This window comes from Cololabis saira, chromosome 22 (genome assembly GCF_033807715.1).
Source record: "Cololabis saira isolate AMF1-May2022 chromosome 22, fColSai1.1, whole genome shotgun sequence".
Classification (NCBI taxonomy): Eukaryota; Metazoa; Chordata; class Actinopteri; order Beloniformes; family Belonidae; genus Cololabis; species Cololabis saira.
In genome coordinates, this window is record NC_084608.1 from 36,571,413 (window position 1) to 36,715,591 (window position 144,179).

The 144,179-nt window shown below is 43.0% G+C and overlaps 3 protein-coding genes across 5 annotated transcripts; 2 read left to right on the top strand and 1 right to left on the bottom strand.

Annotated features, from left to right (window-relative positions):
- Nucleotides 1-1,068: 1,068 nt before the first annotated feature.
- On the top strand, nt 1,069-62,232 carry LOC133423421 (aspartyl/asparaginyl beta-hydroxylase-like; the record flags this gene model as incomplete). The annotated part of the gene is made up of 21 exons (XM_061713595.1): nt 1,069-1,156; nt 19,198-19,242; nt 20,069-20,164; nt 20,583-20,618; nt 21,049-21,093; nt 21,992-22,021; nt 22,178-22,210; nt 22,695-22,808; nt 24,409-24,540; nt 25,789-25,827; nt 28,421-28,503; nt 44,944-45,030; nt 46,014-46,164; nt 49,684-49,820; nt 51,421-51,519; nt 52,214-52,303; nt 55,919-56,056; nt 56,916-57,051; nt 58,805-58,896; nt 59,908-60,041; nt 62,073-62,232. Coding segments are annotated over 21 exons (1,956 nt in total), but the record flags the coding sequence as incomplete, so codon positions are not given.
- Nucleotides 62,233-68,407: 6,175 nt separating this feature from the next.
- clvs2 (clavesin 2) lies at nt 68,408-105,598 on the bottom strand. 3 transcript variants are annotated; one of them, XM_061713734.1, is made up of 8 exons: nt 105,217-105,598; nt 82,709-83,344; nt 79,471-79,641; nt 79,272-79,390; nt 76,511-76,685; nt 76,101-76,211; nt 72,741-72,922; nt 68,408-71,344 (listed from the first exon to the last, which is right to left on the bottom strand). In XM_061713734.1, exons 2-8 carry the CDS (start codon nt 82,808-82,810, stop codon nt 71,266-71,268), a joined length of 939 nt encoding a protein of 312 aa, XP_061569718.1. In that variant the 5' UTR covers nt 82,811-83,344; nt 105,217-105,598; the 3' UTR covers nt 68,408-71,265. The 3 variants fall into 3 exon arrangements, with proteins under 3 accessions (XP_061569718.1, XP_061569717.1, XP_061569719.1); XM_061713733.1 differs by having other exon boundaries at nt 72,741-72,961; XM_061713735.1 differs by lacking the exon at nt 76,101-76,211.
- An 8,325-nt stretch (nt 105,599-113,923) lies between these two features.
- riok3 (RIO kinase 3 (yeast)) lies at nt 113,924-141,501 on the top strand. Its single transcript, XM_061713655.1, has 13 exons — nt 113,924-114,200; nt 117,299-117,414; nt 120,575-120,720; nt 121,993-122,100; nt 123,227-123,336; nt 123,475-123,618; nt 128,388-128,515; nt 129,735-129,917; nt 130,267-130,426; nt 131,371-131,451; nt 134,645-134,734; nt 136,606-136,719; nt 141,029-141,501. The coding sequence occupies exons 1-13, from the start codon at nt 114,165-114,167 to the stop codon at nt 141,140-141,142; spliced, it is 1,530 nt and encodes a 509-aa protein (XP_061569639.1). The 5' UTR covers nt 113,924-114,164; the 3' UTR covers nt 141,143-141,501.
- Nucleotides 141,502-144,179: the final 2,678 nt, after the last annotated feature.

The following is a 144,179-nucleotide window of genomic DNA, read 5'->3' on the forward strand; positions in this document are numbered from 1 at the left end:
TGTTCTGCTCTTTTACTTATTTGTTCTGCTCTTTTACTTATTTTTCTATACTAATGTTTATGTAGTATTCCATCAACCTGCCAGGGACTACAGGTGGAAAACAAACTGCTACAACCTGGAACGATGCACGTTCTTATTGTGCACTGTCCCTGTGGAATAAATGACAATTTCATACAATTTATATATAAACTCTTCATATCTCTCTCTCATATATATATATATATATATATATATATATATATATATATATATATATATATATATATATATATATATATATATATATATATAATCTCTAGCAGCATCTGGTGGCGGAGCAGGGAACTGCAGCCGGTCTGGACTCATGATGTCTGGGGGGGTGATGGATGGATGGATGGAGGGATGATTGATAGGTGAATAAAGAAGGGATAAAGGGTGGATGTAGATGATGGATGAATAAAGGAGGGATGATGGAGGGATAGGAATGGGTGATATTTTACAGTTCACGATAAACCGTCAAAAAAATTCCCCACAGTAAGAATTTGTATCTCACGGTAAAAATGATAAATTCCTGTTGATGACGTTTTTGTGTAGGGAGGGAGGGAGGGAGGGAGGAAGGAAGGAAGGAAGGAAGGAAGGAAGGAAGGAAGGAAGGAAGGAAGGAAGGAAGGAAGGAAGGAAGGAAGGAAGGAAGGAAGGAAGGAAGGAAGGAAGGAAGGAAGGAAGGAAGGAAGGAAGGAAGGAAGGAAGGAAGGAAGGAAGGAAGGAAGGAAGGAAGGAAGGAAGGAAGGAAGGAAGGAAGGAAGGAAGGAAGGAAGGAAGGAAGGAAGGAAGGAAGGAAGGAAGGAAGGAAGGAAGGAAGGAAGGAAGGAAGGAAGGAAGGAAGGAAGGAAGGAAGGAAGGAAGGAAGGAAGGAAGGAAGGAAGGAAGGAAGGAAGGAAGGAAGGAAGGAAGGAAGGAAGGAAGGAAGGAAGGAAGGAAGGAAGGAAGGAACCGCCCATCCCTATGGAGGGATGATGGATGGATGAATAAAGGAGGGATGACAGATGATGGAGGGATAAAGGAGGGATGATGGAGGGATGAACTAACTGTTCTTCTCCTCCTCCAGGGAAACTAACGGCCTACGACTCTGACGGAGACGGAGATTTCGACGTGGAAGACGCCAAAGTTCTGCTCGGCAAGTTCTCTCTCTTTAACTCCGGGGGGCGGGGGGGGGTCAAAGGTCAGCTGGGGGGGTCAAAGGTCAGCTGGGGGGTCGGCACTGCCGTGTGTTCCAGTCTGGTTCTGCTGGTTTCCCTCTGAAGTTCTGGGAACTGGTAGCAACACGCTGCTCAGAAACCTCTAGAGCCCCGCTGAGATCTTAGACTGGACCTGGTGGATCCTCCAGGAACCAGCCTGGTTCTGGTTCTGGTCCTGGTTCTGGTTCCAGGGACCGGTCTAGGTCCTGGTCTCTGAGACTCCGTGACCCGGGTGCAGCAGGAAACTGCTACGATTGATCACGTAGCCCAGCGATCGGAACCCGACATGTTTTAGAGCCATATTGGACCAAAGACACAAAAACTAATATGTCTGGAGCCGCAAAAACTGAAAAGTCTTGTATCAGAATTAGAATGAAGGAACACATGCTGCATGTTTCTATATTAGTTAGAACTGGGTCCTCGACTGCTAATGTAGCTGCTAATGTAGCTGCTAATGTAGCTGCTAATGTCTTTATGACTCTTTTTGTTACGCAAATCTACGTAAGCGTATCAGGGCCAGGCAGGAGAAAAATAAAATAATATTTTAGAGGAGGGAGATTTTTTTTTTCATTATGCACTTCCAGAAAAAAGTTGAAATGTCGAGAAAAAAGTTGAAATGTCGAGAACAAAGTTGAAATGTCGTGAAAAAAGTCAAAATGTTGAGGAAAAAAGTCAAAGTTTTGTGAATAAGGTTGAAAAGTTGAGGAAAAAGGTTGAAATGTTGAGATAAAAGTCGAAATGTTAAAGAAAAAAGACAAAATTTTGTGAATAAAGTCGAAATATCGAGATTAAAAATGAAAGGTAAAAAGAAGAAAAAAAGAGGAAAAAATAAGAAAAAAAGGAAAAAAGAAAAAAAAGTTCAGAAAAGTTCAGAAAAAAATCGAAATGTCAACAAAAAAGTTGAAATGTCGAGAAAAAAGTTGAAATGTCGAGATTAAAAAGGAAAGGAAAAAGGAAGAAAAAAAGAGGAAAGAAAGAGAAAAAAAATAAGAAGAAAAAGGAGAAAAAAAGTCGAAATGTTGAGATTAATGTTGAAGTACAATTTCGAGAAAAAAGTCGAAATGTGAAAAAAGTTGAAATGTCGAGATTAAAAAGGAAAGGTGAAAAAGGGAGAAAAAAAGAGAAAAAGAAGAAAAAAAGGAAAAAAAGTGAAAAAAAGGAGGAAAAAAAGGAAAAAAAGAGGAAAAAAGGAAAAAAAAAGGTGAAACATTTTGTAAAAAGCTCCAGGAGCCACTAGGGCGGCGCTAAAGAGCCCTGATGTAGGAGGTGGTGTCGTCGGCGTAGAGGCGTTGAAACTGTTGAAACGGTTAAAGAAGAGAGGAAATGTTCTGCTGATGTTCTTTAACTCTCTCTCTTCCTCTCTCATCATCCTCCTTTTTTATCCTTTAACCTCCCTCCATCACAACGCCTTCCTTTCCTTTTTCTCCTCCATCCCTCCGTTCCCTCCAGTTTTCTCCTCCCTCCTTTTCTCTCTTCCTCTTTTGGGAATAAAGTTGAAATGTTCAGAAAAAAGTTGAAATGTCGACAAAAAAGTCGAAATGTCGACAAAAAAGTCGAAATGTCGAGATTAAAAAGGAAAGGAAAAAGGAAGAAAAAAAGAGGAAAGAAAGAGGAAAAAAATAAGAAAAAAAGGAGAAAAAAAGTCCAAATGTTGAGATTAATGTTGAAATACAATTTCGAGAAAAAAGTCAAAATTTCGTGAAAACAGTTGAAATGTCGAGATTAAAAAGGAAAGGGAAAAAAAGAGAAAAAAAGAAAAAAGGTGAAAAAAGCAAAAAAAAGAGGGATAAAAAGGAGAAAAAAGAGGAAAAAATTGAAAAAAAAAAGGTGAAACATTTTCTAAAAAGCTCCAGGAGCCACTAGGGCGGCGCTAAAGAGCCCTGATGTAGGAGGTGGTGTCGTCGGCGTAGAGGCGTTGAAACTGTTGAAACAGTTAAAGAAGAGAGGAAATGTTCTGCTGATGTTCTTTAACTCTCTCTCTTCCTCTCTCACCATCCTCCTTTTTTATCCTTTAACCTCCCTCCATCACGACTTCCTTTCTTTTTGAGTTGCTCTCCATCCCTCCCTTCCCTACAGTTTTCTCCTCCCTCCTTCTCTCTCTTCCTCTTTTGGGAATAAAGTTGAAATGTTCAGAAAAAAATCGAAATGTCGACAAAAAAGTCGAAATGTCGAGATTAAAAAGGAAAGGAAAAAGGAAGAAAAAAAGAGGAAAGAAAGAGAAAAAAATAAGAAAAAAAGGAGAAAAAAAGTCCAAATGTTGAGATTAATGTTGAAATACAATTTCGAGAAAAAAGTCAAAATTTCGTGAAAAAAGTTGAAATGTCGAGATTAAAAAGGAAAGAAAAAAAGAGAAAAAAAGAAAAAAGGTGAAAAAAGCAAAAAAAGAGGGAAAAAAAGAGGAAAAAATTGAAAAAAAAAAAAAGGTGAAACATTTTCTGAAAAGCTCCAGGAGCCACTAGGGCGGCGCTAAAGAGCCCTGATGTAGGAGGTGGTGTCGTCGGCGTAGAGGCGTTGAAACTGTTGAAACGGTTAAATAAGAGAGGAAATGTTCTGCTGATGTTCTTTAACTCTCTCTCTTCCTCTCTCACCATCCTCCTTTTTTATCCTTTAACCTCCCTCCATCACGACGCCTTCCTTTCCTTTTGGGTTTCTCCTCCATCCCTCCGTTCCATCCAGTTTTCTCCTCCCTCCTTCTCTCTCTTCCTCTCTCGTCAGGCCTGACCAAAGACGGCGGCGGTAACGCCGACTCGCTCCAGGAGGTTCTCAATATTTTAGCTGACGAGGGCTCTGATTGGATCTATGGCTTCTTCACCTTCCTTTATGACGTAGCGTCGTCGCCGGCAGAGCCGGGCGGCGCCGAGGAGGCGGGGCATGATGAGGAGGAGGCGGGGCATGAGGAGGAAGAGGCGGGGCATGAGGAGGAGGAAGAGGGCGGGGCCACCAGGCCGGTTGAAGGGGTCATTCTGGACCTCCAGAACCAGTAGGGGGCGCCGTGGTCCTGAAGTCGAAATTTCGTGAATAAATTCGAAATTTCGTAAATAAAGTCGAAATTTCGAGAATAAAGTTGAAATACAATTCCGTGAATATTGTTGAAATTTCGAGAATAAATTCGAAATTTCGTGAATAAAGTTAAAATTTTGTGAATAAAGTCAAAATTTCTTGAATAAAGTCGAAATTTTGTGAATAAAGTCGAAATTTCGATAATAATGTTGAAATACAAATTCAAGAAAAAAGTGACATTTTGAGAATAAAGTTGAAATTTTGTGAATAAAGTTGAAATTTCGTGAATAAAGTCGAAATTTTGAGATTAATGTTGAAATACAATTTCAAGAAAAATGTCAAAATTTCGTGAATAAAGTCAAAATGTCGAGATTAATGTTGAAATACAATTTCAAAAATCAATAAATTTCGTGAATAAAGTCGAAATTTCGTGAATAATGTTGAAATACAATTTCAAGAATAAATTCAAAATTTTGTGAATAAAGTCAAAATTTTGTGAATAAAGTCGGAATTTTGTGAATAAAGTCAAAATTTAATGAATAATGTCGGAATTTGGTGAATAAAGTCGAAATTTCGAGAATAAAGTTGAAATACAATTTCGTGAATACATTTGAAATTTCATGAATAAATTAAAAATTTCGTGAATAAAGTTGTAATTTCGAGATTAATGTTGAAATACAATTTCATGAATAAAGTCGAAATTTTGTGAATAAATTCAAAATTTCGTGAATAAAGTCGAAATTTCAAGAATAAATTCAAAATTTCGTGAATAAAGTTGAAATTTCAAGAATAAAGTTGAAATACATTTCGACTTTTTTCTCGAAATTGTACTTGAACATGAATCTTTATACTGGGACGCACTGAACCCGGACCGGTTGGAGCAGGTCTGTTCGCCGGGTTCCACGGTAGCGTCGCTCCGACCCGGCAGTTTCTGACGGCTCGGGGCTCGGAGGGCTACGCTAGGCTAGCTCGGGGATTGGCAACACGCGGCTCTCTAGCGCCGCCCTAGTGGCTCCTGGAGCTTTTTCAAACATGTTTGAAAATGGAAATCGATGGGGGAGGGAAATATATGTTTGGTTTTAATATGGTTTCTGTAGGACAAACATGACACAAACATTCTGAACGTTTTCCAATGCTGTAAAAATGTGTAGAATAAATACAAAATTTCAACATTTCTGTTAACGAAGATTTGTACGGAAGAATATCAGGGAGAAAGGAGAAAAAATATTTGAGAGGGGAAGATTTTTTTTATTGTGCACTTCGAGAAAAAGGTCGAGATTGTTTAAATACAATTTCAAGAATAAAGTCAAAATTTCCCCTTTTTTTTCTCAACATTTCAACTTTATTCACAAAATTTTGACTTTCTTCTCAACATTTCAACTTTTTCTCGACATTTCGACTTTTTTCTCGACATTTCGACTTTTTTCTCGAGATTTCGACTTTATTGAAATTGTATTTCAACATTATTCTCGAAATTTCGACTTTATTCACAAAATTTCGACTTTTTCTCGAAGTGCATAATGAAAAAAAAATCTTCCTCCTCTAAAATATTTTTTTTATTTTTCTCCTGCCTGGCCCTAATACTGGGAAAAAGAGAAAAATAACTGAGGAGAAAAAGAGGATTCAACCTTTCTTGGAGCGAATAATTTGCATTCGTCGCCTGAATGTTTGCTCTGTAGCAAAAAGGTGTCCAATAATAAAAAGAGTCATGTGAAAGACATTAGCAGCTACATTTGCAGCCGATGACCCAGTTCTAACTAATATAGAAACATGCAATATGTGTCTTCATTCTAATACAAAACTTAATTTTTTGCGGCTCCAGACATATTTGTTTTTTGTGTTTTTGGTCCAATATGGCTCTAAAACATTTTGGGTTCCCGATCCCTGGGCTAGCTACTCAATGGGATGCTACGTAGCCGCCACGTAGCCGCTACGTAGCCGCCACGTGGTCTCGGACCCGAACTCACTGGTTGTATGTAGATATTTTAAAGTGTAAATCTTTGAGTTTGTTGTCTTAAAGTGTTTTTTTCTCATTTTATAAAACCTGTTTCCAACAAGTCACACGCAACTCCGATGTTGTGTGAAGTTGTTCCAGATGTTAGCGTTCACTTGTGCTGTGAAATAAAAACGTTTTTCTAATAAGATCTTCTTTTTTTTTGGTTTTTAAAGAAAATTTAATCAACATATTTTCAGCAGTTTTTAACTTGAAATTGTAGTTTTTCTCAGTAGTTTTTAAATAATTTGTGTCCGGGTTTCATGATGTCATGTAAGCTGGAACAGACTCCTCCCACATGGGTTAAATGGACGACATTGACATTAACGCGTAACTTCTGCTAAGCTACGATGCTAGCAGCTATTTTTTTTTTTTTTTTACAGTACAAACAGCGACAAAAGACAACATCAGTTACAATGACAAGGTGTGTGTGTGTGTGTGTGTGTGTGTGTGTGTGTGTGTGTGTGTGTGTGTGTGTGTGTGTGTGTGTGTGTGTGTGTGTGTGTGTGTGTGTGTGTGTGTGTGTGTGTGTGTGTGTGTGTGTGTGTGTGTGTGTAAATAATATGATGAAAGTAGATAAATAAATTAAGAATATTAATTTGAGTATAAATAAGTAAACAAATAAATAATTATCATATAAAGTGGTGTAGCACGATATAATATAAATATAGCATAATAATATAGTAACATCCTAATATAATATAATCATTTTTATATTATTATAACGTATAACAAAATGATATCACCATACTATAATATATAATAATACTATAGTTTAGCCGCTAATTTCTGATGTTACCGCTGTGACGAGGATGGGCGGGGCTTCGCTAGGACCTGCGGTCACCCCAGACTGGACCAAATTAGCAGTTAGCATCCTAGCTTCTGCTAAGCTACAGTGCTAACTCCTAGCATTAGCGTGCTCCGGCGGTTCTGGACCGGTCTGGACCGGTCTGGCAGTTCTCACAGGTGTGTGTCTCTCCTGAACTACAGACAGGAAGGAGGTGAAGAAGACGGGCAGAAGTAAAGGTAGAGTTCCTGCACGAGTCTGACTGACAGGTTGAGTAGAGAACCGTCAGGGTTGTCGGTTCAACTCCCACTAACGATGCACGGTGTGACCTGCATGATCCTGGTAGTTTGAAGGACTCTGAACCGGGATCAGGTTTCTGTGACCCAGGTTTGAGTCGTAGACGTCATGGTAGCCGGGCTGGTGTCGGTTCCTGGTGATGGGAGGTCTTCAGGCCCGTTGTGGATCTAGATCCTGGTCCAGGTGTCTGGTTGTATGGACCAGGACCAGGATCTGGATCCTGGTCCAAGTGTCTGGACCTCGTGGAACCCTATGAATCCAGCTCACCGACACATGAAAGTGGCCACATGTTGGACCTCGTGGAACCCAATGACTGCGTTTCCAGCATCAATAACCCTTTTCTAACCGGAATATTAGCAATAACCCGATTTTGCACGGCCATGTAAACACCAATAACCCCTTTGAATAACTGGAATTTGCTCATATTCGGGTTTTTAAAAACCCCAATATGACCCCTGGGTTACTCCTCAAGGCTGATTTATGGTCCGCGTTACACCAACGCAGAGATTACGGCGTAGGGTACGCTTACCCTACGCCGTAGGCTCTGCATCGATTTAACGCAGAACCATAATTCAGGCTTCATTTCCCCTCTGTCTCTGTTTCTCTCTCTCTTCAATATCATTCAAGCCTGTGTGATACTGAATGATATTAAGGGTGAAATCTACAGTCAGACATGACTGTACACAGTCAGATCAAGTGGGGTTGTGGACTTATCTCAGATTTAAAAATAAAAATAACAGGACGGAGCTCAGGATTCATCCATACAGTAAAGGGCTGCTTTATTACAAACAATTCCACCATATAAACATATAAATCTAGAATGTGTGTGTTTAACAGCTGACCTGTAGGTGTGTGTAGCAAAACACAGAACAGGAATTAGCGTCAGATCCTGATCTGGTCCCGATCCTTTATGGGCGCGTTTGCGCCGGCATATCATTAGAGCAAAAAAAATCTTTTGTGAATAGGACCTTAAAGCGGGGCAAATTGCAGGCGCAAATGTGGCGCAATTCACAGCGCTATTTGCGGGCGCAATCTATTCTTTGTGGATTTGGCCCCAAGTTCTGTTATGATGAACTTGGATGCTCGTCCATCAGCCCTCGTGCTGTTGTTGACCGTCTTTGACCACCTTCCCCTTGTGGCATGCCTTGCTGCGGTGCCTTGCTGCGGTGCCTTGCTGCGGTGCCTTGCTGCTGTGCCTTGCTGCGGTGCCTTGCTGCGGTGCCTTGCTGCGGTGCCTTGCTATGTTGCTCTGCTGTGCCGGACTCTGGTATCAGACTCTATTGTGCGTCTCCTCCTAGAAACGTTAACCGCCGGCGGTCCGGGGATCAGACTCCGACCAGGTAGCTACCGGAGGAACTTGCGGGGTTTTAATTAACTGATTTAACGATGATTAGCCGATTGTTTCTGTCCTCTTGTTTCTGCAGACGGAGGAAACACAACCAGAGGTACGGAACCGGTTATTGATAACTGTACTAACTAGAGTGGGAGAGTTGAATATATATATATATATATAATATCAATTAAATATTAATATTTAGGCAAAACATCACGACAGGCCGTGGTATACGCTCATTATATCACAGCTGAGGGGGCGTTTGTCATATAATGAGCGTATATCACGGCCTAAAGTGATATAATGAGCGTATATCACGGCCTAAAGTGATATAATGAGCGTATACCACGGCCTAAAGGGATATAATGAGCGTATATCACAGCCTAAAGTGATATAATGAGCGTATATCACAGCCTGAAGTGATATAATGAGCGTATATCACGGCCTAAAGTGATATAATGATCGTATACGACCGCCTAAAGTGATATAATGAGCGTATATCACGGCCTAAAGTGATATAATGAGCGTATACCACGGCCTAAATTGCTACCTTCAGGCTGTGATACCTTTCGCTACCTGCTGTAACCGTCCCAAAAATCAGTAACAGTTGGTTGTTGTCATGGAAACATTGTTGCTTCCCTGACGTGGAATGATCTGCTGTGATGAGGCTTTAGAATAGAAGCCGTGGTATAAGCTCATTATACCACAGTTAACAACCAATCAGATCATTATACCACAGTTAACAACCAATCAGATCATTATACCACAGTTAACAGGTTGATGTGAGCATGTGGACCATGTGGCTCTTTTCGGTAACCCAGTAACCAATCGTGGCTCTGACTGGTTGACACCCCTGAACTAGACTGTAACCAGCGTTACCATGGATACGGTATTAATAACTCCCAGACTGGTTTAACTCCACTAACCAGGACCGGAGGAGCTCCTTAACCGGTCCAAGGTGCTTCTTAACCGGTCCAAGCTCCTTCTTAACCGGTCCAAGGTGCTTCTTAACCGGTCCAAGCTCCTTCTTAACCGGTCCAAGCTCCTTCTTAACCGGTCCAAGGTGCTTCTTAACCGGTCCAAGGTGCTTCTTAACCGGTCCAAGCTCCTTCTTAACCGGTCCAAGGTGCTTCTTAACCGGTCCAAGGTGCTTCTTAACCGATCCAAGGTGCTTCTTAACCGGTCCAAGCTCCTTCTTAACCGGTCCAAGGTGCTTCTTAACCGGTCCAAGCTCCTTCTTAACCGGTCCAAGCTCCTTCTTAACGGGTCCAAGCTCCTTCTTAACGGGTCCAAGCTCCTTCTTAACGGGTCCAAGCTCCTTCTTAACCGGTCCAAGGTGCTTCTTAACCGGTCCAAGGTGCTTCTTAACTGGTCCAAGCTCCTTCTTAACCGGTCCAAGGTGCTTCTTAACCGGTCCAAGGTGCTTCTTAACTGGTCCAAGGTGCTTCTTAACTGGTCCAAGGTGCTTCTTAACTGGTCCAAGGTGCTTCTTAACCGGTCCAAGGTGCTTCTTAACCGGTCCAAGCTCCTTCTTAACCGGTCCAAGCTCCTTCTTAACCGGTCCAAGCTCCTTCTTAACCGGTCCAAGGTGCTTCTTAACCGGTCCAAGCTCCTTCTTAACCAGTCCAAGCTCCTTCTTAACCGGTCCAAGCTCCTTCTTAACCGGTCCAAGGTGCTTCTTAACCGGTCCAAGGTGCTTCTTAACAGGTCCAAGGTGCTTCTTAACAGGTCCAAGGTGCTTCTTAACTGGTCCAAGGTGCTTCTTAACCGGTCCAAGCTCCTTCTTAACCGGTCCAAGCTCCTTCTTAACCGGTCCAAGCTCCTTCTTAACCGGTCCAAGGTGCTTCTTAACCGGTCCAAGGTGCTTCTTAACCGGTCCAAGCTCCTTCTTAACCGGTCCGAGCTCCTTCTTAACCGGTCCGAGCTCCTTCTTAACCGGTCCGAGGTGCTTCTTAACCGGTCCAAGGTGCTTCTTAACAGGTCCAAGGTGCTTCTTAACAGGTCCAAGGTGCTTCTTAACTGGTCCAAGGTGCTTCTTAACCGGTCCAAGCTGCTTCTTAACCGGTCCAAGCTCCTTCTTAACCGGTCCAAGCTCCTTCTTAACCGGTCCAAGCCCCTTCTTAACCGGTCCAAGCTCCTTCTTAACCGGTCCAAGCTCCTTCTTAACCGGTCCAAGCTCCTTCTTAACCGGTCCAAGCTCCTTCTTAACCGGTCCAAGGTGCTTCTTAACCGGTCCAAGGTGCTTCTTAACCGGTCCAAGGTGCTCCTCCTGGTCCTGCACCTCTAACTCCTGGTTGCTGCATGTTGCCTGGACTTCCTGACCTTTGACCTCCTGGAGGTTGATGTTTAACCAGCTGAATGTCTCAGACCCGGTGGTTGGAGACCCGACGGTTGGAGACCCGGCGGTTCGATACCCGACGGTTGGAGGGACGATGCTCCGCTCGGCGCTGAAGGAGGAGCTGAGGTTCATCCACCACAAGATGGAGGCCAAGAGGATCGCTGGCATCGCCCTGGCCGAGGTCCGGGCCTTCCTGGAGGAGGAGGAGGAGAAGAGAGGGAAGGAAGAGGAGAAGAAAAGGGAGGAGGATAAGAGCGAGGAGGAGGCCTCGGCCGCCGGGAGGAAGCTGCTGGAGGAGGAGAGGGAGAACCTGAAGAGAGGGAAAGAGAAGCTGGAGAAGGAAGAGGAGACGATGGAAAAGGAGAAGGAGACGATGGAGAAGGAGAGGGAGAATCTGAAAAAAGAGAAGGAACATCTGGAAAAGGAGGAGGAGAAGATGAAAAAGGAGAAGGAACATCTGGAAAAGGAGGAGGAGAAGATGAAAAAGGAGAAAGAACATCTGGAAAAGGAGGAGGAGAAGATGAAAAAGGAGAAGGAGAGTCTGGAAAAGGAAGAGGCGAATCTGAAAAGAGAGAAGGAACATCTGGAAAAGGAGAAGGAGAGTTTGGGAAGAGAAAAGGAGAAGATGGAAAAGGAGAAAGAGAGGATGGAGAAGGAGAAAGAGATGATGGAAAAGGAGAAGGACAATCTGAAAAGAGAGAAAGAGAGGATGGAGAAGGAGAAACGAGAAATGGAGAGAATCGCCAAAGAAAAAGCGGCTGAAAGACAGAGGGAACGACTGGAGCAGGAGAAGGTGGAGAAGGAGAGATTGGTGAAGGAGAGGCAAGAAAAAGAAAGGATGGCCCGAGAGAGGGCAGAGAAAGAAAGACAAGAAAGGGAACGCATCGCCAAGGAAAGAGAGAGGCAAGAAAAAGAAAGGATGGCCCGAGAGAGAGAGAGAATCACCAAAGAGAAGGAGCGACAGGAAAGAGAGAGGGTCGCAAGAGAGAGAGCAGAAAAAGAAAGACAAGAGAGAGAGAAAATCGCCATGGAAAGAGAGCGACAGGAAAAAGAAAGGATGGCCAGAGAGAGAGAGAGGCTAGAGAAGGAGAGACTGGCTAGAGAGAAGGAAAGACTTTTGAAAGAGAGAGAGAGGATGGAGATGGAGAGAATCGCTAGAGAGAAGGAAAGACTTTTGAAAGAGAGAGAGAGGATGGAGATGGAGAGAATCGCTAGAGAGAAGGAAAGACTTTTGAAAGAGAGAGAGAGGATGGAGAGGGAGCGAATCGCCCAGGAGAGAGAGAGACTGACGAAGGAGAAGGCGGAGAAAGAGAGGCGGCAGAAGGAATGGAGTGAGAGAGCGGAGAGGGAGAAGGAGTGGGAGAGGATGGAGAGAGAACGAGTGGCCCGGGCCAAGATGGCCGAGGAGAGAGAGAGAGAAGGGAGGGAGAAGGAGGAGAGGATGGAGAGAGAGAGGGAGAGGATGGAGAGAACCAACGCCACCAAGAACGGAGAGAAACACAACGCTTCTCATCCAAGAGACCAGCCGGTAGAGACGGAGAGAAGCGTGGCGGAGGTGAAGAGACGGAAGAGCGTCGCGGAAGAGGGGAAGTGAAGAGAGGAAGAGGGAAAGTGAAGAGAGGAAGAGAGGAAGTGAAGAGAGGAGAGGAACCACATCTGGAACAGGCACCTCTGGGCCCAACACCCCGTAAATATGGTCCACTAGTGACGCACCGAAGGTTCGGTTACCCAAATATGTGAACACTCAATTATCAAAATATATTGGATACAGACATGTACTTGGTACCAAAATGTCCACAATACCCAACTTTATATTAAACTTTAATATATTTATGGGGCTTAAAACCAAGGCATTTCGAGTTATAAAGGAAAAAGCAAGTTTTTGAGCGGACATCTTGGATTTTAGGGGCCGCCATCTTGGAATTTTGAGTGGCACGCGGTTCGGTAACCCAAATTGTTCGGCCGAAAATAGCAAAAAAACACTTTCGGTGTCCGGTGGAATAAGTGGGAAAAAAACGAACAATTAATAACGCAATCGAACAGCGAACAGCGTGAGTGACGGACGAGCGGTCACCGACTGATACGACCAGATCCTCCAAGAAAATAACCCAGATTTTTACAATTATTACACAAGGATTCAGATTGCGGAGATCAATCGCCGCGACCCGATTAACCCTGGTCTTCCTTCCTTCTTTCCTCCTGCTCTCTCCTTCCTTCTTCTTTCCTTCCTTCTCTCCTTCCTTCCTTCTTTCCTCCTGCTCTCTCCTTCCTTCTTCTTTCCTTCCTTCTCTCCTTCCCTCCTTCTTTCCTCCTGCTCTCTCCTTCCTTCTCCCTTCCTATTTTCTCCCTTCGTACCTTCTTTCCTTGTTTTCTCCTTTCCTTCCTTCATTCTTTTTTCCCTTCCTCTCTTCCTTCCTTCTTTTTCCCTTCCTTCCTTCCTTCCTTCCTTCCTTCCTTCCTTCCTTCCTTCCTTCCTTCCTTCCTTCCTTCCTTCCTTCCTTCTTTTTTCCCTTCTTTCCTTCTTTCCTTCCTTCTTTTTTCCCTTCCTTCCTCCTTTCCTTCCCTCTTTCCTCCCTTCCTTCCTTCTTTCTTCCTTTCCTTCTTTTCTCCCTTCCTTCCTTCCTTCCTTCCTTCCTTCTTTTTTCCCTTCTTTCCTTCTTTCCTTCCTTTTTTCCCTTCCTTCCTCCTTTCCTTCCCTCTTTCCTCCCTTCCTTCCTTCTTTCTTCCTTTCCTTCTTTTCTCCCTTCCTTCCTTCCTTTTTCCCTTCCTTACTTCCTTCCTTCCTTCCTTCCTTTCTTTCTTCCTTCCTTCCTTCCTTCCTTCCTTGACCCGAAGACAGCACAAGGGTTAACTGGATTTGAACAGGAGAAAATGAAAAAGGATTATGAGAAAAAGTACAATAAGAACAGTAAGACCAATTGTGACTGGCGAGTATTTCACATTTGCACATTTATTTCATTTATGCAATGGTGAAAAAATTGGCAAAATAAATTGAAAAACTGCGTAGAACCATGTTCGGTATTATTCGGTATTTGGCCAAGTGTTTATTATTATTTTCGGTTTCGGCCACAAATTCTCATTTCGGTGCATCACTATGGTCCAGTTCTGCTGTTTGCTGACGACACCCGGCTCTACCTGTCCAGGTACCTGACTCCGCCCACAGCCCCCCCCCGTCACCACAGGTGCACCCCAAGGCTCTCTCCCGGGGCCCCTCCCCTTCCTATTACATCTCTTACTCCGCCCACTGAGGACGTCCCTGCTGGTGACTCCTTACCCCAACTGCATACATTTATAATCTCTCCTTTATCTTATCTTTGTCTGTTTTTATCATTTTATTATTTTACTGTAAAGTTTTCTTGACCTCCTTGAACGGTGCTGTTAAATAAAATGTATTATTGTTGTCATTATTATTATTATTATTATTATTATTGTTATTATCATTGTTATTATCATTATTATTATTATTAGGGCCTTTGCACTTTGCCTTATTACAGTATATCTGTAGGAATTGTTTGGTTTTTTTTTTTTCCTTCTTCCGACGAAATGAGGGCCTTTTTTCCCCCTAAACGTGCCCCAAAAGTCTCCAAATTTTGCACCAAGCCAGGCCTGGCAAAAAATTTGATATTTAATGGTTTACATTAATGGGCGTGGCCTAACGGCTCAACAGTGCCCCCTAGAAAACTTTGTGCCTCAAGCCCCACGATACGGTTTGACGTACATGCACGAAAATTGGTACACACCTGTATCATGTCACAACTTAAAGAAAAGTCTCTTGGAGCCATGGCCCAAACCCAACAGGAAGTCGGCCATTTTGAATTAATCGTGTAATTTTGGCACAATTTATGCTTATTGATACCAGCCGTAGCATCACCTACCGCTCAGGTCCTCAGCAACGACCCCAGAGGTGACGGTAAGTTGGTCCAAGTCCAGGACCCTGCTAGCCTGCTAGCCTGCTAGCCTGCTAGCCTTCCGGCTCGTGTGAGAAGGGACGACACCGGCTCAAGTTCCTGTCAATCTTTTCCAAAATCACAAAACCGACGGCAGAATTCCTCATGCAGGTCGTCCAGGGATTTCCTATAATTTTCCACTAGGGCTGGGACTTTATCGCGTTAATTACGATGAATTAATTACAAAAAAATAACGCGACAAAAAAAAAAAATCCCGCATTTAATCGCAATTAACTTTTGCACTCCTAACAGTGCGGAACGTTTCTCCCTGCACGAGTGTAAGTTTCCCGTAATACTGATGCACAGAACTCAACACGAGAAACAACAATGGAAACAGAAACGATGGGAAGTCGTTGCTGGTTTGGTGGGCGGAAATTTTAGTTTAAAAAACTACCGAGTGGAAACCTGGATAAAAACACAGTTGTGTGCAAATTGGGCAAGAAAGAATTGGCCGGAATCACCGGAATAACCGGAAGGTCTTCCAGCCTCCGCTTTACGTTTAACTGTTGGTCTGTTTATTTTATGCCAAGGATATTTTAACTATTTTGCAATGTTCAGTTTCTACTTTTCTGGAATTTACTTGAAAGTGCTGTTTTTTTAATTTTACTAAACAAAAACAAATGTGTTTAAGACATAGAAAGTTTACAAAAAGTCCTGAATGTGGCTAACTTGAATTTAAGTTTGTTCCTTGTGGACAATGCAATCATATTCCTATTATTCATATTGCACTTTATGTTAACACTCAATTATCAAAATATATTGGATACAGACATGTACTTGGTACCAAAATGTCCACAATACCCAACTTTAATATATTTATGGGGCTTAAAACCAAGGCATTTCGAGTTATAAAGGAAAAAGCAAGTTTTTGGGCGGACATGTTGGATTTTAGGGGCCGCCATCTCGGAATTTTGAGCGGCACGCGCCTTTTTCCAAAAGAGTTAGACCTTGGAGAGAATCTGTGCCAAATGTTATTGTAGCACGGCGAGTGCTACGGGGCCCAACCGACAGGATAGAGAGGACACAGAGTTTTGTGCACAACCCTTTATTGCCAAACACCCAGGACACACGTGCATAAGCACAGCTTCACTCGGCAGCTTCAGCTTCAGTCTGACCAACAGTCTCAGCAGCAGCTTCTCCTCTTATAAGGCTGGCAGGGTGGAGAGGCTGACGAGCCACACCTGTGTCCCGTCAACCTGAGTGGCTGCACCTCCTCCACCCTGCCACACACCCCCAACGCCAAACTCGCGCCGGGGTCCGTCCGGCCGAGCCTACTCCCCCCCCCGCCCCCTCGGAGCGGGAGAGGAAGCCCGGAACCGCCGACTGCGCCCCGGGCCTTCCTGGCCCGGACGGCTGCCGGGAGCCGTCGGGAGGCCGCCCTCGGCGTCCGGCCGACCAGCGGGAACGGTCGGGGGGCCGCCCTTGGCGTCGGGCCGACCGCCGAGAAAGCCGCTCTCGGGGCCGGGCCCATGGTGGCCCCGGGCCAGATGGTGCGTCCAGGACCACCCCCTCCTCCGTGCCGCGGCCCCACGCCAGCTGTCGGTCCGCCTCCGGGACCGCCTCCTCCACGGCGCAGCCCTGCTGGTCCGCCTCTGACTCCGCCTCCGCAGCCGCCTCCGACTCCGTCACGGCGCCCTGCTGGTCCGCCTCCACCTCTGCAGCCGACTCCGCCTCCGTCCCAGGAGCCGTCGCCTGGCGGCTTGCAGCCACTGCCTCCCGGCCGGTCGGCTGCAGCGCCGCCAGCGCTGCCGCAGCGAACCTCAGGCGTGGAGCCGGGGTGGGCCGCTCCGTTGGCCCTGCCGTCTCGGGAGCCGTCGTTTGGCGGCCCGCAGCTTCTGCCTCCCGGCCTCTCAGCTGGGGCGCCGCCCGCTCCTCCCGCGCTGCTGCGGTGAACCTCAAGCGTGGCGCAGGGGTGGGTCGCTCCGCGGGCATCAGTGCCGCCAGCATAGCAAGCTGCTGCTCACCCTGGTCCCGGAGCAGGGCGGCCAGGTCCGCCATGGCATGGGCGAGCGCGTCCAGGGCCCACTCCGTGCCTCCCTTCTCCATCCCGTTGGGCGCCAGTGTAGCACGGCGAGTGCTACGGGGCCCGACCGACAGGATAGAGAGGACACTGAGTTTTGTGCACAACCCTTTATTGCCAAACACCCAGGACACACGTGCACAAGCACAGCTTCACTCAGCAGCTTCAGCTTCAGTCTGACCAACAGTCTCAGCAGCAACTTCTCCTCTTATAAGGCTGGCAGGGTGGAGAGGCTGACGAGCCACACCTGTGTCCCGTCAGCCTGAGTGGCTGCACCTCCTCCACCCTGCCACAGTTATGCTTCTTTGCCAAAGTGAAGTATTGTTTCACTAATCTGCTGTACTAGATTGAAGTTTCTGGAATAAAGGTGTTTTGCGTAGCCTGCAAGCTAGCTACCAACCTGTCAGCAGTAGCCGTACGTTCTTGTGTTGAACGGTTGCTAGCGTAATTAGCATGCTTGGTGGAGAAGTGACGGCTGATGTTATATTCTTTTAAAAACCGCAACGGTTTCCTGGCAAATAAGACATACAGCCTTGGACCGGACTTCAGTAAAAAGTACTTAGGCGTCCATTCTTTCTTAAACACCCGACACTCACTGTCAACTTTTCTTTTCTTTGACATTGCTGTAGAAGAATTAAGCAATACATCATGACAGGCCGTGGTATACGCTCATTGTATCCCTCCGCTTCGCGTCGGGCCGAAGAACGGCCCTCAGCTATGACATAATAATAATATATATAAAAGGCGTATACCACGGCCTGAATTGATATAATGAGCGATAATATATAATGTGAAGGAAATAACTTGTAGGGAAAAAAATCCTCTCTCAAAATGGCAGGGAAAAAATGCAAGTCATCACAACAGGCCGTGATATACACTCATTATATCACTTGGTGTCTCCGGCCCGATGCGGAGTGATATAATGAGTGTATACCACGGCCTAAAGTGATGGATTGCTTTTATAAAACGGTTACCAATAATATAAATATGAGAGAGGAAACACAATCTATTATTATGTAGTTTTTAATTAATCAGAAATACATATTATCCAGTAAAAATATCCCCACTGTGGAAAACAATAGTCCCATCTCTCCAGATGTAGCTCCGCATGTCGGAGACAGGAACTCCTCCATCCATCCATCCATCGTTAGCTCCTCCACGGAGATCAAAGTTTACCGTCAACACGCATAATTAATTGTTGACGAAAATGAAAAATAAACTTTAACACCAGCTACTTTTTGCTACCTGCTGTAACCGTTAAAAAAATCTGTAACAGTTGGTTGTTGTCATAATTTTCAAAGTTTATTTAGACGGGACAATGCATATTTATGAACACTACATTAAGCAGTGTAAATACACCGGGTTTAGCAGAAATGCTAGTTTCCACCCGCAGTCCCCACAAACAACCAGACACACTCACACTCACACCTACGGGCAATTTAGAATGATCAATTAACCTAGCATGCATGTTTTTGGACTGTGGGATGAAACCGGTACCCGGAGGAAACCCACGCAAGCACGTGGAGAACATGCAAACTCCACACAGAAAGACCCTGCTGGGCCTGTGAGTCGAACCGGGAACCTTCTTGCTGTGAGGCAACAGTGCTAACCACTAAGCCACCGTGCTGCCTGTCATGGAAACATTGTTGCTTCCCTGACGTGGAATGATCTGCTGTGATGAGGCTTTAGAATAGAAGCCGTGGTATAAGCTCATTATACCACAGTTACCAACCAATCAGATCATTATACCACAGTTAACAACCAATCAGATCATTATACCACAGTTAACAACCAATCAGATCATTATACCACAGTTAACAACCAATCAGATCATTATACCACAGTTAACAACCAATCAGATTGCAGGATTCCACCTTTCGTTTTGTTTGTTGCTTTGTATTTCTGTGAGCAAGGTCGTTTATTGTTCCTCTCCCTGTGGAAGTTTTCCAGTAAGTTTAAGTTTTGACAATAAACTATGCCGTGTTTTTTGGGCTAAGTTTAACCCTGTCTGGTGTCGTGCGCTTGGGGTCGAAGATAAATCCGTAACAAGAGCGATAAAATGGCTCGGGCTCCACCTGGTGTTGAAATGACTGTCATTACATGTCAAAATGAAATAAACGCAATCATTCAGATCAAACCTTGATTCTGTACCAATCTTCGGCGGGCCGGATTAAAAAGACCAACGGGCCGGATGTGGCCCGCGGGCCGTAGGTTGCCCACCCCCGGGTCTACAGGGTCTAACGTTGATGTTCTTGTTCTGATCAGGACTGAAGGAAGTGGAAAAACCAGAGGAGAGGAAGGAAAGGAGAGGTGAGGACACACACTTATAGACACATATACACACACATAACCAAAAACACACATATATACACACATAACCACACACACATAACCACACACACACACACACACACACATAACCACACATATACACACACTTATACACACATATATACACATACATACACACTTATACATACACACACACACACACACACACACACACATAAACACACACACACACATAACCACACACACACAAATAACCACACATATACACACTTATACACACATATATATATATATATATACACATACATACACACTTATACATACACACACACATAACCACACATATACACACACACACGTATACATATACACACATACATACACATAACCACACACTTATACACACATATATACGTATACACACACACATTTATACATATACACACACACACTTATACACACATATACACGCACACACACATACACACACATATACACGCACACACACACATACACACACATATACACGCACACACACATACACACACATATACACGCACACACACATACGCACACACACACATATACGCATACACACACACACACACGCATATATACACACACACACATATACACACACACACACTAACACACACTTATACACACATATACACGCACACACATACACACATATACACGCACACACACATACACACACATATACACACACATACGCACACACACACACATATACGCATACACACACACACACACACACGCATATATACACACACACACACACATATACACACACACACACACTAATGGTTCTCCTCTGTTCCAGTTCCAGGAACCAGCAGGGCCGAGTCGACCAATCAGAGAGCAGCAGAGCAGCGGGGGGAGGAGCCGGGGGACGAGAAGCGGAGCCAGGAGAACTTAGGTCTGTGCTGCGCCGCTAGTCGCTCACGCCGCCGCTAACGTGGGCCCCCCGGGACCAGCCGGAGAATAATTTTAATATTATGATATTGTATATTATATTAATTTTATATGTTATATATTATAAAATTATATTATAATATTTCCATATTATTTTTTTATAATGCTTTACTCACTTTATTTACCAAAGTTTCATCTTTTTAGAAATTTTGAAGTTAATAATAAATTAATAATAAATGATTGGCCAAGCTGCTGCAGGACTGGCTGGTCCTGGTCCCGGTCTGGGTCCCGCTTGTCTTGCTGCTCACGAGTGCCTCACCGCTAACCCGCCGCGCCACTAACCCTCCGCGCCGCTAACCCGCCGCACCGCTTGCCTGGTTGTCGTGACGACAGTAACGTTGTGGCTTCTGTCTCTGATTCAGACTCTGGATCTCAGGACGTGGAGTCTGAAATCCAAGGTCAGTCTGTCTGGCTAGTGCTAGCTTTGTACTAGCTACACGCTGCTGCCCATCACTGCACGTTTACCGGTCTGTCAGTCTAGTACTAGCTACCTACTAGCTATGTTTTAGTGGTAGCTACATACTAGCTATGTACTAGTTCTAGCTATGTACTAGTGCTAGCTACGTACGAGTGCTAGCTACCCACTAGCTATGTAGTGCTAGCTACCTACTAGCTAGCGCTGCAGCAGCTCCTACTATGAACTGCGGTGGATTAAAAATGCTTCTGTACCGTGTTTGGATGGTTTCTCCAGGTGTGTGTGTGTGTGTGTGTGTGTGTGTGTGTGTGTGTGTGTGTGTGTGTGTGTGTGTGTGTGTGTGTGTGTGTGTGTGTGTGTGTGTGTGTGTTTCCATGAGTGTGTGCAGCTGCTGATGTGTGTTGTGTTTCCAGCTGCTGTTCCTCTCCCTCCGTTGGTGGAAGACAACTTTGTTCCAGGTGAGTTTTTCTACTGATGATGATGATGATGAAGATGATGATGACAAAGGAGGTTTCATGCAACACATTTCAGAAAGTTAGCAGGAACCAATCATAGACAATGAATGGTAGCAGCTCTCATAGACAATGAATGGTAGCAGCTCTCATAGACAATGAATGGTAGCAGCTCTCATAGACAATGAATGGTAGCAGCTCTCATAGACATGAATGGTAGCAGCTCTCATAGACAATGAGATTTTCATTATGCACTTCGAGAAAAAAGTCAAAATGTCGAGAAAAAAAGTCAAAATTTTGTGAAAAAAGTCAAAATGTCGAGAAAAAAGTCAAAATTTCATGAAAAAAGTCAAAATGTCGAGAAAAAAGTCAAAATTTCGTGAAAAAAGTTGAAATGTCGAGAAAAAGTTGAAATGTCGAGAAAAAAGTTGAAATGTCGAGATTAATGTTGAAATACAATTTCGAGAAAAAAGTCGAAATGTTGAGAAAAAAGTCAAAATTTCATGAATAAAATCGAAATGTTGAGAAAAAAGGCGAAATTTTAACTTTATTCTTGAAATTGTACTTAGATTGTATTTTTGTATGGACCTTGAGTCTGGAATAAAGCATATCTATCTTAGACATTAATCTCGACATTTCGACTTTTTTCTCGACATTTCAACTTTTTTCTTGAAGTGCATAATGAAAATCTAAAATGAAAGTTAGGTCCAGGTCTTGGTTCTGGACCAGGTCTTGGTTCTGGACCAGGTCTTGGTTCTGGACCAGGTCTTGTTTCTGGACCAGGTCTTGGTTCTGGACCAGGTCTCGGTTCTGGACCAGGTCTTGGTTCTGGACCAGGTCTTGGTTCTAGTTGATGGTCTCTGTTGAACGTGTGACTCAACCAAAGTTCTCTTCTCTGTTGTAGATGATTCCCGGGACGACGCACATCCCTACGGTGAGTTTCTGAGGGTCTGGACCAGTTCTGGACCCGTCTGGACCAGTTCTGGACCCGTCTGGACCCGTCTGGACCAGTTCTAGGGGTTCTGGACCAGGTCTGGACCGATCTGGACCAGTTCTGGGGGTCTTAACCTCTTCTGTCTTGTGTTTTTAGAGGACCAAGTCGAAGCCATCGACACAACAGGAGGTGAGTTCCTGTAGGAACCTGGACCTGGATCTGGATCCCAGTGGTCTGTAGAGGACCTGCAGGTCTGGATCTGGACCCTAGTGGTCTGTAGAGGACCTGCAGGTCTGGATCTGGACCCTAGTGGTCTGTAGAGGACCTGCAGGTCTGGATCTGGACCCTAGTGGTCTGTAGAGGACCTGCAGGTCTGGATCTGGACCCTAGTGGTCTGTAGAGGACCTGCAGGTCTGGATCTGGATCCTAGTGGTCTGTAGAGGACCTGCAGGTCTGGATCTGGATCCTAGTGGTCTGTAGAGGACCTGCAGGTCTGGATCTGGATCCTAGTGGTCTGTAGAGGACCTGCAGGTCTGGATCTGGACCCTAGTGGTCTGTAGAGGACCTGCAGGTCTGGATCTGGACCCTAGTGGTCTGTAGAGGACCTGCAGGTCTGGATCTGGACCTGCAGGTCTGGATCTGGACCTGCTGACGTGGGTGTTTCCTGTTTCAGTTCTGGTGGAGGATCCACCGCCGGAGGAACCAGCAGAGTCCGGCTCAGACCAGACCAGCTCCCGGTTCTCCCAGGAACCAGAACCAGGTCTGACTCCAGAACCAGAACCAGAAAGTGAGGAGACGGAGGCGGCTGCTTCTAAATAATAAACATATTAAGCTACGTACTAGTTACGTACTAGTGCTAGCTACGTACTAGTGCTAGCTACGTACTAGTGCTAGTTACGTACTATTGCTAGTTACGTACTAGTGCTAGCTACGTACTAGTGCTAGTTACGTACTAGTGCTAGCTACGTACTAGTGCTAGTTACGTACTAGTGCTAGTTACGTACTAGTGCTAGCTACGTACTAGTGCTAGTTACGTACTAGTGCTAGCTACGTACTAGTGCTAGTTACGTACTAGTGCTAGTTACGTACTAGTGCTAGCTACGTACTAGTGCTAGCTACGTACTAGTGCTAGTTACGTACTAGTGCTAGCTACGTACTAGTGCTAGCTACGTACTAGTGCTAGTTACGTACTAGTGCTAGCTACGTACTAGTGCTAGCTACGTACTAGCTACGTACTAGTGCTAGCTACGTACTAACTACGTACTAGTGCTAGCTACGTACTAGTGCTAGCTACATACTAGTGCTAGCTACGTACTAGTGCTAGCTACGTACTAGTGCTAGTTACGTACTAGTGCTAGCTACGTACTAGTGCTAGCTACGTACTAGCTACGTACTAGTGCTAGCTACGTACTAACTACGTACTAGTGCTAGCTACGTACTAGTGCTAGCTACATACTAGTGCTAGCTACGTACTAGCTACGTACTAGTGCTAGCTATGTACTAGCTACGTACTAGTGCTAGCTACGTACTAGCTACGTACTAGTGCTAGCTACGTACTAGTGCTAGCTACGTACTAGCTATGTACTAGTGCTAGCTACGTACTAGCTACGTACTAGTGCTAGCTACGTACTAGCTACGTATTAGTGCTAGCTACGTACTAGCTATGTACTAGTGCTAGCTACGTACTAGCTATGTACTAGTGCTAGCTACGTACTAGCTATGTACTAGTGCTAGTTACGTACTAGCTATGTACTAGTGCTAGCTACGTACTAGCTATGTACTAGTGCTAGCTACGTAGCTACGTACTAGTGCTAGTTACGTACTAGCTATGTACTAGTGCTAGTTACGTACTAGCTATGTACTAGTGCTAGTTACGTACTAGCTGCGTACTAATGCTAGCTACGTACTAGTGCTAGTTACGTACTAGCTACGTACTAGTGCTAGTTATGTACTAGCTACGTACTAGTGCTAGTTACGTACTAGCTATGTACTAGTGCTAGTTACGTACTAGCTACGTACTAGTGCTAGTTACGTACTAGCTACGTACTAGTGCTAGTTATGTACTAGCTATGTACTAGTGCTAGTTACGTACTAGCTATGTACTAGTGCTAGTTACGTACTAGCTATGTACTAGTGCTAGTTACGTACTAGCTATGTACTAGTGCTAGTTACGTACTAGCTATGTACTAGTGCTAGTTACGTACTAGCTATGTACTAGTGCTAGTTACGTACTAGCTATGTACTAGTGCTAGTTACGTACTAGCTATGTACTAGTGCTAGCTACGTACTAGCTATGTACTAGTGCTAGCTACTTTCTCCTCTTAGAAATGTTCTGACGGTTCGTCTCTCTCACTGTGGAATCAAGCTGGTCTTTATTCTGCCGCCAGAGTCGGGTCCAGGATCCCAGAACCGTCCGGAACCAGAAACAGAACCAGAGCCTGAACCAGAACCAGAACCTGAACCAGAACCAGAACCAGAACCAGAACCAGAGCGGTCCCAGCAGACGGAGGAAGCTCCCGGTGAGCAAACGCTCTCTTATCTTACTGTTCTAACTCGTTCCCACTCCTGTAAAAGTCGCCCAAAACGCCAAGTTAAACCCAAAGTAAATGGAAAGCTGTTCTGGAACCGTTTCAAGTAGATGGATGGTTTTAGTCTCTTTTTAAAGGTAACACTCTGAAGTTTTTCCCCAACTGTCAGAATCACTGTAACTGCTACTATAATTCAGTAATGTAAGTTTGAACACACTGAAATAGAAGGTTTTAATTAGGGCCCGAGCACTGACAGTGCAAAGGCCCTATTGTATCTGTAGGAATTGTTATTTTTCTTCTGACGAAATGAGGGTCTTTTTCCCCCTAAACGTGCCCCAAAAGGCACCAAATTTAGCACCAAGCCAGGCCTGGTGATAAATGTGATATTTAATGGTTTGCATTAATGGGCGTGGCCTAACGGCTGAACAGCGCCCCCTAGAAAACTTTGTGCCTCAAGCCCCACAATACGGTTTGACGTACATGCACGAAAATCGGTACACACCTGTATCATGTCACAACTTAAAGAAAAGTCTCTTGGAGCCATGGCCCAAACCCAACAGGAAGTCGGCCATTTTGAACATTTTTAATTAATCGTGTAATTTTGGCACAATTTATGCCATTCCTTCGACAGTTAATACGGCCTTAAATGTAACGTGCACCCAGGTGTGTTATACATCAAAATGTGCGTCTCCATCCTGCGACGACACGCATTACTTTTCTCAGTCAAAAGTGTTACCGTGGCGACGATAGACGCCAAAAAGCGCGCCCCCCCTTCACCTGATTGGTCCATATTTGATAGTTCCTACTTTCTGCCATAACCTTTGAATGGTTTGACATAAAAAGTCATGGTGGTGTCATCGGACTTAGTTTTGAGTCCTTGAAAAAAATTTGTGCCCCGCCCCTTCTTCTGATTGGAGGATATCTGATTAATTTGCTTTGGAACCAGATGTCTGCAGATGAGTGAATCTGTGACTTATGAGCTGGAAAACACAAAGAGACACAGCCTGAAGCCTCATCTAGTGCAAGTTCAAATTTGATAACAATACCACAAAAAATTAGTATTTTACACATATTTCTGTAAGATTATGTCTAGACCTGTCCAAAAATGGCCCCGCCCACATGTTTAGCTCCGCCCACGTGTTTAGCTCCGCCCACGTGTTTAGCTCAGCCCACATGTTTAGCTCCGCCCACATGTTTAGCTCCGCCCACTTGTTCTGAGGTTCAAACTTCTCGTTTTAGGAACGACGGAGCGACTGGTGGAGGAGAAGAAAGAGAAAGGTAGAACCAGATCTTTCTCTCCGTTCTCTCCGTTCTTTTTCTCCGTTCTTTCTCTCCGTTCTCTCCGTTCTTTTTCTCCGTTCTTTCTCTCCGTTCTCATCTCTCCGTTCTTTCTCTCCGTTCTCATCTCTCCGTTCTTTCTCTCCGTTCTCATCTCTCCGTTCTTTCTCTCAGTTCTTTCTCTCCGTTCTTTCTCTCTGTTCTTTCTCTCCGTTCTCATCTCTCCGTTCTTTCTCTCCGTTCTCATCTCTCCGTTCTTTCTCTCCGTTCTCATCTCTCCGTTCTTTCTCTCCGTTCTTTCTCTCCGTTCTTTCTCTCCGTTCTTTCTCTCCGTTCTTTCTCTCTGTTCTTTCTCTCCGTTCTTTCTCTCCGTTCTTTCTCTCCGTTCTTTCTCTCCGTTTTTCTCTCCGTTCTTTCTCTCCGTTCTTTCTCTCCGTTCTTTCTCTCTGTTCTTTCTCTCCGTTCTCATCTCTCCGTTCTTTCTCTCCGTTCTCATCTCTCCGTTCTTTCTCTCAGTTCTTTCTCTCCGTTCTTTCTCTCTGTTCTTTCTCTCCGTTCTTTCTCTCCGTTCTTTCTCTCCGTTCTTTCTCTCCGTTCTTTCTCTCTGTTCTTTCTCTCCGTTCTTTCTCTCCGTTCTTTCTCTCCGTTCTTTCTCTCCGTTTTTCTCTCCGTTCTTTCTCTCCGTTCTTTCTCTCCGTTCTTTCTCTCTGTTCTTTCTCTCCGTTCTCATCTCTCCGTTCTTTCTCTCCGTTCTCATCTCTCCGTTCTCATCTCTCCGTTCTTTCTCTCAGTTCTTTCTCTCCGTTCTTTCTCTCTGTTCTTTCTCTCCGTTCTTTCTCTCCGTTCTTTCTCTCCGTTCTTTCTCTCCGTTTTTCTCTCCGTTCTCATCTCTCCGTTCTTTCTCTCCGTTCTCATCTCTCCGTTCTTTCTCTCAGTTCTTTCTCTCCGTTCTTTCTCTCTGTTCTTTCTCTCCGTTCTCATCTCTCCGTTCTCATCTCTCCGTTCTTTCTCTCCGTTCTCATCTCTCCGTTCTTTCTCTCCGTTCTCATCTCTCCGTTCTTTCTCTCCGTTCTTTCTCTCCGTTCTTTCTCTCCGTTCTTTCTCTCCGTTCTCATCTCTCCGTTCTTTCTCTCCGTTCTCATCTCTCCGTTCTTTCTCTCCGTTCTTTTTCTCCGTTCTTTCTCTCCGTTCTCTCCGTTCTCATCTCTCCGTTCTTTCTCTCCGTTCTTTCTCTCCGTTCTCTCAGTTCTTTCTCTCCGTTCTTTCTCTCCGTTCTCATCTCTCCGTTCTTTCTCTCAGTTCTTTCTCTCCGTTCTTTCTCTCCGTTCTCATCTCTCCGTTCTTTCTCTCAGTTCTTTCTCTCCGTTCTTTCTCTCCGTTCTCATCTCTCCATTCTTTCTCTCCGTCCTCATCTCTCCATTCTTTCTCTCCGTTCTCATCTCTCCATTCTTTCTCTCCGTTCTTTCTCTCTGTTCTTTCTCTCCGTTCTCATCTCTCCGTTCTTTCTCTCCGTTCTCATCTCTCCGTTCTTTCTCTCCGTTCTTTCTCTCCGTTCTTTCTCTCCGTTATTTCTCTCCATTCTTTCTCTCCGTTCTTTCTCTCCATTCTTTCTCTCCGTTCTTTCTCTCCGTTCTTTCTCTCCGTTCTTTCTCTCCGTTTTTCTCTCCGTTTTTCTCTCCGTTCTCATCTCTCCGTTTTTCTCTCCGTTCTTTCTCTCCATTCTTTCTCTCCGTTCTTTCTCTCCGTTCTCATCTCTCCGTTCTTTCTCTCCGTTCTTTCTCTCCATTCTTTCTCTCCGTTCTTTCTCTCCGTTCTCATCTCTCCGTTCTTTCTCTCCATTCTTTCTCTCCGTTTTTCTCTCCGTTCTTTCTCTCCATTCTTTCTCTCCATCCTCATCTCTCCGTTCTCATCTCTCCGTTCTCATCTCTCCGTTCTTTCTCTCCGTTCTCATCTCTCCGTTTTTCTCTCCGTTCTCATCTCTCCGTTCTCATCTCTCCGTTCTTTCTCTCCGTCCTGATCTCTCCGTTTTTCTCTCCGTTCTTTCTCTCCATTCTTTCTCTCCATCCTCATCTCTCCGTTCTCATCTCTCCGTTCTCATCTCTCCGTTCTTTCTCTCCGTTTTTCTCTCCGTTCTTTCTCTCCGTTCTTTCTCTCCGTTCTCATCTCTCCGTTCTCATATCTCCGTTCTTTCTCTCCGTCCTGATCTCTCCGTTCTTTCTCTCCGTTCTCATCTCTCCATTCTTTTTTCTCCGTTTTTCTCTCTGTTTTTCTCTCCGTCCTGATCTCTCCGTTTTTCTCTCCGTTCTCATCTCTCCGTTTTTCTCTCTGTTTTTCTCTCCGTCCTGATCTCTCCATCCTCATCTCTCCGTTCTCATATCTCCGTTCTTTCTCTCCGTCCTGATCTCTCCGTTCTTTCTCTCCGTTCTCATCTCTCCATTCTTTTTTCTCCGTTTTTCTCTCTGTTTTTCTCTCCGTCCTGATCTCTCCGTTTTTCTCTCCGTTCTCATCTCTCCGTTTTTCTCTCTGTTTTTCTCTCCGTCCTGATCTCTCCATCCTCATCTCTCCGTTCTCATCTCTCCGTTTTTCTCTCCAGCTAAGAAGAAACCGAAGCTTCTGAATAAATTGGATAAAACCATAAAAGCAGAAATTGATGCGGCGGAAAAACTTCGGAAGAAGGTACGAGCCCCGCCCCCTCATGCATAACCCCGCCCCCTCATGAATAACCCCGCCCCACCATGCATAACCCCCCCCCTCATCCCTAACCACGCCCCTTCCGGTTCTAACCACGCCCCCTCATTCATAACCACGCCCCCTCATTCATAACCACGCCCCCTCATTCATAACCACGCCCCTCTTGCTCTAACCACGCCCCCTCATTCATAACCACGCCCCCTCATTCATAACCACGCCCCCTCATTCATAACCACGCCCCCTCATTCATAACCACGCCCCCTCATTCATAACCACGCCCCTCATGCTCTAACCACGCCCCCTCATTCCTCAGGTCCTAACCCCCCCCTCAGGTCCTAACCCCCCTCAGGTCCTAACCCCCCTCAGGTCCTAACCCCCCCCTCAGGTCCTAACTCCCCTCAGGTCCTAACCCCCCTCAGGTCCTAACCCCCCTCAGGTCCTAACTCCCCTCAGGTCCTAACCCCCCTCAGGTCCTAACCCCCCTCAGGTCCTAACCCCCCTCAGGTCCTAACCCCCCTCAGGTCCTAACTCCCCTCAGGTCCTAACCCCCCTCAGGTCCTAACTCCCCTCAGGTCCTAACTCCCCTCAGGTCCTAACCCCCCTCAGGTCCTAACCCCCCTCAGGTCCTAACCCCCCTCAGGTCCTAACCCCCCTCAGGTCCTAACCCCCCTCAGGTCCAGTTATTTTGGGGATAGAGGGAAAAAAAGAGGAAAAAAAGACGAGAGAAAAAGGAGAAACTGAGGAAAAATAGATAAAAAAGAGGAAAAAAATACGGAAAAAATAGGAAAAAATATGGAAAGAAGAGGAAAAAAAATGGAACAAAGAGAAAAGAATATGGAAAAAGAGGTAAAAAATAGGAAAAAAATAGGAAAAAACATGGAAAAAAGAGGAAAAAAATATGGAAAAAAGAGGAGAAAAAGATGAAAAAAATAGGAGAAAAATATGAAAAAAGAGAAGATGAAAAAAGAGGAAAAAAAGAGGAGAAAAAGATGAAAAAAATAGAAGAAAAAGGAGAAACTGAGGGAAAAAAGAGGAAAAAATATGGAAAAAAGAGGAAAAAAAGATAAATAAAATATGAAAAAAGAGGAGAAAAATATGAAAAAAGAGGAGAAAAATATGAAAAAAAGAGAAGAAAAAGATGAAAGAAATATGAGAAAAAGGAGAAACTGAGGAAAAAAAGAGAAGAGAGGAAAACATATGGAAAAATATGGAAAAAGGAAAAAAATATGGAAAAAGAGGTAAAAAGAGGAGAAAAATATGAAAAAAGAGGAAAAAAATATGGAAAAAAGAAGAAAAAAAATGGAACAAAGAGAAAAGAATATGGAAAAAGAGGTAAAAAATAGGAAAAAAATAGGAAAAAAACATGGAAAAAAGAGGAAAAAATATGGAAAAAAGAGGAGAAAAAGATGAAAAAAATAGGAGAAAAATATGAAAAAAGAGAAGATGAAAAAAGAGGAGAAAAAGATGAAAAAAATAGGAGAAAAAGGAGAAACTGAGGGAAAAAAGAGGAAAAAATATGGAAATAAGAGGAAAAAAAGATAAATAAAATATGAAAAAAGAGGAGAAAAATATGAAAAAAGAGGAGAAAAATATGAAAAAAAGAGAAGAAAAAGATGAAAGAAATATGAGAAAAAGGAGAAACTGAGGAAAAAAAGAGAAGAAAGGAAAACATATGGAAAAATATGGAAAAAGGAAAAAAATATGGAAAAAGAGGTAAAAAGAGGAGAAAAATATGAAAAAAGAGGAAAAAAATATGGAAAAAAGAGGAAAAAATATGGAAAAAAGAGGAGAAAAAGAAGAAAAAAATAGGAGAAAAAGATGAAAAAAGAGAAGATGAAAAAAGAGGAAAAAAAATATGGAAAAAAGAGGAGAAAAAGATGAAAAAAATAGGAGAAAAAGATGAAAAAATTTGGAGAAAAAGGAGAAACTGAGGGAAAAAAGAGGAAAAAATATGGAAAAAAGAGGAAAAAAATATGAAAAAAGAGAAGAGGAAAAAAAGAGGAGAAAGAGATGAAAAAAAGGAGAAAAAGGAGAAACTGAGGGAAAAAAGAGGAAAATATATGGAAAAAAGAGGAAAAAAATATGAAAAAAGAGAAGATGAAAAAAGAGGAAAAAAAGATGAAAAAAAGAGGAGAAAAAGGAGAAACTGAGGGAAAAAAGAGGAAAAAATATGGAAAAAGAGGAAAAAATATGAAAAAAATGTGGAAAAAATAGGAAAAAATATGGAAAAAAGAGGAGAAAAAGATGAAAAAAATAGTAGAAAAAGGAGAAACTGAGGAAAAAAAGAGAAAAAGAGGAAAAAATATGGAAAAAGAGGAAAAAATATGAAAAAAATGTGGAAAAAATAGGAAAAAATATGGAAAAAAGAGGAGAAAAAGATGGAAAAAAATAGGAGAAAAAGGAGAAACTGAGGAAAAAAAGAGAAAAAGAGAGGAAAAAAATATGGAAAAAAGAGGAAAAAAATATGGAAAAAAGAGGAAAAAAGAGGAGAAAAATATGAAAAAAGAGGAAAAAAAGAGGAGAAAAAGATGGAAAAAAGAGGAAAAAATATGGAAAAAAGAGGAAAGAAAATATGGAAAAAGAGGAAAAAAGAGGAGAAAAATAGGAAAAAATAGGAAAAAAAGAGGAGAAAAAGGAGAGACTGAGGAAAAAAAGAGAAAAAGAGAGGAAAAAAGAGGAAAAAAATATGGAAAAAAGAGGAAAAAAAGAGGAAAAAAGAGGAGAAAAAAAGAGAAGATGAAAAAGAGGGAAAAATATGGAAAAAAGAGGAAAGAGGAGGAGAAAAATATGAAAAAAGAAAAGAGGAAAGAAATATGGAAAAAAGAGGAAAAAATATGGAAAAAAGAAAAGATGAAAAAAGAGGGAAAAAATATGGAAAAAAGAGGATAAAAAGATGAAAAAAATAGGAGAAAAAGGAGAAACTGAGGGAAAAAAGAGGAAAAAATATGGAAAAAAGAGGAAAAAAATATGAAAAAAGAGAAGAGGAAAAAAAGAGGAGAAAGAGATGAAAAAAAGGAGAAAAAGGAGAAACTGAGGGAAAAAAGAGGAAAATATATGGAAAAAAGAGGAAAAAAATATGAAAAAAGAGAAGATGAAAAAAGAGGAAAAAAAGATGAAAAAAAGAGGAGAAAAAGGAGAAACTGAGGGAAAAAAGAGGAAAAAATATGGAAAAAGAGGAAAAAATATGGAAAAAAATGTGGAAAAAATAGGAAAAAATATGGAAAAAAGAGGAGAAAAAGATGAAAAAAATAGTAGAAAAAGGAGAAACTGAGGAAAAAAAGAGAAAAAGAGGAAAAAATATGGAAAAAGAGGAAAAAATATGAAAAAAATGTGGAAAAAATAGGAAAAAATATGGAAAAAAGAGGAGAAAAAGATGGAAAAAAATAGGAGAAAAAGGAGAAACTGAGGAAAAAAAGAGAAAAAGAGAGGAAAAAAATATGGAAAAAAGAGGAAAAAAATATGGAAAAAAGAGGAAAAAAGAGGAGAAAAATATGAAAAAAGAGGAAAAAAAGAGGAGAAAAAGATGGAAAAAAGAGGAAAAAATATGGAAAAAAGAGGAAAGAAAATATGGAAAAAGAGGAAAAAAGAGGAGAAAAATAGGAAAAAATAGGAAAAAAAGAGGAGAAAAAGGAGAGACTGAGGAAAAAAAGAGAAAAAGAGAGGAAAAAAGAGGAAAAAAATATGGAAAAAAGAGGAAAAAAATATGAAAAAAGAGGAGAAAAAAAGAGAAGATGAAAAAGAGGGAAAAATATGGAAAAAAGAGGAAAGAGGAGGAGAAAAATATGAAAAAAGAAAAGAGGAAAGAAATATGGAAAAAAGAGGAAAAAATATGGAAAAAAGAAAAGATGAAAAAAGAGGGAAAAAATATGGAAAAAAGAGGATAAAAAGATGAAAAAAATAGGAGAAAAAGGAGAAACTGAGGGAAAAAAGAGGAAAAAATATGGAAAAAAGAGGAAGAAAATATGAAAAAAGAGGAGAAAAATATGAAAAGAAGAGAAGATGAAAAAAGAGGAAAAAAAGATGAAAAAATAAGAGGAAAATATGAAAAAAGAGAATATGAAGAAAGGAAAAAAATATGGAAAAAAGGAGAAAAAGATGAAAAAAATAGGAGAAAAAGGAGAAACTGAGGAAAAAAAGAGGAAAAAATATGGAAAAAAGAGGAGAAAAATATGGAAAAAAGATGAAAAAAATAGGAGAAAAAGGAGAAAATGAGGGAAAAAAGAGGAAAAAATATTGAAAAAAGATGAAAAGAAGAGAAGATGAAAAAAGTGTAGACTCATTAGAAAACACTTGTTTCTGGCGGCCATTTTGAAAAATGTCCTAACCCCCCTCAGGTCCTAACCCCCCTCAGGTCCTAACCCCCCTCAGGTCCTAACCCCCTCAGGTCCTAACCCCCCTCAGGTCCTAACCCCCCTCAGGTCCTAACCCCCTCAGGTCCTAACCCCCCTCAGGTCCTAACCCCCCCCTCAGGTCCTAACCCCCCTCAGGTCCTAACCCCCCCCTCAGGTCCTAACCCCCCTCAGGTCCTAACCCCCCTCAGGTCCTAACCCCCTCAGGTCCAGTTATTTTGGGGATAGAGGGAAAAAAAGAGGAAAAAAAGACGAGAGAAAAAGGAGAAACTGAGGAAAAAAAGAGAAAAAGAGGAAAAAATATGGAAAAAGAGGAAAAAATATGAAAAAAATGTGGAAAAAATAGGAAAAAATATGGAAAAAAAGAGGAGAAAAAGATGAAAAAAATAGTAGAAAAAGGAGAAACTGAGGAAAAAAAGAGGAAAAATATGGAAAAAGAGAAGATGAAAAAAGAGAAAAAGAGGAAAAAAATATGGAAAAAAGAGGAAAAAATATGAGGAAAATAGGAGAAAAAGGAGAAACTGAGGAAAAAAAGAGAAGAGAGGAAAAAAACTATGGAAAAAAGAGGAAAAAATATGGAAAAAAGAGGAAAAAAATATGGAAAAAAGAGGAGAAAAAGAGGTAAAAAGAGGAGGTAAAAGGAGAAACTGAGGGAAAAAGAGGAAAAAATATGGAAAAAAAGAGGAGAAAAATATGAAAACAAATATGGAAAAAAGAGGAGAAAAAGATGAAAAAATTAGGAGAAAAAGGAGAAACTGAGGGAAAAAATATGGAAAAAAGGAGGAAAAAATATGAAAAAAGAGGAGAAAAATATGAAAAAAAGAGAAGATGGAAAAAGAGGGAAAAAATATGGAAAAAAGAGGAGAAAAAGAGGGAAAAAATATGGAAAAAAGAGGAGAAAAAGAGGGAAAAAATATGGAAAAAAGAGGAGAAAAAGATGAAAAAAATAGGAGAAAAAAGAGAAACTGAGGGAAAAAAGAGGAAAAAAATATGGAAAAAAGATGAAAAGAAGAGAAGATGAAAAAAGTGTAGACTCATTAGAAAACACTTGTTTCTGGCGGCCATTTTGAAAAATGTCCTAACCCCCCTCAGGTCCTAACCCCCCTCAGGTCCTAACCCCCCTCAGGTCCTAACCCCCTCAGGTCCAGTTATTTTGGGGATAGAGGGAAAAAAAGAGGAAAAAAAGACGAGAGAAAAAGGAGAAACTGAGGAAAAAAAGAGAAAAAGAGGAAAAAATATGGAAAAAGAGGAAAAAATATGAAAAAAATGTGGAAAAAATAGGAAAAAATATGGAAAAAAGAGGAGAAAAAGATGAAAAAAATAGTAGAAAAAGGAGAAACTGAGGAAAAAAAGAGGAAAAATATGGAAAAAGAGAAGATGAAAAAAGAGAAAAAGAGGAAAAAAATATGGAAAAAAGAGGAAAAAATATGAGGAAAATAGGAGAAAAAGGAGAAACTGAGGAAAAAAAGAGAAGAGAGGAAAAAAACTATGGAAAAAAGAGGAAAAAATATGGAAAAAAGAGGAAAAAAATATGGAAAAAAGAGGAGAAAAAGAGGTAAAAAGAGGAGGTAAAAGGAGAAACTGAGGGAAAAAGAGGAAAAAATATGGAAAAAAAGAGGAGAAAAATATGAAAACAAATATGGAAAAATGAGGAGAAAAAGATGAAAAAATTAGGAGAAAAAGGAGAAACTGAGGGAAAAAATATGGAAAAAAGGAGGAAAAAATATGAAAAAAGAGGAGAAAAATATGAAAAAAAGAGAAGATGGAAAAAGAGGGAAAAAATATGGAAAAAAGAGGAGAAAAAGAGGGAAAAAATATGGAAAAAAGAGGAGAAAAAGAGGGAAAAAATATGGAAAAAAGAGGAGAAAAAGATGAAAAAAATAGGAGAAAAAAGAGAAACTGAGGGAAAAAAGAGGAAAAAAATATGGAAAAAAGATGAAAAGAAGAGAAGATGAAAAAAGTGTAGACTCATTAGAAAACACTTGTTTCTGGCGGCCATTTTGAAAAATGTCCTAACCCCCCTCAGGTCCTAACCCCCCTCAGGTCCTAACCCCCCTCAGGTCCTAACCCCCCTCAGGTCCTAACCCCCCTCAGGTCCTAACCCCCTCAGGTCCAGTTATTTTGGGGATAGAGGGAAAAAAAGAGGAAAAAAAGACGAGAGAAAAAGGAGAAACTGAGGAAAAAAAGAGAAAAAGAGGAAAAAATATGGAAAAAGAGGAAAAAATATGAAAAAAATGTGGAAAAAATAGGAAAAAATATGGAAAAAAGAGGAGAAAAAGATGAAAAAAATAGTAGAAAAAGGAGAAACTGAGGAAAAAAAGAGGAAAAATATGGAAAAAGAGAAGATGAAAAAAGAGAAAAAGAGGAAAAAAATATGGAAAAAAGAGGAAAAAATATGAGGAAAATAGGAGAAAAAGGAGAAACTGAGGAAAAAAAGAGAAGAGAGGAAAAAAACTATGGAAAAAAGAGGAAAAAATATGGAAAAAAGAGGAAAAAAATATGGAAAAAAGAGGAGAAAAAGAGGTAAAAAGAGGAGGTAAAAGGAGAAACTGAGGGAAAAAGAGGAAAAAATATGGAAAAAAAGAGGAGAAAAATATGAAAACAAATATGGAAAAAAGAGGAGAAAAAGATGAAAAAATTAGGAGAAAAAGGAGAAACTGAGGGAAAAAATATGGAAAAAAGGAGGAAAAAATATGAAAAAAGAGGAGAAAAATATGAAAAAAAGAGAAGATGGAAAAAGAGGGAAAAAATATGGAAAAAAGAGGAGAAAAAGAGGGAAAAAATATGGAAAAAAGAGGAGAAAAAGAGGGAAAAAATATGGAAAAAAGAGGAGAAAAAGATGAAAAAAATAGGAGAAAAAAGAGAAACTGAGGGAAAAAAGAGGAAAAAAATATGGAAAAAAGATGAAAAGAAGAGAAGATGAAAAAAGTGTAGACTCATTAGAAAACACTTGTTTCTGGCGGCCATTTTGAAAAATGTCCTAACCCCCCTCAGGTCCTAACCCCCCTCAGGTCCTAACCCCCTCAGGTCCAGTTATTTTGGGGATAGAGGGAAAAAAAGAGGAAAAAAAGACGAGAGAAAAAGGAGAAACTGAGGAAAAAAAGAGAAAAAGAGGAAAAAATATGGAAAAAGAGGAAAAAATATGAAAAAAATGTGGAAAAAATAGGAAAAAATATGGAAAAAAGAGGAGAAAAAGATGAAAAAAATAGTAGAAAAAGGAGAAACTGAGGAAAAAAAGAGGAAAAATATGGAAAAAGAGAAGATGAAAAAAGAGAAAAAGAGGAAAAAAATATGGAAAAAAGAGGAAAAAATATGAGGAAAATAGGAGAAAAAGGAGAAACTGAGGAAAAAAAGAGAAGAGAGGAAAAAAACTATGGAAAAAAGAGGAAAAAATATGGAAAAAAGAGGAAAAAAATATGGAAAAAAGAGGAGAAAAAGAGGTAAAAAGAGGAGGTAAAAGGAGAAACTGAGGGAAAAAGAGGAAAAAATATGGAAAAAAAGAGGAGAAAAATATGAAAACAAATATGGAAAAATGAGGAGAAAAAGATGAAAAAATTAGGAGAAAAAGGAGAAACTGAGGGAAAAAATATGGAAAAAAGGAGGAAAAAATATGAAAAAAGAGGAGAAAAATATGAAAAAAAGAGAAGATGGAAAAAGAGGGAAAAAATATGGAAAAAAGAGGAGAAAAAGAGGGAAAAAATATGGAAAAAAGAGGAGAAAAAGAGGGAAAAAATATGGAAAAAAGAGGAGAAAAAGATGAAAAAAATAGGAGAAAAAAGAGAAACTGAGGGAAAAAAGAGGAAAAAAATATGGAAAAAAGATGAAAAGAAGAGAAGATGAAAAAAGTGTAGACTCATTAGAAAACACTTGTTTCTGGCGGCCATTTTGAAAAATGTCCTAACCCCCCTCAGGTCCTAACCCCCCTCAGGTCCTAACCCCCCTCAGGTCCTAACCCCCTCAGGTCCTAACCCCCCTCAGGTCCTAACCCCCCTCAGGTCCTAACCCCCTCAGGTCCTAACCCCCCTCAGGTCCTAACCCCCCCCTCAGGTCCTAACCCCCCTCAGGTCCTAACCCCCCCCTCAGGTCCTAACCCCCCTCAGGTCCTAACCCCCCTCAGGTCCTAACCCCCTCAGGTCCAGTTATTTTGGGGATAGAGGGAAAAAAAGAGGAAAAAAAGACGAGAGAAAAAGGAGAAACTGAGGAAAAAAAGAGAAAAAGAGGAAAAAATATGGAAAAAGAGGAAAAAATATGAAAAAAATGTGGAAAAAATAGGAAAAAATATGGAAAAAAAGAGGAGAAAAAGATGAAAAAAATAGTAGAAAAAGGAGAAACTGAGGAAAAAAAGAGGAAAAATATGGAAAAAGAGAAGATGAAAAAAGAGAAAAAGAGGAAAAAAATATGGAAAAAAGAGGAAAAAATATGAGGAAAATAGGAGAAAAAGGAGAAACTGAGGAAAAAAAGAGAAGAGAGGAAAAAAAACTATGGAAAAAAGAGGAAAAAATATGGAAAAAAGAGGAAAAAAATATGGAAAAAAGAGGAGAAAAAGAGGTAAAAAGAGGAGGTAAAAGGAGAAACTGAGGGAAAAAGAGGAAAAAATATGGAAAAAAAGAGGAGAAAAATATGAAAACAAATATGGAAAAAAGAGGAGAAAAAGATGAAAAAATTAGGAGAAAAAGGAGAAACTGAGGGAAAAAATATGGAAAAAAGGAGGAAAAAATATGAAAAAAGAGGAGAAAAATATGAAAAAAAGAGAAGATGGAAAAAGAGGGAAAAAATATGGAAAAAAGAGGAGAAAAAGAGGGAAAAAATATGGAAAAAAGAGGAGAAAAAGAGGGAAAAAATATGGAAAAAAGAGGAGAAAAAGATGAAAAAAATAGGAGAAAAAAGAGAAACTGAGGGAAAAAAGAGGAAAAAAATATGGAAAAAAGATGAAAAGAAGAGAAGATGAAAAAAGTGTAGACTCATTAGAAAACACTTGTTTCTGGCGGCCATTTTGAAAAATGTCCTAACCCCCCTCAGGTCCTAACCCCCCTCAGGTCCTAACCCCCCTCAGGTCCTAACCCCCCTCAGGTCCTAACCCCCCTCAGGTCCTAACCCCCCTCAGGTCCTAACCCCCTCAGGTCCAGTTATTTTGGGGATAGAGGGAAAAAAAGAGGAAAAAAAGACGAGAGAAAAAGGAGAAACTGAGGAAAAAAAGAGAAAAAGAGGAAAAAATATGGAAAAAGAGGAAAAAATATGAAAAAAATGTGGAAAAAATAGGAAAAAATATGGAAAAAAGAGGAGAAAAAGATGAAAAAAATAGTAGAAAAAGGAGAAACTGAGGAAAAAAAGAGGAAAAATATGGAAAAAGAGAAGATGAAAAAAGAGAAAAAGAGGAAGAAAATATGGAAAAAAGAGGAAAAAATATGAGGAAAATAGGAGAAAAAGGAGAAACTGAGGAAAAAAAGAGAAGAGAGGAAAAAAACTATGGAAAAAAGAGGAAAAAATATGGAAAAAAGAGGAAAAAAATATGGAAAAAAGAGGAGAAAAAGAGGTAAAAAGAGGAGGTAAAAGGAGAAACTGAGGGAAAAAGAGGAAAAAATATGGAAAAAAATAGGAGAAAAATATGAAAACAAATATGGAAAAAAGAGGAGAAAAAGATGAAAAAATTAGGAGAAAAAGGAGAAACTGAGGGAAAAAATATGGAAAAAAGGAGGAAAAAATATGAAAAAAGAGGAGAAAAATATGAAAAAAAGAGAAGATGGAAAAAGAGGGAAAAAATATGGAAAAAAGAGGAGAAAAAGAGGGAAAAAATATGGAAAAAAGAGGAGAAAAAGAGGGAAAAAATATGGAAAAAAGAGGAGAAAAAGATGAAAAAAATAGGAGAAAAAAGAGAAACTGAGGGAAAAAAGAGGAAAAAAATATGGAAAAAAGATGAAAAGAAGAGAAGATGAAAAAAGTGTAGACTCATTAGAAAACACTTGTTTCTGGCGGCCATTTTGAAAAATGTCCTAACCCCCCTCAGGTCCTAACCCCCCTCAGGTCCTAACCCCCCTCAGGTCCTAACCCCCCTCAGGTCCTAACCCCCCTCAGGTCCTAACCCCCCTCAGGTCTTAACCCCCCTCAGGTCCTAACCCCCCTCAGGTCCTAACCCCCCTCAGGTCCTAACCCCCCTCAGGTCCTAACCCCCCTCAGGTCCTAACCCCCCTCAGGTCCTAACCCCCCTCAGGTCCTAACTCCCCTCAGGTCCTAACCCCCCTCAGGTCCTAACCCCCCTCAGGTCCTAACCCCCCTCAGGTCCTAACCCCCTCAGGTCCTAACCCCCTCAGGTCCTAACCCCCCTCAGGTCCTAACCCCCCCCTCAGGTCCTAACCCCCCTCAGGTCCTAACCCCCCTCAGGTCCTAACCCCCCCCTCAGGTCCTAACTCCCCTCAGGTCTTAACCCCCCTCAGGTCCTAACCCCCCTCAGGTCCTAACCCCCCTCAGGTCCTAACCCCCCTCAGGTCCTAACCCCCCTCAGGTCCTAACCCCCCTCAGGTCCTAACCCCCCCCTCAGGTCCTAACCCCCCCCTCAGGTCCTAACCCCCCTCAGGTCCTAACCACGTCCCCTCAGGTCCAGTTATTTTGGGGATAGAGGGAAAAAAAGAGGAAAAAAAGACGAGAGAAAAAGGAGAAACTGAGGAGAAAAAGAGGAAAAAATATGGAAAAAGAGGAAAAAATATGAAAAAAATGTGGAAAAAATAGGAAAAAATATGGAAAAAAGAGGAGAAAAAGATGAAAAAAATAGTAGAAAAAGGAGAAACTGAGGAAAAAAAGAGGAAAAATATGGAAAAAGAGAAGATGAAAAAAGAGAAAAAGAGGAAAAAAATATGGAAAAAAGAGGAAAAAATATGAGGAAAATAGGAGAAAAAGGAGAAACTGAGGAAAAAAAGAGAAGAGAGGAAAAAAACTATGGAAAAAAGAGGAAAAAATATGGAAAAAAGAGGAAAAAAATATGGAAAAAAGAGGAGAAAAAGAGGTAAAAAGAGGAGGTAAAAGGAGAAACTGAGGGAAAAAGAGGAAAAAATATGGAAAAAAAGAGGAGAAAAATATGAAAACAAATATGGAAAAAAGAGGAGAAAAAGATGAAAAAATTAGGAGAAAAAGGAGAAACTGAGGGAAAAAATATGGAAAAAAGGAGGAAAAAATATGAAAAAAGAGGAGAAAAATATGAAAAAAAGAGAAGATGGAAAAAGAGGGAAAAAATATGGAAAAAAGAGGAGAAAAAGAGGGAAAAAATATGGAAAAAAGAGGAGAAAACGAGGGAAAAAATATGGAAAAAAGAGGAGAAAAAGATGAAAAAAATAGGAGAAAAAAGAGAAACTGAGGGAAAAAAGAGGAAAAAAATATGGAAAAAAGATGAAAAGAAGAGAAGATGAAAAAAGTGTAGACTCATTAGAAAACACTTGTTTCTGGCGGCCATTTTGAAAAATGTCCTAACCCCCCTCAGGTCCTAACCCCCCTCAGGTCCTAACCCCCCTCAGGTCCTAACCCCCCCCCTCAGGTCCTAACCCCCCTCAGGTCCTAACCCCCCTCAGGTCCTAACCCCCCTCAGGTCCTAACCCCCCCCTCAGGTCCTAACCCCCCCCTCAGGTCCTAACCCCCCTCAGGTCCTAACCCCCCTCAGGTCTTAACCCCCCTCAGGTCCTAACCCCCCTCAGGTCCTAACCCCCCTCAGGTCCTAACCCCCTCAGGTCCTAACCCCCCTCAGGTCCTAACCCCCCTCAGGTCCTAACCCCCCTCAGGTCCTAACCCCCCTCAGGTCCTAACCCCCCTCAGGTCCTAACCCCCTCAGGTCCAGTTATTTTGGGGATAGAGGGAAAAAAAGAGGAAAAAAAGACGAGAGAAAAAGGAGAAACTGAGGAAAAAAAGAGAAAAAGAGGAAAAAATATGGAAAAAGAGGAAAAAATATGAAAAAAATGTGGAAAAAATAGGAAAAAATATGGAAAAAAGAGGAGAAAAAGATGAAAAAAATAGTAGAAAAAGGAGAAACTGAGGAAAAAAAGAGGAAAAATATGGAAAAAGAGAAGATGAAAAAAGAGAAAAAGAGGAAAAAAATATGGAAAAAAGAGGAAAAAATATGAGGAAAATAGGAGAAAAAGGAGAAACTGAGGAAAAAAAGAGAAGAGAGGAAAAAAACTATGGAAAAAAGAGGAAAAAATATGGAAAAAAGAGGAAAAAAATATGGAAAAAAGAGGAGAAAAAGAGGTAAAAAGAGGAGGTAAAAGGAGAAACTGAGGGAAAAAGAGGAAAAAATATGGAAAAAAAGAGGAGAAAAATATGAAAACAAATATGGAAAAAAGAGGAGAAAAAGATGAAAAAATTAGGAGAAAAAGGAGAAACTGAGGGAAAAAATATGGAAAAAAGGAGGAAAAAATATGAAAAAAGAGGAGAAAAATATGAAAAAAAGAGAAGATGGAAAAAGAGGGAAAAAATATGGAAAAAAGAGGAGAAAAAGAGGGAAAAAATATGGAAAAAAGAGGAGAAAAAGAGGGAAAAAATATGGAAAAAAGAGGAGAAAAAGATGAAAAAAATAGGAGAAAAAAGAGAAACTGAGGGAAAAAAGAGGAAAAAAATATGGAAAAAAGATGAAAAGAAGAGAAGATGAAAAAAGTGTAGACTCATTAGAAAACACTTGTTTCTGGCGGCCATTTTGAAAAATGTCCTAACCCCCCTCAGGTCCTAACCCCCCTCAGGTCCTAACCCCCCTCAGGTCCTAACCCCCCTCAGGTCCTAACCCCCCTCAGGTCCTAACTCCCCTCAGGTCCTAACTCCCCTCAGGTCCTAACCCCCCCCTCAGGTCCTAACCCCCCTCAGGTCCTAACCCCCCCCTCAGGTCCTAACCCCCCTCAGGTCCTAACCCCCCTCAGGTCCTAACCCCCCTCAGGTCCTAACCCCCCCCTCAGGTCCTAACCCCCCTCAGGTCCTAACCCCCCTCAGGTCCTAACCCCCCCCTCAGGTCCTAACTCCCCTCAGGTCCTAACCCCCCTCAGGTCCTAACTCCCCTCAGGTCCTAACCCCCCTCAGGTCCTAACCCCCCTCAGGTCCTAACCCCCCTCAGGTCCTAACCCCCCTCAGGTCCTAACCCCCCTCAGGTCCTAACCCCCCCCTCAGGTCCTAACCCCCCTCAGGTCCTAACCCCCCTCAGGTCCAGTTATTTTGGGGATAGAGGGAAAAAAAGAGGAAAAAAAGACGAGAGAAAAAGGAGAAACTGAGGAAAAAAAGAGAAAGAGGAAAAATATGGAAAAAGAGAAGATGAAAAAAGAGGAAAAAATACGGAAAAAAGAGGAAAAAATATGAAAAAAGAGGAGAAAAATATGAAAAAAATAGGAGAAAAAGGAGAAACTGAGGGAAAAAAGAGGAAAAAAGAGGAAAAAAAGAGGAAAAAATATGAAAAAAGAGGAGAAAAATATGAAAAAAGAGAAGATGAAAAAAGAGGAAAAAAATATGGAAAAAAGATGAAAAAAATAGGAGAAAAAGGAGAAAATGAGGGAAAAAAGAGGAAAAAATATGGAAAAAAGATGAAAAGAAGAGAATATGAAAAAAGTGTAGACTCATTAGAAAACACTTGTTTCTGGCGGCCATTTTTAAAAATGTCCTAACCCCCCTCAGGTCCTAACCCCCCTCAGGTCCTAACCCCCTCAGGTCCTAACCCCCCTCAGGTCCTAACCCCCTCAGGTCCTAACCCCCTCAGGTCCTAACCCCCCTCAGGTCCTAACCCCCTCAGGTCCTAACCCCCCCTCAGGTCCTAACCCCCTCAGGTCCTAACCCCCCTCAGGTCCTAACCCCCTCAGGTCCTAACCCCCTCAGGTCCTAACCCCCCTCAGGTCCTAACCCCCCCTCAGGTCCTAACCCCCCTCAGGTCCTAACCCCCCTCAGGTCCTAACCCCCCTCAGGTCCAGTTATTTTGGGGATAGAGGGAAAAAAAGAGGAAAAAAGACGAGAGAAAAAGGAGAAACTGAGGAAAAAAAGAGAAAAAGAGGAAAAATATGGAAAAAGAGAAGATGAAAAAAGAGAAAAAGAGGAAAAAAATATGGAAAAAAGGAGGAAAAAAATATGGAAAAAGAGGTAAAAAGAGGAGAAAAAGGAAAAAAATATTGAAAAAAGAGGAAAAAAGATTAAAAGAAGAGAAGATGAAAAAAGTGTAGACTCGGTGTGTAACCCGGGTTCTGCTGTGAGTCACGTTGAAGCGTTTGCGCTCCAGCAGGATCGGGGTACGGGGTAGTGACCGTGGGGAGGCACACTTTATGCACCGACAGGCAGTTGCTTTCCCGATATGTTCAGCGTCTCCAATACTGTACAGAAACTCCCAGATGCAAAAAAGCGGAGAGCGATGCACATTGTTTGCAGGAAAAGAGGGCAGACCCACGTAAACATTAAACACATTATTTAACATTATTAGCTGATTATATGTGTAGTGGGCTGGCATCAGTATTTGATTTTAGAATGAATTTTGAGTGTATTTCCCACAGACTATAAGTTGTGGAATATTACTTTTTTTAAAGATAATATTAAGATAATTTAAGGCAACTGTAAGTGTAATTTTTATTTTATATAAACTTAAAACATTTAAAAATATTTTAATATTTTCGGGTAATCAGTTACAAAATATTTTTTGAGTTCTGTGAACTTATTAGGGTTTACAGTGATGGATGGAGAAGGTTACTCAAATAAATCAGGGATTCTGCTGAAAAACGCTAGCGCTCTCGTAAATACTCATCGGGGAAAGATAAAATGTCATATCGTGGTCTTATCACCCTCTCACGGTGAATTACACGGATAATTTGGGCATCTATGTGTAACAAGTTACGCAACTTAAATACCGGAACATAACTGGGTTATCTGAACAGAACCTGAACAAAACCGGCATAAAACCTCCCCCTAGCAGGTTATGTTCAGAGCCCTAACCCTAACCCTGTTACCATGGTAACTTACTTAACCCTGTTACCATGGTAACCCTAACCCTGTGACCATGGTAACACTGTTACGAAAAAACCCGAAAATAAACCAGAAAAAAACCTGAAAATAAACCAGAAAAAACCCGAAACACACCCGAAAATAAACCCGAAAAAACGCGAAAATAAACCCGAAAATAAACCCGAAAAAACGCGAAAATAAACCCGAAACACACCCGAAAATAAACCCGAAAAAACGCGAAAATAAACCCGAAAATAAACCCGAAAAAACGCGAAAATAAACCCGAAAATAAACCCGAAACACACCCGAAAATAAACCCGAAAAAACGCGAAAATAAACCCGAAAATAAACCCGAAAAAACGCGAAAATAAACCCGAAAATAAACCCGAAACACACCCGAAAATAAACTCGAAAAAACCTGAAAATAAACCCGAAAAAACCCGAAACACACCCGAAAATAAACCGAAAAAACCCGAAAATAAACCCGAAAAAACCTGAAACACACCCGAAAATAAACCCGAAAAAAAAACGAAAATTAACCAGAAAAAACCCAAAACAAATCCGAAAATAAACCCGAAAAAACCCGAAAATATCCCTAAAGTAACCCTGTTACCATGGTGACGTACTTAACCCTGTTACCATGGTGACGTACTTAACCCTGTTACCATGGTGACTTACTTAACCTGACCATTTTGGAACAGAAATCCCAGGTTTACCATTGACCCTGGGTTAACATACCCAGTTTAGCCAGTAAACCTCCTTGTTGGAATAAACCCCAGGAATCCCTGATGTTTGTTTATGTTGTTGTTTACTTTTTTACAGGTTGTTATTGTTGTTGTTTACTTGTTTACAGGTTGTTATTGTTGTTGTTTACTTGTTTACAGGTTGTTATTGTTGTTGTTTACTTGTTTACAGGTTGTTATTGTTGTTGTTTACTTGTTTACAGGTTGTTATTGTTGTTGTTTACTTGTTTACAGGTTGTTATTGTTGTTATTGTTGTTGTTTACTTGTTTACAGGTTGTTATTGTTGTTGTTTACTTGTTTACAGGTTGTTATTGTTGTTGTTTACTTGTTTACAGGTTGTTATTGTTGTTGTTTACTTGTCTACAGGTTGTTATTGTTGTTGTTTACTTGTTTACAGGGGAAGGTCCAGGAATCCCTGAAGGCGTTTGAGTCTCTGGTTCAACAGTTTCCTCAGAGTCCCCGAGCTCGCTACGGGAGAGCCCAGGTAACTAGTCCTGACCCCCCCTAGACCAGGACCCCCTAGTCCTGCTGGACCAGGACATGGGGGGTCCAGGTAACTAGTCCTGGACCAGGACCCCCTGGACCAGGACCCCCTAGACCTGCTGGACCAGGACCCCCTAGACCAGGACCTGGGGGGTCCAGGTAACTAGTCCTGGACCAGGACCCCCTAGTCCTGCTGGACCAGGACCTGGGGGGTCCAGGTAACTAGTCCTGACCCCCCTTAGACCAGGACCCCCTAGATCTGGACCCCTTGGACCAGGACCTGGGGGGTCCAGGTAAACCTGCTGGAACCGGATCCTGCTGGACCTGGTCTGGGGGGTCCAGGTAACTAGTCCTGGACCAGGACCCCTAGACCAGGACCCCTAGACCAGGACCCCCTAGACCAGGACCCCCTAGTCCTGCTGGACCTGGTCTGGGGGGTCCAGGTAACTAGTCCTGACCCCCCCTAGACCAGGACCTGGGGGGTCCAGGTAAACCTGCTGGAACCCGATCCTGCTGGACTTGGTCTGGGGGGTCCAGGTAACTAGTCCTGGACCAGGACCCCTAGACCAGGACCCCCTAGTCCTGGACCCCCTAGTCCTGGACCCCCTAGACCTGGACCTGGGGGGTCCAGGTAACTAGTCCTGGACCAGGACCAGGACCAGGACCCCCTAGACCTGCTGGACCAGGACCTGGGGGGTCCAGGTAAACCTGCTGGAACCGGATCCTGCTGGACCCGGTCTGGGGGGTCCAGGTAACTAGTCCTGGACGCCCCAGACCAGGACCACCTAGTCCTGCTATGTGTGTGTGTGTGTGTGTGTGTGTGTGTGTGTGTGTGTGTGTGTGTGTGTGTGTGTGTGTGTGTGTGTGTGTGTGTGTGTGTGTGTGTGTGTGTGTGTGTGTAATGTGTGTGTGTGTGTGTGTGTGTGTGTGTGTGTGTGTGTGTGTGTGTGTGTGTGTATAATGTGTATATGTGTGTGTTTCCAGGCGGAGGACGACCTGGCCGAGCGTCTCCGTAGCAACGATCTCCTCCAGAAATCCATCAACTCGTACCGGGAGGCGGCGGAGCTTCCTGACGCCACGCCGGACCTGCTGAGGGCGGCGCTGAAGAGACGGGCGGAGCGGCAGCAGTTCCTGGGTCAGTACCTAGACCTGGACCTGGACCAGGTCCTGGTCCTGGACCAGGTCCTGGACCTGGACCAGGTCCTGGTCCAGGCTGGTATTTTCATCCGCAACCCGCAGAGTCGGCCGGCGTGCGGCAGGAGGAGTCGAGCACTCCGGGGGACTACTAGCCTACCGCTAGCTTCTACCGCTAGCCTACTGCTAGCTTCTACCGTTAGCTTCTACCGCTAGCTTCTACCACTAGCTTCTACCGCTAGCCTACTGCTAGCTTCTACCGTTAGCTTCTACCGCTAGCTTCTACCACTAGCTTCTCCAGCGGACTACTAGCGTACAGCTAGTTTCTACCACTAGCTTTTCCTACTAGCCTACCGCTAGCTTCTCCAGCAGACTACTAGCCTACCGCTAGCTTCTACCACTAGCTTCTACCACTAGCTTCTACCGCTAGCCTACTGCTAGCTTCTACCACTAGCTTCTACCGCTAGCCTACTGCTAGCTTCTACCACTAGCTTCTACCACTAGCTTCTCCAGCGGACTATTAGCGTACCGCTAGTTTCTACCACTAGCTTTTCCTACTAGCCTATCGCTAGCTTCTCCAGCAGACTACTAGCCTACCGCTAGCTTCTACCACTAGCTTCTACCGCTAGCCTACCGTTAGCTTCTACCACTAGCTTCTACCGCTAGCTTCTACCACTAGCTTCTACCGCTAGCTTCTACCGCTAGCTTCTCCAGCGGACTACTAGCGTAACGCTAGTTTCTACCACTAGCTTTTCCTACTAGCCTACCGCTAGCTTCTCCAGCAGACTACTAGGCTACCGCTAGCTTCTACCGCTAGCTTCTACCGCTAGCTTCTACCGCTAGCTTCTACCAATAGCTTCTACCGCTAGCCTACTGCTAGCTTCTACCATTAGCTTCTACCGCTAGCTTCTACCGTTAGCTTCTACCGCTAGCTTCTACTGTTAGCTTCTACCACTAGCTTCTACTGCTTGTTTCTACTGCTAGCTTCTACTGTTAGCTTTTACCATTAGCTTATATCGCTAGCTTCTACCATTAGCTTATATCGCTAGCTTCTACCACTAGCTTCTACCGCTAGCTTCTACCGCTAGCCTACTGCTAGCTTCTACCGCTAGCCTACTGCTAGCTTCTACCATTAGCTTCTACCGCTAGCTTCTACCGTTAGCTTCTACCGCTAGCTTCTACCGTTAGCTTCTACCACTAGCTTCTACTGCTTGTTTCTACTGCTAGCTTCTACTGTTAGCTTTTACCATTAGCTTATATCGCTAGCTTCTACCATTAGCTTCTATCGCTAGCTTCTACCGCTAGCTTCTACCGCTAGCCTACTGCTAGCTTCTACCGTTAGCTTCTACCACTAGCTTCTACCGCTAGCTTCTACCACTAGTTTCTCCAGTGGACTACTAGCGTACCGCTAGTTTCTACCACTAGCTTTTCCTACTAGCCTACCGCTAGCTTCTCCAGCAGACTACTAGGCTACCGCTAGCTTTTACCGCTAGCTTCTACCGCTAGCTTCTATCGCTAGCTTCTACCGCTAGCTTCTACCGATAGCCTACTGCTAGCTTCTACCATTAGCTTCTACCGCTAGCCTACTGCTAGCTTCTACCATTAGCTTCTACCGCTAGCTTCTACCGTTAGCTTCTACTGCTTGCTTCTACTGCTAGCTTCTACTGTTAGCTTCTACCATTAGCTTCTATCGCTAGCTTCTACCACTAGCTTCTACCGCTAGCTTCTACCGCTAGCCTACTGCTAGCTTCTACCGTTAGCTTCTACCACTAGCTTCTACCGCTAGCTTCTACCACTAGCTTCTACAGCTAGCTTCTCCAGCAGACTACTAGCGTACCGCTAGTTTCTACCACTAGCTTTTCCTACTAGCCTACCGCTAGCTTCTCCAGCAGACTACTAGGCTACTGCTAGCTTCTACCGCTAGCTTCTACCGCTAGCTTCTACCATTAGCTTCTATCGCTAGCTTCTACCGATAGCTTCTACCGCTAGCCTACTGCTAGCTTCTACCATTAGCTTCTACCACTAGCTTCTACTGCTTGTTTCTACTGCTAGCTTCTACTGTTAGCTTCTACCATTAGCTTATATCGCTAGCTTCTACCATTAGCTTATATCGCTAGCTTCTACCACTAGCTTCTACCGCTAGCTTCTACCGCTAGCCTACTGCTAGCTTCTACCGTTAGCTTCTACCACTAGCTTCTACCGCTAGCTTCTCCAGCGGACTACTAGTGTACCGCTAGTTTCTACCACTAGCTTTTCCTACTAGCCTACCGCTAGCTTCTCCAGCAGACTACTAGGCTACCGCTAGCTTTTACCGCTAGCTTCTACCGCTAGCTTCTACTGATAGCCTACTGCTAGCTTCTACTATTAGCTTCTACCACTAGCCTACTGCTAGCTTCTACCATTAGCTTCTACCGCTAGCTTCTACCATTAGCTTCTACTGCTTGCTTCTACTGCTAGCTTCTACTGTTAGCTTCTACCATTAGCTTATATCGCTAGCTTCTACCATTAGCTTCTATCGCTAGCTTCTACCACTAGCTTCTACCGCTAGCTTCTACCGCTAGCCTACTGCTAGCTTCTACCGTTAGCTTCTACCACTAGCTTCTACCGCTAGCTTCTACCACTAGCTTCTACTGCTAGCTTCTCCAGCAGACTACTAGCGTACCGCTAGTTTCTACCACTAGCTTTTCCTACTAGCCTACCGCTAGCTTCTCCAGCAGACTACTAGGCTACCGCTAGCTTTTACTGCTAGCTTCTACCGCTAGCTTCTACCATTAGCTTCTATCGCTAGCTTCTACCGATAGCTTCTACCTTTAGCCTACTGCTAGCTTCTACCGTTAGCTTCTACTGCTTGCTTCTACTGCTAGCTTCTACTGTTAGCTTCTACCATTAGCTTCTATCGCTAGCTTCTACCACTAGCTTCTACCGCTAGCTTCTACCGCTAGCCTACTGCTAGCTTCTACCGTTAGCTTCTACCGCTAGCTTCTACCGTTAGCCTACTGCTAGCTTCTACCGTTAGCTTCTACCACTAGCTTCTACCGCTAGCTTCTACCGCTAGCCTACTGCTAGCTTCTACCACTAGCTTCTGCTGCTATCTTCTCCTTTCATCATCAGGCCAGAATGAATGAATGAAAGTTTGTGGTGTTGAACATGTTACTGGACATTCTTGTGTAATTGCCACAGAATAATTTGTTCTATTTAGTTAATTTCTACATAAGAATATTCATTTTATTATTATTATTATTTTATATTAAATACATATTTTATATTACAGATAGTTTTGTGGGCCCCCCTGACACCATGGAGAAGCCCAAGCCTGGAGGCGTCTCAAGACCTCACTTGTATTTTTTTGTTCAAAGATATAAAACAAAGTTGATGCTAATCGACCTGTTTGTTCTCATTTTTTCAAATGAGAATCGATAAAGAATCGAATCGTTAAACAGAATCGAAAATGGAATCGGAATCGACCCCCCAGGTTGTATGCGCGGGTCCCTGACCTCTGACCTCTGACCTCTCCCCCCAGGTCGTATGCGTGGCTCCCTGACCACGCTGGAGCGGTTGGTCCAGATCTTCCCCGACGACCTGGACCTGAAAAACGAGCTGGGAGTCGCTCACCTGCTGCTTGGAGACAACGAGGGGGCCAAGAGGGTGTACGAGGAGGTAACAGACACATACACACACATATACACACATATACACACATACACACACATATACACACATATACAGTGCCTTGCGAAGGTATTTGGCCCCCTTGAACTTTGTGACCTTTTGCCACATTTCAGGCTTCAAACATAAAGATATAAAACTGTAATGTTTTGTGAAGAATCAACAAGTTGGACACAATCATGAAGTGGAACGAAATGTATTGGATATTTCAAACTTTTTTAACAAATAAAAAACTGAAAAAGTGGCCGTGCAAAATTATTCAGCCCCTTTACTTTCAGTGCAGCAAACTCTGTCCAGAAGTTCAGTGAGGATCTCTGAATGATCCAGTGTTGACCTAAATGACTAATGATGATAAATGGAATCCACCAGTGTGTAATCACGTCTCCGTCTAAATGCACCTGCACCGTGATCGTCTCAGAGGTCGTTTAAAGCGCAGAGAGCATCATGAAGAACAAGGAACACACCAGACCACTGCAAATCTACCAAGACCTGGCCGTCCCTCTACACTTTCAGCTCATACAACGAGAAGACTGATCAGAGATGCAGCCAAGAGGCCCATGATCACTCTGGATGAACTGCAGAGGTCAGAGGTCAGAGGTCACCTACAGCTGAGGTGGGAGACTCTGTCCTACGACAACAATCAGTCATATACTGCACAATTCTGGCCTTTATGGAAGAGTGGCAAGAAGACAGCCATTTCTTAAAGATATCCATACAAAGTGTCGTTTAAAGTTTGCCACAAGCCACCTGGGAGACACAAACATGTTGAAGAAGGTGCTCTGGTCAGATCAGACCAAAATCGAACTCTTTGGCAACAATGCAAGACGTTCTGTTTGGCGTAAAAGCAACACAGCTCATCACCCTCAACACACCATCCCCACTGTCAAACATGGTGGTGGCAGCATCATGGTTTGGGCCTGCTTTTCTTCAGCAGGGACAGGGAAGATGGATGGAGCCAAATACAGGACCACTCTGGAAGAAAACCTGATGGAGTCTGCAAAAGACCTGAGACTGGGACGGAGATTTGTCTTCCAACAAGACAATGATCCAAAATATAAAGCAAAATCTACAATGGAATGGTTCACAAAAAAACATATCCAGGTGTTAGAATGGCCAAGTCAAAGTCCAGACCTGAATCCAATGGAGAATTTGTGGAAAGAACTGAAAACTGCTGTTCACAAACGCAAACCCCAAGTGACTTACAGCTGTAATCGCAGCAAAAGGTGGCGCTACAAAGTATTAACTTAAGGGGGCTGAATCATTTTGCACGCCCAATTTTTCAGTTTTTTATTTGTTAAAAAAGTTTGAAATATCCAATACATTTCGTTCCACTTCATGATTGTGTCCCACTTGTTGTTGATTCTTCACAAAAAATTACAGTTCTATATCTTTATGTTCGAAGCCTGAAATGTGACAAAAGGTCACAAAGTTCTTCGCACGGCACTGTATATACAGTATATGTATGTATATGTATATGTATATATATATATATATATATATATATATATACATACACACACACACCGCACAGCCGGGCCCCCTCCCGGGTCAAAGGTCACCGTCCCCCTGCTGACCCCCCATCCCCCTCCAGGTCCTCAGAACTTCCCCCCACAACGGCTTCGCTAAGGTCCACTACGGCTTCATCCTCAAGTCTGAGAACCAGATCGCCGAGAGCATCCCCTTCCTGAGGGTACCACTTCCTGTTTGTGTCCTCACTTCCTGTCTGTGTCCTCATTTCCTGTTAGTGTCCTCACTTCCTATTTGTGTCCTTTTCACTTCCTGTTAGTGTCCTCACTTCCTGTTTGTGTCCTCACTTCCTGTCTGTGTCCTCACTTCCTGTCTGTGTCCTCACTTCCTGTTAGTGTCCTCTTCACTTCCTGTTAGTGTCCTCTTCACTTCCTGTTTGTGTCCTCTTCACTTCCTGTTAGTGTCCTCACTTCCTGTTTGTGTCCTCTTCACTTCCTGTTAGTGTCCTCACTTCCTGTTTGTGTCCTCTTCACTTCCTGTTAGTGTCCTCACTTCCTGTTTGTGTCCTCTTCACTTCATGTTAGTGTCCTCTTCACTTCCTGTTAGTGTCCTCACTTCCTGTTTGTGTCCTCTTCACTTCCTGTTTGTGTCCTCTTCACTTCCTGTTAGTGGCCTCCTCACTTCCTGTTTATGTCCTCTTCACTTCCTGTTTGTGTCCTCTTCACTTCCTGTTTGTGTCCTCTTCACTTCCTGTTTGTGTCCTCCTCACTTCCTGTCTGTGTCCACTCACTTCATGCTTGCGACCTCACTTCCTGGTTGTGACCTCACTTCCTGCTTGCAACCTCACTTCCTGCTTGCGACCTCACTTCCTGGTTGTGACCTCACTTCCTGGTTGTGACCTCACTTCCTGTCTCCAGGAGGGCCTCCAGTCCGGTGAACCGGGGACGGATGACGGACGATTCTACTTCCACTTGGGAGACGCTTTGCAGAGAGTTGGAGACAAAACCGTGAGTGGATGATGGATAGATAGATAGATAGATAGATAGATAGATAGATAGATAGATAGATAGATAGATAGATAGATAGATAGATAGATAGGTAGGTAGGTAGGTAGGTAGGTAGGTAGGTAGGTAGGTAGGTCTAAATCAACATTACATAAATTCATAACGAGGAAAGACACAGAGACTGGAATAGTTTTAACGCACCTCTGCAGGAGGGGGGGAGCACAGCGACAGCAAAATGCAAATGATAAATTCCTGTTGATGAAAAGCTGATTTATGATTCTGCGTTAAATCGACGCACAACGTACGTGTGCGTGAAAGAGGAAGGAAGGAAGGAAGGAAGGAAGGAAGGAAGGAAGGAAGGAAGGAAGGAAGGAAGGAAGGAAGGAAGGAAGGAAGGAAGGAAGGAAGGAAGGAAGGAAGGAAGGAAGGAAGGAAGGAAGGAAGGAAATGAGCCTGAAAGAAAAGAAAGAAAGAAAGAAATGAGCCTGAAAGAAAAGAAAAAAAGAATTGAGCCTGAAAGAAAAGAAAGAAAGAAAGAAAGAAAGAAAGAAAGAAAGAAAGAAAGAAAGAAAGAAAGAAAGAAAGAAAGAAAGAAAGAAAGAAAGAAAGAAAGAAAAGAAATGAGCCTGAAAGAAAAGAAAAAAAGAAATGAGCCTGAAAGAAAGAAAGAAAGAAAGAAAGAAAGAAAGAAAGAAAGAAAGAAAGAAAGAAAGAAAGAAAGAAAGAAAGAAAGAAAGAAAGAAAGAAAGAATTGAGCCTGAAAGAAAAGAAAGAAAGAAAGAAAGAAAGAAAGAAAGAAAGAAAGAAAGAAAGAAAGAAAGAAAGAAAGAAAGAAAGAAAGAAAGAAAGAAAGAAAGAAAGAAAGAAAGAAAGAAATGAGCCTGAAAGAAAGAAAGAAAGAAAGAAAGAAAGAAAGAAAGAAAGAAAGAAAGAAAGAAAGAAAGAAAGAAAGAAAGAAAGAAAGAAAGAAAGAAAGAAAAAAAATTCCCGTTGATGACGTTTTTTTGCATTTTTTTTATCGTTATCGGGATAAATGCCAGAAATTATCGTGATAAATGTTTTAGTCCGTACCGCCCATCCCTAATGAAGAGTGAACAGTAGACAATGGGTGGAAGTGATAACGTGTGATTGGTTCATGACATTAGAGTGGTCAGCTGTCACCAGGACGGTGGTCAGCTGTCACCGGGACGGTGGTCAGCTGTCACCAGGAAAGAAAGAAAGAAAGAAAGAAAGAAAGAAAGAAAGAAAGAAAGAAAGAAAGAAAGAAAGAAAGAAAGAAAGAAAGAAAGAAAGAAAGAAAGAAAGAAATGAGCCTGAAAGAAAAGAAAGAAATGAGCCTGAAAGAAAAGAAAAAAAGAAATGAGCCTGAAAGAAAGAAAGAAAGAAAGAAAGAAAGAAAGAAAGAAAGAAAGAAAGAAAGAAAAAAAGAAATGAGCCTGAAAGAAAAGAAAAAAAGAAATGAGCCTGAAAGAAAGAAAGAAAGAAAGAAAGAAAGAAAGAAAGAAAGAAAGAAAGAAAGAAAGAAAGAAAGAAAGAAAGAAAGAAAGAAAGAAAGAAAGAAAGAAAGAAAGAAAAATTCCCGTTGATGACGTTTTTGCATTTTTTTATCGTTATCGTGATAAATGTCACCAGGACAGTGGTCAGCTGTCACCAGGACAGCTGTCACCGGGACGGCGGTCAGCTGTCACCGGGACGGCGGTCAGCTGTCACCGGGACGGCGGTCAGCTGTCACCGGGACGGCGGTCAGCTGTCACCGGCGGTCAGCTGTCACCGGGACGGTGGTCAGCTGTCACCGGGACGGTGGTCAGCTGTCACCGGGACGGTGGTCAGCTGTCACCGGGACGGTGGTCAGCTGTCACCGGGACGGTGGTCAGCTGTCACCGGGACGGTGGTCAGCTGTCACCGGGACGGTGGTCAGCTGTCACCGGGGCGGTGGTCAGCTGTCACCGGGGCGGTGGTCAGCTGTCACCGGGACAGTCCAAACCCCTGAGTAGATCAGGAAGTGGCTGCTGTGACTTCTGTTAGCCAAGCATGTGACAGTTTCAGGGGGACAAAACAAGTTCAAAGGTTGATTAACCTCACAATTCCCTTCTGGTGTCCTTTTGAAACTTCAACTAAGATCCGTCCATTAGGCTTAGAATAGTAGCCTCAAACATTTAAGAAATAGCAAGGGGAGCTTATAACACGCTTCACGCAAGCTTGTTAACAGGTAATTATATGTCAAGGAAATATGTCAAGGGAAAGGCGAAAACCCAGGCTATATCTAGGGCAAAATTGCTCTCCGACCCTCCTAGTGAGCGATCACCCATGGCCAAGACACATAAAAGCTTAAAACATTTCACAGTAAACAAGATGAAACACTCCAGTGTCATCATGAACATCCTTGCCATCAGTTAGAGTTCGTTGGAGTTGTCGGCAATAGACTTCAGAATACTGGACTAAGGAAGTTGGATGGTTCTTTGAACCATTGCCCTTAGACACGGAATGATACAGGTAATGAAAACACAGAACAGTTCAAGGACAGTAATAATCAGAATCATAATTTTAGTCATTATGTCAGTCCAGGGGGTCTGAGGTCAGCCAGGACCAAAAGGAAATGACCATATAAAGACAATGAAGAGTGAACAGTAGACAGTAGACAATGGGTGGAAGTGGTAACCAGTGATTGATTCCTGACATTACAGTGGTCAGCTGTCACCAGGACGGTCCAAACCCCTGAGTAGATCAAGAAGTGACTTCTGTTAGCCAAGCATGTGACAGTTTCAGGAGGACAAAACAAGTTCATAGGTTGATTAACCTCACAATTCCCTTCTGGTGTCCTTTTGAAACTTCAACTAAGATCCGTCCATTAGGCTTAGAATAGTAGCCTCAAACATTTAAGAAATAGCAAGGGGAGCTTATAACACGCTTCACGCAAGCTTGTTAACAGGTAATTATATGTCAAGGAAATATGTCAAGGGAAAGGCGAAAACCCAGGCTATATCTAGGGCAAAATTGCTCTCCGACCCTCCTAGTGAGCGATCACCCATGGCCAAGACACATAAAAGCTTAAAACATTTCACAGTAAACAAGATGAAACACTCCAGTGTCATCATGAACATCCTTGTCATCAGTTAGAGTTCGTTGGAGTTGTCGGCAATAGACTTCAGAATACTGGACTAAGGAAGTTGGATGGTTCTTTGAACCATTGCCCTTAGACACGGAATGATACAGGTAATGAAAACACAGAACAGTTCAAGGACAGTAATAATCAGAATCATAATTTTAGTCATTATGTCAGTCCAGGGGGTCTGAGGTCAGCCAGGACCAAAAGGAAATGACCATATAAAGACAATGAAGAGTGAACAGTAGACAGTAGACAATGGGTGGAAGTGGTAACCAGTGATTGATTCCTGACATTACAGTGGTCAGCTGTCACCAGGACAGTCCAAACCCCTGAGTAAATCAGGAAGTGGCTTCTGTGAGTTCTGTTAGCCAAGCATGTGACAGTTTCAGGAGGACAAAACAAGTTCAAAGGTTGATTAACCTCACAGGGGTTGCAGGTTTGAAAAGTTCTTCTTCTGTGGTGCAAACGAGGTTGTTTGTTTGTGTGTGTTTATTTGTTTGTTTGTTGTCCAGGCCTACGACTGGTACGAGGAGGGCCACCGGCGCGGCCACTTCACCTCCGTGTGGCAGAGATCTCTGTACAACGTGAAGGGGCTGAAGGCCCAGCCCTGGTGGACGCCGCAGGAGACGGGTTACACGGACCTGGTCAAGGTAAGGGGGGGGGGGACTGGACCTGGGGGGGACCTGGACCTGGATCTGGGGGGGGGGTTAGGCCATTTTTCAAAATGGCCGCCAGAAACAAGTGTTTTCTAATGAGTCTACACTTTTTTCATCTTCTCTTTTTTCCATATTTTTTCCTCTTTTTTCCATATTTTTTCCTCTTTTTTTCCTCTTTTTTCCATATTTTTTTCCTCTTTTTTCCATATTTTTTCCTCTTTTTTCCATATTTCTTTCCTCTTTTTTCCTCTCCTCTTTTTTTCCTCAGTTTCTCCTTTTTCTCCTATTTTTTTCATCTTTTTCTCCTCTTTTTTCCATAATTTTTTCCTCTTTTTTCCATATCTTTTTCCATATTTTTTCCTCTTTTTTCATATTTTTTTCCTCTTTTTTCCCTGGGTCTGGACCTGGGTCTGGATCTGTTGGATCTTGTGGTGGGATTGTTTTCCCTCCAAATAACTTGGAGGGAAAACAATCCTCTCTCAAAATGGCAGGGGGAAAAAATGGCCTCATTATATCACAGTGATATAATGAGCGTATACCACGGCCTAAAGTGATTATTGCTTTTATAAAATGGTTACCAATAATGTAAATATGAAAGAGGAAACACAATCTATTTATGTAGTTTTTAATTAATCAGAAATACATATTATCCAGTAAAAATATCCACACTGTGCAAAACAATAGTCCCATCTCTCCAGATCTGGATCTGGTGGTGGATCTGGATCTGTGGGAGGGATCAGGTCTGACCCGGTTCCAGGTCTGACCCGGTTCCAGGTCTGACCCGGTTCCAGGTCTGACCCGGTTCCCCCCCAGGTCCAGGTCTGACCCGGTTCCCGGTTCCGTGTGGTTCCAGATGCTGGAGAGGAACTGGAGGACGATCCGCGACGAAGCTCTGGCCGTGATGGACGCGGAGAGAGGACTGTTCGTCCCCGAGGAGGAAAACCTCCGGGAGACGGGGGACTGGGGCCAGTTCACGCTCTGGCAGCAAGGTGGGTCAACCTGAGGTCCTGGAGGTCCTGGAGGACCTGGAGGTCCTGGAACCTCCGGGAGGTCCTGGAACCTCCGGGAGGTCCTGGAGGACCCTCAACCCTGCTAACTATCTGTTTAACCCCCTCACACCCTGCTAACTATCCTCCCAGAGGATTATTGATGAGCCACTGGGTAAAAGGAACAAGAGATACAACAACACTTTCTTTCCCTCGTCCGTACGACTACTTAACGCTTAAAGGCTGAGTTATGGTTCTGCGTCAAAACGACACCGTGCCTACGGCGTGTGGTACGCGTCAATGCGTACCACACGCCATCACTGACGCCGTCACTGACGCCGTCACTGACCCGTCACTGACGTGCACCTCCCAGAAATTGTAACTACGCGTGGAGGTGACGCAGACCAAACGCAGACGAGAGGGCTGTGATTGGTTCGCTTGGTAGCAACACATTTCCGGTTTCCGGTTTGAAGCAGTCGTGAACTTTCAGCGCTCTTTTCTTCGTGTATGTGTGATTTTTTGTTTTTTTGTTTTGTTTTTTTGTAGGGATGTTAACAATTAATCGATTTTCGATTAATTGCCGTTATGAAATTACCCGATTAAAATTAACGATTACAATTAATCTATTTATTTATTTATTTTTTTCGTTTAATTTCACCAGCTGGTATTACGCCCGGACTACATTTAATGCGACACAACACGCTGCCGCCGCGCCGCGCACATAAAGTTAGAAGAAAGAGACGGCGGGTATGTTTGGTTTTAGTAATATCTTGCTCAGGCAATGAGTCTGCAATGGCCCAGACGGGAGACACATGTAGCTCAGTGCTTAACTTTTATTTTTAATCCACTCTATATTCTTCTGGTTGTTCTCCGATATGTTCCCCTAAAGCCTGAATTATGGTTCCGCCTTAAATCGACGCAGAGCCGCCGCCGTAGCCTACGGCGTAGGCTCTGCGTCGTTGTAACGCGGAACCATAAATCAGCCTTCACCCGGTAAAGAAAAAAAGAAAATGTGCTCCAATACAGCAGGTCTCATAATTTTATTTTGAACACTGCCAAAACTCTAACTTAAAACGTAACTAGAACTTAAAATGTGCTTGACACAAATGACACTATTATGGCTGCTGCTACTACTAATAGCCTTGAAGTGCACTTTATATTATATTCCTTGTGGTACAAAAATGTCTTTTTGTTACTTTTGTATCAAATAAATATTTGATTAAGGAATACATTAAAATGTCCTTTGTATTTTATATAAGCAAAAAAAATTATGTTTGTATCTCAGATGGGGAAAAACGCCGCTTATCAACTAATCGATGATCGATCGATAAGGTTATCAACTGTCAATTAATGAAATAATCGATAATTTGCATCCCTAGTTTTTTGCACAATAGTTGTCCTTATCTCTTTGATTCACTGTGACCGGAAAGACTCGGATAAACCATTCAGGAAAAGATCGCTAACTAGCGGTCACGGAGGGTACAGCACCGCGGAGAAATGGAGTGACGGAGAAGTCCGTCACGGCGTCGATTTGACGCAGAACCTTAATTCCGGCTTACCTCCTTGTCCTATTTCGGTGGTTCTGTCTGATATGTGCTGTTGTGTTGCCTCGTCCAGTTTTGTCTGCACTGTTGTCTCTGTATTCTGTACTGCTGTGGTGTTTTGTTGCAGCTTCCACCTGCACCGTGAAGCTAATTCCAGCGGCCGAGCAGTGTGGCAGTAACAGGAAGTTGAGTTGAGTCTCTCTGTGTTCCAGGGAGGAAGGTGGGGAACTCCTGCCAGGGCGTCCCCAAGACCTGCCAGCTGCTGGAGAGATTCCCCGAGGCCACGGGCTGCAAGAGAGGCCAGGTAGGACCTGAAGGGGTCTGGCCCCGCCCCCTGGTGCTGGCCCCGCCCCCTGGGGCTGGCCCCGCCCCCTGGGGCTGGCCCCGCCCCCTGGGGCTGGCCCCGCCCCCTCTGAACCCTAGACATTTATACGTAGACGCCCCATTGAGCTGCTCTATTATTATTGCTATATATAGCCGCCATATTGGATGTTCAAGACTGCGCTGTAAACTAATACAAGTAAATGGTAAATGGACTTATTTTCATAAAGCGCCTTTCTACAAAGAAATTTACGTTTTACGTCTCATTTATTCATTCACACATGCACTAATATACTTGGGAAACAGTTAGGCACCAAATATAATATATTTAATTTTCTCAGACGGCAAAAATAAGAACTTTATTGATCCCACATAGGAGTAATTCATGTTATATCAGCTATAGAGAACAAGGTAGTGCCGAAAAACAATATATATCCCCCTCACAAAAATAAGAAAAATAGAGAAACTTATTTTCTCATCAACAAAACATATTTTACATAAACATATTTAAACATTTTCAAGTAACAAAATAACATATTTGAACCATTTTTCAGATTTTTTCAGTTATCTCATTGTCTTAAAAATGGTTCAAATGTTATTTTGTGGTCTGAAAAATGGTTTAAATGTTATTTTATTGTCTGAAGAATGGTTCAAATATTAAATATTTTGTTATTTGAAATGTTTTTAATTTGTTTTGTTGATGAGAAAATATGTTTCGTAAAACGTACATTTCTTTGTAGAAAGGCGCTTTATGAAAATAAGTCCATTTACTTGAATTAGTTTCCAGCGCAGTCTTGAACATCCAATATGGTGGCGACGTTGACGTATCGCAGCAGCTCCGTGGGAGGAGGAGGAGACTTGGATATGTTTTTACCCAGAATCCCCTGGAGCAGCTCCATGGGGCCGATACGTATTTATGTATATGCTCTGACCCCTCTAAACCCCGCCCCCTCTGGCCCCGCCCCCTCTAAACTCCGCCCCCTCTCCCCCCCAGATCAAGTTCTCGGTGATGCAGCCGGGCACTCACGTGTGGCCTCACACCGGGCCGACCAACTGCAGGCTGAGGATCCACCTGGGCCTGGTGGTCCCGGGTCGGGGCTGCCGGATCCGCTGCACCGACCAGACCAGGTACCCAACCCAGAACCGGTCCAGAACCAGTCCAAAACTGGTCTCACCTCAAACTAGGACCGTTTTACCAAAATCTGACTACGCTCTAGAAACTAGTACCGTTTTACCAAAATCTGACTACGCTCTAGAAACTAGGACCGTTTTACCAAAATCTGACTACGCTCTAGAAACTAGGACCGTTTTACCAAAGTCTGACTACGCTCTAGAAACTAGGACCGTTTTACCAAAATCTGACTACGCTCTAGAAACTAGTACCGTTTTGCTCTCTGGATCACCGGTCTGAACCGGTCTAAACCAGTCTTTACCAGGTCTAGACGGGTCTGAACCGGTTCTCCTGTTCCGTGGTGAGCGTTCATAGTTCACCATTTTCACTTTGAACCAGTTCAAATTCAGTTCATTTCAATATTTTTAGGTGAGAAGTTCGAATGAAACGCCCCCCCTGTCCTAAAACTGTTCCCTGTATCCAGTCATGTATTGTCCTGGTTCAGGGGTGGCCAACCCGCGGCCAGCGAGCCGCATGCGGCTCTTGCGACTTTATTTGATGGTGCAGTGACAGACAAACACGTGGGAAGTGGAGGCAAAATATGCCGCGACTGGAATCAAACCCGCGTCACTGAACAGGGGAAGGTTTACATAAGTTACTGCTCAACCCGTTGAACCATGCGGGCGCTAGCGCTCGTGTTGAATTCTGCATTTGTGACGGAAATAACTTGTAGGGAAAAAAAATCCTCTCTCAAAATGGCAGGGAAAACATGCAAGTCATCACAACAGGCCGTGATATACGCTCATTATATCACTTGGTGTCTCCGGAGTGATATAATGAGCGTATACCAAGGCCTATTCCATCCATCCATCCATTATCTATACCCGCTTTATCCCTTGCGGGGTCACGGGGATCTGCTGGAGCCTATCCCAGCTCATTTCAGGTGAGAGGCATATACCACGGCCTAAAGTGATATAATGAGCGTATATCACGGCCTAAAGTGATATAATGAACGTATATCACGGACTAAAGTGATATAATGAGCGTATACCACGGACTAAAGTGATATAATGAGCGTATATCACGGACTAAAATGATATAATGAGCGTATATCACGGCCTAAAGTGATATAATGAGCGTATATCACGGCCTAAAGTGATATAATGAACGTATATCACGGCCTAAATTGCTTTTATAAAACGGTTACCAATAATGTAAATATGAGAGAGGAAAACACATTCTATTTTATGTAGTTTTTAATTAATCAGAAATACATATTATCCAGTAAAAATACCCCCACTGTGGAAAACAATAGTCCATCTCTCCAGCTGTAGCTCTGCATGTCGGAGACAGGAACTCCTCCATCCATCCATCCATCGTTAGCTCCTCCCCGGAGATCAACGTTTACCGTCAACATGACTAATTTACTGTTAACGAAAATGAAAAAATAAACTTTAACACCAGCTACTTTTTGCTACCTGCTTGTTGGTTGTTGTCATGGAAACATTGTTGCTTCCCTGACGTGGAATGATCTGCTGTGATGAGGCTTTAGAATAGAAGCCGTGGTATAAGCTCATTATACCACAGTTAACAACCAATCAGATCATTATACCACAGTTAACAACCAATCAGATCATTATACCACAGTTAAAAACCAATCAGATCATTATACCACAGTTAACAACCAATCAGATCATTATACCACAGTTAACAACCAATCAGATCATTATACCACAGTTAACAACCAATCAGATCATTATACCACAGTTAACAACCAATCAGATCATTATACCACAGTTAACAACCAATCAGATCATTATACCACAGTTAACAACCAATCAGATCATTATACCACAGTTAACAACCAATCAGATTGCAGGACTGCACAGGGCTCGTGATATATGGTGCCCCGTGGTAGGATAGTGTGCACTGCATTGTGGGTTCTGTGTTCCAGGGAGTGGGAGGAGGTTGTGGTTTTGACCCGGTTCTGTGTTCCAGGGAGTGGGAGGAAGGTCTGGTTCTGGTTCTGACCCGGTTGTGTGTTCCAGGGAGTGGGAGGAGGGCCGGGTTCTGGTGTTCGACGACTCCTTCGAGCACGAGGTCTGGCAGGAGGCCGACAGCTACCGGCTCATCCTCATCGTGGACGTCTGGCACCCGGAGCTGACGCCGCAGCAGCGGCAGACGCTTAGCCCCATCTAACCGGGCCGGGCCGGGCCGGACCGGGCCGGGACCCGGAGACCGGACCGGGACCCGGGGGCCGCAGCAGGACCGGTGAGAAATTGTACTTCAACATTAATCTCGACATTTCGACTTTTTTGTCGAAATTTAGATTTTTTTCTCAACATTTCGATTTTTTTCTCGACATTTCAACATAAATGTCGACATTTCAACTTTTTTCTTAACATTTCGATTTTTTTCTAAACATGTCGACTTTTTTCTCGACATTTCGATTTTTTTCTCAAAATTTCGTTTTTTTTTCTCGACATTTCGACTTTTTTCTCAATTGTATTTCAACATTCATCTCGAAATTTTGACTTTTTTCTTGACATTTTGATTTTTTTCTCGAAATTTCGACTGTTTTTCGACATTTCGATTTTTTTCTCAAAATTTCAATTTTTTTCTCGATATTTAGACTTTTTTCTCGACATTTCATCATAAATCTCGACATTTAGACTTTTTTCTCGAAATTTCAATTTTTTTCTCAACATTTAGATTTTTTTCTCGACATTTAGACTTTTTTCTCGAAATTTAAATTTTTTTCTCAACATTTAGATTTTTTTCTCGAAATTTAAATTTTTTTCTCAACATTTAGATTTTTTTCTCGACATTTAGACTTTTTTCTCGACATTTTGATTTTTTTTCTCGACATTTAGATTTTTTTCTCAACATTTCGACTTTTTTCTTGACATTTGGACTTTTTTCTCGAAATTTCGAGTGTTTTTCGACATTTCGAATTTTTTTCTCAAAATTTCAATTTTTTTCTCGATATTTAGATTTTTTTCTCGACATTTCGACTTTTTTCTCGAAATTTCAACTTTTTCTCGACATTTAGATTTTTTTCTCGACATTTAGACTTTTTTCTCGAAATTTAAATTTTTTTCTCAACATTTAGATTTTTTTCTCGAAATTTAAATTTTTTTCTCAACATTTAGATTTTTTTCTCGACATTTAGACTTTTTTCTCGACATTTTGATTTTTTTTCTCGACATTTAGATTTTTTTCTCAACATTTCGACTTTTTTCTTGACATTTGGACTTTTTTCTCGAAATTTCGAGTGTTTTTCGACATTTCGAATTTTTTTCTCAAAATTTCAATTTTTTTCTCGATATTTAGATTTTTTTCTCGACATTTCGACTTTTTTCTCGAAATTTCAACTTTTTCTCGACATGTCGATTTTTTTCTAAACATGTCGATTTTTTTCTAAACATGTCGACTTTTTCTCGACATTTCGACTTTTTTCTCGACATTTCGACTTTTTTCTCGACATTTAGATTTTTTCTCGACATTTTGATTTTTTTCTCAACATTTCGACTTTTTTCTCGAAATTTCGACTTTTTTTTTCCGACATTTCGATTTTTTTTCCGACATTTCAATTTTGTTCTCGACATTTCGACATAAATCTTGACATTTAGACTTTTTTCTCGAAATTTCCATTTTTTCTCGACATTTAGACTTTTTTCTCGACATTTCAACATAAATCTCGACGTTTCGATTTTTTTCTCAATTGTATTTCAACATTAATCCCGACAGGGCGACATCAGGACCGGTGACACCAGACGGACGAGGAGGCCTCCCCCCGACCGGCACTGAGGAATGTAACTTCTACTACTGACTGGACCCGTTTGGACCCGGTCCCGGTCCCGGTCCTGGACCCGGTCCTGGACCCGGTCCTGGTCCTATTCCCGGACCCGGTCCTGGACCCGGTCCCGTTTGGACCCTGAACTCTGACCTCTGCAGAGCTGCATCTGAAGACTCTTGTGTGCGAGTTTTTACGGAATTAAAACACTAAACGTCCAACAATCGAAAGGCAGGTCTGTGATTAGACCATGAAACGGTCCGGACCGGGCGGTTCTGCTGGTTCTGGTGGCTCTGGTGGTTCCGGACCGGTCCCGGACACGAGGCCTTACCTTCCCACCACTCTTTTCCTCTCTCTTTCATTTGCACATTAACAAAGTTACACAAGAAGTTACTAAAGATGATTTATATTTATAGAAAAATAAAAAGATGCAAAAACACTGAAAACCTGCTGAGTCCGAGTGGTTTGTTCCTGCTGGTCCTGCTGGACCTGCTGGACCTGCTGAACCTGCTGGACCTGCTGGTCCTGCTGGACCTGCTGGACCTGCTGGAGTCCACGACCGAGTCCACGACGAGATCTGCGATCAACTCCCCTATCGGTTCTGCCCCGAATCAGCGACCGGCTCCGTGACCGAGTCCACAACTGAGTCGACAACGGACTCTGCAACCGACTCCGAGATCCACGATCGGTTCGCCCACCGACTCCCGACTCGAAAACTGGCACTGCGACCAACTCCGTGAAAACCGGCTCCACAACCGATTCCCTGATCGTTCCGCCCCGAATCAGCGACCGGCTCTGTGATCGGCTCCACATCCGAGTCCACAACCGAGTCGACTCGAGCTCTGCGATCAGCTCCGCGACCAAAACTGCGACCGGCTCCTTGACCGGTTAACCCACGGCTCCACGACCGACTCCGCGATCGGCCCGGCCTCCGAATCCGAGGCTAAATCAGCAACCGGCTCTGTGATCGGCTACGCAACCGAGTCCACAACCGAGTCCACAACCGAGTCGACTCGAGCTCTGCGATCAGATCCGCGACCAAAACTGCGACCGACTCCGTGACCGAATTTGCGACCGGTTCCATGAAAACCGGCTCCACAATCAGCTCCACGACCGACTCCACAACCGAGTCCACAACCGAGTCCACAACCGAGTCCACAACTCTGCGATCAGCTCCACGACCAAAACTGCGACCGGCTCCTTGACCAGTTCGACCACCGTTTCCAAGACCGACTCAGCAATCGGCCCGGCCTCCGAATCCGAGGCTGAATCCGCAACTGGCTCCACAATCGGCTACGCAACCGAGTCCACAATCGAGTCCACAACCAAGTCGACAATCGGCTCCGCGACCGACTCGAAAAAACTGGCTCCACGACCAACTCCGTGATCGGTTCGCCTCCGAAACCGCTACCGACTTTCGTGACCGAATACGCGACCGGTTCCATGAAAACCGGCTCCACAATCAGCTCCACGACCGACTGGACCAGGAATCTTGCTGTGCACTTCAATGGTCTGTAGCTGCAGTTGGAGGGAACCTGCTCTCGCCACCAACTACTCACTGACTAAGAGGGAGTTTAAGGGAAAGATGGCGCCAGTCAGTTGCTGGTAATCCGTTAGGGGTCTCGCTCCGTGGCTCGGTGACCCTGGAGTTCCGTATCCTGGGGAACGCCGTACTACAAGGTTCATCAGCCGCCGGTTCTGGCCGCGGCCCTCCCTGATCGAGGATGCTAAGAAGTTTGTGGCAGCCTGCACCAACATTTCAACTTTTTTCTCGAAATTTCGATTTTTTTCTCAACATTTCGATTTTTTTCTCGACATTTCGACTTTTTTCTCGATATTTCAACATAAATCTCGACATTTCAACTTTTTTCTCGAAATTTCGACTTTTTTTTCGACATTTCGACTGTTTTCTCAACATTTCAATATAAATCTCGAAATTTTGACTTTTTTTTCGACATTTCCATTTTTTTCTCGACATTTCAACATAAATCTCGACATTTCAACATAAATCTCGACATTTCGACTTATTTCTCGAAATTTCAACTTTTTTCTCAACATTTCGACTTTTTTCTCAATTGTATTAAACACCGTACTGCAAGGTTCATCAGCCGCCGGTTCTGGCGGCCTTCCCTGATCGAGGATGGTAAGGAGTTTGTGGCGGCCTTCACCGTCTGGGCCCGAAACAAGGTGTCCCATCGCCCCCCGGCAGGTCGACTACAACCCCTCCCAGTTCCCAGCAGGCCCTGGTCCCACATCGGTATGGACTTTGTTACGGGACTCCCAGGGTCTCAGGGCTACGGTACCGCCCTCACAGAGGTTGAGCGGGTCTCTAAGGCCGTCCACTTGGTTCCTCTGCCCATGCTTCCTGCCGACCTCCTCACCCTCCGTGTCGTTGGCCTGCAGGGAATCCCCTCTGACATCGTGTCTGACCGCGGTCCCCGATTCGTCTCAAAGGTGTGGCAGGATTTTTGTAGAGGAATTGGGGCCACGGCCAGCAGTTATAATGGTGGGACTGGGACAAAACCAGTTGAAAACCTCTGCTCTAACGCATTACTTTTTAAATTCAGTAACTCAGTTACCGTTACCAAACGGTGCGTTACTCCGTTATTTCTGGCTACAGTGAAGCTTTTTTTCCCCCACAGAGACCGGAGGAAACGTAGTGTGTTAGCATTCAAAAACAGTCATGAAATGTTCATGAGCCAAGAGAGCAGGGAGAGTTTGGCAACGTGGAGAGTTTTGTCGAGCAGCAACAATGACAAAAACATTTCAGTGGAGTTGAACCGAGGGACGTCTGTTAGCAGGTCCTATTTCTACAGTGGTCACCCAACTTCAGGCAGCTAATTAGCATCATAGCATTAGCATGATAGCATGCTAATTAGCATGATAGCATGCCCAGGCGGCACGCAGCAAATGTGACGGAAAACTTTTTCGAACTACTTGGATAAAGAATATACAAAAATGGAAAATGAGCTAAGGAAGACACTGGAAGGGCTGGACTACATGTCGACCACCGACATGTCCTGTCACGATTTGACATTTTCCTGTTTTATTTTGAAGCCCGTGTCCTTGTATTTCAGTTCTGGTTTGACCTTCCTGTTTCCATTTGCCCTGATTGTCGTCACCCGTGTCTCGTTAACCCTTGTGTGTTTCTAGTCTTGTCTTTCCCTGCTAGTCCGGACTGTTTCTCCCTCCGTGTTCTCCTCGTCTGGTTTTCCAAGTTTTCTGTTTCATGTTCATGTTCTGTTTTTTGATCCTGCTCAGCAGCGTTTTTGTTTTTGTTTTTGAGCAATAAATCTGTTTTTTGGAACTCCTGCCTCCTGCTCTCCTGCATCTGGGTCCTCACTGAAACCATTCCTGACAAGTCCAGCCCTTTTGCACTTTTATTCTGAATAATAGCCTATATTCAGCTTGTTAACAGTGTTGTGATATTTATTTCAGAGGTCATTTAGAAAGAAGAAAAGGCTTTTATTAGGCTATGATGTTTTAGAAATGGATGTCACCCCGTCACCTGAGCAGGCAACCCGGGCCGGGCTTAAAGAGGAAACAGACGCAGAGGTTGGTGTAAATGTTTACTTCTATACATTCACTGGAAGGAAGTACATTACATTACAGTCGAGTGGTGGCCGGATCGCTGCTCCTGTAGCCCTGAGACTCCGGAACAGAGACACTCGTACACAGAACCGACGCCTACGGCGGCGTCCACCTGCACCCAAACCGCCGCTTCAGGCGCAGGAATACGCAAGGGTACCAGGGCCACGCTGGAGAAAAATAACTATAATACTTCACAGGAGGAACATTCTTTTTTCATTACGCACTTCAAGAAAAAAGTCGAAATGTGGAGAAAGAAGTTGAAATGTCGAGATTAATATTGAAATACAATTTTGAGAAAATAGTCGTAATATCGAGAAAAAAGTCGAAATGTCGAGAAAAAAGTCAATTGGCTTTACGATATTGATTTGAAACACATATCACACATATGCAGTTGCATCATTTCAGAAACGTACCCTTAACGTTCCACTCCAAGGATGTAAATTAGTTAGTTAGTTAGTTAATTAGTTAGTTAGTTACGGCTGCTGCTGCAGACCTGTCAGTCTCTCTGCTAACTGGATTTAAAGGCCAGACATTTTGACTTTATTCACGAAATTTCGACTTTATTCACGAAATTTCGACTATATTCTTGAAATTGTTTCTCAACATTAATCTCGACATTTCGTCTTTTTTCTCAAAATTGTATTTCGCATTATTCTGGACATTTCAACTTTATTCACGAAATTTCGACTTTATTCTTGAAATTGTATTTCAACATTAATCTTGACATTTCAACTTTTTTCTCAAAGTGCACAATAAAAAACAACCTTCCCCTCTCAGATATTTTCCTCCTGCTCGGCCCTGATTCTCTTCCGTACAGGAAGGACACGAGATACGCATGTGGTTTTTTTGCAGTGCAGAAATACTCTTAACAATAATATACAATCGTCAGATATAAACAATCCTGGCCTCTGGACAGGGGGGTCGACGGGGGGGGGTCCGGACGGTCAGGGTGGGGGGGGGTCCACCTGTCCAGGGTGGGGGGGTCCGGACGGGGGGGGGTCCACCTGTCCAGGGTGGGGGGGGTCTATCCCTTCAGGGTGGGGGGGGTCTATCCCTTCAGGGTGGGGGGGTCTGAGTGCTCGTGGTCGTGCCCAGTAGGAAAAAACGGTGAAAACAATCTACCAACGTGAAGCACAAGAACTTCCACAAGCTACCAAAGAAGGAGAATCGGGACTTTTTTCATTCGCGTTCGGATGAACCGGATGAACCGGATGAACCAGTCGGGTCGTGTTCGGCCACGGGGGGGCAGTATTATTACAAACCTGTTCACACCTGACGCACGAGGAGCACAAATACTGGGGTTCTGTGGTCGGAACTGGTACAGTTGGACACAAAAACCAAAAGCAGCAGCTTAGAAAAGTTTAGAAAACTGAGTAAACCGCAGCCTTCACTGGAACAGCCTCGCCGCCGCCTCTTTTTGGTTGAGATGATGTTCGGAATGAGACGGGTTGGAGTCCTGAAGACCCGTCAGTGGGTCAGGGTTAGGGTTCTGGATCAGGGATCGGGGTACCAGGACCACCAGCCTCAGATGAATAACAGCAACCTCGTTCACTGGTCCATTATTTTAGAGAGTCAAACCCAAAGACCCCGAGTACCCGGAGTTCTGGAAGGACCTGGTCCAGGTCCAGACCTGAACCTGGTTCAGAGGTTCTGGTGGGACCTTCAGGGACCCGTGGAGACCTGAAGGTCCCAGCATAGAGACCTTGGGACCCGTAAACCCGGGTACAAGGAACAGGCCAGATCTAAGGTGTGACCCTTTTCATGTGTTGAGCCCCTACGTACCAGAACCAGACCAGTTCTGGTTCTGGTTCCGGACCAGAACCGGAGCAGTTCTGGTTCTGGACCAGAACCCCCCAGAACCGGGTGAGGGACCGAGAGAGTCGGGGAGAGAAAGTCTACGGGGGAAAACCAGCTTCTCTTCTGTGGCTTTACCTTCGTCCAGTTATTGACGGCGGTTGTTTTTCATCTGAGGCTGATCGGCCGAACACAAACATTCCCCTGCTTTTTATTCTATTTGTACACAAACAAACAAAAGATTATGGCACTTTTCCACCAGAACCTACTCGGCTCGACTCGGCCTGGTTTCTTTTCCACTACAATCCAGCTCCTGGAGCAGAAGTAGGAGGTTGGAGAAGCTGCTGTGACGTATTTGATTGCGTATCTAAACCAGGGGTCGGTAGCCTGCGGCTCTCTAGCGCCGCCTTATTGGCTCCGCGAGCTTTTTCAAAAATGTTTGAAAATAGAAATCGATGGGGAGGGAAATATATTTTTTGTTTTAATGTGGTTTCTGTAGGAGGACAAACATTGACACAAATATTCTTAACGTTTTCCAATGCTGTAAAAATGTGTAGAATAAATATTACATTTCAACATTTGTACGGAAGAGTATCAGGGCCGTGCAGGAGAAAAAATATTTGAGAGGGGAAGATTTCTTTTTACTGTGCACTTCAAGAAAAAAGTTGAAATGTCGAGAAAAAAGTTGAAAGGTCGAGATTAATTTTGAAATACAATTTTGATAAAAAAGGCGAAATTTTGTGAATAAAGTTGAAATACATTTCGACTTTTTTCTCGAAATTATTTATTCAACATTAATCTCAACATTTTGACTTTTTTCTCGACATTTCGACTTTTTTCCGAACCGAGTGGAAAAGAACCAAACTGAGCCGAGTAGGTACTGGTGGAAAAGCTCCATTAGAAGACGGGGTACTAAGTTCAGCACGAGACTGTAACTGGTTCGGTTCGTCACATTCAGACATGATACACATATCTTCATCTTCAGTGAGTTTTCTACATTTGGAGGGTCTTCAGAAGCTGCTGGTTCAGATAAACAACCAAAAGCCAAGCCCTCGGTGACCCGAGCGGGCGAGTCCTCGCCTCTGCGTCTTCACCGTAGTCCAGTGAGAGAGATCTTAGTTTAAATAAATACTCCTGGGTGCCGTGAAGCCGCCGTGGTCCTGGTACCCCGTCCGTCCTCCGCGGCCCTGGTACCCTGGCGCCGCCGCGGTTCTGGTACCCCGTCCTCCGCGGCCCTGGTACCCTGCCACCGTGGCGGTCCTGGTACCCCGGCACCGCCTCGGTCAGCCCCGCCCGTCCTCCGCGGTCCTGGTACCCTGGTGCTGCCACGGTCAGCCCGGTCCTGGTTTCCTTTGATTTATTTATACAAATCTAGTTCGACTCAAAAGTTGAGGGAAATGTCCGAGTTTGAGTCGCGTGATTCCGAGCGAGAGGAAGATGAAGCGAGACGACACACGGGAGCAGCTGTGGTGGGGTGGCGGCATTCTGGACCGGTGCTGGGCCGGTGCTGCCGGCGGCAGAACGGGGCTCCCGGACGGGACCGCGGGGCTCAGACGGGGCAGAGAGGGTCTGTGTGTGTGTGTGTGTGTGTGTGTGTGTGTGTGTGTGTATGTGTGTGTGTGTGTGTGTGTGTGTGTGTGTGTGTGTACATCTACTTTTGTGGGACTTAAAGGTCTACTAGTCCTGGTTCCAGCTCAGGTCCAGATCCAGACCTGCAGGTCCTCTACAGACCACTAGGGTCCAGATCCAGACCTGCAGGTCCTCTACAGACCACTAGGGTCCAGATCCAGACTTGCAGGTCCTCTACAGACCACTAGAACCCGGGTCCAGGTCTGATCCAGGTCCTCATGAACCTTTGATGAACCTGTCCATTAATGGAGGTTGTTTCTCTTTGAGTGACAGTCTGGTTACGGTTAACTAGCTTAGTGTCACCAGGAGCTCACAAAGATAGAGATACTCTGAGTGTGTGTAGTGTTCATTTGGGGTCAGAGTTCAGATCAGGTAATACTGTGTGTGTGTGTGTGTGTGTGTGTGTGTGTGTGTGTGTGTGTGTGTGTGTGTTAGTCCAGGGCCAGCAGCGGCGTGCTCGTCTCTCTGTCCGACTGCCTGAGACTTCCTGTTTCCATCGTCGACTGAGACCTGAAACACAGAAGAGTGTGATGTCATTAGGTGCAGTGAAAGACAGACACGTAGGAAGTGGAGGCAAAATATGCCGCCACTGGAATCAAACCCGCGTCGCTGTACAGGGGAAGGTGTATATAAGTCGCCTGCTCAACCCTTTGAACCATACGGTCGCTCGCTTGAGTTGAAAAAATCTACTCTCAAAATGGCAGGGAAAAAATGCAAGTCATCCCGGCAGGCCGTGGTATACACTCATTATATCACAGCTGAGGGGCGTCTCCGGCCCGATGTGGAGTGATATAATGAGCGTATACCACGGCCTAAAGTGATATAATGAGCGTATATCACGGCCTGAAGTGATATAATGAGCGTATACCATGGCCTAAAGTGATATAATGAGCGTATATCACGGTCTAAATTGATATAATGAGTGTATACCATGGCCTAAAGTGATATAATGAGCGTATATCACGGCCTAAAGTGATATAATGAGCGTATACCAAGGCCTAAAGAGATATGAGCGTATACCACGGCCTAAAGTGATATAATGAGCGTATACCATGGCCTAAAGTGATATAATGAGCGTATACCACGGCCTAAAGTGATATAATGAGCGTATATCACGGCCTAAAGTGATATAATGAGCGTATACCACGGCCTAAAGTGATATAATGAGCGTATATCATGGCCTAAAGTGATATAATGAGCGTATACCATGGCCTAAAGTGATATAATGAGCGTATATCACAGCCTAAAGTGATATAATGAACGTATACCACGGCCTAAAGTGATATAATGAGCGTATATCACAGCCTAAAGTGATATAATGAACGTATACCACGGCCTAAAGTGATATAATGAGCGTATATCATGGCCTAAAGTGATATAATGAGGATATACCACGGTCTAAAGTGATATAATGAGCGTATACCACGGCCTGAAGTGATGGATTGCTTTTATAAAACGGTTACCAATAATGTAAATATGAAAGAGGAAACACAATCTATTTTATGTCGTTTTTAATTAATCAGAAATACATATTATCCAGTAAAAATATCCCCACTGTGGAAAACAATAGTCCATCTCTCCAGATGTAGCTGCGCATGTCGGAGACAGGAACTCCTCAATCCATCCATCGTTAGCTCCTCCCCGCTAACGTTAGCTCCTCCCCGGAGATCAACATTTACTGTCAACATGCCTCATTAATTGTTGACGAAAAGGAAAAATAAACTAACACCAGCTACTTTTTGCTACCTGCTATAACCGTCAACAAATATGTACCAGTTGGTTGTTGTCATGGAAACATTGTTGCTTCCCTGACGTGGAATGATCTGCTGTGATGAGGCTTTAGAATAGAAGCCGTGGTATAAGCTCATTATACCACAGTTAACAGTGGAGCCTAGCAGGACCTCACCTCTTCATCAGGTCCTTGTCCCCCCCCCCACCGTTCTCCCGGACGTGCAGGGCGTCGTAGGTCAGCGTGTACTCGGCCTCGTCGCTGTAGTCGGGCCCCAGCAGGGTCCGGGCCCAGATACCCATGTCGTACGGCGGCAGCGTCCCCCCGAACTCCGACGGGAGACACTCGGGCTGCAGGAGCTGGTGCAGAGAGTTCAGGTTGTTCCCGTGGAGGAAGATCTGGGGGGGGAGAGACGGGGTGGGGGTAGAGTCAAGGGAGGGAGGGAAGGAAGGAAGGAGGGAGAGTCAAGGGAGGGAGGGAGGGAAGGATAGAAAAGAAGGGGGAAAGACTAAATAAAGGGAGCAAAGGAGGCAAGGAAACAAGGTAAAGAAAGAGGTGAAAGGATGCGAGGATGAACGAGTAGGAGAGGAAACAAGGAAGCAGGAGAGATCAGTAGGAAACAAGGAGGAAAGAAGAATAAAGATCAGAAGTGAACGATGGAAGAAAACTGATGCTTAAAGACCAGGACCCCCTTGTATCCATGGTTGGTACCTGGTAGTCCTGGTTTCAGTTAAACTAGTCCTGGTTCTGGTCTTAGTCCTGGTTCTGGTTTCAGTTAAACTAGTCTTGGTTCTGGTCTTAGTCCTGGTCCTGGTTTCAGTTAAACTAGTCCTGGTTCTGGTCTTAGTCCTGGTCCTGGTTCCAGTTAAACTAGTCCTGGTCCTGGTTTCAGTTAAACTAGTCCTGGTTCTGGTCTTAGTCCTGGTCCTGGTTTCAGTTAAACTAGTCCTGGTTCTGGTCTTAGTCCTGGTCCTGGTTCCAGTTAAACTAGTCCTGGTCCTGGTTTCAGTTAAACTAGTCCTGGTTCTGGTCTTAGTCCTGGTCCTGGTTTCAGTTAAACTAGTCCTGGTCCTGGTTCCAGTTAAACTAGTCTTGGTTCTGGTCTTAGTCCTGGTCCTGGTTTCAGTTAAACTAGTCCTGGTTCTGGTCTTAGTCCTGGTCCTGGTTCCAGATCTACTAGAACTGAGGATCGTACATCAGAATTAAAATAATAACTAGAAAAACTTCCTTGCAGAAATTTTGAGAGTGCCACAGCGGGCTGCTGCCCATTTGTGTACATTGCTGCATTTTCAGCAATAAAGGTGAAGGACTCAAAACTAAGTCCGATGACAACACCCACGACTCTCTATGTCGTGTGTGTGTGTGTGTGTGTGTGTGTGTGTGTGTGTGTGTGTGTGTGTGTGTGTGTGTGTGTGTGTGTGTGTGTGTGTGTGTGTGTGTGTGTGTGTGTGTGTGTGTGTGTATATGTGAGGGGGGGTATTTAATATATATAAAATATATATATATAATATATACACCATGAACCGGTTCCAGCTTCCCAGCCATGAGGCTGCAGGACTGGGTATCGGCTAAGGTCAAAGGTCAGGCGTCAGATTTCCCAGAATTCTTTTAGGCGTCTCCATTTTACAGGTTAAAGTATATGAAGTCTTTAGTGACTGAGTCATGTGACCAGTTCTGGCTGAATGAGTCAGCAGCTGACCTCTGGTTGCCACGGCAACAAGAACCTCGACTTGAGGAACATTCCGGTTTGGCTGTGGGAAAAACCCAGATTTTGGCCTCTGACAAGGTGTCAAATAACTCTGATTTGTGATCAAACCGTAGCTTGTAGCAGAAAAACGAAAACATCGTGAGAGACACGGAAGCCGGCAGATTCTGACAATCTTAATTTTATTCAGATATTCCTTAAAATGAGTGAGTAAGCTCAGTGCGAAGACGGAGCGAGATTGTTTTGAAGAAAACTTTTGATTACATTACAACCAATGGGGACTGAGACAGGTATTGGCGCCGCTCTAGCCCCGTTTAAATTTTGTGCATACCCCGCCTGTCAAAGTCACATTTTATGAATCCCAACACCTCTGTCTACATTCTGACCAAAAATTATTTGTCTCCCTTTTACGGTTTGGCCGTGAGCTTGAGTTACAAATTTCAGGTTAAAAAAATTCAGGTTATTTTTTTTACTGTTTCTGCCTCTAGCAACCGACACCCGCACGCTCATATCTTGAAAAGTGTACATTTTAGGAAAAAACTGTTTCAGGTTTGGAGAGAGAAGAGAATTTTTCATCCGTTTTGAAGCTTGAATGACATTTCTACGTGCAAGTATGAGAAAGTTAGGTGACTCAGAAAAAAGGTGAATTTTGGCTTCTTTTTTTTTACTTTTTCCCATCCACTTTGAATGGGTTTTTTTGGCCGTTTTTTTGGGAATAACTTTGGGAAAAATGGGAATTTCAACACCAAAAGTCATAGCACAGTATTGATATATGATGCGCCTGGGTCCTTCGAAATCTGTAGGAGTAGCGAACCGAAATCTGTCCGGAAAATTAATTAAAAAAATAAACACGCAGAATAACAATAGATGAGGGGTAGGGTAGTGCAGCGGTCTCACAGCAAGAAGGTCCTGGGTTCGATTCCCGCCGGGGACGCTGTGGGCGCTGAAGTGCGTGTTAGTTCCCCCATGACTTCAGCACCACACCATGGGTGGGGTTGGCGAAAGGATCTTTCTGTGTGGAGTTTGCATGTTCTCCCCGTGTTCCCTTGGGTAGCTAATGTGAGCTACCCTCACAAAAACATGCACACAGTCCTGGGCTACACATGTCCCCTCTGGCCAACCGGGGCGCCAGATGGGGTGGAGAGGATCCGGCCGGAATAACGTGATCCCTCCACGCGCTACGTCCGGCCGGAGAATCCTCACCCTGTCTGGTGAAAAGATGCGGCCTGTTCACTCCTCAGGATAAGAAGGAGACCTGAGCTCAGTGTAGGGCCCTCCCTGGGTTGGCAGAGGAGAGCAATGCCCAGGACTGTTACTTAGGTAGGAGCACTGGGTGATGAAATGGGTAAAAAATCGGGGATAAAAAAAAAAGAATAACAATAGATGCCTCTTGGCGCAACCGTGGCACTAACTAGAAAAGTGTGATTGACATGAGGTGGGCGTGTTCTCGACCCGTTAGCTCCGCCCATGAGGCGTGTCCTCTACCCGTTAGCTTCGCCCAGAGGGGGGCGTGTCCCCTAGTGGACAGTCTGAGACCCGGTTTGGTTGATTAGTTCTTCCTGCAGCTGAAACCTGAACGACTGAAGGACAGAAGGACAGAATGGACCCAGAGATGAGAGGATGAGGAGGAAGAGGATGAGGGGAGGATGAGAGGATGATGAGGATGAGAGGATGAGGAGGAGAGGATGATGAGAGGTTGAGGATGATGGGATGGTGAGAGGTTGAGGACGATGAATGGATGAATGGATGATGAATGGATGAAGAATGGATGATGAATGGATGAGAGGATGATGAATGGATGATGAATGGATGAATGGGTGAGTGTGTCTCACCCTCTTGCGGGTCTTGTCCTTCAGGAAGGGCTTGATGATGGTGAACATGGCGTGGATGTACCAGGGCTGGTTCACGAAGTGGATCCCCCCGAACCGGGCCGGGAAGCTGTCCTGGGGACAGGGGACAAGAGGGGGACAGGTTGCTAGGATACCAGGGAGTGGGGGAGACAAGGACACAGGGAGACACCCGGTTGCTAGGATACAAGTCGGGGGGGGCGGGGCAGGAGACAGAACATGGGGGGACAGGGGACGGGGGACTCACCTGTAACCCCTCTATGGCCAGCTTCAGCATGTTGGGCGTCAGCTTGGACGCCCAACATGCTGGACCTGGAGACGAGGTACCAGGGGTACCAGGAGGACCAGGGGGGCGTTGAGGGGGACCAGGGGTACGGGGTACCAGGGGGACTCACCTGCAGACCCTCTATCGCCAGCTTCAGCATGTTGGGCGTCAGCTTGGACGCCTGCTTGAAGGAGAAGTTGCTCCAGTCGATGATGAGGATGAAGCCGTTGATCTGCAGCTCCGGGTTCTCGATCAAAACCTCCAGGGAGAGGAGGATGGCCCGCAGGATGTCGATGAACGAGTTCCTGGGGGGGAGATCCATTGGTCTGATTGATTAGATCTGATTGATCTGATTGATCACATTGATTGATCAGGGAGGTCGCCACTCGTTCGCTTCGGTCGAAGAACAGAAACGACTCATCGCCTTGACGAGAGTGTCTGTGTTTGAGAAAGTCTGGTGACGGCCGGAACCACCTGGAACTATCTGGAACTGTCTAGATCCACGAGATTAATGTTGAAATAAATTTCAACTTTTTTCTCGACATTTCGACTTTTTTCTCGACATTTCGACTTTTTTCTCAACATTCCGATTTTTTTCTCGACATTCCGATTTTTTTCTCGACATTTCTATTTCATACAAGCTCGGCGGACTCCCGAGGCAGCTGACGGGTACCGGCAGGCCAAGCGGACTGCGGCCCGGGCGGTCGCGGAAGCAAATACTCGGGTCTGGGAAAAGTTCGGGGAGGCCATGGAGGAGGACTACCGGTCGGCCTCGAGGAAATTCTGGCAAACCATCCGGCGCCTCAGGAGGGGGAAGCAGTGCTCCGCCAACACTGTTTACAGTGGAGGAGGGGAGCTGTTGACCTCGACTGGGGACATCGTCGGGCGGTGGAAGGAATACTTCGAGGATCTCCTCAATCCCGCTGACACGCCTTCCGTCGAGGAAGCAGAGGCTGAGGATTCAGAGGTTGATTCATTCATCACCCAAGCTGAAGTCACTGAGGTAGTTCGGAAGCTCCTCAGTGGCACCGGGGGTGGATGAGATCCGCCCTGAGTACCTCAAGTCTCTGGATGTTGCGGGGCTGTCGTGGCTGACACGCCTCTGCAGCATCGCGTGGCAGTCGGGGACAGTGCCTCTGGACTGGCAGACCGGGGTGGTGGTCCCTCTCTTCAAAAAGGGGGACCGGAGGGTGTGTTCCAACTACCGGGGAATCACACTCCTCAGCCTCCCGGGGAAAGTCTATTCCAGGGTGCTGGAGAGGAGAATTCGGCCGATAGTCGAACCTCGGATTCAAGAGGAACAATGCGGTTTTCGTCCCGGTCGTGGAACACTGGACCAGCTCTACACCCTCCGCAGGGTGCTCGAGGGCGCATGGGAGTTTGCCCAACCAGTCCACATGTGTTTTGTGGACTTGGAGAAGGCTTTCGACCGTGTCCCACGTGGCATCCTGTGGGGGGTGCTCCGAGAGTATGGGGTCGGAGGCCCTCTGCTGAGGGCTGTACGGTCTCTGTATGACCGGAGCAGGAGCTTGGTTCGCATTGCCGGCAGTAAGTCAGACTTGTTCCCGGTGCGTGTTGGACTCCGGCAGGGCTGCCCTTTGTCACCGGTTCTGTTCATTATTTTTATGGACAGAAGTTCTAGGCGCAGCCAAGTGCCGGAGGGGGTACGGTTCGGGAGCCACTTGATTTCATCTCTGCTTTTTGCAGATGATGTGGTCTTGTTGGCTCCCTCGAGCCAGGACCTTCAGCATGCACTGGGGCGGTTTGCAGCCGAGTGTGAAGCAGCTGGAATGAGAATCAGCACCTCTAAGTCTGAGGCCATGGTTCTCGACCGGAAAAAGGTGGCTTGCACCCTCCAGGTCGGGGGAGAGTTCCTGCCTCAGGTGGAGGAGTTCAAGTATCTTGGGGTCTTGTTCACGAGTGAGGGGAGAACGGAGCGCGAGATCGACAGGCGGATCGGTGCGGCGGCCGCAGTAATGCGGTCATTGTATCGGTCCGTCGTGGTGAAGAGGGAGCTGAGCCGAAAGGCAAAGCTCTCAGTTTACCGGTCGATCTACGTTCCCACCCTCACCTATGGTCATGAACTCTGGGTCATGACCGAAAGAACGGGATCCCGGATACAAGCGGCCGAAATGAGTTTCCTCCGCAGGGTGGCGGGGCGCTCCCTTAGAGATAGGGTGAGGAGCTCTGTCACCCGGTAGGAGCTCGGAGTCGAGCCGCTGCTCCTCCACATCGAGAGGAGCCAGCTGAGGTGGCTCGGGCACCTGTATAGGATGCCCCCTGGACGCCTCCCTCGTGAGGTGTTCCGGGCATGTCCCACCGGGAGGAGGCCCCGAGGAAGACCCAGGACACGCTGGAGTGACTACGTCGCTCGGCTGGCCTGGGAACGCCTTGGAGTCCCCCCGGAAGAGCTGGAGGAAATGTCCGGGGAGAGGGAAGTCTGGGGATCCCTGCTCCGACTGCTGCCCCCGCGACCCGGACTCGGATAATGCGGTGGACAATGGATGGATGGATGGATGGATTTCGATTTTTTTCTCGACATTTCGACTTTTTTCTCGACATTTCAACTTTTTTCTCGACATTTCAACTTTTTTCTCGACATTTCAACTTTTTTCTCAACATTTAATTTTTTCTCGACATTCCGATTTTTTTTCTCGACATTTTGACTTTTTTCCCGACATTTCGACTTGTTTCTTGAAATTGTACTTCAACATTAATCTCGTAGATCCAGACGGTTCCAGGTGGATCCGTCTGGATCCTTGCGGGCTGGAGACTCGGAGACCAAACGGTTAATGGATAAACCGATCGCATCGCCAGGCCCCTCCCCCTCCGCCAGGCCCCGCCCCCACCAGGCCCCGCCCCCTCAGCAGGCCCCGCCCCCTTGGTCTCACCTGCTCTGGTCCCAGTTGGAGGCGAACAGGATGAGGATCTTGCGTCCCTGCTGGTCCGGAGTGTCCAGGACTCCCGGGAACCCGTCCATCAGGGCCCGCTTGATCCCGGGGTCGTCCACCTGGGGGACACGGGGACGAGAAGGACCAGGTGAGGACCTGGACCTGGACCTGGGGAGGACCTGGACGGGTGGACACCAACCTTGAAGCTCTGGAACATGTCCAGGTTCTGCTGCCGGAACTGGAAGTACTGGGCCAGCAGGCGGAAGGTTTCCACCTGGTCGAACTTCCTGGCTCTGAGGAAGCGGAGGATGAAGTCGTCGTCCGTTCGCAGGAAACCGATGTCCGGCCGCGTCACAATCATGTCCCGCACCTTCGGAGAAAAACAGGCGGTTTGGGTGATACAACAGTCATCCCTGCGGTTACTTGTTCGGTTACTTGGACGATTACTTGGGAGGTTACTTAGACAGTTACTTTGACGGTTACTTGTTCGGTTACTTGTTCGGTTACTTGGGCAGTTACTTTGACGGTTACTTGTTCGGTTACTTGTTCGGTTACTTGTTCGGTTACTTGGGCAGTTACTTTGACGGTTACTTGTTCGGTTACTTGTTCGGTTACTTGGGCGGTTACTTGTTCGGTTACTTGTTCGGTTACTTGGGCAGTTACTTGTTCGGTTACTTGGGCAGTTACTTGGGCGGTTACTTTGACGATTACTTGGACGATTACTTGTTCGGTTACTTGTTTGGTTACTTAGACAGTTACTTAGACAGTTACTTTGACGGTTACTTGTTCGGTTACTTGTTTGGTTACTTAGACAGTTACTTAGACAGTTACTTTGACGGTTACTTGTTCGGTTACTTGTTTGGTTACTTGGGCAGTTACTTGTTCGGTTACTTGGGCAGTTACTTGGGCGGTTACTTTGACGATTACTTAGACAGTTACATGGACGGTTACTTGGACGATTACTTGGACGATTACTTGTTCGGTTACTTGTTTGGTTACTTAGACAGTTACTTAGACAGTTACTTTGACGGTTACTTGTTCGGTTACTTTGACAGTTACTTGTTCGGTTACTTTGACGGTTACTTGTTCGGTTACTTGGGCGGTTACTTGTTCGGTTACTTGTTCGGTTACTTGGGCAGTTACTTGTTCGGTTACTTGGGCAGTTACTTGTTCGGTTACTTGGGCAGTTACTTGTTCGGTTACTTGGGCAGTTACTTGTTCGGTTACTTGGGCAGTTACTTGTTCGGTTACTTGGGCAGTTACTTGGGCGGTTACTTTGACGATTACTTGGACGATTACTTGGGCGGTTACTTCTGGTCTTATTTCTGTTTTATTTCTGATTGATTTCATGTCACTCGTTAACATACATACATCTTTGCATTTTGCTGGATCTCCACTTAGGAGGATCTCCATTGTGGTGGATCTGTGTGAAAAAAATCATTGAAACATTAAAACAATGTTCCTCAAATAAAGATCGGAAGTGATTTGAATATTTCTGCTCCTACAGAGCCGAACGTCGTGGATCCTTCCTTCCATATTTGTAAATATTTAACTGATGAATGTCCGCCAGAGTTTTACCAGACTATTTACATCCAAAACCTCACGCAGGACGACAGTCGTGTCAGTCGCTTCACAAGTGACTAGAGTTCTAGTGTGAAGAGTTTTGCTTACCGTATTGGCCTGAATATAAGACCGTGTTTTCTGCATTAAAATAAGACTAAAAAGTGGGGTCGTCTTACATTCGGGGTTTAGACGTTATACCCATTCACAACACTAGATGGCGCCAGATATCTTTAAAGCGAATGCTGAACTTAACTCCCCAGACCAAAGCCAACCCCTGTCACGAAGAAGAAAAATAAAAACAGAGGTAGCACAAAGAAGAAAAATAAAAAATAGTGGTAAGAAAGAAAAGAGAAGAAAATAAGAGAAGAGATAACAGAAAATGGAGAAACATAGCGACAATCTGGAGAGAAGTGGGTGGAAGAAGTTATGATGCAAACTTCAAGATGATGATTTGAATGAGGCAAACTAACATGCTTTTTCTCTTGCATATATTGTTATAATCATTTGTTTCAGATGTACTGTAATTATTTTCTGTATAAAAATTTAATTTGGTGTTCAAAAAGTCTTTTTACAAACTTGAGTCTTGAAAAAGAGGGGGTCGTCTTATATTCGGGCCGATACAGTAATTCACAAGAGTTTCCTCACACATGGCGGATGCTACCGCTAAAGCTTTCACAAAGCTTAATAATTCATAAATATTTTTTTATTTTAAGATTTAATTCCTCTTTCCACAGGAAAACTAAGGTTTATAGTTAACAACTTGTATCATCTTTAAGAGAGTTAAATATCTGCTGTTGTCTGTGTTGGTACATAATTATTACCACAGGAAGCTGAAGCTACTAAGCTACACTTACTCTTTGTAAGCCGAGTCTAAATCGTCTTTAAGAGTCTCAGCCTGAAATAAAACAGTCAATTCATTATACTTTCTCATCTCCTAATTTTTATACCCCATAATACAATGTCAGTGTTGAACATGAGACAACAATAGTGACAAATTTATGGATTTCACGCGGTGATCGGGATCGGCAGATACTGGTTTTGGTGATCGGTAGGAATGGGCGATATTTTACCGTTCACGATAAACCGTAAAAAAAATTCCCCACGGTAAGAATTTGTATCTCGCGATAAAAATGATAAATTGAGGAAATGAGCCTGAAAGAAAGAAAGAAAGAAAGAAAGAAAGAAAGAAAGAAAGAAAGAAAGAAAGAAAGAAAGAAAGAAAGAAAGAAAGAAAGAAAGAAAGAAAGAAAGAAAGAAAGAAAGAAAGAAAGAAAGAAAGAAAGAAAGAAAGAAAGAAAGAAAGAAAGAAAGACTGATTGATTGTTTGATTCCCGTTGATGACACTTTTTGTTGGTATTTTTTTTTATCGTTATCGGGATAAATGCCAGAAATTATCGTGATAAATATTTTAGTCCATCCCTAATGATCGGTGATCAGCCGTCAGAATCCTGACCAGTGCGTCTCTAGCGCCTGGGGTTGTGGTTGTCTGTACCTGCTGGATGTCCTGGTGCAGTGTTGTGTTGTCTGTACCTGCTGGATGTCCTGGTGCAGTGTTGTGTTGTCTGTACCTGCTGGATGTCCTGGTGCAGTGTTGTGTTGTCTGTACCTGCTGGATGTCCTGGTGCAGTGTTGTGTTGTCTGTACCTGCTGGATGTCCTGGTGCAGTGTTGTGTTGTCTGTACCTGCTGGATGTCCTGGTGCAGTGTTGTGTTGTCTGTACCTGCTGGATGTCCTGGTGCAGTGTTGTGTTGTCTGTACCTGCTGGATGTCCTGGTGCAGTGTTGTGGTTGTCTGTACCTGCTGGATGTCCTGGTGCAGTGTTGTGGTTGTCTGTACCTGCTGGATGTCCTGGTGCAGTGTTGTGTTGTCTGTACCTGCTGGATGTCCTGGTGCAGGGTGTCCGGGTTCTCGTTCAGCTCCAGCCGAGCCTTCTCCGTGGTCTCGGCGCTCAGGCCGGCGTGCAGGTGGTTCATCATGGCGCCTCGCTGAGATTTAACGCCCGATGTCCGAACTACGGTCCTCTACGGCTCCCCAACCGGACGGGTCTGTCCCGGTCTCTCTGTGCTCCCCCTTCTGGACAGACCTTTACGTTGCAAAGGTTTAAAGCTGATGAATACTTCAGAATACTTTTAAATCCAAGGAAAACGACAATCAGGATGTTTTTTACAATCCGCTGATGTCCAACAGTTCAGTTCAGGAAGTGACAATCGTGTCTGCTGTCGGCTCCCGGGAAGCTGAAAGCCCCGCCCGTCCTCGGACGCGCGGCCTTCGGTTAAACCGTCTCAACGCGTGGCGCTGCAGAACCCGAGCAGATGCTGAAGTCCTGAAGGTGCTGAAGGTGGGGACTCCCTCCGCCGGCCCCCGGTCATGGCGCTGCCCCCTCGTGGCGGAGAGGTTGGAGACGAAGGCGTCGACGGCGACGGTCGCTTGGTGGATCGGCTGCGGTCGCGGGTCGGAGATCGGCCGGGGGGTCAGTTCAGGCACCTCAGTCCGTCGTGGGAGTCGTCGGCCTGGAAGAGAGGAAACACGAGGGTCAGGAAGTCCTGAAGACTGAAGACCACGAGGATGTCCGGCACAATTATGTCCCGCACCTTCGGAGACGAGCAGCAAAATGGCAGTTTGGGTGATACAACAGTCATCCCTGCGGTTACTTGAGCGGTTACTTAAGGCTGAATTCTGGTTCTGCGTTAAACCTACACCGTAGGGTACGCGGCTACGCTGGAGTCTCTCCGTAGCTACGCCGTAGCCTGCTAGCACCTCCCAAAAAATGTAACTATAGACCCAACGCAGACCGAGAGGGCTGTGATTGGTTCGCTTGGTAGCAACACATTTCCTGTACTGGTTCTCTCTCGGTCGCCGTTGTTCACTGTGGCCGGAAAAGCCAGAAGCAAAACAAAGAATCAACTAGAGACGACGATAACAATAAAAAATACAGCCACATTGAAGGGTTTTCGAGCATGAATTGCGTTTTCTTTTCTCCGGAAAAGAACGCAACCCCCTAGCGCTCTGGGGGGGTTTTGCACCGCGGCGAAATGGAGTGACGGAGAAGTCCGAAGGTTCACGACGGCGTCGTGGCAACGGCGTAGGCTCTGCGTTGGTTTAATGCAGAACCGTAAATACGCTTTAGGCGATTACTTGGGCGATTACTAGGGCGGTTACTTAGACGGTTACTTGGACGGTTACTTAGAGGGTTACTTGGACGGTTACTAGGACGGTTACTTAGACGGTTACTAGGACGGTTACTTAGACGGTTACTTAGACGGTTACTAGGACGGTTACTAGGACGGTTACTAGGACGGTTACTTAGACGGTTACTTGGACGGTTACTTGGACGGTTACTTGGACGGTTACTTGGACGGTTACTTAGAGGGTTACTTGGACGGTTACTTGGACGGTTACTTGGACGGTTACTTAGAGGGTTACTTGGACGGTTACTTGGACGGTTACTTGGACGGTTACTTAGAGGGTTACTTGGACGGTTACTTAGACGGTTACTTAGACGGTTACTAGGACGGTTACTAGGACGGTTACTAGGACGGTTACTTGGACGGTTACTTAGACGGTTACTAGGACGGTTACTTGGACGGTTACTTGGACGGTTACTTAGACGGTTACTTGGACGGTTACTAGGACGGTTACTAGGACGGTTACTAGGACGGTTACTAGGACGGTTACTAGGACGGTTACTTAGACGGTTACTAGGACGGTTACTTAGACGGTTACTTGGACGGTTACTTGGACGGTTACTTAGAGGGTTACTTGGACGGTTACTAGGACGGTTACTTGGGCGATTACTAGGGCGGTTACTTAGACGGTTACTTGGACAGTTACTTAGAGGGTTACTTGGACGGTTACTAGGACGGTTACTTAGACGGTTACTAGGACGGTTACTTAGACGGTTACTTAGACGGTTACTAGGACGGTTACTAGGACGGTTACTAGGACGGTTACTTGGACGGTTACTTGGACGGTTACTTAGACGGTTACTTGGACGGTTACTTGGACGGTTACTTAGAGGGTTACTTGGACGGTTACTTAGACGGTTACTTAGACGGTTACTAGGACGGTTACTAGGACGGTTACTTAGACGGTTACTAAGACGGTTACTAGGACGGTTACTAGGACGGTTACTAGGACGGTTACTTGGACGGTTACTTGGACGGTTACTTAGACGGTTACTTGGACGGTTACTTGGACGGTTACTTAGAGGGTTACTAGGACGGTTACTAGGACGGTTACTTAGACGGTTACTAGGACGGTTACTTAGACGGTTACTTAGACGGTTACTTGGACGGTTACTTGGACGGTTACTTAGACGGTTACTAGGACGGTTACTAGGACGGTTACTTGGACGGTTACTTGGACGGTTACTTAGACGGTTACTTGGACGGTTACTTGGACGGTTACTAGGACGGTTACTAGGACGGTTACTTGGACGGTTACTAGGACGGTTACTAGGACGGTTACTAGGACGGTTACTAGGACGGTTACTTAGACGGTTACTAGGACGGTTACTTGGACGGTTACTAGGACGGTTACTTGGACGGTTACTTAGACGGTTACTTGGACGGTTACTTGGACGGTTACTAGGACGGTTACTAGGACGGTTACTAGGACGGTTACTAGGACGGTTACTTAGACGGTTACTAGGACGGTTACTTAGACGGTTACTTGGACGGTTACTTGGACGGTTACTTAGAGGGTTACTTGGACGGTTACTAGGACGGTTACTAGGACGGTTACTAGGACGGTTACTAGGACGGTTACTAGGACGGTTACTAGGACGGTTACTCAGACGGTTACTAGGACGGTTACTTAGACGGTTACTAGGACGGTTACTCAGACGGTTACTAGGACGGTTACTTAGACGGTTACTAGGACGGTTACTAGGACGGTTATTTAGACGGTTACTTAGACGGTTACTTAGACGGTTACTTAGACGGTTACTAGGACGGTTACTAGGGCGGTTACTAGGACGGTTACTTAGACGGTTACTTAGACGGTTACTTAGACGGTTACTTAGACGGTTACTTGGACGGTTACTTGGACGGTTACTTGGACGGTTACTTAGAGGGTTACTTGGACGGTTACTTAGACGGTTACTAGGACGGTTACTAGGACGGTTACTAGGACGGTTACTAGGACGGTTATTTAGACGGTTACTTAGACGGTTACTTAGACGGTTACTTAGACGGTTACTAGGACGGTTACTAGGGCGGTTACTAGGACGGTTACTTAGACGGTTACTTAGACGGTTACTTAGACGGTTACTTAGACGGTTACTTAGACGGTTACTTAGACGGTTACTAGGACGGTTACTAGGGCGGTTACTAGGACGGTTACTAGGACGGTTACTTGGACGGTTACTTGGACGGTTACTTGGACGGTTACTTAGAGGGTTACTTGGACGGTTACTAGGACGGTTACTTAGACGGTTACTAGGACGGTTACTTAGACGGTTACTAGGACGGTTACTAGGACGGTTACTCAGACGGTTACTAGGACGGTTACTTAGACGGTTACTTAGACGGTTACTAGGACGGTTACTAGGACGGTTACTAGGACGGTTACTTGGACGGTTACTAGGACGGTTATTTAGACGGTTACTTGGACGGTTACTTAGACGGTTACTAGGACGGTTATTTAGACGGTTACTTAGAGGGTTACTTGGACGGTTACTAGGACGGTTATTTAGACGGTTACTAGGACGGTTACTAGGACGGTTACTTAGACGGTTACTTGGACGGTTACTTGGACGGTTACTTAGACGGTTACTAGGACGGTTACTTAGACGGTTACTTAGACGGTTACTTAGACGGTTACTAGGACGGTTATTTAGACGGTTATTTAGACGGTTACTTAGACGGTTACTTAGACGGTTACTAGGACGGTTACTTAGACGGTTACTTAGACGGTTACTAGGACGGTTACTAGGACGGTTACTTAGACGGTTACTTAGGCGGTTACTTAGACGGTTACTTAGACGGTTACTAGGATGGTTACTAGGACGTTACTTAGACGGTTACTAGGACGGTTACTAGGACGGTTACTAGGACGGTTACTAGGACGGTTACTAGGACGGTTACTAGGACGGTTACTAGGACGGTTACTTAGACGGTTACTTAGACGGTTACTTAGACGGTTACTTAGACGGTTACTAGGACGGTTACTAGGACGGTTACTTAGACGGTTACTAGGACGGTTACTTAGACGGTTACTAGGACGGTTACTTGGACGGTTACTAGGACGGTTACTTGGACGGTTACTAGGACGGTTACTTGGACGGTTACTAGGACGGTTACTTGGACGGTTACTTAGACGGTTACTTAGACGGTTACTAGGACGGTTACTAGGACGGTTACTTAGACGGTTACTTAGACGGTTACTTAGAGGGTTACTTGGACGGTTACTAGGACGGTTATTTAGACGGTTACTAGGACGGTTACTAGGACGGTTACTTAGACGGTTACTTGGACGGTTACTTGGACGGTTACTTAGACGGTTACTAGGACGGTTACTTAGACGGTTACTTAGACGGTTACTTAGACGGTTACTAGGACGGTTATTTAGACGGTTATTTAGACGGTTACTTAGACGGTTACTTAGACGGTTACTAGGACGGTTACTTAGACGGTTACTTAGACGGTTACTAGGACGGTTACTAGGACGGTTACTTAGACGGTTACTTAGGCGGTTACTTAGACGGTTACTTAGACGGTTACTAGGATGGTTACTAGGACGTTACTTAGACGGTTACTAGGACGGTTACTAGGACGGTTACTAGGACGGTTACTAGGACGGTTACTAGGACGGTTACTAGGACGGTTACTAGGACGGTTACTTAGACGGTTACTTAGACGGTTACTTAGACGGTTACTTAGACGGTTACTAGGACGGTTACTAGGACGGTTACTTAGACGGTTACTAGGACGGTTACTTAGACGGTTACTAGGACGGTTACTTGGACGGTTACTAGGACGGTTACTTGGACGGTTACTAGGACGGTTACTTGGACGGTTACTAGGACGGTTACTTGGACGGTTACTTAGACGGTTACTTAGACGGTTACTAGGACGGTTACTAGGACGGTTACTTAGACGGTTACTTAGACGGTTACTAGGACGGTTACTTAGGCGGTTACTTGGACGGTTACTAGGACGGTTACTAGGACGGTTACTAGGACGGTTACTAGGACGGTTACTTAGACGGTTACTAGGACGGTTACTTAGACGGTTACTAGGACGGTTACTAGGACGGTTACTAGGACGGTTACTTAGACGGTTACTAGGACGGTTACTAGGACGGTTACTTAGACGGTTACTTAGACGGTTACTAGGACGGTTACTAGGACGGTTACTTAGACGGTTACTAGGACGGTTACTAGGACGGTTACTAGGACGGTTACTAGGACGGTTACTAGGACGGTTACTTAGACGGTTACTTAGACGGTTACTTAGACGGTTACTTAGACGGTTACTAGGACGGTTACTAGGACGGTTACTTAGACGGTTACTAGGACGGTTACTAGGACGGTTACTAGGACGGTTACTAGGACGGTTACTAGGACGGTTACTAGGACGGTTACTAGGACGGTTACTAGGACGGTTACTAGGACGGTTACTAGGACGGTTACTTAGACGGTTACTAGGACCGTTACTTAGACGGTTACTTAGACGGTTACTAGGACGGTTACTAGGACGGTTACTTAGACGGTTACTAGGACGGTTACTAGGACGGTTACTTGGACGGTTACTAGGACGGTTACTAGGACGGTTACTAGGACGGTTACTAGGACGGTTACTAGGACGGTTACTAGGACGGTTACTAGGACGGTTACTTAGACGGTTACTAGGACCGTTACTTAGACGGTTACTTAGACGGTTACTAGGACGGTTACTAGGACGGTTACTTAGACGGTTACTAGGACGGTTACTAGGACGGTTACTTAGACGGTTACTAGGACGGTTACTAGGACGGTTACTTAGACGGTTACTAGGACCGTTACTTAGACGGTTACTTAGACGGTTACTTAGACGGTTACTTAGACGGTTACTTAGACGGTTACTAGGACGGTTACTAGGACGGTTACTTAGACGGTTACTAAGACGGTTACTAGGACGGTTACTAGGACGGTTACTTAGACGGTTACTAAGACGGTTACTAGGACGGTTACTAGGACGGTTACTTAGACGGTTACTAGGGCGGTTACTAGGACGGTTACTAGGACGGTTACTAGGACGGTTACTTAGACGGTTATTTAGACGGTTACTAGGACGGTTACTAGGACGGTTACTAGGACGGTTACTAGGACGGTTACTAGGACGGTTACTTAGACGGTTACTAGGACGGTTACTAGGACGGTTACTTAGACGGTTATTTAGACGGTTACTAGGACGGTTACTAGGACGGTTACTTAGACGGTTACTAGGACGGTTACTAGGACGGTTACTAGGACGGTTACTAGGACGGTTACTAGGACGGTTACTAGGACGGTTACTAGGACGGTTACTAGGACGGTTACTTAGACGGTTACTAGGACGGTTACTAGGACGGTTACTTAGACGGTTACTAGGACGGTTACTAGGACGGTTACTAGGACGGTTACTTAGACGGTTACTAGGACGGTTACTAGGACGGTTACTAGGACGGTTACTAGGACGGTTACTTGGACGGTTACTAGGACGGTTACTAGGACAGTTACTAGGACGGTTACTAGGACGGTTACTAGGACGGTTACTAGGACGGTTACTTAGACGGTTACTTAGACGGTTACTAGGACGGTTACTTAGACGGTTACTTAGACGGTTACTTAGACGGTTACTTAGACGGTTACTTAGACGGTTACTAGGACGGTTACTAGGACGGTTACTAGGACGGTTACTAGGACGGTTACTTGGACGGTTACTAGGACGGTTACTTAGACGGTTACTAGGACGGTTACTAGGACGGTTACTTGGGCGGTTACTAGGACGGTTACGTAGACGGTTACTTAGACGGTTACTTAGACCGTTACTAGGACGGTTACTAGGACGGTTACTAGGACGGTTACTTAGACGGTTACTAGGACGGTTACTTAGACGGTTACTTAGACGGTTACTAGGACGGTTACTAGGACGGTTACTTGGACGGTTACTAGGACGGTTACTTAGACGGTTACTAGGACGGTTACTAGGACGGTTACATGGGCGGTTACTAGGACGGTTACGTAGACGGTTACTTAGACGGTTACTTAGACCGTTACTAGGACGGTTACTAGGACGGTTACTAGGACGGTTACTTAGACGGTTACTAGGACGGTTACTAGGACGGTTACTAGGACGGTTACTTAGACGGTTATTTAGACGGTTACTAAGACGGTTACTAGGACGGTTACTAGGACGGTTACTAGGACGGTTACTTGGACGGTTACTAGGACGGTTACTTAGACGGTTACTAGGACGGTTACTAGGACGGTTACTAGGACGGTTACTTAGACGGTTACTTAAACGGTTACTAGGACGGTTACTAGGACGGTTACTAGGATGGTTACTTAGACGGTTACTTAGACGGTTACTTAGACGGTTACTAGGACGGTTACTAGGACGGTTACTAGGACGGTTACTTAGACGGTTACTTAGACGGTTACTTAAACGGTTACTAGGACGGTTACTAGGACGGTTACTTAGACGGTTACTAGGACGGTTACTTGGACGGTTACTAGGACGGTTACTTAGACGGTTACTAGGACGGTTACTTAGACGGTTACTAAGACGGTTACTAGGACGGTTACTAGGACGGTTACTAAGACGGTTACTAAGACGGTTACTTAGACGGTTACTTAGGCGGTTACTTAGACGGTTACTTAGACGGTTACTAGGACGGTTACTAGGACGGTTACGAGGGCGGTTACTAGGACGGTTACTAGGACGGTTACTAGGACGGTTACTAGGACGGTTACTTAGACGGTTACTAGGACGGTTACTAGGACGGTTACTAGGACGGTTACTAGGACGGTTACTTAGACGGTTACTTAGACGGTTACTTAGACGGTTACTTAGACGGTTACTTAGACGGTTACTTAGACGGTTACTAGGACGGTTACTTAGACGGTTACTTGGACGGTTACTTAGACGGTTACTTAGACGGTTACTAGGACGTTACTAGGACGGTTACTAAGACGGTTACTTAGACGGTTACTTAGGCGGTTACTTAGACGGTTACTAGGACGGTTACTAGGACGGTTACGAGGGCGGTTACTAGGACGGTTACTAGGACGGTTACTAGGACGGTTACTAGGACGGTTACTTAGACGGTTACTAGGACGTTACTAGGACGGTTACTAGGACGGTTACTAGGACGGTTACTAGGACGGTTACTAGGACGGTTACTTAGACGGTTACTAGGACGGTTACTTAGGCGGTTACTTAAACAGTTACTAGGACGGTTACTAGGACGGTTACTTAGACGGTTACTAGGACGGTTACTTAGGCGGTTACTAGGACGTTACTAGGACGGTTACTTAGACGGTTACTAGGACGGTTACTTGGACGGTTACTAGGACGGTTACTTAGACGGTTACTAGGACGGTTACTAGGACGGTTACTAGGACGGTTACTTAGACGGTTACTAGGACGGTTACTTAGGCGGTTACTTAAACAGTTACTAGGACGGTTACTAGGACGGTTACTTAGACGGTTACTTAGACGGTTACTAGGACGGTTACTAGGACGGTTACTAGGACGGTTACTTAGACGGTTACTAGGACGGTTACTAGGACGGTTACTTAGGCGGTTACTTAAACAGTTACTAGGACGGTTACTTAGACGGTTACTAGGACGGTTACTTAGGCGGTTACTAGGACGGTTACTAGGACGGTTACTAGGACGGTTACTAGGACGGTTACTTAGACGGTTACTTAGACGGTTACTAGGACGGTTACTAGGACGGTTACTTAGACGGTTACTAGGACGGTTACTAGGACGGTTACTTAGACGGTTACTAGGACGGTTACTAGGACGGTTACTAGGACGGTTACTAGGACGGTTACTTAGACGGTTACTAGGACGGTTACTAGGACGGTTACTAGGGCGGTTACTTAGACGGTTACTAGGACGGTTACTTAGACGGTTACTAGGACGGTTACTTAGGCGGTTACTTGGACGGTTACTAGGACGGTTACTTGGGCGGTTACTAGGACGGTTACTTAGACGGTTACTAGGACGGTTACTAGGACGGTTACTAGGACGGTTACTTAGACGGTTACTAGGACGGTTACTAGGACGGTTACTTAGACGGTTACTAGGACGGTTACTTAGACGGTTACTTAGACGGTTACTAGGACGGTTACTAGGACGGTTACTAGGACGGTTACTTAGACGGTTACTAGGACGGTTACTAGGACGGTTACTTAGACGGTTACTAGGACGGTTACTTAGACGGTTACTTAGACGGTTACTAGGACGGTTACTAGGACGGTTACTTAGACGGTTACTAGGACGGTTACTTAAACGGTTACTTAAACGGTTACTAGGACGGTTACTAGGACGGTTACTAGGACGGTTACTAGGACGGTTACTAGGACGGTTACTTAGACGGTTACTAGGACGGTTACTAGGACGGTTACTAGGACGGTTACTAGGACGGTTACTAGGACGGTTACTCAGGCGGTTACTTAGACGGTTACTAGGACGGTTACTAGGACGGTTACTAGGACGGTTACTAGGACGGTTACTAGGACGGTTACTAGGACGTTACTTAGACGGTTACTAGGACGGTTACTAGGACGGTTACTAGGACGGTTACTTAAACGGTTACTAGGACGGTTACTAGGACGGTTACTAGGACGGTTACTTAAACGGTTATTTGGACGGTTACTAGGACGTTACTTAGACGGTTACTAGGACGGTTACTTAGACGGTTACTAGGACGGTTACTAGGACGGTTACTTAGACGGTTACTAGGACGGTTACTAGGACGGTTACTTAGACGGTTACTTAGACGGTTACTAGGACGGTTATATAGACGGTTACTAGGACGGTTACTAGGACGGTTACTTGGACGGTTACTTAGACGGTTACTTAGACGGTTACTAGGACGGTTACTTGGACGGTTACTTAGACGGTTACTAGGACGGTTACTTAGACGGTTACTAGGACGGTTACTAGGACGGTTACTAGGGCGGTTACTTAGACGGTTACTTAGACGGTTACTAGGACGGTTACTTGGACGGTTACTTAGACGGTTACTAGGACGGTTACTAGGGCGGTTACTTAGACGGTTACTAGGACGTTACTTAGACGGTTACTAGGACGGTTACTAGGACGGTTACTAGGACGGTTACTTAGACGGTTACTTAGACGGTTACTAGGACGGTTACTTAGACGGTTACTAGGACGGTTACTAGGACGGTTACTAGGACGGTTACTAGGACGGTTACTTAGACGGTTACTAGGACGGTTACTTAGACGGTTACTTAGACGGTTACTTAGACGGTTACTAGGACGGTTACTAGGACGGTTACTTAGACGGTTACTAGGACGGTTACTTAGACGGTTACTTAGACGGTTACTTAGACGGTTACTTAGACGGTTACTAGGACGGTTACTAGGACGGTTACTAGGACGGTTACTAGGACGGTTACTTAGACGGTTACTTAGACGGTTACTTAGACGGTTACTAGGACGGTTACTAGGACGGTTACTTAGACGGTTACTAGGACGGTTACTTAGACGGTTACTTAGACGGTTACTAGGACGGTTACTTAGACGGTTACTAGGACGGTTACTTAGACGGTTACTAGGACGGTTACTAGGACGGTTACTTAGACGGTTACTTAGACGGTTACTAGGACGGTTACTTGGACGGTTACTAGGGCGGTTACTAGGACGGTTACTAGGGCGGTTACTTAGACGGTTACTTAGACGGTTACTAGGACGGTTACTAGGACGGTTACTTAGACGGTTACTTAGACGGTTACTAGGACGGTTACTTAGACGGTTACTAGGACGGTTACTAGGACGGTTACTAGGACGGTTACTTAGACGGTTACTAGGACGGTTACTTAGACGGTTACTTAGACGGTTACTTAGACGGTTACTAGGACGGTTACTAGGACGGTTACTTAGACGGTTACTAGGACGGTTACTTAGACGGTTACTTAGACGGTTACTTAGACGGTTACTTAGACGGTTACTAGGACGGTTACTAGGACGGTTACTAGGACGGTTACTAGGACGGTTACTTAGACGGTTACTTGGACGGTTACTTAGACGGTTACTTAGACGGTTACTAGGACGGTTACTAGGACGGTTACTTAGACGGTTACTAGGACGGTTACTTAGACGGTTACTTAGACGGTTACTAGGACGGTTACTTAGACGGTTACTAGGACGGTTACTTAGACGGTTACTAGGACGGTTACTTAGACGGTTACTTAGACGGTTACTTAGACGGTTACTAGGACGGTTACTTAGACGGTTACTTAGACGGTTACTAGGACGGTTACTAGGACGGTTACTAGGACGGTTACTCAGACGGTTACTTAGACGGTTACTAGGACGGTTACTAGGACGATTACTTAGACGGTTACTTAGACGGTTACTAGGACGGTTACTAGGACGGTTACTAGGACGGTTACTTAGACAGTTACTAGGACGGTTACTGGGACGGTTACTAGGACGGTTACTAGGACGGTTACTAGGACGGTTACTTAGACGGTTACTAGGACGGTTACTAGGACGGTTACTAGGACGGTTACTTAGACGGTTACTAGGACGGTTACTAGGACGATTACTTAGACGGTTACTTAGACGGTTACTAGGACGGTTACTAGGACGGTTACTAGGACGGTTACTTAGACAGTTACTAGGACGGTTACTGGGACGGTTACTAGGACGGTTACTAGGACGGTTACTAGGACGGTTACTTAGACGGTTACTTAGACGGTTACTAGGACGGTTACTAGGACGGTTACTTAGACGGTTACTAGGACGGTTACTTAGACGGTTACTAGGACGGTTACTTAGACGGTTACTAGGACGGTTACTTAGACGGTTACTTAGACGGTTACTAGGACGGTTACTAGGACGGTTACTTAGACGGTTACTAGGACGGTTACTAGGACGATTACTTAGACGGTTACTTAGACGGTTACTAGGACGGTTACTAGGACGGTTACTAGGACGGTTACTTAGACAGTTACTAGGACGGTTACTGGGACGGTTACTAGGACGGTTACTAGGACGGTTACTAGGACGGTTACTTAGACGGTTACTTAGACGGTTACTAGGACGGTTACTAGGACGGTTACTAGGACGGTTACTTAGACAGTTACTAGGACGGTTACTGGGACGGTTACTAGGACGGTTACTAGGACGGTTACTAGGACGGTTACTAGGACGGTTACTTAGACGGTTACTAGGACGGTTACTAGGACGGTTACTTAGACGGTTACTAGGACGGTTACTAGGACGGTTACTTAGACGGTTACTAGGACGGTTACTAGGACGATTACTTAGACGGTTACTTAGACGGTTACTAGGACGGTTACTAGGACGGTTACTAGGACGGTTACTTAGACAGTTACTAGGACGGTTACTGGGACGGTTACTAGGACGGTTACTAGGACGGTTACTAGGACGGTTACTTAGACGGTTACTAGGACGGTTACTGGGACGGTTACTAGGACGGTTACTTAGACAGTTACTTGGACGGTTACTAGGACGGTTACTAGGACACACAGACACATAGGAGCACCTCTCACTCACCCCCACCCACCACATACACCAACACCACACACACCTGTACAGCACCACCACCACCCCTGTCACCAGAATCTCTGGACACCCACATTATCAAAACACTCATCTCAAGCAGAAAAACAAAGCACAGGAATGTTTGTAGATCGAGCTATGTTTTTAATGTTCCATTAAAACGTCATGATGAGCGCGCGTTCGGCACAGACATCAAGATGGCTGTGCTGAACGTGCGCTCTCTTTTAAACAAATCCTTTATTATAAATGACCTGATTTTAGACAGGAAACTGGACTGTATTCTCCTTACAGAGACATGGCTTGGCACAGATGCACCTGTTGTTCTCACTGAGGCCTCCCCGCCAGATTTTAACTTTCTATTTTCTACCAGGGGGGGCAAGAGAGGGGGCGGAACTGCATCAATAACAAAAATCACTATGTCATCCAATGCAGTTCCTTTTAACAGCTACACATCATTTGAATATCATGCTTTTGTTTTTAGCAACCCCCCAATTCTCTGCATAACAGTCTACAGACCCCCCCAGTACTCCACCTGTTTTATCAGCCAATTCTCTGAACTCTTATCAATTATTCACACCTCTTACAACAGGATCTTAATAACTGGTGATTTTAATCTGCACTTAGACAACATCTCAGACCCAGTATCCAGAGAATTTTTAAACCTTTTAAACTGTCTAGATTTTAAGCAACATGTCACACAGCCGACCCACAGCAGAGGGCGCACCCTGGACCTGGTCATAACCTACGGCCTGTCCCTGGGTGCGTGCTCTGTTGTGGACCTGGCTGTGTCTGACCATTTTTGCGTGTTTTTTAACATCACCAGTTTTAACCAGCGGGAGGCCCCGGTGAGAACGGTGAGGAAACGTAACCTAACTCCTGAAGTGGCTGCAAATTTTATCCAGATTTTACAGAACACTCCTGCAGAAATTTTACCAGCTGCCTGTGATTTTATCGTTGACAATTTTAACAAAATACTCAAAACAACGCTGGACTCAGTGGCTCCGAGTTTAACTAAAAGAATTAGCATAAAACCTACACCCCCATGGAGAACTGAGGAAATAAAGAAACTAAAAAGAAACTGCAGGAGTGCCGAAAGAAGATGGAGGAAATCAAAATTAACAGTTCATTATGAAATTTTTTGCCAACACCTTAAGTACTACAATAACAGTATTAAAAAAGCAAGAACCGCCCATTTCAAAAACCTAATTCTAAATAACAAAAACAATTCCAAATTCCTTTTCTCCACAATAGATCTTCTAACAAATGGAAACCTGAACAGATGCCATAAGACAGCAACAGATGCCCTCTGTGAGGATTTTGCAGACCACTTCAGGGGTAAAATTGATGACATTAGATCCAGTCTTTTATCTCAACAGATTTTAACTCTTAACACACCTGGATCAATGCTTTTACCTGAGGAAACACTGGAGAGTTTTGCCTTGGTTGATGCGGGGACACTTTGTAGAGTTTTCTCCAAGGTAAAGCCCACAACCTGCCTTTTAGACCCCATTCCCACACCGTTTTTTAAAACACTCTATGGGTTCTTTGAGGAACAGCTTTTGTATTTGGTCAACTGCTCTCTTCAGACGGGTGCCTTCCCCGCCGCCTTTAAAACGGCGGTGGTGAAGCCCCTTCTGAAGAAGAGTGGGTTGGACCCCAATGTTTTAAATAACTACCGGCCTGTATCCAACTTACCGTTTTTAAGTAAAATTTTAGAAAAACTTGTTTTTAATCAAGTGAATGAATTTTTAAACTCAACACACATTTTAGAGGCTCATCAGTCCGGTTTTAGGATGAACCACAGTACAGAGACAGCACTTTTAAAAATTTTAAATGACATCAGGTGCAATTTAGATAACCAAAAACTCACAGTCTTGGTTCTGCTGGATCTAACCGCCGCCTTCGATACAGTAGACCATCACATTTTACTAAACAGACTGAAGCACCTGGTCGGCCTCTCTGGTACTGTTCTTAAATGGTTCACGTCCTACCTCACTGATCGTAGTTTCTTCGTAAGTATGGATACATGTTCCTCAGGAACCTATAAGATAAGGTGTGGGGTTCCCCAAGGGTCAATTTTAGGTCCAACTCTTTTTAATCTGTACATGCTGCCCCTTGGGGACTTCATCAGGAGACACGGCATCAGCTTCCATAGTTACGCTGACGACACACAGCTGTACATCGCCGTGTCTCCTGATGACACTGGGCCAATTGATGCCCTTTTTAACTGTATTTTAGACATCAAGTCATGGATGGCAGCAAACTTCCTACAGCTCAACCAGGGCAAAACAGAGATTTTACTCATCGGTCCCGAAGGCCAGAGAGAGAAACTTTTACCAAAGTTACAGGATTTTAAACCCTCAAAATCAGTTAAAAATCTGGGCGTGATTTTTGACTCTGAGCTCACTTTTATTCCACATATTAAAAACATAACAAAGATCGGTTTTTACCATCTTAAGAACATAGCCAGAGTCCGCCCGTTTCTCTCTCAGGCCAGTACGGAGGTGCTAATGCATGCTTTTATCTCATGTCGTTTAGATTATTGTAACGCCCTGCTCTCTGGTCTTCCTAAAAAGAACATGTACAACCTACAATTATTACAGAATTCAGCCGCACGCGTGCTGACGAGGACCAGAGGGCGGGAGCACATTAGACCTGTTTTAAAATCGCTGCATTGGCTCCCCGTGCGCTTCAGGGTTGATTTTAAGGTTATTTTACTAGTTTTTAAGTGTCTTAATGGTCTTGGGCCTTCTTATTTGTCTGCACTACTTTTACCCTATCGACCCTCGCGGACCCTGAGGTCCTCCGGTGCTGGCCTTTTAACCATACCAAAAGTTAGAACCAGGACACACGGGGAGGCGGCATTCAGTTTTTATGGTCCCCGATTGTGGAACAGCCTCCCGGAGAACCTCAGGGCCGCAGAGACTGTTGATGTTTTTAAAAAGAGGCTCAAGACCCATCTCTTTAATCAGGCTTTTAACTGACTCATTTAACTCTTTTACATTTCTTATGCTCACCTTTATTTTTATTGAATCTTACTGCTCTGTTTTATATTTAGTTTATCCTTTCTTATCGTATTTTATTTTTGTTTAATCTCAATGTTTTATCTAAATATTTTAGTTGTTATTTATGGTCTATTTTATACATTTTACTGTTTTATTATTTTAGTTTTTAATGTCTTACTTTCTAGACATACTTTTAGGATTTTATGTTTGTATGTTTTATGTTTTTTATAAACTCCTTTAGTGTATTTTATCCTGTTTTCTTGTAGCTTTTATCTCCAGTGTTTCCTCATGGGGAGCCTCCATGCTGGGAGTGACTCTGGCCTGCAGGGGGTCGTCCTGGGGGTGGTTCTGGCCTGGATGGTGGTGGAGTTCTGCACCACAGCTTCACCGCTGTGGTGTGGACTCCTCTTTCCGTCCGGGCCGGGATGGTCTCTGTGGCCCCCCCCCCCCCTTCTAGCTGCGGGCTATGAGACCTCCTGGCGTGGACAGCTCCCTGTTACCGTTTCGTCACCTGGATCCTCTGTGCCTAGCCATGTCTGCACCATGTGTCTGCGTGCGTGTCTGTGTGTGTAATTTAGGAATTTAGGTGAATTGTAGTGTGCTTTTGTCTGCGGGGAGGGGGGGGAGGGGCGGAGGGGCATTAATAAGTTTTATGTTAATTTGTTTTTTCTTGTTTTTTTTTTTTTTCCTGTTAAGCACTTTGTGTTTCATTATTTGTAGGAAAAGTGCTATATAAATAAAGTTTGATTTGATTTGATTTGATTAGGACGGTTACTTAGACGGTTACTAGGACGGTTACTCAGACGGTTACTTAGACGGTTATTTAGACGGTTACAAGGACGTTACTTAGACGGTTACTAGGACGGTTACAAGGACGTTACTTAGACGGTTACTAGGACGTTACTTAGACGGTTACTAGGACGGTTACAAGGACGTTACTTAGACGGTTACTAGGACGTTTACTAGGGCGGTTACTAGGACGGTTACTAGGACGGTTACTCAGACGGTTACTAGGACGGTTACAAGGACGTTACTTAGACGGTTACTAGGACGTTTACTAGGGCGGTTACTAGGACGGTTACTAGGACGGTTACTCAGACGGTTACTAGGACGGTTACAAGGACGTTACTTAGACGGTTACTAGGACGTTTACTAGGGCGGTTACTAGGGCGGTTACTAGGACGGTTACTAGGACGGTTACTCAGACGGTTACTAGGACGGTTACTAGGACGGTTACTAGGGCGGTTAGTAGGACGTTACTTAGACGGTTACTAGGACGGTTACAAGGACGTTACTTAGACGGTTACTAGGACGTTTACTAGGGCGGTTAGTAGGACGGTTACTTAGATGGTTACTTAGACGGTTACTTAGACGGTTACTTAGACGGTTACTAGGACGTTACTTAGACGGTTACTAGGACGTTTACTAGGGCGGTTAGTAGGACGTTACTTAGACGGTTAGTAGGACGGTTACTTAGACGATTACTAGGACGGTTTCTTGGACGTCCTGAAGACTGAAGACCACCGAGACCAGGACCTGGACTGGGTCATGTGACAGGAAGTCGTCCCAAACAGCAGCAGATCTACATCAGAACGACGACTAAAAGGATCCAGGTTCTGGAAGGACCTGGTTCTGAGTTTTATTTTACTTTATACGTTTCCTGATGAATCAAAAAGAACAGGCTGCATCTTTGTTGTGGGCCTTTAAACGTCCCCCGTTCACGGTTCTGCGCCCGCTTTAGAACCACCTTCCCTCCGGTGCACTTCCTCCTCCACAAAGGGGGCATTCATCAGAACCAGGTCTCACCGGCCCCGGACGCTCCCGCTCTATTTTCAGCAGCAGAAGTCCATTAGGACGCGGCGGACGGCCCGAGGGATTCTGGTCTAGCAGCTTATTTACCACTAAAGGAGCTGCAAAAGGGGTCAGGGAAGCGGCAGAAGGAACGAGGAAAACATCACTGTCTTAGTTTCAGAGCATTTATACGGGTACAAGTCCCCCTACTGCTGTCTTAAACCAGATACCTTTCTAAACCAGATGTCGTCCTGAACCGGCCCGGCCGGCTAACAGATCTCTGTAACAGTAACTGTCCATCTTTGTCCCTCTAAACCAGTGGTCGGCAACTCAAAATGTTTTAGATCCATATTGGACCAAAAACACAAAAACTAATATTTCTGGAGCCGCAAAAAATGAAAAGTCTTGTATCAGAAATAGAATGAAGAAACACATGCTGCATGTTTCGATATTAGTTAGAACTGGGGGAGATTTATTTATTCATTATGCACTTCCAGAAAAAAGTGGAAATGTTGAGAAAAAAGTCGAAATTTCGAGAAAAAAGTCGAAATGTCGAGAAAAAAATCTAAATGTCGAGAAAAAGGGGAAAGGAAAAAGGAAGAAAAAAAGAAGAAAAAAAGAAAAAGGAAAAAAAAATTAAAAAAAAGGAAAAAAAGGAAAAAAATTGAAAAAAAGAAGAAAAAAGGAAAGAAGATAAAAAGGAAAAAAAAGGTCAAACATTTTTGAAAAAGCTCCAGGAGCCACTAGGGCGGCGCTAAAGAGCCGCGGGTTGACGATCCCTGGTCTAAACAATATTTTGGTCTTCGGTAAAACTACTTCTCAGGTACCAGAAGTGAAAGTATGATGGCTGGAAATCAGCTCAATATTATTTGGTCATTTTAAATGAAGTTCAAGTCCTGCTGCTGCTGTAACATTCTGTTCCAAACCAACCCACAACCTTCCAAACCAACCCACAACCCTTTACGACCAACCTAGAACCCTTTACGACCAACCCACAACCTTCCAAACCAACCCACAACCCTTTACGACCAACCCACAATCTTCCAAACCAACCCACAACCCTTTACGACCAACCTAGAACCCTTTACGACCAACCCATAACCCTTTACGACCAACCCACAACCTTCCAAACCAACCCACAACCTTCCAAACCAACCCACAACCTTCCAAACCAACCCACAACCTTCCAAACCAACCCACAACCTTCCAAACCAACCCACAACCCTTTACGACCAACCTAGAACCCTTTACGACCAACCTAGAACCCTTTACGACCAACCCACAACCCTTTCCGACCAACCCACAACCCTTTCCGACCAACCCACAACCCTTTACGACCAACCCACAACCTTCCAAACCAACCCACAACCCTTTACGACCAACCTAGAACCCTTTCACATCAACCAAAAACCTTCCAGACCAACCCAGAATCTTCCAAACCTGCTGCTGCTGGAACATTCTGCATCTGTTCGGTGCAGAAAGACGATAAAAAAGAAGTTTAAAGTCCTGGTTTCTCTGTAAAAGCTGGGTGTCGTCCCTCGTCTCTCCGTTCCACCGTCTCTTGCTCCTCCGTTACATCATCACCTCCTTATAGACGAGTCTGTTTACGTCTCAGTTTCAGACAGTTTCTGGCTTTTCTTACAGATTAACAAGTTTAAGAAGTCAAGACCCAGAACCTTCCAGACTAGTGTTGTCCCGATCCATCACGGCATTTTCAAAACATCAGTATCGGCCAAAAAAGTATCGGGACAAACCTAGTTATTAATGTTTTTAATATATATTAAATCCTTTTATATATCGTTGCATTTAACGTCACTTCCGGCCGAAGTAAGTGAAACTAACATGGTTTAATGTTTGAATTGTGAAATGTTCTATCTGTTCATGTTCATTAAGCTGCTCCTATTCATTCATTCATTCATTCATTCATTCATTCATTCATTCATTCATTCATTCATTCATTCATTCATTCATTCATTCATTCAGAATTCTGCACTAAGGTTAAGACAAAATGTATTTTAATTTTCTTTGTGAGTTTGACTGGATGTCGTTCAACTACCTCTTTTGAAGTTAAATTTATTTATTTTTGTTATTGCACTATTCCGCACTTTTTGTTTTAGTTTACAATTTCATGTTTTTACATTTTGTGGCACCAGAGCTGATAAGCTTTGTTGAAATAATGTTGTTCTGCAATGGACAATAAAAGAAACTTGGGATCATTTAGTTTTAGTCCTCTTTTTTTTTTTATTTATTGCCAAAATGTATCTGATCGGGAAAAAGTATCGGAAATGTATCGGGAGCCAAAAAAGAGTGATCGGATCGGGAAAAATCGGGATCGGCAGAAACTCAAACTCAAGAGATCGGGAGCTGAAAAATCCTGATCGGATTTTGCCAGTTTCTGCGTTTGTAAATATTCATAAATAATTCTGATTTACCCGAAAATTTTCGAGTCTATAAAATGAATTCCTGACCTTTCTCTCGCGATTCCTCAAATATAAAAATTTTAATCCTGATAATTCCCCCCCACCCCTAGCGAACGGTGTCGTCATGGTAACCCAGCTGGTATTTAACCCCGGACCTTGACTTTTTCTCCATAATTTCACCCCTTAAACACGGCAGTGGCGTTATCAGGGGCTAGGCTTTCCATCTTTCAGAAATACAAATAAATGACGCCCCGATTTCAGCGGCGCAGGCGCCAAAAAAGTAGGGACAAAACTTCTAAACTGCATAGAAATATATTTATTTTATACGAAACAAAATGCTTTGATTTAAAGTTTAAAGTGCTTTAATAGCATTGAACTTGCATGACTGTACAGACAGACAACCATACTAGCAACTGAAATAGCCTGCTATGCTACGTATGTCCATATCAGCCCAGATATAGAATATACATACAGGTGAGGAATATGGTGTAAAAGTTAATTTATTTCAATAATTCAACTAGAATTTGGTGTAAAAGTTAATTTATTTCAATAATTCAACTAGAATATGGTGTAAAAGTTAATTTATTTCAATAATTCAACTGGAATATGGTGTAAAAGGTAATTTATTTCAATAATTCAACTAGAATTTGGTGTAAAAGTTAATTTATTTCAATAATTCAACTAGAATATGGTGTAAAAGTTAATTTATTTCAATAATTCAACTAGAATATGGTGTAAAAGTTAATTTATTTCAATAATTCAACTGGAATATGGTGTAAAAGTTAATTTATTTCAATAATTCAACTGGAATATGGTGTAAAAGTTCAATAATTCAATTTAAAAGGTGAAACTAATACATTACATAGGCTCATTACATGCAAAGCAAGATATGTTTAACCTTTATTTGTTATAATTTCGATGATGGAATTGTTTTTTGATTTCATAAAATATTCTCTAATTTATTTTTTCATTTGGGGTTTTCATAAACTGTGAGTCATAATCACCAAAATTATAACAAATAAAGGCTTGAAATATCTCACTTTACATGTAGTGTGAAATAATATATTTGTTTCACCTTTAGTTGAATTTACTACGAATTAAGTTTAGCAATATATTTAAATTTTTCGGAACGCAACTTTTAATTCCCAATTACGTAACAATTCCATATTTTAAGGGACGGGTGGCGACACTATCGGGGGCCCCTGATCCGCGTCGGCCCCCAAGGCCCTCGGAAAAGTTAGGAGCGGCCCTGCCGGCCCGGGCGTCACGTGACTCGGCCTTTATTTCTAATTTTAAAGCAGCTGAGTGGGCAGACGCCCCGAACCCGGGTCCGTGGGCGGATTCTAACCTCCAGAATAAAAGCGGCGGGGGGGGGGGTAAAACGAGGGGCGACTCCAAAACTGTTTCATTCAATTCTTGATTGGAACCAAAACTAAAAACCATCATTACAGGATTATATTATACTGTTGTAGTATACAGGCTCAGAAATACTTTTTTTTTTTACTTTCTAACTTTTCCACATATATATTAATGGTTAATACCATGTTGGTAAAAACCTAAGGCATATATATATATATATATATATATATATACATTTTTAATATATAATACATATATCATATATATGTTAATATGTCATATTTATTTTATTAATACATATATATATATTTTTTTTATTTTACCTTCTTTTCTCATAATTGTATTTCATTGTATTTGTTATTTTCTGTCTAATTATGTGTTGCCACTTTTAATGTCGATGTAAAGCACTTTGAATTACCTTGTGTTGAATTGTGCTATATAAATAAACTTGCCTTGCCTATATACAGTATATATACAGTATATATTATTTTTTTGTATATATATATATATATATATATATATTTTTTATTTTTTTTATTTTTTTTTATTATTAAGCTCAGAAATAGTTCTTTTTTAAAATATATATTAATGGTTAATACCATGGTGATAAAAACCTAAGGCATATATATATATATATATATATATATATATATATATATATATATATATATATATATATATATATATATATATGTGTGTGCATTTTTAATATATAGTATATATATAATTTTTTTTTATTAATTAATTTTATTAATTAATATTTTTTTGTATATATAATTCTTTTTTATTTTTTTATTATTAGGCGCATAAATACTTACAGAAACGCCTACTGATATGCATTTGGCCCAAATTATTTGGGATGAAACCCATCACTGACAATAGAATCTATTTTTAAATTAGTAGGGGGGGCCGTGGCCACCCCCGGGCCCCCCCTGGGTGGCGCCACTGGGTAAAATAGGACGTTTTTACACCTCGCGTTGCGGTTCGAGCACCAAAGTGACCCCCCCCCCGGGCCCCCCGGCCCCCCTGGCCCCCCGGGCCCCCAGCAGGACTTTACCCGCATGTCCGCGCAGACTGAGCTCAGCAGGGGAGCCGAGCTGCGGGGCTGAATCCCGGCCGGCCTGCGCGGCCCGACGGCCCTGCGGCGGCGCTGGTGCTGATGCTGGTCCTGATGCTGCTGGTGCTGCTGGTGCTGATGCTGAGGACGGAGCTGGAGGAGGAGGAGGATGGGGGGGCGGCGGCCATCAGCATCCCGCCGACACAAAGAGATTCACCTTCAGCCGGAGAAAAGCGACGCACTGTAATAAAAACTCAGAAATAAAAGGCCGATCCGCGGCGGATCCGGCGGGATGAAGAGGAGGATGAGGAAGAGGAGGAGGAGGAGGAAGAGGAGGAGGTGCGACTCCACTTTGTGCTCCGACAGAAGACGTCAGGAGGCGTCGGAGCGATGGTCAAGTCGGTGAAAGCAGGGCCGAGCCGCTTCCGGTGCTGCCTTTCAAAATAAAATTAAATTAAATTAAATGACTTCACAGGACTGTCAGAAAATTAGAATATTGTGATTTTCTGTAATGCAATTACAAAAACAAAAATGTCATACATTCTGGATTCATTACAAATCAACTGAAATATTGCAAGCCTTTTATTATTTTAATATTGCTGATCATGGCTTACAGCTTAAGAAAACTCAAATATCCTTATCTTAATCCCTATCTAAATCTTAATCTTAAACTGTAAGCCATAATCAGCAATATTAAAATAATAAAAGGCTTGCAATATTTCAGTTGATTTGTAATGAATCCAGATTGTATGACATTTTTGTTTTTGGAATTGCATTACAGAAAATAAAGAACTTTATCACAATATTCTAATTTTCTGAGACAGTCCTGTATTTGTTGAATATCCTGTAGTTTTTAACTTTAATTTTCTTGCTCTCGATGTTTTATCTTTGTGTCTGTGAAGCATCTTTTAGATGTTTTAAAAGCGCTCTGTAAATAAAATTGATTATTATTATTATTATTATTTAATTTAAGGACATTTTCAGCTGTTGTTTTATCTTGAGGTTTTTTTTATAAAAAAAACAAGACATAGATAACTAAATAAACTACAACATCAAAGATAAATATAAAACGAGTGGACTGAAGGGAATATAAAATGTCAGTTATACAAAATATGTGGTTTGGCTTTTGTTTTTTGTGTCATTATCGATAACTCACCAAAAAGTTTAATTTTTTAATAAGAATTAAAAAATATCGTCTGTATATGAAACACAGATCAATCTTTTTCAGTTTCACCTTAATAAATAAATAAATAAACCATAAACTCGTGTCTTCTGGTTTAAACTTGTGCTTTTATTTTGGTACCTGACTCAGTCAGTTTCCGGTGTGATTGACGCGAACGCGCCGCTCGTCCCTGATGCTGCGCGTTCACGAGCCAACCTGCACAGATTGTTGGAGAACATCAACGCGGGCGAGCGCGCCGGTGCGCGCATGCGCACTCCCTCGCAGGATCCGAGTCGGTCGGACGGTCGGACGGTTATTTGATGTCGTGTGACGTCACTGCTGGTGGCTGGCCCCTGAGCAGCTGGACACGCCCCCTATGACGTCATCTAAAGGTTCCTGAAGACGGTTTTAGGTAAATAAATTTAAATTAAATAAATAAAAAACTTAAATTAAAATTAAATTAAATTAAAAAAGATCAATTTAAATCAATGAATTAAAATAAAATAAAATAAATGGTCATGTCCCGGGTCTCTGGGTCTCATTCATTCATTCATTCATTCATTCATTCATTCATTCATTCATTCATTCATTCATTCATTCATTCATTCATTCATTTTTATTTCGAACATGTGTATAAAAAAATAAACAGTAACATCTTCATTTGCATATAGGTTCTAAAAAGGAGTAGGAAGAAGTTTACACTTTTTCCTAGTTCCTACCCCTTTATAACTATGAATTTACATTATTGCTATTATTATATCTACACAATATCCATATAAATATAATCTATATAAATACTCTGCAAACATGCCTATTATTACATAATTATCCATTTAAGTAAATAGAAAATACAAATATTACATTAATATTATATCAATATCTAGAAAATACAAATATATGTATCTATATAAATATACACTATATAAACTACATAAATATCCCTGTAAATGTATATGTGCTACATACATAATAAATATATAACATATATTACATAATTATAACTATCTCTCTCAACATATAATATATACGACATAAATATCCACATAAATATCTAAACATATCTTAAGCAAGTATAATATACCATTTTTTCCTATTTTATTTGTTTCTCACACTCCTCGTTAACCCATTTCCTCTTCCATTTACCTGTATATAAATATTGTTTTGTATTTCTTTTTAAACAGATTTATGTTTGTACTTTGTTTCATTTCCTGCTCCAAACTGTTCCACAGAGAGAGATTATCAACAACAAGAAGAACATTTTAAAAGAAAATAAATAAATAAAGAAAAAATAAATAAATACATAAAAGAAACAAAACCTTGGTGTGACAGACTTTATAATATTTTTGCATAAAATGAAAATTATATTTGACAGCTTAATGGTTGAAAATCTCAGAATGGATATCCATCATTGATATACATTTCTTATTTGTAATTAATTTAAGAGACTTGAGATAATAATCAACTTCAATCAAAAACAATTTAAATAATGGAGAAGAGTTTGGGAATTTACATTTATGGATGTGGAATTTTCCTAATTAAATATAAAGATTGACCATAGTGCATACCTTTTTTTCTTTGAATTCAAAAGAAGTTATAATATTCTTCCCTTCAATATTGATCTATATATATATATATATATATATATATATATATATATATATATATCAAGTTCTTTCCAAAATATGCTGCTATAAGAGCAACTATAAAACCATAAAACAGGTCAGTTACACTTTGAGGTTCAGTTTTATAAACGGTACGTTTGTTATCGATGTCAAAGAATTTTGAGATATATGTGTTAGATGGGTTTATGTTAATTAATATTTTTTAATGTAATTCTCTGATTTTGTTTGTAATAGAATTTGAAAGGAACAAGCCTTGTGCCGATTAATATCCACGAAAATAGCATTCCAAAAAAATTGCCCTCGTGGTTTTTATTTTCCTCGCATTGTAAAATCATTCTCTGATATGTTTATTAGTACACTTTTCACGCAAAATATCAATACCATGGATATAAAGAGTGTTAATAGTTGTATGTTGCACATTCTGTTTTTATAGCTTTTCATTAATTCTACTATTCCGCTGGGAATGGAGTTTATTACTAAGTTAAATTCTCTAAATTTGACCGGGAAACAATGCTTTTTGTGAGAGAAAAATCTTCGTAACTAAGTAGTTGACCATTAGAGTTAAATACGTATTTTATATAAATGGTATACAATATATATATATATATATATATATATATATATATATATATATATATATATATATATGTGTGTGTGTGTGTACAGAATGTATTTTTAAAAATGTTTTATTGAAAGACAAAATGCAAACCGCACCATCCACCACCAGGGGGCGACACACACTCAGCGGGGGGAAATCAGGACAATAAACTACAGAAATACATTAAAAAGAGACACAAACTTAAGGCCTTAATTTGCATTAGTGGAGAGTGTAATGGTTCTAATCAGGGGTGTAGCACCAAATTCTGGGCCCTGTACACTCTCAATGTCAGTGGGCCCCTATCCATGCCCGCGAGGAGCGTGAGAGAAAAAAAAAAGGGGGGGGGGGGGGGGGGGGGGTTTATACAATCAACTACAATCAGATCAGATTATATTGATGAGTGGTTCTGAATTAATGCATTTGGCCTACTTGTGCTCAAATACCTAAAACATTAGGCTACATCTGGCTGCAATAGGTTGCAGAGGCAAAAATGTTTTAAGCCATTTTTCAGCCAGATTGAGAAGAATAGCTAATTGTTTTTCTATGTTCTCACCACCCAGACCTATCTCTTTCTCTCTCTATCTATCTGTGGAAAAAATCAGAATCACAATCATTTTTGATTGATAGTGAGATCACAGTTATTTAACATGATTATTCATTGGCTTTGGTATTTATTTATTGAACATTGACAATAGCTTTTAAGCACAGCACTGCACGGCAATGCTAAGGCTTTTTACCAGACAAAAATAATAAATTGCGTTATTGCTCAATATATATATTACTAATGTGCACTTGAGCCTACAGTGATATTGGTATGTTATTTACATGTTGATATATGCAGCAGCAATATTGCTAGATGGATCATTCATTAAATCTCAGCACGGAGTTTCATTTTATTTTCTGTAATACAAAAATGTCATACATTCTGGATTCATTAAAAATCAACTGAAATATTGCAAGCCTTTTATTATTTTAATATTGCTGATCATGGCTTACAGTTTAAGAAAACTCAAATATCCTATCTCAAAAAATTAGAATATTCTGGGAATCTTAATCTTAAACTGTAAGCCATGATCAGCAATATTAAAATAATAAAAGGCTTGCAATATTTCAGAATTACATTTTTGTTTTTTTAATTGCATTACAGAAAATAAAGGACTTTATCACAATATTCTAATTTTCTGAGACAGTCCAGTACTAGTGCTTGAACCACTTCCGAATATCCATCGTTACTTTGTGTTAACGGTGCAGCAGAGAGCAGCGTCTTGCAGATGAGTGACGGACACCGGCTGATTTATGGTTCCGCGTTGCACCAACGCAGATCTTACGGCGTATGATACGCGGGTCGGGGATACTTTAATTGGACTTTGCATGACAAGCTTGGTTCACCTTTGGGAAAGAAAGCAGTCAGCAGCTGCCTCCCCTCATTCTGCCGTCTTTCTTTTTGTTTCCTCTCTTTCTTTTTCTGATAGCCCGATGTATGTTTTTTGGGCAGCATGATGTCCTGCACACAGGTCTCTGATCTGGGCGCACTGACCTGTTGCCGGTCTCTGTTGGGCGGACTAAACCATTTTGCATCTTCAAGAGGGGGGCCCAGAATGTCTAATATGTTGGGAGAACTGTGAAATTAAGTTAATTCTCTCATTTGATGTTATCAATATATTTTAAATAAATTATGACACCAATTAATTGGAGGGCCCAATTCATTCGAAATAAAAACATCACAAAAAAAAAAAAAGAAAAAATCTGGATTTTCATGGGCCCCTCTCTCTACTCGGGCCCTGGGTAGTCAGGTCCACTTTTCCCCCCACTACCACGCCCATGGTTCTAATACATTGTTTGACCTCATTTTCAAAAATACAAAAAACAGGCTCTTGATTAATATAATGGGATTTGTGAATAAACCATTTTGACAATAGTATAATAAGATTAATGATGTAAAACTGTTTTTTAAATTCAAGTTCTGTCCCGCTGTACTTTTAAATAACAAACGACTCCAGTAGGGATTGCATTTATAATGACATTAGACATTTGAATTAAACAGCTGACCAACCAGAATAATGTTATTAGAAAACCAGTGAGGGTAAAATATGGATTTGTCTTTATTGTTCCATAAATAGAAACATTGAAAGCTTTGCTGGTAATTTAGAAACTGTGAAATTACACCCTAACAGAAGAAGTTTGGGGAAATTTATTTGAAATGAATTGGTGTTGAAGTTTGGGGAAATGCCTGTAAAACTTTTATTCAGTCAATTTTCATTTTGCAAAAAAGAGCCATAAGAATAATCAGTAGAAAACGATATAGAGATCCAACAAATCCATTATTCCTTCAGTTAAAACTGTTGAAATTTCATGAATTAGTAGATTATAGTATTCTGCAAATTATGTTTAAAGCTCATAAAAAACTTTACCAATCAACATTCAGAAAAGATTTGAAAAAAGAGAAAGCAAGTATGATTTAAAAGGAACAGAGATTTATAAAAAAACAAGATTCAGGACTAAATTGATGGAACGTTGTGTTTCTGTGAAAGGAATCAGTTTATGGAACAATCTGAATAAAGAAACCAAAGAATCCAAATCAAACTTTACATTCAAAAGAACAATTAAAACCTGTATGTTAAGGAAATATAATGAAATATGTTAGTTACGTTTGATTGACATACCCAGTGTCATGAAGGTATGAAAATGGTTTGTTGTTGTTAAATGGTATTACCGGTAACTGAATTGTAACTCGGGAACTAAAAAGGAACGTGACGTCTGTGACGCCGGCAGATATTTTAGTTTAGTTTTTTGTTTGCGTTGTTGTTTGTTTTTTAATTTACATTCTTTGTAAATTGATTTCTTGGGAAAAAGGGGCAGATTAAATAAGATTCTTCTTCTTTCTGCTCCCTTTCATTCACAATTTAGGAACGTTTGTGTTTATATTAAAGTGTTTGTAGTTTTATTTTATCAATGACTGAAAGAAAGAATAAATAAATAAATAAATAAATAAATAAATAAAAGAATAAATAAAAGAATGTTTATTTGTTATTTTATTTCAATTCCAGAAAATACAATAACATTAAAATAAATGGCAGGCATCATTCAATAATATAAAACACAAACATCCATAGGCATTATCATAGTCCAAAAAATATAAAATTATTCTTTTCACAAAAAAAGCTACAATAAAGTGCAAGTAGTTTGTGACATTAACAATTACACTAAATAATAAAAGGAAGGCAATACATTCAGATATCAGTAAACATTTATTTTATGAGGTTGACAGTGGTATTACATTTCCTGTTATTAATCAATTGTATCGTCTCAAAATACATTTTGAAATCAACTTTAAAGGGAACTAAGGACGGACAGGATTTGGAGAATTTTGCCTTATGAATGTGAAACTTAGCAATAAAAATCATTAAGTTGACCAGTTGTTGAATTTTGTAATTTTGGTTTTCGTAATATAGTAAGATATCTTTATCTTCTAATTTAATTACATTATTAGTTTGTATGTCAAAAAATTCTTCAATTTTTTTCCAGAAACTTAAAGTATGTTCACATTCATAAAACAAATGTATGATGGTCTCTTCGTCATGTTTACAAAATACACACCTGCTATCAATGTCTACACATTTGGATATAAGTTGGTTGGTGGGGTAAATATGATGTAAACTTTTATATTAGACTTGTTTTAATTTGTTTGAGATTGCAAATGTATAGGGAAGGAGCCGCGCTGTTTTCCATTGAATGTTCCAAACAAATTTCCCTCTTGGGGATTATTTTCCTTTTACGTTAGAAGTAGTTTCTTATGTGTTTATTAGTGCACTTTTTATTTCTAATAAAGAATTATTATTTTTTCAACTTTATTGAAGCAAAAGACATAAGTATACACAGAATTGAGAGCAACATCAGACATATGTGTATACAACATAAACTACACAATTATACAGTCACAAATACGCCAGGGGAATTAGTCATTGAAAAAGAAAAAAAAAAAAAAAAAAATATCTTATATAGCTTACAAAGGTCATAAGTTTTAACAGCTTTTTTATTTACTGAATCAGAAATGGAGAATATGTATTGTTTGATATATGCGGACAGCTCCGGAAAATTCAGCTTTTTATTTAAAAATTTGGATCTGTGGATATAGAATTTAGTTAAAATAACGAGCAAATTGATCAAATAAAATTTACAGTTGAGATTCCTGTCAAATTCAATATATCCAAACAATACATTTTTCCAGCACAAATTAAATTGGGGGTAGATGTGATCTACAATACAGGCAAGACCAAAATAAATGAATCAGTGTTTCATTGGGAAAACCACAAAAAGTACAACTCACATCAACGTCTTTCTTAAGTCTCTGTAAATGATGATTGGTAGGATAGAATCTGTGTAGCATTTTAAAGGAAATCTCTTTGACTTTATTAGTTAGGAAAAACTTCTGTGGTAATAGCCAGACTTTTTCCCAATTAATGTTTCCAACAAAAGAAAAGACAAGTAAGATAGTGAAGAAGGTGTACTGATGATGTCTTGTTGAAAATGCTTACGAATAATATTGTTTTTGTTCTTAGTGTTCCAAGAAAAACACATTTTTCCAACAGTAGTTTCAATTACATTCTACGACAGAGTATTAGGGCCAAACTAAGACAAAAAAAATTGGAAATTACGAGAATAAAGTCATAATATAATGAGAATAAAGTCGTAAATTTACCAGAATAAAGTCGTAATGTTGCGAGAATAAAGTCGTAATAGAATAAAGTCGTAATATTACGAGAATAAAGTCGTAACATTACGAGAATAAAGTCGTAATATTATCGAGAATAAAGTGGTAATTTATGAGAACTCTAACAGGAAGAACAGTCTTCTCCCTGTGTTAAAATTAGGAATATTGAGCAGCATCTTGTGAAGTTATATATATATAATATATTTAATATTACGACTTTATTCTCGTAATATTAAGACTTTATTCTCAAAATATTACTTTATTCTCGTAATATTATGACTTTATTCTCGTAATTTTACGACTTTATTCTCATTATATTATGACTTTATTCTCGTAATTTGACGACTTTATTCTCGTAATATTATGACTTTATTCTCGTAATTTTACGACTTTATTCTCGTAATATTATGACTTTATTCTCGTAATTTTACGACTTTATTCTCGTAATATTATGACTTTATTCTCGTAATTTCCATTTTTTTTTTTTTTCTTAGTTTGGCCCTAATACTCCGTCGTACTTATGTGTTTATTAGTGCACTTTTTATTTCTAATAAAGAATGTTGATTTGTGTCGGCGAGTGCTTCTCGAACTGTGACGCACTTCCGGTGTCTTGGTCCTTTAAGCGGTGACGTGTTTCCGGTTGTACTTCGTTCCGGCGGACCTGTTCAGCTTCTCTACCTCGTTTTCTACTCTTTAATCCTCCTAAAAACCTCCGTTAACAGCCCGTTAGCCGCCGTTTGTGTCAACAGTGTTTGTCACTTTATCTCTCCGGTGAAACCACGTGACCCGCGCAGCGACAGAATCATAATTCTCCTTTCTGGACAAAAGAACCGAGCAATAATCGACGGAACCGCCATGAATCCCGGAGGAGTCTCGGCAGAAACAGCGAAGGTGAAAAGCTGCTCTTATTTCCCCGTGGTTTGACGTGTCGGGTGATTTTTATCGGTTAGATAATGGAGCTGGTGTCGCTGGCGTCGGCGTGCTGGACGTCATGACGTCATGACGCAGCGTGCCCGGATCACGTGACTTCTATTTTTGTAAACAGCAGAAACAGGACACCTAATCAGAAGTTATTCTTGGTTAAAAGTGGGTATTATTATCTGGATAACGTGGTTTTATGATCTCACATCGTCTCTTTGAACAAAGTGAATATTAATTTAATAAATAAATAGATAATTATCATATAGAGTGATATAATATAGCACGATGTAATATATGTAATACTATAATAGCATATAATAATATAATATCCATATATAACATAATAATTTGTATAATATTATAACATATAACAAAATGATATCACCATACTATAATATATAACAATATAATAAGACTATAGTTTAACATCCCATGAGATCTCATAACATAATATAATAATGCACTATAAAACAATATATAATGATAATGCAAAGAATAATTATTAGAATTAGAATTGGTAATATATACAGGACTGTCTCAGAAAATTAGAATATTGTGATAAAGTTCTTTATTTTCTGTAATGCAATTAAAAAACAAAAATGTCATACATTCTGGATTCATTGCAAATCAACTGAAATATTGCAAGCCTTTTATTGTTTTAATATTGCTGATTATGGCTTACAGTTTAAGATTCCCAGAATATTCTAATTTTTTGAGATAGGATATTTGAGTTTTCTTAAGCTGTAAGCCATGATCAGCAATATTAAAATAATAAAAGGCTTGCAATATTTCAGTTGATTTGTAATGAATCCAGAATGTATGACATTTTTGCATTACAGAAAATAAATAAAATGATTTTATCACAATATTCTAATTTTCTGAGACAGTCCTGTATATTTTATATATATTTATTTTTTATGATGGAAAAACTAAAAACTTTACAGAATCAGGTTTATTGGTTAAGTCAGATCAAACATGAGGGAATTTGGACTGTATTTTTTTTAATCTTTTGTAATTTTGTACAGGAGATGTTTGTTGGACTGTAAGAGTAAACAGACTGGCCTTTTTATTTTGTATCATTATATATTTTTATTTTGCTTTGTAAAACTGTGGTTTAATAAACTATATTAAAGATTTTATATATTTATTTGATACATTATGGTTTTTATGAATCGAAATTAGGCCTGTGTTGAAAAAATCGATTCTCATATTAATTCCTAAAAATCGATTCGTATGTCTAAAGATCCATTTATCTTTCATCATTACATTACAACTTTTGGTATTTTTTTTGTTTATGCCCAAAAAATGAATATTTTGTTGGACACCAGAATAACTGGTGCCATGTTTTTGCCTTGAAATATGTTTAAAGGTATGAAAACATTAAAGTTTGCAGTAATAATTGCATAAATTGTCCATATTTCATTACTTTTATATACTGTCTTGGGGTTACATTTGCATCAAATGCTAAAAACCAAAATTTCAAAAGTAAAAAAAAAAAACAAACAGAAAATGGAAAAAATAAAAACAGAATGTGTTAAAAAAAAATGAGTCATTCAGGGAAATCATAGTAAATAATGTTTGCTTTTATGTACGGCTGCAGCTATCGAATATTTTGGTGATCGATTATTCTATGAAATATTCCATCGATTAATCGGATAAAACTTACTTTTGCGTTATTAAAGCCCAATTATAAATATGCAATAGAAAACAAGACAGATTAGTGATTAAAAACAACCAATTTGTTTCTTTTATGAGAAAAATTGACATTTATTTACACATTATGCAAACTAGTAAACTGTTAAATTTTCCAATCAAAATAAATACAATTATTTTAAACTTTAAACTGTGCGACGCCGTCTTCTTCCGCTTTATAAGGGACACATGCGTGTTACGTTAAAAAGAACCCGTGCAAAAAGTGAAGTTTAAATATATTTTTTATTTAAACGAGGCTTGGAGGCCGAGGAAATTCCTCCATCATATTTTTATAATCGAGTAACTCGAGGAATCTTTGCAGTCCTACTTTTATGTGCAGATAATTACAGGGATAATATATACAGGTCATTTCCACTTTTTTCTTGAAGTGCATAATGAAAAAAAAATCTCTCCTATAATATTATTTTTATTTTTCTCCTGCCTGGCCCTGATACTCTTCCGTAATATCCCGTTTGGTGTTTACATGACCGAATATTCAGTTAGAAAAGGAGTAACCCAGGGGTCATTTTGGGTTTTTAAAAACCAGAATATGAGTAAATTCTGGTTATTCAAAGGGGTTATTGGTGTTTACATGGCCGTGTAACTGGGTTATTGATCATATTCCGGTTAGAAAAGGGTTATTGATGCAGGAAACACAGTCCGTGTCAGAAGTGCTGCCACGTCTAGGCCTGTGTTGAAAAAATCGATTTTCTGATTCTAAATCGATTCTCATATTAATTCCTAAAGATCGATTTTTTTTTTAAATTAATTTATTTTTTTTAGTTATTTTTTTTTTTTTTTTCCATCATTACATTTTTGCCTGGTGAACTTTAATCCCAGTAGTTTTGAAAACTCCTGAACTAAATGAACTTTTCTTTAGAGAAAATGCTGGACATTTCAGCTTAAATGTCTAAATGTTATATTAGTTCAATGAAGTTCATATTATCTATATTTACTAGAGCTTGTTTGGTTTCTCTGTTATCGGACACGGTTTGTCATGAAATACCTGAAAAACGCCGGTGTTTCATGTCCAGCTGGTGACAGAATAAATCAGACAAGCTAAAATAATTTGTTTACTGCTTGAGCTGTTGCAATTTCTTTATTTTTTTTGCACTTTAAATAGATATTGAAATGGCTATTTGAGTTATTTATTTCTTAGTTATTTCACAATAATTATTGTGAAATTATTATTTCAATAGTTATTTTACAGTCATATAATCCAGGCTAACACTAACCCAAATCAATATCGAATCGGATCAAATGGTGATAATCGATTCTGAATCTTAAGAATTGGAATCGAATCGATTCTTGACATTTGAATCGATCCCCAGCTTTAGCCACGTCTCCTGAAGTCCTGTGTTCCTCCTGTGTTCCAGAGCCCGTGGGGGCCGGTGGCCCCGGCGGCTCCAGCCTGCTCCCTGACTGAGGTGATGAGTGAACAGCTGGCCTCACAGCTGGACGAGGAGAACGGAGTCTTCCCTGCTCTGACCGAGTGAGTCCCGGCTTTTAACTAGGGGGGTTGGGGGTGAACGGAGGTTCCTGCAGAACTCCAGGTTCCCGGGGCCTAGTGCAGGGGTTCTTAACCTTTCTGACCTTGGGGCCCAATTTTTTCAGTACAGAGTGGCCCGGGGCCCATTAAATATTCAAATTGTATAGCAGGGGTATTCAACTAAAACTTTAAGAGGTCCATTTAGAGAAGATTTACTCAAGCGAAGGTCCAGAACATCATTATATATATATATATATATATATATATATATATATATATATATGTATATATTATGTGTGTGTATATATTCAAGTAGCCTCATAGTTGTATCAACATCTGCATCTGACTGTTATATTAAAAAAGTACATTTCAAAAATATTTGCGACTTAACACGTGTAACTTGAATTACACATATTTTTTTCTCTTAAAAATAAAATTGATTTTATTTTATTTTTCAAATGCTATCTTATTTTATTTCTCTACCAGCAGTTTGTATTTCCCCTTTTCTTTGTTAATTGTCTCAACACATTTTTATACTAAATGAATATAAACACATCTTAACAATTGAACAGTTTTGCAGTTTCTCTTTCTTCCCCTCTTATAATCTTATGCCCCCACTTTCTGTTGTTCAGTGAGATAACTGAGCTTTCTCCTGTCAGGACTTTAAATCTGGGCTGGATGGTGTCAGGTTCTCATGTGAAGGTGCTGCTGGTGAACCTGGAACGATATTTAGTTTTAATTATGTTCATTGTGGAGAAAGCTGCCTCACAGCTGTATCTGGACTCAAACATGGGTGTTTTAAGATTTATTTTATTTAAGATATTAAATTAATCAGTTGTCAGGACTCAGCGTGTCGGGCTTCATCCGAGCCCGCAGCTCTCCGCGCTGCAGCCCAGTCACTTTCCGATGCTTTTGCAACAACAGTCCAGTCCAGCAGACACTTCAGCCCACGCCTACCATCCTTCAGCAGTAACGACGGAACCCGCCGCCGCCCGAGCGGCAGCGGGCTCCGCGGCCGCGGGGACGCGTCGGCTCCCGCTCAGTCGGGCGGCTCCTCCGGCTCTCCGTCCCGCCTCTGCGGGGCAGCTCCCCCGGGAGTCTCGTCTCCTTCTCGGCAGCGAGCCCCACGGAGCCGCCGCCGGGCAATCACTGGCAAATCACGCCCCCCTTCCCCCTTCTCATGGTGGCTTCAATTACGTCCGCCTTAAGCCTGAATTATGGTTCCGCGTAAATCGACGCAGACCCTACGCCGTAGGATCCCTGATCCTGGCGGATCTAAACCTACTCTGTGCAAAATAAAGGATTTTTTTCTGTAAAAACACACCATTTCTCTTACTATTACACGTAGGCCTACAGCTAGCTGAGTGTCTTCTCCTCATTTGGTCGGGAGTTGCTATGCAGTCCCGCGGCCCCCGCGGCCCACACTTACAAAACTGATTTTTTTTTTGCGGCCCACTAGATGGCGCTCGCGGCCCAACATTGGGCCGCGGCCCTATGGTTAAGAATCACTGGCCTAGTGGACCCCGGAACCACTGAAATCTAACTCTCCAGTGTCTGATCAGTAGGGCTGGGGGGAAATCAGATTATTTTATTTTTATATATTTTATTTTTATATATATATATATATATATATATATATATATATGTATATGTGTGTTTATACACACGGGACTGTCTCAGAAAATTAATTAGAATATTGTGATTTTCTGTAATGCAATTCCAAAAACAAAAATGTCTTACATTCTGGATTCATTACAAATCAACTGAAATATTGCAAGCCTTTTATTATTTTAATATTGCTGATCATGGCTTACAGCTTAAGAAAACTCAAATATCCTATCTCAAAAAATTTGAATATTCTGGGAATCTTAATCTTAAACTGTAAACCATGATCAGCAATATTAAAATAATAAAAGGCTTGAAATATTTCAGTTGATTTGTAATGAATCCAGAATGTTTTATTTTATTACAGAAAATCACAATATTCTAATATTCTGAGAGTAAGGGAGTATTAATAAATCGCTTACATGAATCTCATGTAACTACACAAGAGATTCATTGCACCAGATTACAGTTCAGTTGCTAATTTATCTGCAATACATGAAGCGAAGTTTTCCCTCTCCCCCAAAATAACACAGAAAAGCTTGTTGGATTACGCTTTTAGTTTTTCATCCAGCCATTCAATACACGTAACTGACATTGATGTATTCCCAGTGATTCATTATCAGCTGTAAATGTACTTGTGTACGGTTTATTTTAATATTTACCGTTCAAGAGCGAGCTCACTGCTGTCTGTCCCATAGACGAACATGGCAGCAGCTTTGTTTGGAACTCGCAGGGCTTCATGAACCACGTGAACAAAAGTTGTCACCACTCTGTTTTATCCACTGCTCTGGCTTTGAAACCCGTGCCAAAGATGCTGATTGGCTCTTCTTATTGGCACGTCAAAACAGTGCCATAATTCGTAGTTGTAAAAAAGTTTGTAGCTTTGTATATCCAATGTTGCACACAGACAAATTAATTCCATAGCTACAGAAATGTTCTACACATGCACAAAATATTTCTAAAAGTACAAATATTTTTTGCACATGCACAAAATATTTCTAAAAGTACAAATATTTTTTGCACATGCACAAAATATTTCTAAAAGTACAAATATTTTTTGCACATGCACAAAATATTTCTAAAACTGCAAATATTTTTTGCACATGCACAAAATATTTCTAAAAGTGCAAATATTTTTTGCACATGCACAAAATATTTCTAAAAGTGCAAATATTTTTTGCACATGCACAAAATATTTCTAAAAGTGCAAATATTTTTTGCACATGCACAAAATATTTCTACAAGTACAAAGTTTATTTTCACAGCACAAATTGTTTTATACAGCTGCAAAAGCTTATTACACATGTGAACATCTTTTCACAGATACAAAATATTTATGGCTTTAATTTGAGCCCATAATTTTGTCGCTGACGCTCGCTCGCGTCACATGCAGTTATTAGGACACGGTGTGACCCTGTCCCCCCCGGGGTTCTGGGACCCTGCAGACTCTAACCCTGCCCCCCCCCCGGGGTTCTGGGACCCTGCAGACTCTAACCCTGTCCCCCCCCGGGGTTCTGGGACCCTGCAGACTCTAACCCTGTCCCCCCTGTCCCCCCAGCCCCGGGACGGCCCTGCTTCTGTCCGAGGACGGGCCTGACACCACCAGCGACCTCATGCTGGCCCAGATGCTGCAGATGCAGTTCGACCGCGAGTGTGACGACCAGCTCCGGAGGGAGGAGAAGAAGTTCAACGGAGACAGCAAGGGTGGGCAACTTTAGCATTTTTTTTCTTTTTGACATTTCGACTTTTCTTTCTTGACATTTCGACTTTTTTTCTTGACATTCTGACTTTTTTCTCAACATTTCAACTTTTTTTCTCGACATTTCAACTTTTTTTCTCGACATTTCGACTTTTTTCTCGACATTTCGACTTTTTTCTTGACATTTCGACTTTTTTCTTGACATTTCGACTTTTTTCCTCGACATTTCGACTTTTTTTCTCGACATTTCGACTTTTTTTCTCGACATTTCGACTTTTTCCTCGACATTTCAACTTTTGTTCTCGACATTTCGACTTTTGTTCTCGACATTTCGACTTTTTCCTCGACATTTCGACTTTTGTTCTCGACATTTCGACTTTTGTTCTCGACATTTCGACTTTTGTTCTCGACATTTCGACTTTTTTTTCTCGACATTTCGACTTTTGTTCTCGACATTTCGACTTTTTTTTCTCGACATTTGACTTTTTCCTCGACATTTCGACTTTTCTTCTCGACATTTCGACTTTTTTTCTCGACATTTCGACTTTTTTTCTCGACATTTCGACTTTTTTTCTCGACATTTCGACTTTTTTTCTCGACATTTCGACTTTTTTTCTCGACATTTCGACTTTTGTTCTCGACATTTCGACTTTTTCTCGACATTTTGACTTTTTTCTCGCCATTTTGACTTTTTTCTCTGCATTTTGACTTTTTTCTCGACATTTCAACGTATTTTCTCGACATTTCGACGTATTTTCTCGACATTTCGACGTATTTTCTCGACATTTCGACGTATTTTCTCGACATTTCGACGTATTTTCTCTACATTTTGACTTTTTTCTCGACATTTTGACTTTTTTTCTCGACATTTCGACTTTTTTTCTCGACATTTAGACTTTTTTCTCGACATTTCAACTTTTTTTCTTGACATTTCGACTTTTTCCTCGACATTTCGACTTTTTTTCTCGACATTTCGACTTTTCTTCTCGACATTTTGACTTTTTTCTCGACATTTCGACTTTTTTCTTGTTTTTCTTCCGGTAGTTTAACTTCCGGTCCCCCCCCCTATCCAATCAGAACCTTCCCAACCCCCAGACCTGGAGAGGAATTGGAGAAAGACCATAAACGTGTTTTCCATGTAAACCTCAATTACTATTTCCATGTAAACTCCAAGGAAAATAGTTTAATTCTGAATGATTTAATCCGGAATAATTAATTCTGAATGAAAAACCATCATGTAACCGTGGCCAGTGAAGTTTTGTGTCTCCGTGTCTCAGTGTCCATCTCCTTTGAGAACTACCGGATGGTCCACCCCTACGAGGACAGCGAGAGCTCCGAGGACGAGGTGGACTGGCAGGACACCAGACACGACCCGTACCGGGCCGGTAAGAACCTGGACACTAACGGCCTGAGACACTGGTCCCAGCCCTGGGACTCGTGTCTCAGCCCTGAGACACGTGTCTACTTCCTGTTTCCGTGTCTACTTCCCGTTTCCGTGTCTACTTCCCGTTTCCGTGTCTACTTCCCGTTTCCGTGTCTACTTCCCGTTTCCGTGTCTACTTCCTGTTTCCGTGTCTACTTCCCGTTTCCGTGTCTACTTCCCGTTACCGTGTCTACTTCATGTCTCCGTGTCTACTTCATGTCTCCGTGTCTACTTCCCGTCTCCGTGTCTACTTCCCGTCTCCGTGTCTACTTCCCGTCTCCGTGTCTACTTCCCGTCTCCGTGTCTACTTCCCGTCTCCGTGTCTACTTCCCGTCTCCGTGTCTACTTCCCGTCTCCGTGTCTACTTCCCGTCTCCGTGTCTACTTCCCGTCTCCGTGTCTACTTCCCGTCTCCGTGTCTACTTCCCGTCTCCGTGTCTACTTCCCGTTTCCGTGTCTACTTCCTGTTTCCGTGTCTACTTCCCGTTACCGTGTCTACTTCCCGTTACCGTGTCTACTTCATGTCTCCGTGTCTACTTCCCGTCTCCGTGTCTACTTCCCGTCTCCGTGTCTACTTCCCGTCTCCGTGTCTACTTCCCGTCTCCGTGTCTACTTCCCGTTTTCGTGTCTACTTCCTGTTTCCGTGTCTACTTCCCGTTTCCGTGTCTACTTCCCGTTACCGTGTCTACTTCAGTCTCCGTGTCTACTTCAGTCTCCGTGTCTACTTCCCGTCTCCGTGTCTACTTCCCGTCTCCGTGTCTACTTCCCGTCTCCGTGTCTACTTCCCGTCTCCGTGTCTACTTCCCGTTTCCGTGTCTACTTCCTGTTTTCCTCTCTACTTCCTGTTTCCGTGTCTACTTCCCGTCTCCGTGTCTACTTCCCGTCTCCGTGTCTACTTCCCGTTTCCGTGTCTACTTCCCGTTTCCGTGTCTACTTCCCGTTTCCGTGTCTACTTCCCGTTTTCCTCTCTACTTCCCGTTTCCGTGTCTACTTCCCGTCTCCGTGTCTACTTCCCGCCTCTGTGTCTACTTCCCGTCTCCGTGTCTACTTCCCGTCTCCGTGTCTACTTCCTGTTTCCTGTCTCCTCAGAGAAGCCCCAGACGACCCCCAGGAAGGGCTTCAGCGGGAAGGGCAAGAACATCACCACCAAACACGACGCCGTGACCTGCGGACGCAAGAACACAGCACGCATGGACAACGTAAGACCTGCGGGGGGTCTGGGGTCCTGGGGGGGTCTGGGGTCTTGGGGGGGGACTGGGGTCCTGGGTCCGGCCTGGGGTCCTGGGTCCGGCCTGTAGCCCCTGGTCCCGCTAACGGTCCCCTGTCCTGTCCCTCAGTTTGCCCCGGAGGTCCAGGTGGGGGACGGTCTGGGGATGGACCTACAACTGTCCAACCAGGTCTTCAACTCCCTGAAGCAGCACTGCTACAGCGAGCAGCGCCGCAGCGCCCGGCTGCACGACAAGAAGGAGCACTCCACCGCCGTGAGTACCCGCCGCCGCCGTAGGGACCCGCCGCCGCCGTGAGTACTGTTGAGGAATTTATCAAAATCAGCTGGCGGTTAGCACGTCTACACAGATCGTGTCTGAGTTGGTGTGCCGACCCCGGGTGATTGTGTCATGACTTTTTATACAGTAAGCTTCAAGATACAGAAGGCAGGAAATACACAAACCAAGTGAGAGACAGAAAGTAATTTACATTCAGATGTGATCTGTGGCCAAATGTCATTATCTGGCATTTGGCCTGACTGTTACTAACTTCTAAATTACCCCTAGGGTGTTCTCGTGATTCAAGTCTGTTTGAACCAACTTCCAGGTGTCGTCTGCAGGGGGGGTGGGTAGGAAGTGAAGCTAACACAAAGGTGTTGGGTCTTAGTTCAAAGCCCTGCAGGAGGTACGACTGGGGCAACCTGCAAGGCGTCGTTGTCCCTGCAGGGGGGCCAAGCTGTCACAATGCTTGATCAGTACCTGCCACCGCCGGGTCCCTAGGGTGTCTCTAGGGTGTCTAGGGTATATCTAGGGTGTATCTAGGGTGTATCTAGGGTGTATCTAGGGTGTATCTAGGGTGTCTCTAGGGTGTATCTAGGGTGTCTCTAGGGTGTATCTAGGGTATATCTAGGGTGTCTCTAGGGTATATCTAGGGCAGTGATTCTTAACCATAGGGCCGCGGCCCACACTTGGGCCGCGAGCGCCATCTAGTGGGCCGCCAAAAAGAATTCAGTTTTGTACGTGTGGGCCGCGGGGGCCGCGGGACTGCATAGCAACTCCCGACCAAATGAGGAGAAGAAGACACTCAGCTAGCTGTACGTGTAATAGTAAGAGAAATGGTGTGTCTTTACAGAGAAAATCCTTCATTTTGCACAGAGTAGGTTTAGATCCGCCAGGATTAGGGATCGATTAATTGGGTCTGCGCCCAGAGCAAGCGAGCACGGTCTGATCATTTATCCCGGCGCGTCCCCGCGGCCGGGGAGGTCGGCTGAGGCTGCCGCTCGGGCGGTGGGCTCCGTCGTTACTGCTGAAGGATGGTAGATGTAGATGCGTGGGCTGTCGTGTCTGCTGGACTGGACTGTTCGGGCTTTCGAAAAAGCATCGGAAAGTAACTGCTGCAGCGCGACCAGAGAGCTGCGGTGCGGGCTGTGCCCGTCGCAGCTGATCAGGCTCGGATGAACCCGACACACTGAGTCCTGACAACTGATTAATGTAAATAACTTAAAGTACAATCAAACTAAGTTTTGTCCTCGCTGTATTTTTAAATATGCAACCCGGAATGGACAAATTCATCCTGTTCAGTCTTCCCACTGGGACAAAACCAGTGTCTCATACGTTCAGAGACCGTGGCGTTCAAAGTGCAAAAGTGAAACGCCACTGAAACAAAACACAAAGTTTTTCATCAAACATATCCACTCAAGTCTGAACTGAAGTCACAGAAAAATAAACTGACCATCTTAAAACATCCTGCCCATGTTTGGGTCCAGATACAGTGAAGCAGCTTTCTCCACAGTGAACATAATTAAAACTAAATATCGTTTCAGGCTCATCAATGAGCACCTCCACATGCATATGAGAACCTGACACCATCCAGCCCAGATTTAAAGTCCTGACAGGAGAAATTAGAGCTCAGTTCTCTCACTGAACAACAGAAAGTGGGGGCATAAGATTATAAGAGGGGAAGAAAGAAAAACTGCAAAACTGTTAAATTGTTAAGATGTGTTTATATTAATTTAGTATAAAAATGTGTTGAGACAATTAACAAAGAAAAGGGGAAATTCAAACTGCTGGTAGAGAAATAAAATAAGATAGCATTTGAAAAATAAAATAAAATCTACTTTATTTTTAAGAGAAAAAAATATGTTTAATTCAAGTTAAACATGTTAATTGGCAAATATGTACTTTTTTAAATATAACAGTCAGATGCAGATGTTGATACAACTATGAGGCTACTTGAATATACACACACACACACACACACACACACACATATATATATATATATATATATATATATATATATATATATATATATATTATGATGTTCTGGACCTTCGCTTGAGTAAATTTTCTCTAAATGGACCTCTTAAAGTTTTAGTTGAATACCCCTGCTATACAGTGTTTATATTTAATGGGCCCCGGGCCACTCTGTACTGAAAAAATTGGGCCCCAAGGTCAGAAAGGTTAAGAACCCCTGATCTAGGGTATATCTAGGGTGTCTCTAGGGTGTCTCTAGGGTGTATCTAGGGTGTATCTAGGGTATATTTAGGGCATATCTAGGGTGTCTCTAGGGTGTATCTAGGGTGTCTCTAGGGTGTATCTAGGGTGTATCGAGGGTGTCTCTATGGTATATCTAGGGTGTATCTAGGGTGTATCTAGGGTGTATCTAGGATGTATCTAGGGTATCTCTAGGGTGTATCTAGGGTATATCTAGGGTGTATCTAGGGTATCTCTGGGGTGTATCTAGGGTATCTCTGGGGTGTATCTAGGGTATCTCTAGGGTGTATCTAGGGTGTATCTAGGATGTATCTTGGGTGTCTCTAGGGTATATCTAGGGTGTCTCTAGGGTGTATCTAGGGTATCTATAGGGTGTATTAGGGCTGTTCGATTTTGCCCAAAAATAAAATCTCGATTTTTTTTCTCTCAAAATCCGATTTTCGATTACGATTACGATTATTTTGTGAATTGACAAAAGGCAAAGAAATGATTTCAAATATGCTGTTTTTTTATTGAACATTTGCCCCATTGGGCTTTAAGTGCAAACTTTGCTCTTATTAAACCAAAAATGAATGAATAAAGTGCAAAACTCTGTAAAATAAGTTGAAAAAAAGTTTTAAAAAATATAATAAAATATAAAGTTTTATCTCTGAAAAAAAAAATCAGCAAATCAGCACTTGCAAACATACAGTAAGTTATATTTCCAATTGAATAAAACAAGACATTTTCTAATTCAACTAAACTGGGTCTTTGCATGCTAAATAATAATGCAACCCATGAAGGAGGTAGAGGTGTGTAATGTCAGTCATTACATTTGCTATTCACGTTTGCAAGTTTTTTGCAAGGAACACGAGCCGGTCTACCGCATCTGGCTTGAGGGATGCCCGGTGGCATGTTCCAACGCCCCCTCCTACACTAAAGAGCCTCTCCAATGGGGCACTTGTCGCAGGTATTGAGAGGTATTTCCATCAATCATTAATATGGTATCAATCATTAATATGTGTGCAGACAGGGTTAAAAAAAAAAAATTTTTTTTTTTTTTTTTTTTTCTTTTGAAAAATCGATTTTACGATTTTCACATTTTAACATCGTTCTAATTACATAATCGCGATTACAATTTAAAATCGATTAATCGAACAGCCCTAGGGTGTATCTAGGGTGTCTCTAGGGTATATTTAGGGTGTCTCTAGGGTATGTCTATGGTATATCTAGGGTGTATCTAGGGTGTATCTAGGGTGTATCTAGGGTGTATCTAGGGTGTATCTAGGGTGTCTCTAGGGTGTCTCTAGAGTGTATCTAGGGTGTCTCTAGAGTGTATCTAGGGTGTCTCTAGGGTGTCTCTAGGGTGTCTCTAGGGTATATCTAGGGTGTCTCTAGGGTGTATCTAGGGTGTATCTAGGGTGTATATCTAGGGTGTATCTAGGGTGTCTCTAGAGTGTATCTAGGGTGTCGCTAGGGTGTCTCTAGGGTGTCTCTAGGGTGTATCTAGGGTGTCTCTAGGGTGTCTCTACGGTATATCTAGGGTGTCTCTAGGGTGTCTCTAGGGTGCCCTGGACCCATTGTTGGGACTAACGCGTTATTTAGTAACACATTACATTCGATTTTTTTTGGGGGGATATCGATTATTAATAAAATTATGAATATCGAATTCGATAATCGGCCACGGCCGATTATCGGTCGCCCACTAATATCTAGGGTGTATCTAGGGTGTATATCTAGGGTGTCTCTAGAATATATCTAGGTGTCTCTAGGGTATATCTAGGGTGTATCTAGGGTGTATATCTAGGGTGTATCTAGGGTGTATATCTAGGGTGTATCTAGGGTGTATCTAGGGTGTCGCTAGGGTATATCTAGGGTGTCTCTAGAATATATCTAGGGTGTATCTAGGATGTCTCTAGGATGTCTCTAGGGTATATCTAGGGTGTCTCTAGGGTGTCTCTAGGGTATATCTAGGGTGTCTCTAGGGTGTATCCAGGGTGTATCCAGGGTGTATCCAGGGTGTATCTAGGGTGTCTCTAGGGTGTCTCTAGGGTGTATATCTAGGGTGTCTCTAGGGTATATCTAGGGTGTCTCTAGGATGTATCTAGGGTGTATCTAGGGTGTCTCTAGGGTATATCTAGGGTGTCTCTAGGGTGTCTCTACAGTATATCTAGGGTGTCTCTAGGGTGTCTCTAGGGTGCCCTGGACCCATTGTTGGGACTAACGCGTTATTTAGTAACACATTACAATAACGCCGTTAGTTTTGCGGTAACTAATACTCTACCGCAGAGGTTTCCAACTAGTTTTTTCCAGTCCCACCATTATTACCAAGAAGCAACTCGGGGACCAACTGTTTTTGGGGATGTTTGTTTTATTTTGCACCTTGCTTTTAAATAAGAGTATGGGCCTATATAGGCTATTTATTTGCATCAGTGTCTACTTTTAAATGAAGTAACTAGTAACGGTAACTAGTTACTGGCCCCCCCGGGGGGCTCCGGGGGGCCCTGGGGTGTCCCTAGGGTGTACCAGGCCCCACCTGCCCCCCCCCTGACCTCTGCTCTGCCCCCCAGGAACAAGCCGTGGACCCCAGAACCCGCCTGCTCATGTACAAGATGGTGAACGCCGGCGTCCTGGAGAACATCAACGGCTGCATCAGCACCGGAAAGGAGTCGGTGGTGTTCCACGCTGACGGGGGCAGGTGAGACATTAGCAGTTAGCAGACGTTGGCACAGTTAGCAGACGTTAGCAGATGTTAGGAGCATATGGAGTTGGCAGACTTTAGCGGAGTTAGTAGACGTTAGTTAGTAGAGTCAGTAGACGTTAGTAGAGTTAGTAGATGTTAGCAGAGTTAGTAGACGTTAGTAGACGTTAGTAGAGTTAGTAGACGTTAGCAGAGTCAGCAGATGTTAGCAGAGTAAGTAGACGTTAGCAGAGTTATTAGACATTAGTAGACGTTAGTAGACGTTAGCAGAGTCAGCAGACGTTAGCAGAGTTAGCAGACGTTAGCAGACGTTAGCAGAGTCAGTAGATGTTAGCAGAGTCAGTAGACGTTAGCAGAGTCAGTAGACGTTAGCACAGCTAGCAGACGTTAGCACAGTTAGCAGACGTTAGCAGAGTCAGCAGACGTTAGCAGAGTCAGCAGACGTTAGCAGAGTTAGTAGACGTTAGTAGACGTTAGAGTTAGTAGACGTTAGCAGAGTTAGTAGACGTTAGCAGAGTTAGTAGAGTTAGTAGACGTTAGCAGAGTCAGTAGACTTTAGCACAGTTAGCAGAGTTAATAGAGTCAGTAGACGTTAGTAGAGTCAGTAGACGTTAGCAGAGTTAGTAGACTTTAGCGCAGTTAGCAGAGTTAATAGAGTCAGTAGACGTTAGCAAAGTTAGTAGACGTTAGCAGAGTTAGTAGGCTTTAGCGCAGTTAGCAGAGTTAATAGAGTCAGTAGACGTTAGTAGAGTCAGTAGACGTTAGCAGAGTTAGTAGACTTTAGCGCAGTTAGCAGAGTTAATAGAGTCGGTAGACGTTAGCAAAGTTAGTAGACTTTAGCACAGTTAGCAGAGTTAATAGAGTCAGTAGACGTTAGCAGAGTTAGTAGACTTTAGCGCAGTTAGCAGAGTTAATAGAGTCAGTAGACGTTAGCAAAGTTAGTAGACTTTAGCACAGTTAGCAGAGTTAATAGAGTCAGTAGACGTTAGCAGAGTTAGTAGACTTTAGCGCAGTTAGCAGAGTTAATAGAGTCAGTAGACGTTAGCGGAGTCGGCGGACGTGAGCAGATGTTAGCGAGTCGCCAGGCGTTAGCAGACGGGGCCGGAACCGGGACTGGCGGGGCTACCAGACTACCAAGATCCAGTCCCAGACCTGGTCCCAGACCTGGTCCCAGACTCTGTCCCCCCCCCGTAACCGTTTCCCGGTTTCGTTCCAGCCTGGAGGACCAGCCCGTCCCCCCCGAGGTGGTCCTGAAGGTCTTCAAGACCACCCTGAACGAGTTCAGGAACCGGGACCGCTACATCCAGGACGACTACCGCTTCAAGGACCGGTTCAGCAAACTGAACCCCAGAAAGATCATCCGGCTCTGGGCCGAGAAGGAGATGCACAACCTCAACAGGTAACCGGGGGAACGGGGGTAACCAGGGGAACCAGGTAACCATGTAACCAGGGGAACCAGGTAACCGGGGTAACCAGGTAACCAGTTAACTGGTTACCCGGGTAACCAGGTAACCAGGTTACCGGTAACCAGTTAAAGGGGTAACTGGCCAGATGCTGCCGGTCTGGGAACCCCCTGAGGTCTTTAGGCCCCGCCTCCAACCTGCAGGCTCCTCCCCCTCCCTACAGGCCCCGCCTCCAACCTGCAGGCTCCTCCCCCTCCCTACAGGCCCCGCCTCCAACCTGCAGGCTCCTCCCCCTCCCTACAGGCCCCACCCCGGTCTGATCTGGTCTCTCTTGTCTCCTCTCAGGATGAGGAAGGCGGGGATCCCGTGTCCTGACGCTGTCCTCCTGAAGAAACACATCCTGGTGATGTCCTTCATCGGAAAGGACCACGTCCCCGCCCCCAAACTGAAGGACGCCCTGCTGAGCTCCGAGGACATGAGGACGGCCTACGAGCAGGTCCTGCAGGTACGTCTTGGTCCTGGTCCTGAGTGGTTCTGGTTCAGTCCTGGTCCTGCAGGCCGTGATATATGCTCCTTATATCACTTTAGGCCGTGGTATACGCTCATTATATCACTTTAGGCCGTGGTATACGCTCATTATATCACTTTAGGCCGTGGTATACGATCATTATATCACTTTAGGCCGTGGTATACGATCATTATATCACTTTAGGCCGTGATATACGCTCATTATATCACTTTAGGCCGTGGTATACGCTCATTATATCACTTTAGGCCGTGGTATACGCTCATTATATCACTTTAGGCCGTGGTATACGCTCATTATATCACTTTAGGCCGTGGTATACGCTCATTATATCACTTTAGGCTGTGGTATACGCTCATTATATCACTTTAGGCCGTGGTATACGCTCATTATATCACTTTAGGCCGTGGTATACGCTCATTATATCACTTTAGGCCGTGGTATACGCTCATTATATCACTTTAGGCCGTGGTATACGCTCATTATATCACTTTAGGCCGTGGTATATGCTCATTATATCACAGGAAAATCAGGAAAAGAGCCGCATGTGGTTGGCCACCCCTGGTCTAGAACCTGCAGGAACCTTTACTGACAGACGTGTAGGAACCTCTAACCCTCTGACCTTTCTCCCTGTCCCAGATGATGCAGACGCTGTACCAGCAGTGCTGCCTGGTCCACCTGTAGGAACCTTTACCAGGAACCTCTAACTGACCTCCTATCCCTGTCCCAGATGATGCAGACGCTGTACCAGCAGTGCTGCCTGGTCCACCTGTAGGAACCTTTACCAGGAACCTCTGACCTCTAACTGACCTATCCCTGTTGCAGATGATGCAGACCTTGTACCAGCAGTGCTGCCTGGTCCACCTGTAGGAACCTTTACCAGGAACCTCTGACCTCTAACTGACCTCTTATCCCTGTTGCAGATGATGCAGACCTTGTACCAGCAGTGCTGCCTGGTCCACGCCGACCTCAGCGAATACAACATCCTGTGGTACGAGGGGAAGGTACGTTGGTGTTGAAGTTCCTGCTGCTGCAGGTTCCTCTGCTGCTTTAGTGCCCTCTTCTTTAGATCCTCTGCTGCTTTAGTTCACTCTTCTTTAGTTCCCACTTCTGTGGTTCCTCTGCTGCTTTAGTTCCCTCTTCTTTAGTTCCTCTGCTGCTTTAGTTCACTCTTCTTTAGTTCCCACTTCTTTAGTTCCTCTGCTGCTTTAGTTCCCACTTCTTTAGTTCCTCTGCTGCTTTAGTTCCCACTTCTTTAGTTCCCACTTCTGTGGTTCCTCTGCTGCTTTAGTTCCCTCTTCTTTAGTTCCTCTGCTGCTTTAGTTCACTCTTCTTTAGTTCCCACTTCTTTAGTTCCTCTGCTGCTTTAGTTCCCACTTCTTTGGTTCCTCTGCTGCTTTAGTTCCCACTTCTTTAGTTCCTCTGCTTCTTTAGTTCCCTCTTCTTTAGCTCCCACTTCTTTAGTTCCTCTGCTGCTTTAGTTCCCGCTTCTTTAGTTCCTCTGCTGCTTTAGTTCCCACTTCTTTAGTTCCTCTGCTGCTTTAGTTCCCACTTCTTTAGTTCCTCTGCTTCTTTAGTTCCTTTGCTTCTTTAGTTCCTGCTGATGCAGGTTCCTCTGCTTCTTTAGTTCCCTTTTCTTTAGTTCCCACTTCTTTAGTTCCTCTGCTGCTTTAGTTCCCACTTCTTTAGTTCCTCTGCTTCTTTAGTTCCCACTTCTTTAGTTCCTCTGCTGCTTTAGTTCCCACTTCTTTAGTTCCTCTGCTGCTTTAGTTCCCACTTCTTTAGTTCCCAATTCTTTAGTTCCCACTTCTTTAGTTCCCAATTCTTTAGTTCTTCTGCTGCTTTAGTTCCCACTTCTTTAGTTCCCACTTCTGTGGTTCCTCTGCTGTTTTAGTTCCCACTTCATTAGTTCCCACTTCTGTGGTTCCTCTGCTGCTTTAGTTCCCACTTCTTTAGTTCCCACTTCTTTAGTTCCCTCTTCTTTAGTTCCCACTTCTTTAGTTCCCACTTCTTTAGTTCCCACTTCTTTAGTTCTTCTGCTTCTTTAGATCCCACTTAGTTCCTCTGCTGCTTTAGTTCCCACTTCTTTAGTTCTTCTGCTTCTTTAGTTCCCGCTTCTTTAGTTCCCACTTCTTTAGTTCCCCAGCTTCTTTAGTTCCCACTTCTTTAGTTCCCACTTCTTTAGTTCCCACTTCTTTAGTGCTTCTGCTTCTTTAGTTCCCACTTCTTTAGTTCCCACTTCTTTAGTTCTTCTGCTTCTTTAGTTCCCACTTCTTTAGTTCTTCTGCTTCTTTAGTTCCCACTTCTTTAGTTCTTCTGCTTCTTTAGTTCCCACTTCTTTAGTTCCCACTTCTTTAGTTCCCACTTCTTTAGTTCCCACTTCTTTAGTTCTTCTGCTTCTTTAGTTCCCACTTCTTTAGTTCTTCTGCTTCTTTAGTTCCCACTTCTTTAGTTCCCACTTCTTTAGTTCTTCTGCTTCTTTAGTTCCTCTGCTGCTTTAGTTCCCACTTCTTTAGTTCTTCTGCTTCTTTAGTTCCTCTGCTGCTTTAGTTCCCACTTCTTTAGTTCTTCTGCTTCTTTAGTTCCCACTTCTTTAGTTCCTCTGCTTCTTTAGTTCCCACTTCTTTAGTTCCCACTTCTTTAGTTCCTCAGCTTCCTTCTTCTCTCTCTGCCATCTGCTCCTCTTTGCTTTCTTTCTTTCTTGTCGTTTTGTCGGGCTGTCTGGGCGGCCGCGGGACCTTAAAAAGTATTAAATTCAATTTTTGCTAAAATAAGGCCTTTAAATGTCTTAGGGTGCTTTCACACCTGTGGCCCGTTTGTTTTGTTCCGATTCAGGGGCTGAACCCATACAGTGGTTCCGTTTTTCGTTCGTGGGGTTTGTGTTCACAAGCCAAACGTCTGTACCGTTTCAAAGCTGATAACAAATTCCATGCGCGAACCAGCTGCTCTCTGATTGGTCAAATGAACGCGGAAGGAGTTTCCTCTTCCGCACCCCGGGATAAACAACACGCCCCTTTCAGCGCAGACCGCAGCCGTTGGCTTTAGGTTGATTTATGGTTCAGCGTTACACCAACGCAGAGCCTACGGCATAGAGTACGGCGTAGGCTCTGCGTCGATTTAACGCGGAACCATAAATCAGGCTGTACCCATTTATGTGCGCTCGGCGCAGAGCTGAGCCCGGCAGCGGACGAGAGGCCGCCTGCTGCAGCCGGGTTTGGGCTGCGCAAACCCTGCCCGAATTGAACATTGTTTAATTTCAAACAAAGTTTAATTTGTGCCGTGCTGGGAAGACATCTCGCACGTCCAATAGGAGAGGAGTTGGTGGAGGTTGCACCGACTCTTCTCCTTGCGCCGCGGCCGCACACACACAATGAATGAATGGAGTTGTCTCGGTTGCTGTGTGGATCATGTTCTCACTCCAAATACAAAAAAATGAACCGTTTCAGGTCTCGATTGGAATCGGGCCGAGGCCACCTCTCCTAGGATCTCGGAACGCTTGTTTTGTGCCGTTTCAGAGCACGATTGCTGTGTTCATATATACCAAACGTTCCGATCTTTAGGGGGAAACGTTCCCTGTTCCGGAACAACTGCTTGAAACGGTACAGGTGTGAAAGCACCCTTAATCTTTCTTAAATCTCAATCCAAGGATCTTAATTTCAGAGGGAATGTTTCCAGTCATCATTAAAAATTTTATTTCATAATTTTGAGGAGAATCTCCTAAATCTGTGTTGCCAGGTTGGACAAGTTTCAGCTCAATTGGGCTGAAAAATATATAGTTTTGCTGCTTTTCCTGGTTTTTACTGAATATTTAGGAGAAATTATTAACAAAAAAGTAGAAACGTACACAATAAACTCTCTGATATTTTATTAGGCTTTAATCTACTCAATTTAATTGTAGTCTTTGTTTGGAGCCTGAACTTTTTTTGGCTATTTAGTGGTGATGTGAAGTTTGAAATTTATTCTGCATTTAATAATTTACGGTTTTATCATTGAGAATGTTTGATTTTTCATTATTTGGGCTGATTTTACATCACGTTTGGGCTGGAACCCGTCAGATCTGGCAACCTCAACCTCTGTGCTGCATTTCTTAATTAGTAACTGTCTTTTTGGTCTTAAATTTAGTTTGTAAATGTTGTTAAAGAGTCTTAAAAGTACCTGGTCAGACCTGCAGACAGCCTGTTGTTTCTCCTCCTCCAGGTTTGGCTGATCGACGTCAGCCAGTCCGTAGAACCCACTCATCCTCACGGCCTGGAGTTCCTGTTCAGAGACTGCAGGAACGTTGCCACGGTAACGCTTGTCCCGTCTGTTTGCTCACGTTTGACAGAGAACAGCTGTGTTTTCGTGTGAAAACTTAATGAAAGTCAAGTTTCCCACCGTCCCGTTGTTAAGAGCCGAGCTGGGCGTCCTAAGAACCTCACCGGTTCTAAATCCATTCTCATTAATTCCTAAAGATTGATTCGTATGTTAACCCTCGTGCTGTCTTCGGGGGAAGGAAGGAAGGAAGGGAGGGAGGGAGGGAGGGAGGGAGGGAGGGAGGGAGGGAGGGAGGGAAGACGGGAGAGAGAGAGGGAGGAAGGGAGGGAGGGAGTGAGGGAGGGAAGGGAGGGAGGGAAGGAATAAAGAAAGGAAAGAAGGAAGGAAGGAAGGAAGGAAGGGAAAAAAGAATGAAGGAAAGGAGAAAACAAGGAAAGAATGTACGAGGGGAGAAAAGAAGGAAGGAAGGAAGGGAGAAGGAAGGAGAGAGCGGAAGGAAGGAAGGAAGGAAGGAAGGAAGGAAGGAAAGAAGGAAGGAAGGAAAGGAGAAAACAAGGAAAGAATGTACGAGGGGAGAAAAGAAGGAAGGAAGGAAGGGAGAAGGAAGGAGAGAGCGGAAGGAAGGAAGGAAGGAAGGAAGGAAGGAAGGAAGGAAGGAAGGAAGGAAGGGAAAAAAAGAATGAAGGAAAGGAGAAAACAAGGAAAGAATGTACGAGGGGAGAAAAGAAGGAAGGAAGGAAGGGAGAAGGAAGGAGAGAGCGGAAGGAAGGAAGGAAGGAAGGAAGGAAGGAAGGAAGGAAGGAAGGAAGGAAGGAAGGAAGGAAGGAAGGAAGGAAGGAAGGAAAGGAGAAAACAAGGAAAGAATGTACGAGGGGAGAAAAGAAGGAAGGAAGGAAGGGAGAAGGAAGGAGAGAGCGGAAGGAAGGAAGGAAGGAAGGAAGGAAGGAAGGAAGGAAGGAAGGAAGGAAGGAAGGAAGGAAGGAAGGGAAAAAAAGAATGAAGGAAAGGAGAAAACAAGGAAAGAATGTACGAGGGGAGAAAAGAAGGAAGGAAGGAAGGAAGGAAGGAAGGAAAGAGGAAGGAGAGAGCAGGAGGAAAGAAGGAACAGGAGAATTAGGTCATTTTGACCCAAAGACAGTACAAGGTTAAAGATCAATTAATTTTCATCATTTCATTACAACTTTTGTTATTTTTGTGTTTATCCCCAAAAAAAGAAAGTTTTGTTGAACATGAGAATAACTGGTGCCATGTTTTTGCCTTTAAATATGTTTAAAAGTATGAAAACATTAAAGTTTTCAGTTATAATTCCATAAATTGTCTATATTTCATTACTTTATATACTGTCTTGGGGTTACATTTGCATAAAATGCTAAAAACCAAATTCTCAAAAATTAAAAACCGAAATAGACTGAAAATGGAATTGAAAAAAATTGCTGCCCTGGATCTGTTTGATAATTCTGACCCACGATGTTTCTGTTTCAGTTCTATCAGCATTCTGGGAGCTGATTGGTCCTTACAGCATCATTAGCTGCAATACTTGCTGTTGAATCTTAATATAATACTAGTAGTAATATGTTGCATAACTACAGTCATATAATTCATGCAACATCTCAAAAAACAGTTTTAATAACACTAACCCAAATCAATATCGGAATCTAGTCGAATCTTGATAATGATTCTGAATCTTAAGAATCGGAATCGGATTGATTCTTGACATTTGAATGGATCCCCTCAGTGGACTGAAGACAGAGTCTTAGGTGTGTCCGTTGTCGTGGGTGGGATCAGTTCAGCAACACCAGGGAACAGGGTTCCGGTTCGCTGGATAAACCCGTCTGAGGTCCATCAGAACCAGCGGTACTAACTGTGTGATGGTTCCAATCCCAACCAGCTGCTTGTGTCTCCAGTTCTTCAGGAAAAGGGGCGTGGCCGAGGCCTTGAGCGTGTACGAGCTGTTCAACGCCGTGACGGGGCTGAACATTCCCGTCGGAGCCGAGGAGGAGGCTGAGTTCATGGCTGAGGTAAACGGGCCGCCGGGGACTTTCTTTATTCATTTATTTTTTTTTTTTTTAACTTTGTCTGCATATTATTTTATATATATATATATATATATATAATATATATATATATATTATATATATATATATATGCATTTTTATACCACGGTCTGTGTGAATACTGGATTCTGATTGGCTGACAGGTGTAGGTTAAAAGTGATAATCTACACCTAGAAAACAAGTTTGGTCAAATTGCCTGATAACTTTAATATCATTACTGGATCAACTGCCAGGTGGTAACCACGGCAACGTAGATTCAGAGAATAAGAGCCGGCTACCGCAGGACAGAGACATGAGGGATTTTGTAATTTCTTTTAATTTATTTGGTGAATTTAACAATTTTGATGACTGGGATGCAGAAGAGGAGAGAAAAGAAACTAGGGGGATATATATTGTTTTTCGGCACTACCTTGTTCTCTATAGCTGATATAACAGGAATTACTCCTATATGGGATCAATAAAGTTCTTATTTTTGCCGTCTGAGAAAATTAAATATATTATATTTGGTGCCTAACTGTTTCCCAAGTATATTAGTGCGTGTGTGAATGAATAAATGAGACGTAAAACGTACATTTCTTTGTAGAAAGGAGCTTTATGAAAATAAGGAAAAAAGAGAAAAAAAGAAGAGAGGAAAGAAAAGAGGAAAAAAGGAGAAAGATTATTGATCAGCACAGATAAATTCATCATAGTGGGTGATTTTAACATTCATATGGATGTTGAAAGCGATAATCTTAAATTAGCCTTCGATTCTCTTCTAGAATCAATGGGTATCTCACAAAAAGTGGATAAACCGACGCACTGTTTTAATCATACTCTCGATCTCGTTCTCACCTACGGTGTTGAAACTGATGGTCTGTTGGTGTCACCTGTAAACTCCCTTTTATCCGACCATTACTTAATAACGTTTGAATTTAATTTTGTTGATGTTGAAGTGCAAAATAGGAGGTATTATTTTAGCAGATGTTTGTCTGATGAAGTTATTGTTAAATTTAGGGAGGCCATTGCTTATCTTACGACAGTGCGAAATAGTGATGTAGTCGAGGCCAGTGACCTGGGTTCTACCTCTGCAGATGTTGATTTCCTTGCTAGTAACACTGCTGATTTGTTGCATTCAGCTTTAGATGAAGTTGCTCCTTTGAAAAGGAGGGTTTCTAGCCACAGGAGCTTAACTCCCTGGTATAATTCAGATATCCGCATGTTGAAACAAAACGTGCGTAAAATGGAAAGGAAGTGGTACTCTTGTAGGTCTGTAGACTCTCATCGTGAATGGAAAGATATTCTAATAGTATATAAAAAAGCCATTCGCAAAGCCAGAACAGCTTATTATTCAACGTTGATAGAGGATAACAAAAGTAACCCACGTTTTCTGTTCAGCACTGTAGCCAGGCTGACAAAGAGTCACAACTCTGTTGAGCCGTGTATTCCTGCAGCTCTCAGTAGTGAAGACTTTATGAGCTTCTTTAACAGTAAAATCACGAGAATTAGAGAAGAAATCAACCAGCCGGTTGTAGGTGTTTCTTCAGCTTTAGCGACTTCCCTAGGCTCTGACTTGTCTCTAGACTGTTTTGATCCTATAGACCTCCCTGAGCTGACTTCACTCGTTAATAGAGCTAAGTCAACCACATGTATGTTAGACCCCATCCCGACTCGTCTATTCAAACATATTTTTTCTCTTATTGGTACGACAATACTGGACCAAATTAACTTATCCCTAAGTTTAGGATATGTACCACAGGTTTTCAAAGTCGCAGTAATTAAACCTTTACTTAAAAAACCTTCTCTTGACCCAGACACCTTAGCTAATTATAGACCAATTTCCAACCTTCCATTTGTGTCTAAAATTCTGGAAAAGGCAGTTTCAAGCCAGTTATGTGACTATTTGTATAGAAATGATCTGTTTGAAGTCTTTCAGTCAGGGTTCAGAATGCATCATAGCACAGAGACAGCACTTGTTCGAGTCACGAATGACCTCCTTATGGCCTCAGATAAGGGATTAGTGTCCATACTGGTTCTACTGGACCTCAGTGCTGCTTTTGACACTATAGATCATGGCATTTTACTGCACAGGTTAGAGCATGTTGTTGGGATTAAAGGGACAGCTCTATGTTGGTTTAAATCATACCTATCTGACAGGTTCCAGTTTGTTCATGTACATGAGGTTTCTTCAGAACAGTCAAGGGTCTGTTATGGTGTTCCGCAGGGTTCAGTGCTAGGGCCAATCTTGTTCAGTTTATACATGCAGCCGTTGGGAAGTAGAATCCAGAATCACGGCATACACTTTCATTGTTATGCTGATGATACGCAGCTCTATTTGTCTATGAAGCCGATGAAACAGAACCGTTAGTTAAACTTCAGGCATGTCTTAGGGACATCAAGGACTGGATGTCCAGAAATTTCCTGCTTCTAAATTCAGATAAAACAGAGGTTATCATTCTTGGTCCAGAGCATCTTAGGAAGGGATTAGATGGTGTTGCGATGGCTTCCAGTGCAACTGTGAGAAATCTTGGTGTTATTTTCGATCAGGATTTGTCGTTTAAACCATATGTCAATCAGGTTTGTAAAATAGCCTTTTTCCATCTCCGTAATATTGCAAAGATTAGGAAAATCCTCTCACAGAGTGATGCAGAAAAACTAGTTCATGCGTTTGTATCTTCTAGACTAGATTACTGTAATGTGTTGTTAGCAGGATGTCCAAGTAATTTGCTGAATAGGCTCCAGCTGATCCAAAATGCAGCAGCACGAGTACTGACAGGAATTAGCAGGAGAGACCACGTCTCTCCAGTGTTAGCGTCGCTCCATTGGTTACCCGTAAAATTCAGAATCCAATTTAAAATTGTATTACTTGCGTATAAAGCCCAAAACGGCTTAGCTCCGCATTATTTGCAAGACCTGATAGTGCCTTATGTTCCTGTCAGAGCTCTCCGTTCTCAGAGTGCAGGTTTACTTGTAGTTCCTAGAGTATCTAAATGTAGATTTGGAGGGCGGGCGTTCTGCTATCAGGCGCCACTACTATGGAACCAACTTCCAATCTGGGTTAAGGGGGCTGACACCACCTCCACCTTTAAAACTAAACTTAAAACATTTCTGTTTAGTAAAGCCTATAGTTAGTGTTTAGTAAACCTCTAGCTGGTGTTGGTAAATCTCTAGGTAGTGTAAACTTTAGTGTGTCAGAGTCGCTCCTGTGGTTTCTTGTGCTGCCCCCCCCCTTCTCCTCCCTTTTCTCTCTTTTGTCCATGTTGCAGCATCCTTTGCCGGACACCGGAACCTGCAGGTGGTCGTGGGTGGCTTGTAGCTTGCATTACGGAGCACAAGTCTTTCCCCGACCCTGCACCCCAACCTGGGACTTGCTGATTGGGCCGGAGCCTCGGGAGCTGCGTGCTGGCCTGCGGTCCCCACCCCTGGTCATCCCGTTGCTGCCCCCCCCTTCTCCTCCCTTTTCTCTCTTTTGTCCTGCAGGTGGCCATGGGTGGCTTGTAGCTTGCATTACGGAGCACAAGTCTTTTCCTGACCCTGCACCCCAACCTGGGACTTGCTGATTGGGCCGGAGCTTCGGGAGCTGTGTGCTGGCCTGCGGTCCCCACCCCCGGTCATCCCGTTGCTGCTTCCACCTGCCTGCTGTGCTGTTGCCGTCCCTGACCCACCAGTCTGGCCCTCGGCAGGAGGGTCCCCCCTGATGAGCCTGGTCCTGCTCAAGGTTTCTTCCCTCCTAAAGGGGAGTTTTTCCTTGCCACTGTTTGGCTTAAGGTTTTTCTCCCACTAGGGGAGTTTTTACCTGCCATTGTTTATGTAATAACTGCTCGGGGGTCATGTTCTGGGTATGGGTCTCTGTAAAGCGTCTAGAGACAACTCTGTTGTATTAGACGCTATATAAATAAAATTGAATTGAATTGAATTGAAAGAAAACAGGAAAAAAAAATGAAAAGAGGGGAAATAAGATGAGAGAAAAAAAAAAGAAAGAGGGAAAAAATGAAATAAAGAGGGAAAAAAAGATGAAAAAGAGGAAAAAATAGGAAAAAAAGTGCGTGTGTGAATGAATAAATGAGACGTAAAACGTACATTTCTTCGTAGAAAGGCGCTTTATGAAAATAAGTCCATTTACTTGAATTAGTTTACAGCGCAGTCTTGAACATCCAATATGGCGGCGACGTTGACGTATCAGCAGCTCGTGGGAGGAGGAGGAGACATGGATATGGTTTTACCCAGAATCCCCTGCAGCAGCTCCATGGAAGGAGGAGGAGACTTGGATATGCTCTAACCCCCTCTCTCTCCCCAGATCGTGACTCTGGAGAAGCGGAACGAGGACCACGTCCAGCGCCGCGGCAGGAAGACGTTCCCCGTGTCGTCGGAGGACGGCGGTCCTCCTCTAAAACCCGACACCGACGACTAGCGCCGCCGCGGCTCCGCGCCGCCACGGCTCCGCTCTGCACAACCCCAGCGTGTCCACGAGGAACGACCGGAGGACGGGACGAAGCTCCGGCTAGAGCTCCGCCCCCGCCGGGGCGGGGCTCCGCCCCCCCGGCCGCGGGAGCCTCTGATTGGTCGGCTGATCCAAGCCGCCTCCCTCCGGCTGCTTCATGTGTGTTTTTGTAACTAGTCCCAGAACCCTGAACCAGGAAACAGAGAAGGTTCAGGGTCCTGCCATCACGTTACCGTAGCAACGGAGGAATCCTTTCACATATTTAATGTGTTTGAATCATGAAAACATGTTTTTATTCTGCCTGGTGACATTAAACATGGAAAAATGGAAAACTGCGATGGTGACTTTATTTTAATTTTATGTTTGGTCAATATAGCAGCCACGCTGTGGCTACAGACGTAGCAGCCGCGGCTGCAGACGTAGCAGCCGCGGCTGCAGACGTAGCAGCCGTGGCTACAAACGTAGCTAGCACCACCGGTGAGAATGTGAATGAATGAATGAATGAATGAATGAATGATCTCTGTAAAGCTCTGGGTGCCTTGAAGGAGCTTTATAAAACCAAGCCATTATTATTATTCAAAATAAATAGATAATTATCATATAGAGTGATATAATATAGCACGATATAATATAAAGTATTACCGTATATGTAATGCTATAATAGCATATAATATCCTATCCATGATCATTTTTAAATTATAACATAAAAAAAATGATATCACCATACTATAATATATAACTATATAATAATACTATAATATAACATCCCATGAGATCTCATAATATAATAATACAGTATAAAACAATATATCATGATAATGCCAAGAATACTCATTAGAATTAGAATTGGTAATATATATGGTGACTTTATTTTGAAAGGACGCACTTTATTGTGGATTATTATTATCATTACTATTTCTTTTTTAATTCAGTTTAGTATTTATTTCAGGATGTCCATGCAGCTAACAAGTTCAGTCTGGCAGCCGCTCATATGACTCCCATCAATTACTGCAGGAATGTTTGTCCTGTCTGACCCTAAACCCACATATATACACACTTGAATAAAAAGCATTAAGTCGTTAATAATCACTCACAGACTGTTACATGATGAATGGACTGGTTTTGCTGGACGATGACGTCACAATGTTTCCTCTTTCAATCAGAATCAGGTTTATTGGCCAAAACCCAAAACAGGTCAAACAGGGAATTTAACTCGGTTATTTAGCTCACTACAGTAAATAGACAAATGACAGATCTCTTATTGACATATATACAATTAAAAAAGTAAAAGGTGCAGCAGTATGAGGTAGTTGTGGATTTACGTCGCTTCCGCCTTAAATATAACATAAAAATATTTCTGCTCTTATGTACAAAGAGTATCAGGGCCAGGCAGGAGAGAAATACAAATATTTTAGAGGAGGAAGATTTCTTTTTCATTATGCACTTCGAGAAAAAAGTCAAAATGTCGAGAAACAAGTCGAAATGTCGAGTAACAAGTCGAAATGTCGAGAAACAAGTCGAAATGTTGAGAAAAAAGTCAAAATGTCGAAAAAAAAAGTTGAAATGTTGAAGAAAAAAGTTGAAATGTATTTCAACTTTATTCTCGAAATTTCGACTTTATTCTTGAAATTGTATTTCAACATTAATCTCAACATTTCAACTTTTTTCTCGAAGTGCATAATAAAAAAAAAATCTAATATTTTTTCTCCTGCATGGTACGGAAGAGTATTAGGGCCACTTAAAAAAAATAAAAAGAATTCTGAGAAAAAAGTCAGAATTCTGACTTTAATCTCAGAATTCTGAGAAAAAAGTCAGAATTCTGGGCCACTTAAAAAAAAATAAAAAGAATTCTGAGAAAAAAGTCAGAATTCTGAGAAAAGTCAGAATTCTGACTTTTTTCTCAGAATTCTGAGATTAAAGTCAGAATTCTGACTTTTTTCTCAGAATTCTGAGATTAAAGTCAGAATTCTGAGAAAAAAGTCAGAATTCTAGGCCACTAAAAAAAAAAATAATAATAATTCTGAGAAAAAAGTCAGAATTCTGAGAAAAAAGTCAGAATTCTGACTTTAATCTCAGAATTCTGAGAAAAAAGTCAGAATTCTGAGAAAAAAGTCAGAATTCTGAGAAAAAAGTCAGAATTCTGACTTTAATCTCAGAATTCTGATCCCTTGCGGAGGTCACGGGGGTCTGCTGGAGCCTATCCCAGCTCATTTCAGGTGAGAGGCAGGGGTTACACCCTGGACAGGTCACCAGTCCATCACAGGGCCACATAGAAACACACAAACCATGCTCACAACCACACTCACGCTCACACCTACGGGCAATTTACAATCACCAATTAACCTAGCGTGCATGTTTTTGGACTGTGGGAGGAAGCCGGAGTACCCGGAGAGAACCCACGCAAGCCCGGGGACAACATGCAAACTCCACACAGAAAGGCCCCTGCCGGGCCTGGGAGTCCAACCGGGGACCTTCTTGCTGTGAGGCAACAGTGCTAACCACTAAGTCACCGTGCTGCCCCCCCCCAAAAAAAAAAGTCAGAATTCTGAGATTAAAGTCAGAATTCTGACTTTTTAATTCTGACTTTTTTCTCAGAATTCTGAGATTAAAGTCAGAATTCTGACTTTTTAATTCTGACTTTTTTCTCAGAATTCTGACTTTTTTCTCAGAATTCTGAGATTAAAGTCAGAATTCTGACTTTTTTCTCAGAATTCTGAGATTAAAGTCTACGGAAGAGTATTAGCAGAGACATTCTATAAACCGAGACAGCCCACTACGGTTGTGTTTCTTGTATCTGTGTCACGTGACTGCCACGCCCCCTTAGGAGACCGGAAGTAGGTCCTGAGTCTATTGAGTCCTATGGGAAAAGTGAACGTGAGCACAGATTATTACCAATTCCTTCGCCCCATAGTAACCTAAGTAAATATGGGACCCATTTTTCAAAAGCCACAAACCTTCTGAACATTCTGACACCAAAATGGAAATTTTCAGACCGGCAGATTAGGAG

Bases quoted from the DNA above. Each gene is read 5' to 3' on its own strand.
- clvs2 (XM_061713733.1), bottom strand. From the start codon at position 82,810: ATGATGAACCACCTGCACGCCGGCCTGAGCGCCGAGACCACGGAGAAG. The intron at 79,642-82,708 runs GTACAGACAACA...TTTTCTCCGAAG, and splicing joins TGCACCAGGACATCCAGCAG to GTGCGGGACATGATTGTGAC. The intron at 79,391-79,470 runs GTTGGTGTCCAC...CGTGTCCCCCAG, and splicing joins ACATGTTCCAGAGCTTCAAG to GTGGACGACCCCGGGATCAA.
- riok3 (XM_061713655.1), top strand. From the start codon at position 114,165: ATGAATCCCGGAGGAGTCTCGGCAGAAACAGCGAAG. The intron at 123,619-128,387 runs GTGAGTACCCGC...TCTGCCCCCCAG, and splicing joins AGAAGGAGCACTCCACCGCC to GAACAAGCCGTGGACCCCAG. The intron at 134,735-136,605 runs GTAACGCTTGTC...TTGTGTCTCCAG, and splicing joins ACTGCAGGAACGTTGCCACG to TTCTTCAGGAAAAGGGGCGT.